This window comes from Lutra lutra, chromosome 6 (genome assembly GCF_902655055.1).
Source record: "Lutra lutra chromosome 6, mLutLut1.2, whole genome shotgun sequence".
Classification (NCBI taxonomy): Eukaryota; Metazoa; Chordata; class Mammalia; order Carnivora; family Mustelidae; genus Lutra; species Lutra lutra.
The window spans coordinates 145,343,440-145,481,396 of record NC_062283.1 but is presented as its reverse complement, the minus strand read 5'-3'; the positions used below and the strand labels follow the sequence as shown (position 1 = coordinate 145,481,396).

Below are 137,957 nucleotides of genomic sequence, written 5' to 3'. Positions count from 1 at the left end.
AAGCATCATAGGAGACCCAAAGGATAATCCTGCTGGCTCTGGTAGGAGAAGGCAATGTATACAGGAGAAGATAAAACACGGAGTCAAAATTGATGTGTCTCAGGAGATGATCGGATGGGATGTTAGGAGCGTCCCCGAGAGAGGCAGTGTAGTTTCCTGGGGATGCGGTTACAAATCACCACGAACCCGGAGGCCTGGAACTGCAGATAGTTATTCTGTCACCATTCTGGAGGCCAAAAAGGCAGCCCTGAAGTGTTGGCAGGTTTGACTCCCTATGGAGGCTCTGAAGGAGAACCTGTTCCGGTCCTCTCCTGAATTCCGGTGCTGCTGGCAGTCCTTGGTGGGCCCGGCTCTGTAGACGCATGAGTTCAACGTCTGCCTCATCTTCAGATGGCCTCCTGCCTGCGTCTCCGCGGGTCTTCTGTGTCTCATAAGGAACCCCTTCACTGGACTGAGGGTCTACCCTCATCTCATCTCAAAATCCTTCCCTTCAGTATAATTTGCAAAGACCACTTCCAGACAGAGACACTTCCACAGATACTGGGAGCTGGAACTTAGACATATCTTTCTGGGGGACACAATTCAACCCATGACCAGCAGTTTACCCCAAGCTGGGAGAAAAAAAGGAGGATTTGGGAGTGGGGAGTAGGTAGCATCTGAGCTGGCCTTGCAGGAAGAGGCAGGACAGGGTCTTTGGAGAGGTGGGGAAGGGACATCCTAGCAGAGGGGTGAGAGGAGCAAAGGTCCAGAGGCACAAGAGTGTCAGTCACACACAGAGGACACCAGCTGTGTCACAGAGGGCTGGACGAGAGTTTGCATCTGACTATCCCTTCCTCATGATTCCGTAAGTTGTCTCCATCGTGAGCACCACCCCTGTCATGACCCAACAGAGCTCAGCCAAGTGACAGAGGCGTGGACCAAGGACGACCCCATCCTCCACTCCTTCAGAGCAATCCCAGCTTGGCCGAGTCCTGAGTTGCTTTGCTCCAATTCCCTTACAAACGTGCTCAGTCAAAAGTATCCCAAGAACCCAAGGGGACCCAGGGACTAAGCACCTTCCTGCACCTCAACTTGACTACCTGCTTGAAGAGTAAAAAGGTAGTATTTTTCTTAAGAAAACAAACCCTAGTCTCTGAAGAAGGAGATCACAGCAGTTGCTTGAGGTTTTAAGGAAAAAGCAGGGGTGGAGGGGGGGACAATAATTCCTGCCTCTCCAGTTCTCGTAAGGAGCTTACTTGATAAAGTCTGTGCAATGCTTCACAGGGACCTCAGCCTAGAGGATGAGGCCAGCCACAGTAGAAAAGCAAAACCCAGGGGAGTTTGGGAGATGTCTTGGGCTCACATTTGTCCCTGAGTCTCTTCACCAGAAAGCTTTCAGGAGCACCCACTGGTGCAGTGATGGGAAGACACGGTGGGACCCTGTTTACGTGCATGTCAGCCTGAGGGGTTTCTGCTTCCTCCTAGAGCCAGTGGGAAGCCGTTGCCTTAAAAATCAGTGAGGTCAGCTTGCGCCAGACTCACATAAAACAAAAGATGGTCAAGCACTTGACGCATTTGGGCAGGCTCAAAAACTCGTTTCGTGCGCCCCTTTCTCTCCCCCTTCTGAGTGGCTCAGAGCCACACGGAAAGCAGGAGTATCTAACCAACTGGACACACACATTTCTTTTGCCCCCAGAAGATAGGATTGATAGAATCTCTAGAAAATTGTGTTTGCAAGATGAGCCATCACTTCTAGCTGTTAAGATACTTTTACAAGTCACAGAGCTGCCAGTCATTTTGTTACCCACTTGTGCTCTTACTGTTAAAAATTTGTTAACTTCTTCTTTAAAACCCACATTGACTCAGACTGAGTGAACTCTGCCGTGGGCATTTCCATCACTCGACACCGAGCTTCTTAGCAATATAGCCAGAGGTGGGGCTTTTTGTTAAAGGCTGTTTATCCATCTTTGAAATGAGACATCAATTGCAAGCAGATTTAAAAGGAAATTCCTGTGAAAGCATTTTTTTCAATGACCGTCTTCGCCTTTTTTTTTTTTTCACTTGCCCATAACTTTCTGGAAAATTCTACTTTTGGCTGAATTTTCTCATCATTGTTTTCAGTATAAATTTGTTTTGTTTTTTTATTAATGGAAAGTTCAGGGAAGGAAAAATCCCTTTGGTAGCTTTTGAGATATGAGAATATGAAAAAAGAGATACTTTTTCCAATTAAAAGAAATCTTTGGCCTTATTTTTCTTTTTAACAAAAACTTTGCATTTGAGGACTGGAGTAGACTCAAAGCAGTGGTTCTCAGCATCGGCTCCATGTTAGAACTCCTTGAAGGGCTTTAAAAACTACTGATGCCCAGGGTACCTGGCTGTCTCAGTCGATTGAGTGCGCAGCTCTTGATCTCAGGGTTGTGGGTTCAAGCCCCATGCTGTGTGTAGAGATTACTTAAAAATAAATTTTTTAAATAAAATCTTAAAAAAATATATACTGATGCCTGAATCCAAAGACTCCAGAGAAATTAGTCTGGGTCTAGCCAGGGCTCCGGTATCATTAAAATCTTCCCAGGCAGCACTGGGCACTACTGTCTTAGGACACTACCACCCTGATCTCCAAACTTGAAAAAGGATGCAGAGGTTTGGGGTTTCAGAAGGGAAAATCAATTCTTACTGGGGATAGTGCTTCCCGTTGAGAGAAAAATAGTTATACTTACTACTGTATAAACCGTAAGTCTCTGAGAAAGACAAGAAGGTACTTCAACTGGAAAACCTTCATATCCCCCCCAACACAACTGGTCAAGGATCACTAGCACCAGGGCACATAGCTCCTGTTGCCCTAGCAGAGACCGGGTCCTCACTAGCACTTAAAAGCAAGAAACTCCACCACACCACCCCACCGCCGCCACCATCCAGCTTCAGACAAGCTATTTCTTTTCATGCTTGTGGACATTGAAGAACAAGAGAGAGACTCTTGTTCTGAGAGGATCAGCAGTTTTCCTGGTTCTGTGGCCACCTTCTCCCACTGTCAGGTCTTTTCCTGGGCTCTCATAAAAGTTTTCTAAGTGGTTGCTCTGGGTGGGGGGAAGCTGGGATAGACTTTTCTCCTCTGGTCACACTGAGGAGGTGACCACCAAGATGCACAATAGAGAAAACCAGACTCAGTACCATATTGGAAATGTCTTCTCCCTCCGGGACAAGTTCCCAGACTGGAACATGACTCTGCTTCCTCCTCCCTCCTGACTCTGGACTGACACCTGGATGGGTCCAACTAGTGAAGTTGCTGCCATTTGACGATACCCAATTGCCATTAGCTGCTAAGTCAAACCACACCTGCTTCATGCTCACAGATGGGAATTCACAGATCCAACAAGCCTTACCAGCTGCCCCCTATAAGCCAGCGAGGGTGCAGAGAATATCAATTTTAATAAGGCGCAGCCCCTGCCCCCACAGAGAGACAGAGAAGCAATCCACTGCATGAGACACCCCTGGGGCCTGGTTAATCAGCCTTGTTTGAGCGTCAGGGCACCTGAAAGTCATAAGAAAGGGTCTTGATCACCATGACATGTTAATGCATTGACATAAAATAAAAATGTGTGATTTTGTACCAAGTCAAATAGCATCACAGAGTAGATTTCAACAGAGACAAATGTCAATGACATATTCATAATAAATATGGTGGGTGGGGCCTAAATCTAAGCAAGTTCTAGCTCTCAAATCTGTATGTGAATTAAGAGAAGACTGCCACTCTTCCGTTTAGCCACAGAGCACTGGAGAACAGTTGAGGAGACCCAGGATGCTCCCTGGGAAGACATGAGGAGACTCTCAGCCCTCTGATGGTCACATCCACCCCATGGGTACCTTCATTGCTGCAGGAGAGACCCAGGGCTCTGGTGTGATGTATGTTCCACAAATGGCTCCTATTCTGGGGGAAAGTAGTTTCCCTAATGAGAAAAAGCAGTACAGAAAATATGTACATATTTTACTCATTTAATGAGCTCTGAGTAAATTTGATCATCTGTATGTGCTGGGCTCGTTGCTGAAATGTGAGAGCTCTCGGGGTCTGCCTCCTTAACATTTTCAACCCTCTCATGACTAAAACAGAACAAACACACAAAGTGTGCAGGAAGGCAAACAAACTACAAAACTAAAACCCATGGGGAGAAGATGTCCTGTCCTGTCTGGGACTCCTGTGGGGCATGGCCAGCATCTACCCAACATCCTCCTGTTGAGCTCTGTCTGTGGGACTCAGTGTCTGCAGGATGTGATGTTCTCCTCGGGCCATTTTGTTGACAATTCCAATTTTAGGATTGCAATGTAACAGTGTCTCACTGTTTGTTCCTGGTTAGGCTGTCCATATTCCTTTCTGAAACCACGTCTTGTCTCCCCCCATGGCCAGTAGGAGGGCAGCACCTCCCGCCTAGATGGCTCTGGTCCTTCTTGGGGAAGGCTGTGGGAAGTCTCACCTCTCTCTGGCTGCCTTCATGAAACTTGAGCGAAGGTCTGTTAGACTCATTTGGAAAGAGTTTCCTCAGACTTGAGTATGGAGTGAATTCAGTAACACAGTCTGTTGAGTTTATAAATTAATACATGCTGTTGGGCTTGGGCAAACACCCTTGACCCTGTTCTCAGGTTTCCTAGTTATCTGCAGAATTCCCCTTCAGTTAAGAAATGTCTTGTGTATGTGTGTCTATCTGACACCTAGCTTTTTATTTGAAGTGCCTCCCATTAGAGAAAATGGGAACTAAGTGACTTTCATTTAAGGAAGTCCCATCTGCCTATCATCTTAAGGAGAATTTAAAAATGAGAAGGAAGAAAAGAACCGCCAAAAAAAAAAAAAAGAAGAAGAAGAAGAAGTAATTTCCTCCTTGACAATTATTTCTGAATAGGAACTTGAGCAATCTTACTCAAGAATGTGGGGGTTTTGTCCCAGAGAACATGCTCAGGAGGGCATAGACTGATGCCTGCCCTGATGGTGTGTGGTCTGGCACAGGGCAGCCCACAACACTGCAGAGAGTGCTTTCCTGCCCACCCTAGCCCCTCCAGGCTTCCTGCAGCTTTCCTGGGGTTTACCTCCATTGATTTGGTCTTGAGTATCTGCTGCTTCAGAACACCTGTTGTCCTCTTCCCTTTGTCTTTATCTGTAGGTTGTAACATAAGGCAGAGAGCTGACACTCACCCCTTGACAAAGAAACAAATACAGGCATACTTTCTGTCAGTGAAAGAGAGAGAGAGATGTAATATAGGTCTCTATATACCTATAGTTGTAGGCTGAATTATGTCCACCACCAAATTCATCTGATGAAACTCTAACTCACAGTGCCAGAGAATGTAACCATTTTTGGGGACACCTGGGTGGCTCAGTCGGTTAAGCAACTGCCTTTGGTTTAGGACATGATCCCAGAGTCCTGGGATCGAGCCCTACACTGGGCTCCCTGCTCAGAGGGGAGTCTGCTTCTCCCTCTGCCCCTCATCCCACTCATGTTCTCTCTGTCTCAAATAAAATCTTTAAAAAAAATAAGAATGTAACCATATTTTGAGAGGCCTTATACAAGGTGATTAAGTTAAAATCCAGGGCGCCTGGGTGGCTCAGTGGGTTAAGCCGCTGCCTTCGGCTCAGGTCATGATCTCAGGGTCCTGGGATCGAGGCCCACATCGGGCTCTCTGCTCGGCAGGGAGCCTGCTTCCCTCTCTCTCTCTCTCTGCCTGCCTCTCCGTCTGCTTGTGATCTCTCTCTGTCGAATAAATAAATAAAATCTTTAAAAAAAAAAAAGAAAAAAAAAAGTTAAAATCCAACCATTAGTATGGATTCTAACTCAAAATGACTGATGTCCTTATAATAAGAAGAGATTAGGACACACAAAGAGACACCAGGGAGGCTCACAACAGAGGAAAAGCCATGTGAGGACACGGGGAGATAGCAGCCATCTGCAAGCTGAGGGGAGAGTCCTCAGGACAAACCAATCCCACAGATACGTTGACCTCTAGAACTATGAAAAATACATTTGTGTTGTTTAAGTCCCCCAGTGTGTGGGATTTTTGCTGTGGTAGCCCTAGTAACATAAAATGTGTGTGTGTGTGTGTGTGTGTGTGTGTGTGTGTGTTCACGCACGGGCACGGATGCAGACAATGTGAGGAGGTGATAAAAATTTGAGTGGTTAGTGGCAAGACAAAGTCTTCTCATTGAGTTAACTCTAAATTGCTGAGTCATATGATTCTGTTGCCCAGGAGAAGCCTCTTGTCAAGGATGGTGAATGAAAGGCCCCATCTTTTCTGATCCTTTCATCCATCCATGGAACCCTCACAGGAATGTTGGCTCCCCTCCTTAGCACAAAAGAACCAGAGACGATTTCTGGAAGAGCTAGATTTGAATTCCTACTGTTAGGACTGAAATATCCACACTATCAGCAGCTAATAACTTAGAAAACTGAAATGATGGGAATAGGAACATGATACACCCTTCCTGAGTTTGAGAACAGCATTCTTTTTGAACCTCCTCAATATCCAGGAAAGTACATAACCCACTGCAGGGGGGGGGAAATATATATATATATATATAAAATAAATATATATTATATATAAAATAAATATATTATATATATTTAAAATAAATATATATTTTAATATATTTATATTTAATATATATTTAAAATAAATATATATTTTTTAAAATATAAATATATTTTAAATATAAATATATTTATATAAATGTATTTATATGACTTAAAAATAAATTTCAATCTGAGGGTTTTGAAGGGGCGGGGGTGGGAGGTTGGGGGAACCAGGTGGTGGGTATTAGAGAGGGCATGGATTGCATGGAGCACTGGGTGTGGTGCAAAAACAATGAATACTGTTACGCTGAAAAGAAATAAAAATAATTTTTTAATTAAAAAAATAAATATATATGCATATGCATACATGTACATGTACTTATACATATACATACATATATATTGACTGAGTGAATGCAAATATCAGGACTAAGTTTACAGAAGTATCCCTGCTCCACTCCTCCCATCTCAGAGAAAGTCATTCTTTTCTGGAATTTGTAAATCTCCTACTCAAAGTTGTAGACCCTCTACCCTTCAACTTTGCATCCTGAAGATTCCCTTACACATAATTTGTATCCCTAGGTACTGATTTTTTTAACATCCACCACTGACCGATTTTTATTTTACAACTCTACAGTCTATATGAAATCATATTATCATATTATAATGCATGGGAAAATGCATCAGGGGCTCACGGTGAGAAACACCGTATCACCACAGAGCTTCTCTAAAATACAGACTGCCACCCAGAAAGAGATGAAATCAGTGCTTTTTAAAGTCAGTACTTGCAGGGCATTGCACAGCTGTCCCTGTGGCACAGGAACAAAAGTCATGAGAACGACACACAGAGTCACTACTTGCTTCAGGCCTCTCTATCCCTGAGTAACCACCACCCCAAAACTTCGTCTCTCAAAACAACAGCAATTTCTGATTTCTTCTGATCTGTGGATGACTAAGCCGCTCTCCTCTGCTGGCTTCACTGGGCTCGCTCGGATGACAACGTTCTGCTGGAGAGTCATTGAGGTCTGGGGGTTGGTGTTGGCTGTGGGTGGGGGAACCTGACCTCTCCCCCTCCAAGAGGCTACACTAGTCTCCCATGCAGCCTTCTCAGGGCTGCATTCAGGAAAGCAATGTGGAAGCTTCCAGTCCATGGGAGGCCCAGGCTCCAGAACTTCCGTGACATCTCTTTTGCTACAATCTCCTGGTCAAAGTAAGTCATGAAACCAGCCCAGTCTCACAGAGTGGGGAAGTAGACTCTATCTCTTCGTGGGAGCAGCTGCAGAGAATTTATGCCACATTCCATCAACCACAAGATCGCAGCAGATTCAAAATCACCTCACTTTCTCACTTGGTGAGCAAAAAGGGGTGAGTCAGGGAAATGGTTGTCCAGAGCCGGTGTCTCCTGTGGAGGGAAACTGAGGCCCAGTCTTCCTTCCTGGCCAAGAATGAACCCGCTGCATCTGAGGCGGCCCGGTGCCCACTGCAGCGGGAAAGAATCCAGTTAGAGAATCAACAGATCTGCTTACCCAGAGAGTTATTGCTGATATCCCTGCTTCTCACATTTGGCTGCATAGTGGAATTCTCTAGACAGTTTTAAAAAATACTGATGTCCGTCCAGGTCCCGTCCCCTAAAATTACAATTTCACTGGTATAGAATGTGGTCTGGGGATTGGGGATTTTTAAAAGCTCCCTAGGGGGTTCTAATGTGCAGCCAAGTGTGCCAAGGACCGGTGTTTAAACTTGTAACTGCCTTGTCTCCATTGGCAAGAAAGACTCCGCTTAATGCTCATTGACTCCATCTACCTGGTCACTGGAGATGTGTAAGTAGGAGGATAATGTTATACACACACACACACACAACATTCTGGTAGATAGTGATAAAGGAAGCTTCCTCTCAAGTGTTTAGGGATTTGCAGACGGATATATTTTGTGGAGAACTGAACACTTCTAATGAGGAATAAGATACCCTGTGGGCAAACAGTCAACTCTAGGTTTCAGAACAAGCTAGAATGTCTTGTGGTCCATTTGGTTTCCTTAACCCAGGGCCACTGGAAGTGAGTCACCAACAGGGGAATACCACATTGACCTGAAAAAATAAAAATAAAACAAAGCTAGCAAAGCCTCTATATCGTTAGGTCTTGGGACTCTGAGTCGAGCTGTAGATGCCTTCTCTGTCTCTGGCTACCTCGTAAAGGTACTTGGAATTATCCTGAATGTGAAAGTTTGCAACATTCCTTTGGAATGAGCCTCAACTTTTTATCTGATAAAAAATAGCACTGGAACACCTGGATGGCTAAGTGGGTTGAGCCTCTGACTTCAGCTCAGATCATGATCTCAGGGTCCTGGGATCGAGTCCCACATCGGGCTCTCTGCTTGGCAGGGAGCCTGCTTTCTCCTCTCTCTCTCTGCCTACCTATCTACCTACTTGTGATCTCTCTCTGTCAAATAAATAAATAAAATCTTAAAAAAAAAAAAAAAAAAAAAAAACCAGCACTGAGGGGTACCTGGCTGGCTCAGTTCCTGTAGCGTGTGATTCTTGGTCTCGGCATTGTGAGTTTGAGCCCCAGGTTGGGCTTAGAGATTACGTAAAAAAAAAAAAAAAAAAAAAAAAAAAAAAAAAAAAAAAAAAATCTTTAAAAAACAAAGCAAAACAAAACATTATCAGACAAACCAGCACTGAGCATAGTAATTGGAGTAGAAATATGTTGAAATATCTGATAAAAGCAGAACTATAACTTCTACTGAGGAACCTGCTATTTTACTCATTCTTAAAAAATGAACATTTGTGACCCCTTCCTGCTGGGCCCCAGGGCCTGACTCAGCGTGAGCATGAATGTCTCCCCTGGAGGGGCCTGCAGGCTAATTTCAGGGCCAAGACATAGAAGTAAAGGCCAGCAAAGTGCTAGAATTGTGGAATAACCCAGTGATTGTAAAAGTGCCATGAAGTCAGCATGTGCCCAGGGAAGCAGAAGGCTGCAGGAGGGTCGCCCGGGACCTCGTTGGGAAGGCTCCCTCCAGGCCTCTCCCAGACCAGCTGAATGGGAGGCTCTGGGGGTGAGGCCCACAATCTGTTTTTCCCGGAGCCCTCGGGGGATGCCAACGCTTGTTCCAGGTTGAGTGCCACCGTACTGCACATCTGAAAAGGATGGGCCTTGAAGATTCCTGAAGATCTCACAGAGGCTACATCTCAGAGGAAGGGCATCAGGGCTCAGTTTTGCAGTCCACATGGAACACGTTGAGGAAAGAGGTAAGAATGTGTGAAATTAGAACACCGCAGGAGCCTGGTCCTTTCTCTCCAGCCCCCAAAGAAGAGGGCCGAGCAGTTGTGAACGCCAACTACGTACACAGATGACAAAACAGCCTTCCGTGGCCTAGCATAAATGTGGCTTCGCTCCGCTCCCTTCCACTCCTCTGCCTTTCTCTAAGGGAGGCTGTATCAGGATCACCAGAATCATCAGGCTTAACCTTAACCTCCACACAAAGTCTTTTCACCTGGGTCACACGATGTTTTATACAACATCCCAGCACTGGTCCTAGACTAGAAGTCAGAACCAATCTGGACAATCCCTTTCAGGTGGGGTTACAGTTTCGATGGAGACCCTTCCCTCATCTCCTCAGGTGGGAGCTGCATGGATGCAGGCCACACGTCTCATCTGTCTCCAGCCACCCCACCCTGCACCCCAGCTCCCCCGAGCCAGAGCTGCTAGGCCATTACTGGGACATTTTCTCGGGAGATGCCAAATAAGGCACAGCATCTGAGAAGGGGACCACACGCATTCAAAATGACAAATAGTCTTCTTTTTTAAAAATTTAAACAGGGAGGTAAAAGCCCTGGGTATTTTTTCTTCATATGACAAATAAAAAAAGAATTAAGTTTTTTTTTAAAGGAAGTAAACAAGTATCTCTTTACAAAGCACTTTGAAAGGATGAAGCCAACTAAACATTTCCCATCATTTCTACTCGTCCAGATTTTTGACAAAGGCTGCAAGTGAATTTTGTGGACTGCTAATAAAGAAACATCATTTTCCTAAGTTTCTCTCTTTCTCTTCAACAGCTAATCTGCTGGGTTATGTCGAAGTTGAGCGATGTTCAGGGTTGCTGACATACTCTTGTTGACATCGTGTTTTCTTTGTGTAATTTTTCAAGTCAAAATATCATCAGAAAGGAAGGACTCTTTAGCTTTTTTAACTGATATCTGCGAGCAAGTTGGACCATTGCCCATGACACTGGCATCGGTACCATCAGCGAGCCACAGATAATAATCTCCTAATCTCACAATATTTTATTTCTAATTCTTCATCTTGATCTCAATAAGTGAGGAAGCCAGTTTTAAAAGAACATTTTGTTCTAGCCTTTCTTATTTTTCAAGCCAGCTTTCTGAAAACGCAGGGTGTTCTTCAAGCATTATTTTACGCAGAGGCTGTATTTGTCTTCCAATGCAGAGATGCATTCGTTATCACAAAGATCTCAGAGGCAAATTTAAAACATGCGCATCTACCGCAGAAGTGCAGGCATCTGCAGGTACAACAAATAATTCTGCCCAATGACACTGCAATATTTCAGGGACACGATGGTCCCCGTAAACCTCAGAAACATCCAGATAACCCCCAAACGACAGCATGAGTTAAAATCTGACTGGAGGACAGCTCTTTTCCAGGAAAAGAAATAAGCTTTAAGGACACGGGCTGGATTTACTCTAGGCCAGACCAAGTCCCTGCCTGCCCTCCGTCCCAGGCTGGGAAGGGTTGGAATGTCTCTTCCAGCCCCTATCACACACCCACAGACCTTCCTCCGGGTTTCTTAGAGAAGATGCAGCAAGGAGCTTTATTTCTTCTTCTTTTTTTTAGAGATTTTATTTATTTATTTGAGAGAGAGAGCACGCATGAGAGGGGAGAGGTCAGAGGGAGAAGCAGGGAGCCTGATGTGGGTCTCGATCCTGGGACTCCAGGATCATGACCTGAGTGGAAGGCAGTTGCTTAACCAGCTGAGCCACTGAGGTACCCCAGGACCTTTATTTCTGATCCACCCACCCAGTCACTGTGTCAGAGCACCTGGCAGATGACTGGGTCCCATGCCTTCATTCAACGGTGAATGGCACCAAGGCCCAGGCTGGCTGGAGGATCCGCGAGGACAGCAGCGAGTTCACAGCAGAGGGCGGCCAAGCCTGGGGTGAGAGTCCACTCCACGGTCCCTCAGCTCTTTTTTCCCAGTCCTGCCTCCTGGGCCTCCTCAGACTGCGTGCGATGTGGAACACGGCCCCAGGACAGTCATGCGTCCACTCACCTGGGGCAGACAGAGCTAGAGGGTCCCGGATGGGCCTATGTGGAGATTTCCTCCTTCTCGAAGGGGTGGCTTTGGTCCATGCAGGGACAGAGAGACAGTCAGTTGCCCTCCAAGCTCACTGACAGAAGTTACCATCCCGGAGGCCAAGTCCACAGCGCTGACATCACATAAGCCTGCGGGTCCCCAAGGCAAGGCCTGCAGGAACATGTCTTCCTCACACTAATCGCAGCTCGCGTGCACGGTTCCATCCCAATCAACAGAAGGTCTTTCTCCGGGAGGCAACCAGTCACGCAGCCTAAGTAACGCTGCGATACATGTTATTGCATGTATACAATACCTGTAAACATACAGTGAGAGTCAAGTGCTTCGTTTAATAACACAGTTTTCACGTGGAAAAAAACCAAAGTATAGTGAGTAATAAATGCCAGCCCCGTGCAGAGTACTTTGAAGGCGCTCGTAAGGACAAGAGGGGAAAATTGGCCCCTGCTTGCTGGAGGCACCCATGAGCTGCTGTTGCAGAAGCGGGAAGGGAGCCTCATCTCTTCTGGAAGAGTCTGTGGGGTGCTGGATTCCATGTCAGGATCATTGCTGTCATAGGCTGAGTCATTCTGTAGCTGAATAGCTTTTTAATTTTTTCTTTTTTTGTAACTTGAAGAACTTTCTGGAAGATCAATGTATCAATCAGTCATTAGGAAGCCAGGCAGTGGCTGATGTAGAAGTCCTCTAGGAAACTGTGACATCTCTGGGAAAACAATCCTGTTTGCAGGAAAGAGTTGCAATCACTGCAATTAAGGAGTGGGGGGCTCCAGGCCACGGGGCGGTCAAGGAGCAGAGGGGAAAGTGAGCTGGAAAGTAAGAGACTGGTCCTGGAGTTGGTGCCCGACAGGCATGGTGGGCAACTAGACACACCAACTAGACACTTCAGTCAGGACTGAAGTAGTAACCGAGCTCACTTGGCACAGAAATCTCAGTCCCTGACGCAGGGTTTATCGTCTAGAAAGTCGCCACAGTAGAAACAAAGCCAATTCTTGGAGAAAAATCGGTTGTCTTCAGAAGCTAATAAAAGTCCCGGGGTAAGAAGCAGCCATCTTGCCGGTTTCCGCTTGCTAGCAAAAGCCACGTAAGTTCCCTTTCCCTGTTCTGAAAACTCATGTCGCACAGGACAAGAGCTTGCTTTTCTAAGGAAAGTGTATGGGGCAACACTATGGAGAGAGTGAAGCTGATCCTTCCGTGTGTGTGTGTGTGTGTATGCCTGCCTCTACTGTATTTCATACTGTATTGACAAATGTTTCTCCTATGGCTGGGAAAACTGCCAAACTTACTCTGAGATTTTTGGACCCAGTGCATCAGGACCCGCCCCTCCCACTCTGTCTCCGCCGTGGGAACCGTATGCCGGAGAAGCCAGCACTAATGGTTGGAGGACATCTCCTCCATCTGCCACCCATACTAAACAGCTCATGGTGACTTTCCATCAGTCACAAACACGCCTATTAATTAGATGGTGACTGTCAACATCTCCCAGAGGCTCCAAGAATGCCTCCCTTTGGGGTTCCTTATCAACGATCTAGCCAATAAGAAAAAGGTATTCCTGCTTTAGAAAATGGTGGGGGTCCTGACACACATTTCCATGGCCCTGTATATGGCTCACTTCCACCCCAGATAGCTCAGTGCCTCCCTTCTTTGTCAAAGTGGGGCATGGTAGGTTCACGGAAGAATTGTCGACAAGTGGAAAATTCTAATCTGTCAATGTAACAGTTTCAGCACGTCACTGAGCCTTCAGTGCTATATACTTTTTAAGATGACATAAATTGTGTTTTCTTTATGATTATTAAAGAAACTAACTGAAGGAGGGGCACCTGGGTGGCTCAGTTGGTTAATCAACTATCTTCGGCTCAGGTCATGATCTCAGGTTCCTGAGATCGAGTCCCTCATTGGGCTCTCTGCTCAGTAAGGAATCTGCTTTTCCCTCTCCCTCTGTTCCTATCCCAGATCATGATCTCTCTCTCTCCCAAACAAATAAAATCCAAAGGAAGGAGGGAAGGTAAGAAGGAAAGAAGGAAGGAAGGGGAAGGAGGGAGGGAGGAAGGGAGGGAGAAACAAACAGAAGGAGATTTGAAGTTTCAGGACAATGGCTAAATCTGACTCTCTCTGCTAGGTAAGAAGAGTTCCCTAGAAGGATTCACCAGGACTCATCTGGCATAAATGGATGAATAGGTCTATCTTTCTTGTTTCCATTTATAAATGAATCCCTTGAAGGATGATCCTTGAGAGAAACTGGAAAGAACAAGTTTCAAACCCAGTGGCATGACCTTGGGAGAGCTAACTAATCCATGGAGCCCCAGCTCTCTCATCTGTAAGCCTTGGAGAATGACATACTCAGAGCATTGTTTTAGTCGTTATGTAAGATAAGGGACTTGAAAATACTGCACGGTATACAGCACACAGTAGGTGTTAATTAAATAAGTAGGTCTCACACCCCAGAATGCAGCGCTAAGAATGGCTGCCCAAAACCAAAGTGATGTTTAAAAGAACATTTCCTACTGAGATGATGAAGGCTCAGGGGTCATTTCATTTCAAAATGGCTTGTATGCTTGGGGCGAAAAGGAGGGGCTGGCAAGGGCTGAGCAGAGGACGCTGAAAACTCTCTTAGAATGGGATGGGATTTAAGACAGGAAAATTTTTGGAAGGCGGGCTCCCCTTTGACCTATCCAGAAGCCTTCTGCCAGAATAGAGAAGAGCTTACTCGGGAAGGAGTAAGTAAGTCCACACAGGAGGACTTGGAGAGCAATCATAAAGAGACAATTTGGTGGGGGAGCTGCAGAAGTGAAAACATCAAACTAGGGACAGGACATTACATTAGTTGCTCACTTAAAAGCTATTCAGTCCCGAAATTCAATTTCAACAAATGTCCATATCTAGTCCCATAATTCAGTCACAGAATAAGAAGAGGAAGAAGAGGGGCACCTGGCTGGCTCAGTCGTTATGCATCTGCCTTCGGTACAGGTCATTATCCCAGAGTCCTGGGATGGAGCCCCACATCAGGCTCCTGCCCAGCGGGAAGCCTGCTTCTCCCTCTCCCACTCCCCCTGCTTCCACTCTCTCTCTCACTGTCTATCTCTCTCTTTGTCAAATAAATAAATAAAACCTTTAAAAAATAAAAATTAAAAAAAGAAGAGGAAGAAGAAGGGGAAGAGGAGAGAGGAAGAGGAAAATTATACTAGGTTACAGGAAATTTTATACCCAATGTAATTTATAGCACTTGCATTTTAATCACTTCTTCTTTATAAATGTCCAAAGTCACCACAATAGCATTAACAGACATGTAAACCATTATTCCTCTTTCAAGAGTTGTTACTGAAATAAACACATTTATTTAGGTCTAATTCTTAGTATATTTCATAATAAATTTAAAAACATGATTCTCTACATAATAAAAAATATTACCCCAGAACAATCAAATCTCACTTAAAAATTCAAAAAGTTCTGGTGAGGGGGGCACTTGGCTCACCTAGTTGGTAGAACATGCAACTCTTGATCTTGGGGTCATGAGTTCGAGCCCCATGTTGGGTATAGATTACTTTAAAAAAAATGTCAGGGGCCATTGGTGATGGTTAAAAGGTGAATAAAAATTTTTTTTTAATTGAAAAAGCTTTGGGATTACATATCCACAGATAAATAGTGCTTTCCTTATATCTAACTAACTTTCTCATTTTTCTCCATTGCCATATTTTGATGGCTGAGTTTATAGTGAGGGACATTTGTGTCATTAGAGGGACTCAAGCAGACTCCCCACTGAGTGTAGAGCCTGAGAGGGGTCTAGTCCCATGATCTGGAGATCATGACCTGAACCAAAATCAAGAGTCAGACGCTTAACCAAGGGAGCCTCCCAGACGCCCCTTAAAAATTTTTTTTTTACATTTTATACATCAGGATTCTAGGTTCGTCTTCCCCTGACTATAGAATTGCATGGCAAAACAAAAACAAAACCAGTTTTTAAACCACTAGTAAGGGGGCGCCTGGGTGGCTCAGTGAGTTAAAGCCTCTGCCTTTGGCTTGGGTCATGATCCCAGGGTCCTGAAATCAGAGCCCTGCATCGGGCTCTCTGCTCAGCAGAGAGCCTGCTCCCCCCTCTTTCTCTGCCTGTCTCTCTGCCTACTTGTGATCTTTGCCTGTCAAATAAATAAATTTTAAAAAATATTTTAAAAAAGAAAATAAAAAAGAAAATAAACCACTAGTAGAAGGTGTATTGTGGGGTATAGTGCATAATAGAAAGAAGAAAAAAATATGGTCTTCACTTGAAATATTTAGATTGAGGACTGAGGCATTAAGTTGTTAGAGCAATGCCAACATTAAATTTCTTAGAAAACCCCCCAAAGTATGCCATATGAAGAAAAAAATTTCATGAAATACATATTAGTGTAAAGAATGACTAATTTACATGTAAATGCATTTGTTCAGAAATTATTTCCTGAGTACCTGCCTGTCTCTAGGCTAGGAAGAGCATATATGCCCTTTTTGATAATAAAAAAAGTCAACGAGTCATTCTGAAGGTTTGTAAAGGCAGGAGAGAGGATGAAAGGCAGGACCATGCACAGACTCTGTGGGGACACAGCTATAAACTCTGGTTCTGTGGCAGTTTTCAGAGAGGGAGCCTCCAGCCTGAGACCTGAGCACCACCACCGAAGCACTGAGTTAGGGGCAAATTTTAAGTGTTCTGTGCTCCAGGCTCCCGAAGAATGCCTAATCATGACTTCGTTTTGGTATAAAGACAATAGAGCGATCAATCTGAAAAAGTCTTGGAATTTAAAGTCTTCTGATGATGAATCAAGACAAGGTAGTTTTAATTTTTTGTTGAAGAGTGACATATGTGCAGAAATGTGAACAGGACACTATCAGTGTCCAGATCAGGAGATGGAGCATCACAAAGCCATCTCTGGCCCCCGGTGGTCCCTACCCACCCCAGAGATATTGGCATAATAGCACAGATTGGCTCCTAACAGCACGGAGGACTTTGCTTTGCATTCAAGGTGTGCTCCTCTGTGTCTGGCTTCTTTAGCTCAATGTGATATGGTGAGACCCAACCACACTGTTGGATGCTTAGTTATAGACCACGCATGCTCAGTGCTAGGGAACACTCCACTGTGTAAAGATGTCCCAATGGCTGTCACATTCTGCTCCTCAGGTACTTGAGTTATTTTATATATAACCTTTTAGCCACAGAAAAGACCAGAGATTTTCTCTTACCCAGAAAGGATCCACAGATGAAATTCACCATCTCCTTTCTACTTGAAATTGGTCTGACCAAAGGAATTTTGGGAATGCCTGAATAGCTCAGTGGGTTAAGCATCTGTCTTCAGCTCAGGTCATGATCTCCGTGTCCTGGGATCAAGCTCTGCGTCAGGATCCCTGCTCAGTGGGGAGTCTGTTTCCCCCTCTCCCTCTGTCTCTCAGCACCCCTCCACCCACTCACACTCTCTCTCACTCTCTCTCAAATAAATAAATAAAATCTTTTTTTAAAGAAAGGAATTTTTGGTTTCCCTTCCATGTCAGGATTAGAGATGGTCTAACTACAAATTAAGTATTAACAATTTTAACTAGGCGTTAGGGAAAGGAGACGGGGAGTTAATATTTTGGCAGCTGGCTTTAGTGGACTCTTCCTAACTCCAAAGGAAACTGATGGTGATCATTCCTCAGATGAGGCAGAGTGTCTGGAGCTTCCTGCCCCCACTGGATCGCTAGGCAATATATGGTGACTAATGAATGGAGCAGATGGTGGGTGGGAAGGGAGACAGCACCCAAACAGGATACAAAATCAGGGTACCCGAAATCACTTTATGAAATAAAATTATGTTTATTACAGAATAACACAATTTCTTATTCACACATCCCACCTGTGACATTAATCAGAGCCTTCACCTATGGGCCACATGTCATCTTTTCCACCCTTAGTAGTTTATAGATTTTTTTTTTTTTTTTTTTTTTTTACTTTTGAAGTTGTCAAAAGAAGAAAAAGAACCGAGCTGCCCTAAAAGGAATTAGGAAGTGAGAGCTCCCCAGTGTCTGGCTAGCTAGGTCTGGGTGACAACCCATGATGTTCTTTCCGGTCTCAGTAATATTCTGAATTTCCACCTGCCCGCCCCCTCTCGTTTATAACGCGCAGAACACGTGAAGTTAGAGCAGTTCAGTTTTCCTCTGTCAGTGGATTAGTACGAGCAGAGTGTTATGCTGTTTCTCCTGTTTGGCACGGTTCCCCGGAGATAAGAGAGCTCTGGCTGGAGGCCCTCTGATGGTAAGTACCATAAATTAATATAACTGGAAAATTAGCTAGCCGGCAGATCACTGGTCTTTGAGAGCACCTCCAACAGAAAACTGCCGTACCCCAAAACATGCCACAAATCATGTTAAAGAAGCTGAGCACTAAAAGCTTATCTTCAGTGTGAAGCCTGCACTCTTCTGGTGTAGGAATTCTATCAATGTTAACTTTGTTTTATGTTCACTGCAAGTAGCATCCTGGGAATAAGTGTTTTGCTCTGGGGGCTAGAGGAGCTAATCTGTGAAGAGCACTTTACACAGTACCTGACAACATGAGCTCCTCCCCCCCCCAAAAAAAATGTTAGTTATCATATGATTGTTAGATTATCTGTTGATGGGAATGGAATAAATGAATAATAAAGTCTGGCATAGTAAAGATATTGGGTTTAAAAAATTTAGAAATAAGTGTGCTCAGGCGCTGTTCTTGATAGCTGAAGACATCTGGTAAGATATCACAGACTTTGAATGAAAACTTTTCTATCTAATAGTTTCAGAGTTTGTGTTTTGGCACCAAAATTGGCCAACTTATCACAGGTCTCCCTCCTCATTCCCCGCCATGTGATTTCTCATAAACAGAGCCAAGGCCACACGGAAACAAAATTCATCCCTGGACAGTCAGCCCAAAATCTAATGAAGTTGATAAGCAGCTGCAATGCTGTACGTACCCCTCTTATATTTCTTAATTCATATTTTCCAGAGGTCATAGTTAAATGACCTTTACCTGACTTAATTTTTTTCTCTTTCAGTCAAAAACACTAAATGTCAATAACATGGAGACATTGATCGAATGTCAGTCAGAGGTAAGAGAGCAATTTTAAAAAAATTTTTATCTTCACTGTGAGAATATGGAAAACTTTCTATTTCTATGGAGTATTGTTTGGATTGTATAATTCTTAGAGTGGAAAATTAACATTCTAAATATAGTTAATTAAATACAGTAATCGGGGCCTTATATGATGATAATCAAGACTTTATTATTGATTCTAGAAGTTAGAAAAAGATCATGGGACATGATTGACTAATTTTTAATTTTTAAAATTTTTAATTTAAATTTAACATAATTTTAATATGAATAAAATGTTGTACACATATTTTGTGGGGAAAGATTGGGTAGATCTCCTCCGTCATTTTTAACAAAAATAAATATATTTTTAGAACAATATCAAGGAACATCCTCTGTTGGCATCATGTGAGAGTGAAGATAATACTTGCCAGCTAATTGGTGAGTTTTGAAAACAAACCGGTCTTTTATGTAAGTGCTAACAACAAGTGTTCTTGGTTTGCAAAACCACAGTCCTCTACCCTACTAGGAATTTCTTTTTTTAAGTGTTCTTTTAAAGACCGCAGAACATTAACCCTTCAATGGCTGGCAGACTCCGGCTCGCTAGAGCATCAGGGCACGCTGACAGAAAAGATCCTTCCTATAGCCAAGCCCCCAGCTCTCCCAGGGGTTTTTAGTGGGCTCAGATCTCCTAGCCCCTTCTGTTTTGACAATTAAAGCAGACATACATATGAAAAATAGTTCCTTTTCCCTTTTCTTCCTTCTCTAATGAAGAATGAATGTAAGAATCCATGAAACAACTGGTGCTGATCTCCAACTCCCAGAAACCCACCATTCACTGTTTTCACTGTTTTCGTAATGTGTTTCGTATTACATAACCACAACCCAGTTCTCCTGAACTGTAAGGGACAAACCACTTCTCTGTCCATCCTCTTCCACTTGCCAGTGTGGAAACATACTGCAATGCATTTAGAAAACAGAGCTTTTATGTGTAGGGGAAAACAAGAGAAGGAAAAAGAGGGAAAATAAAAAGAAGGAAACGTGAGATGCGATGCCCATTGCACACATGTCTTCAGGATTTTGCAAAGATAGAACATCTCACTAATGTTTTACTGATAATTCCCAGCCTCCGGGTCTAGGTTCAAGCCTTCCCCGTGGCAATTTGTGCCCGCCTTGTCCTCCAGCAGCCCCAGGGGAAGTCCTGATGGGGACTGCAGACAGGCGGATGTAGCTCCCTCTAGTGGCTGATTGGTGCTAGTGTGGCTGCGAGGTGTACGGGCCTGCCCAGCTAAGGGCCTTCAAACCAATCTTGAGCAAAGATCCCATTCCTTTTTATGGGTCAGTAATATTCTGCTGTATTTAAAGACCACATCTTCTTTATTCATTTATCCATCAGTGGACACTTTGGTTGCTTCCATGTCTTGCCTATTGTAAATAATGCTGCAATAAACATAGTGGTGCACATAAACTTTTTGAATTCATGTTTTCTTTTTATTTGGGTAAAACCTAGCAGTAAAATGACTGGATGGTGTGGCATTTCTATTTTAATTTTTTGAGGAAACTCCATATTGTTTCCCATCGTGACTGAAACTAATGTAACATTCTATGTCAACCAAACTTCAGTTTAAAAAAGAAGATCTTGAGCAAGTCACTTCCTCTCCTGTTAAGGCTAGTTTTTGCTGCCAGTCAAAGGAGAAAATTAAAATAATCTATTTCGCATCAGAAAAACCCACCATAGTTATTACGGTCAATATATGAAGATGGTTGTTTGGGATCTCCTCGGCTAATTTTGCTGCTTTTCTGCAGTAAACAGCCAGTGAAGACTAAAAACAGGAAAGGTGGAGGCTTTGAGGAACCTGGGTGTTGATATTTAGGGGCGGTTGCTCTGGTAACAATGTGGTTGCTTTTTGCGTTCTTTTTGCTAGATTAAAATTCATGGCCTTTGCTTTCTCAGTTTTTCAAAATCATTCCCCCCTTTCCCTGTGGCATACCACAGATGACATTATGTGGCTGACAATATCAATTGTCTTATATGGAGCTTTATTAATTATTTTAATAATTATTTAATAATTTAATAATTATGAATCTGATTTTTCTCTTTGCCTTTTCCTGGCTATAGAAATTAAGAAGAGAAAGAAGGTGCTATCCTGGCCCTTTCTCATGAGAAGGCTTTCTGCTCTGTCAGATTTTTCTGGGGCTTCAGAACCGGAATTGAAAACATCACTGTTTGATCAGCCGTTGTCAGTCATCTGTGGGGAGGACGACACACTCCCCAGACCCATTCAGGTAGGTGCATGTACCCGCAAACCTACTTCAGGTTTTTGTCAGACGTGAAAAATCCTTGGGAGTTCTAAATATCATTCTCATGCTAAACTTGCTGGGGCCAGTCTTTAGGTTTTTCCACTTTTAGAAATGGTGTTTCCAATATGAGCGCAGTCAGGAGACTACCTAACTACTTACATTCTAGAGATCTATCCTTCCATCTTCCTGATTTCGTGGAGTTAGGAATGTTAAAAGATGTGTAACTTCTGTGAAGTCAATGGATAGAGATATAGTATCAGGTATAAAGTATGTGATCAGAAATCCAGTGTTTATACAGAATGACTTGAAAGTAGAGAGAATGGAAATAATTTTAGAATGCACAAAATTAGAGCATTCTCTTCTTAGAAAAAATTGCACGGTGGAGGGAGAAAGTTGATAACAATGGGGCTGTGAAAACCTGGCATTCATGGTCTCTTGTAAAGACTGCGTTGGTGGGACGCCTGGGTGGCTCAGTTGGTTAAGCAGCTGCCTTCGGCTCAGGTCATGATCCCGGCGTCCTGGGATCAAGTCCCACATCGGGCTCCTTGCTTGGCGGGGAGCCTGCTTCTCCCTCTGCCTCTGCCTGCCACTCTGTCTGCCTGTGCTCACTCTCGCTTCTCTCTCTATAACAAATAAATAAATAAAATCTTTAAAAAAAAAAAAAAAGACTGCGTTGGTATCACAGAGAACTGCCTTTTAGGGAGAGAGGATTCTCTATGACAGGTGAAGTTTGCTACTGTTCACATGCACCATTTCAATACCTGCACATAGATTTTTCATGGAGTAGTAGCAGCACATGGTTTTGTGTTTTCAAAGTAAGAGTAACCCTTTCCTATTCCTACATCTCTTTCCTACAGGATATTCTCACTATTCTGTGCCTTAAAGGACCTTTCACGGAAGGGATCTTCAGGAAAGCAGCCAATGAGAAAGCCCGAAAAGAGCTAAAGGAGGAGCTCAACTCTGGAGGCATGGTGGATCTGAAAAGTCTCCCTGTGCATCTCCTGGCGGTGGTCTTTAAGGTGAGGTCACAACATTGCTGCTAATAATATGCCAGTGGGCTCTGACACATTAAGTCTCCGAAAATAAGAAACGGGCCCTTCTCCCTACAAATCAAAGTAAACTGATCTGGGAATTTAAGTTTTTTAGTTTTGGTTTTAGTTTTTTAGAGGCCTTTTATTTTCTTATATGAACATCTCTGTGTCTACAATCTCAGATTCCAACAGAGAATGATACAGTACATTCTCCCCAAATTCTGATGAGAAAAGGCCACGTCCATGTCCCTGAAGCTGGGAGTCCCTCAGATGATGGCCTCACTCTGTCCATTGTCAGGAAGTTGCTGAGAGATTTCCCTAGAGTGAACAATGCAGAAGAAAGGGGGCACAGCCTGTGGTAGAATGATCAGAGGGTCCCTGAGCTGGACCAGGCAAGAGGAAGATGAAGATGCCAGGTCATGTGTAGCCTAACCAGGCCCAACCATCCCCCTTTCATCCTCCAGGACTTCCTCAGAAGTATCCCACAGAAGCTACTTTCATGTGACCTGTTTGAAGAGTGGATGGACGCACTGGAGAGGCAGAATGAGGAGGACAAAATTGAGGCCCTCAAACAGTAAGTGGCCAGAGTCTTTGCCAGAGACCAGGCCCTCATGGTCTCCATCTTCTGATTCTTCACACAGTTCTCTGATTAGTTCAGGAATATTGACATGTTTAGGGAATCAGAGTGGAATTATTTTTCTACACCCAGAATAAAAGTCATGAGGTACAATAGACATTCCTTTTAAAGTAGCTTTAGCCAAAGGAAAGGAAGCACTTTTTCAAAGAGGAGAAAGTGAACTTCAATATTCACAAATTCTAAGACGTGGAGGAATCTAAAAACATTAGTAGTTCCAGAATGTTTGAGACAAAATCACAGGAAAACCTCAAAACAGGCTAAGTAGCCAAATGTAAGAATGTGGGGTTACCCTTAGCCTAATAGATTTGTGTCAAGCAAGGCAACAATTCCCCCATAAAACATCCATTAAAGCATAGGAGAACAATCTGGAAGGAATTGTTTTGATCATAAAATTCCACAGCATATTTCATAGTCTCCTAATTAACCAAAATGAAAACTATAAAAACAAATTCCAAAGACAACAAAAACAATTACATTTGTAAATGCAATGGTAAGCTTTTAGCTACTAGACAATCTCAAACACTAACTTCAAAATATCAGCACTTTTGCCGAATGCCATGAAAGTCTCCTTGTTATGACTATCCCAAGCTAAATATTTCCAGTGAAATAGTTATTGAATTGAAGGCATTAGAGTATCTGTCCCATATTGAAAATCCTAAGATTACTACAAGTTTCTCCTAAAGACATAAAGCTCTTCCATAATAGTTACTTCTTAAGAGAAGTGAAAACGGTCCCTATGTTAGAGTCACCATTGCGTATTTTGAAAAAGAGAGGCTTTACCCATTTATTATCATTAGTACCAATGTTCCCATTTAAGTGGTGACTTGACCATATTTACGAACATGCCCTTAGAAACTGCTTTCTTCTCCATAAAGATTTCTTGGAATGGCATAAAAATGGGTAATCTTTGTGTGATGATCACAGGTCAAGAAAGGCAAATGATCGTGCTCTCAAAATACCAGTCTTGCAGTGATAGAAAGACATTCTGCATGGCTGCATGATTAGTCTACAAAACAGTTTCCAAAATGGGTTCAACTATGGAGTCTGTTGCAGAAGTTAAGGATTCTCAGTGTAAGATCTATACAAATAAAGGACTGTGTTATTGGTGTCCTAACTATAAAGATCAGTGTCTTAGGTCTTTAAGATCTCATGGTTAACAAGTTTCATTCCACATCACTTGCCACTGGAAGTGTCTGAATGAACATTTCACAATCTTACTCATGACAATGCACCTTCCTCATTTTGAAGGAAGTCTGGGTTAAGCAGAAACTTTCAACTTGCTACACTAAAACTGAGATAGATCATTAGCCTCCTCTAAAACCAGCTTCCCTGAACCTCATTCCAGGGTTGCAGATAAGCTCCACAGGCCCAACTTCCTGCTGCTCAAGCACCTGATCTCCGTGCTCTACCTGATCAGCAAGAACTCCGAGGTCAGTAAGATGGACGCCAGCAATCTGGCCATCTGCGTCGGACCCAACATGCTGACCCGAGAGAATGACCAACACCTGTCTTTCGAAGCCCAGAGAGACTTGAACAATAAGGTTTGTTCCGGTCTCTGTCTGAGAAACTCCCAATGTATGATCTCACCATCTGTTTGAAAAAGGCAACGGATAAGATGCCTCTGAGTCTCTCCGGCTGACTCAAGCTCGCAGTGAAATATGAAATGCAAAATGCTTTTGTCACAGTTCTGCTCGCTTGGGTTTATGCGTTTAATGAAACGGAGCAATCCTGTCTCATAGGATAACAAAGGTGTCCTTTGTTAAAGTTAAGTCTCACTGTCTCCTAGGATAGAAAATCCCTTTTGTTTGGTTGGGTTTTTTTCATTTGTGCATTATACTCTGTCAGTCCACTATCAGTTTGGTAAATTCCTTATTTAAATGAAAATTTTAGTTAGAGGGTTTTTTTTTAATTCTCAAAAAATGTATGTCTGAAAAATAACTTTAATATATATGATTGTTACCAACTTCCTGTATGTTCTTTTCAAACACATAAAGATCTCATATGCACAGTTTGGCACCTCTCTAACAGCAAACCCTCATTATATCCCCATTCCTTCCCCCTCTTCCTTTAAAAAATATGGAAGATGTCTTTAGGCTGAAAACTTGCTTCTTCTCCCTCACAGATTAAGACATTGGTGGAATTCCTCATCGATAATTGCTTGGAAATATTTGGGGAGAACATTCCGGCACATTCCAGTACTGCTTCTGATGACTCCTTGGAACACACTGACAGTTCAGGTACCGAATGTGTTCTCGATTGCTTGTGGTTGTTAGAGGGCGTCCATTCCAGTCTGCCAATCACGTAGAGTATCTCTGGTATATGAAGCAGAAGTTACCTGCCCAAGTCACCAATCAAATTCATAGGATGCCATTAACATGGAAACTTGCTCTCAAATTTTCCTGCAGTCCCCTCACCCAGCTGACACTCCTTCAGCTTCTTTCTCAATCATAAAGAACTGCTGAGTTTACTAAGTTACCTTTCGCCAGAGGGTTGTTTCCACATAATGGGACATGGGTCCATTAAAATGGAATGGATCCAATCAAAGAGATATCCAAAGGACTAATTTTTTTAAATTTAAGATCAACAAAGGTTCAATGAAAACATTGTTTTGTGCCTTTTCTCATGCTCATTCTCTCACTCATATTTCCTTTTCCTACTTCTCTCTGCACCTCAAAAGGAAAGAAACAAAATTTTGATGTGACAGATTTCTTTTGTATCAAGCCCCAGAGTAGCTTCACCAGATTACCTAGTGCCATCCTTGATACAAGTAGGGTGAATGGTGGTACTAAAGTTTATTTCTCAAAGAAACTGACCCAGAAACTCAACTGTCCCTTAACTTCCTCCAGATGCGTCAACGCTGCAGAATGACTCAGCCTATGACAGCAATGATCCTGATGTGGAATCCAGCGGTGCCATCAGCTCCCCAAACAGGCAGCCCCAGGTGCTCTTGGACATAGCTGCCGACTGGGATCCCAGAAGCCCACAGCTCGCTTGGGAGTTGAGCCCGGAGCCCATTGTCAGCACTGTAGCCAGGCTGAAAAACTCCCTCAGGGAACCAGACAGAAGCTACTCAGAGCCCAACATGTCATCCTCCCAGGAGAGCCTCGAGAGCCAGAAAACTCAACAAAAACTAACACGAAGTGAGGACGACTTCACCATGGCCCAGGCAGGGTCTTGTTTGGAAGGTGAGGAAACTGAAGACCCATTTCCAGAGGAGGTGTTTCCTGCAGCTGAAGGCAAAACCCAGAGGCCACAGGACCTGAAGGTGAAGAACTCGACTCAAGGTTTGGGGTTACTGTGGGGACTGGCACCCAAAGCTGCCTCCAGTGGCTCTCTGGATGCTTCCTCCGACAGCTCCCCCATGGCTTCTCCTTCCAGTCCCAAAAGAAATTTCTTCACCAGACATCAGTCTTTCACAAAGACAGAGAAAATTAAGCCCAACAGAGAGATTAAAAAACATTCCATGTCATTCTCCTTTGCCTCTCACAAAAGAGTGCTGACCAAAACTCCCAGCTGTGTGTCTGTGAAATCCAAAGGCTTTACAAGAGACCAAGTAAAGAAAGGCTTTAAAAAAGAAAGCCAGCTTGCTGGGCGAATCATCCAGGAGAACTTTTCTGAAATTCAGGGCCAAACAGCTCTAGACTTTAGCTCCAGATCCTATGCCCTCTCAGTAGAGGATGTGTTCCAGCAAGTGGACCAGAGAAGCCCTGGGAGTCCGCCATCTTATGAAGAGGCCATTCGGCGCCAGGCATTGGACCTCTTGGACTACGGGGGCCAAACAGTTGGCAGCATGAGGGCTAGAATGCTCAGCCAGGACACTCAACTGCCACCTCTCCTACCTTTGTATCACAAAGGGAACTCAAGAGATATATGCAGTCAAGAGCCACTTGACAGGCACAGACTATCTCCCGGGACTGAGAGTTGGAAGCACAGCAGGACTGTCCACCCTTCTATCGAAACGACAGGACAAGTGACTGTCACAGGGAGACCGGAGCCGCACCATCAGAGACCTATGTCTGAGTCAAAACAGAAGACTGAGCTGGACCACCTAGTATGGCGATGTAGTCAGCCGGCCTTTCAGGCTGATCAGCTCCAGTATGCTAAAGAATCCTACATTTAGGAAGGCCAAGCAGACACCACGGCTTGTGGTATCTTTGTAAATGCATGACTTGTATGAAGAACTGCTTTAGACTATGCAAGGGCACTCAGGGAGTGTCTGTGTGTGCCTGAATTTGTGCAAAATGTAGCAAGTGTATAAAATGTGTATAAAAGTGTATAGAAAGTGTATAAAATTCTTCAGTGAAGACAAGGTGTTAGGTGCAAAGATGTCTACATGAGTGTGTGTATATTTGTTTGTGAACTTGTAGTCAATGGCATTGCTATTCTCTGCCTCCTGGGGCACTTTTCTATTAGTGTTCAAAAATAATTTTTCTTCTATTTTCATGTTGCCTTAAATGTCATGCCATTTTTCGTATTTTCCACAAACCCCATTGAGGGGAAAATGTTTAAATCTCTGTTAGAAGTTTACTCCGGTAAGCAGCTTTGGGATATTATTCACACGGTAAGAAAAAGGAGCAGACTACAAGGAATAGACTTTGGTGTTTGGAGTTATCAAAGGCATTACAAACTCCAGTAAATGAAAAATCTATTTGTTAAAATTTATGAAAAATACTTAAATTGTCCTTTCAACCATCTTTTTCAATTTGGATAGATGAGTAAAAATGCAATACCTCAATATTAACTGATTTATAGCACTTTGAGTTTCTTTGTGGCTTAGTAATGTCTTCTCCAACAGTGTGCAGGAAATCACTTTATATGCATTGGGGACCATGTATAGAATTTCAGTGTAATCTCACTACAATAAATTGTATTCCTTGTTTCAAAGCAAAAATGTTCATTCTTGACTGATATGCTGCCTTCGCTCCCTTAATTCTATAGAAACCCAAGAAAAGCACTCACACATTGGTTCATTCAACATTTATTGAATATAAATTGGGAGTTGAGCCCGGAGCCCATTGTCAGCACTGTAGCCAGGCTGAAAAACTCCCTCAGGGATCCAGACAGAAGCTACTCAGAGCCCAACATGTCATCCTCCCAGGAGAGCCTCGAGAGCCAGAAAACTCAACAAAAACTAACACGAAGTGAGGACGACTTCACCATGGCCCAGGCAGGGTCTTGTTTTTTTTTTTTTTTTTTCTTTTTTTTACAGGTCTGATTTAACCACTTACAGTGGAACAGTGTTTTGATCTGTCGCTAATGATGAGGGACTGACCTTTAGAGGAGCAGAAAGGCAGGGTTCGTTTGCATAGGGACAAGCAACAGATTGTTACACGCCTCTCTGCCCCAGTGGTCTCTGTATTCACCCTCTGATAGTGCCTATTTTATCAACAGTCATGATACTTGATCTTGACTTTGTTTTGCTAAAGTCCTGTCCCTTAAAATTTTCTGTTGGGGTATGTGCAGACCTCGGACTCATCCTGAATTCAGGCACACCAAGCATTTACTGACAGAGACATCATTGGCCTTGAGACTGACATCAAGTTAATTTTAATACGACTGGTTTTGTTCATTACTGGTTTTGTTCATTACAATATATTCATTACTCTAGAGTAATAGGCTGTCTGGGATCTTGTCTTTAGAAAGAAAAGACGAATCCAGTTCTCCATTTGGTTTGCAAATCCATAAAAATGTACCTACTTGAAGCCATTTTTTCAACAGTAACTCAGAGGCCAGAAAATTTAGAACGCAGGGGCTGCTCGGGCAGCTCAGTCAGTGAAGTGTGCCTTCAGCTCAGGTCATGATCCCAGGGTCCTGAGACAGTCCCGAATCAGGCTCCCTACACAGCGGGGAGTCTGCTTCTCCCTTCCCTCTGTCCCTCCCCCCACATTTCATGCTCTATTTCCCCCCTTCTTTCAAATAAATAAATGAAATCTTTTTAAAAAAAGATGGTAAAAATAATTTAGTATGCAAATACTGGGTAATATAGTGAATATAATATTTCCTGTTGAGTGGAATAAACTCTTCAGTACCTTTACAAACCTTATTTTTACTATACTCAGGTTGTTTATTCACAAACATAATGGTAAAATATTTGTCATATATTAGAACTTTAATGCTCAACAATTAAGATATTTATCTAGTACCTTGGAGATATTAGACTTCTGTTTTCCTTATTTTATCAACCTCTTTCATAAAACACTGTGTGTTTTTTATTTGTTCAAGAAGTATTTTTGCATTGGTCAACCACCCGATGGTGAAGACCTATTACTCTTTTCAAAGGAGATTTACTGATAATGTGGTAAAAAGTTAAAAATGTAACCCAGATAGCTCAAGGCAATATGCTCAGACCTCAAAATGTCATTATAAATACTTTATTAAAGGGCTCCTGGGTGGCTCAGTTGTTAAGCGTGTGCCTTTGGCTCAGGTCATGATCCTGGGGTCCTGGGATCAAGCCCACATCGGGCTCCCTGCTCGGCGAGAGGACTGCTTCTGCCTCTCCCACTCCCCCTGCTTGTGTTCCCTCTCTGGCTATCTCTCTCTGTGTCAAATAAATAAATAAAATATTTTTAAAAAATACTTTATTAAGCACACCAAAAGTGTACAAACTTCAAGGAGCAGACACTCCCCTCTGCTAACTTCACAAAAGCAATCCTCTTCCAGGGTCAGACACGAATAGTAATAGTTAGAATTTTTAGCATCTACTGTGTGCCAAGCACTGTTTAAGTATTTCAGGACTAAAACAAGCCTGGCAACTTCCAACTGAGAATCAGAATTCTCATCAATAAACAACTAAGACCTGGAAGTCTCCAATCTATTCCACTTTACCACTGACCTGACCTCTGTGTAACCTAACTCAGATCACGAAAGCCTGTCCTAAGTTTCTTTATTTTTTTTTAAAGATTTTACTTATTTATTTGACAGAGAGAGATCACAAGTAGGCAGAGAGGCAGGCAGAGAGAGAGGAGGAAGCAGGCTCACAGCTGAGCAGAGAGCCCGATGCGGGGCTCGATCCCAGGATCCTGAGACCATGACCTGAGCTGAAGGCAGAGGCCCAACCCACTGAGCCACCCAGGCGCCCCCTAATTTCCTTATTTTAGAACAGCTCGTGTGAGACTGAGGTCTTCTACCTATCACACGTGAGTAGTGCAGTTGCTGGCAAACACTGAAGAACTTCTTGCATCAAGCAGTCAAGCAGATGTCATTAATGTCGCTGTCTTTGTGGTGTGCTGACCACTTCAAATATCGCAGAGTGGCCTTCCCACATCTATCCATGGAGTCCACTGGCTTTAGGATTGCCCAGTCTGCTGGCCAAGCCCATTAGTTGGCTACGGCTACCATAACAAAATATCACAAACAAGTAACTTAAACTATAGAAATGTATTGTCTCACAGTGCTGGAGACTAGAGCGGAGATCAAGGTATCAGCAGGTTGGTTCCTTATGACGCTTCAAGGGAAGGATTTATTCCAGGCTTCTCTCCTTGCTCAAACACAGCCATCACTCTGGGTCTCTACATTGTCTTCCCTCTGTGTGTAATCATCCCCAAACTTCCCTTTCTGGAGGGACACCCCCAGTCAGTCATTGGATTAGGGTTCTAGTGATCCCTTTTACCTCTTTATAGTCACATTCTGAGATACTATGAGTTAGGACGGAAACAAATGAACACAGAGTGGGGAAGGACACAATTGAACCCTTACACCAAGTTTCACCGAGTAGTACTTCATGAGGCCTTCCTTATGCCAACAGTTTTTAATGCTTCACCATAACCAGAGGGCCCAAGCTAAGTAGAGCACATGGTGTGATGAGCACTGGGTGTTATACACAACTGATAAATCATTGAACACTACATCTAAAACTAATAATGTACTATATGTTAGTTAATTGAATTTTAATTTAAAAAATATATATGTTCTTATGAAGGGCCCAGAAACACCAAAGTCCTTTCCTCCATGGACCTTCTAAGGGCCACACAGTCACAAATGGGACAATCACAAGTGTGCCTGACACCCCAACGCAAGGCATATGGTAACATCAGTTTGGAAGTCAAGGGCTAAGTAGGGGCTTCAAACTAAATCCAGGTCTGATTTCTAGCTTCTGAGCCACTGGGCCTCCCCAGCATCCATGCATTACTTCCTGGGCCTAGTTTAAGAAGGACTCTGGCCCTCTTACCAAGTGAAAGATGAGGGAGCATGTACAGTTACTGTGCCCGCAGGGAAATACACAGCATTCACTGCCCTGGAATCTGACTAAAAAGACTAGAATTTCATCCTCTTAGGGAAGATAAGGAATTTTCTCTCCTCCTATAAAGAGGGAGAGAAGTAGGTTGCCACATGCCATTGCCAGCCTCCCACATGATGCTCTGTGATTACCTATGAAGACATGCTATGTCCACCCTGACCCCAAAACCACCCACGACGTGGTCCAGAATTTTGACTTGTTCAAGTTAACCAAGGCTGGGTGCTTATGCTGGAGTTCAGCCAAACTGCAATCATCTCAGAGTCTAGAAAATATGAAACCTGTGTCACATGGGGTCCCCAAGCAGGTGAAGTGACAGCCACGACTTATGTGCTAATCAAAGAGATAATAATGGCCACAGTGCTTCCCATGATCACAGATGCAAACGTCCAAGGACAATAAACACGATTTACCCTGATGCACTATTACAGGAATAAATTCTAGCTGCATTTTCCTGATTAGGATCTCACTGGAAGGACTGCCAGTACATGCCTTCCTCTTGAAGGGTCAAGTAGACAGAAACCCACATCAGATGGGATCTCACATATTTTGAGTTTCTTTTTTAATTGAATTATATAAGATCTTAACTCTTTATCTGCAAAGGGAGAGAAATAAACTGTACACATTTTGCTAAGGATGGAAGTGAATCACTTTTGGGGGGCCATATTTTAAATCTGGACTGAGATGCTACATCTTGTCTACTCCAGAGTACAAATTAGATGTGAAGGAGGAAAAATCAGTGGGATGAAGTGCTGCCTTCCTCCTATTAATAGACTACAAAGAGGGCCCCCTGAGAGATAAGCAAGGCTGCAGAGTGCTAAGTCTTGCCAGAAAAAGGAAATGCAGAATGATACCATCTCTGTAGGAATGGAAAGACATTGTGTTAGCACAAGAGTACATAACCCAATTCACAGGGCCTGAGTCCACACCCCAGATAGCCTACCAGGACCAAGTACTAAACTTGTCTGAGCCTCAGTTTCCTCATCTGTACAACATGGGTAATTGCAACACATCAGTTGTGGGAGCCACATAATAGAAAATTGAGATAACAGAGGCTTAAACAAGAAGTGGGTTGTGCTCTCCATTAAAAGAAGAGCAGACAGGCAGTCCAAGGCTGACATGGCAGCTCCAGGACATCCCAGGGTCCCGGGCTCCTTCACACCAAGGCCAGCTTCACGGTTATGGAACCTATGCTGTCTCACAGAGCCCCACACCAAGAAGGGCTTGGCACTGGGGTTAATGCTCGGCTGCAGGCATTTTTTCATTATTAGTAACTATTGAACAAGGGCCCCTCGCTTTCCCTTTGTATTGCCCCCTGCAAATGAGGTAGCCCGTCTTATTCACGCTTTGTGGCCTTCCATCATTTCCATATGCAAGAACGTCCTCCTCCAGCTTTGACCTCCAAATTCCAGGCAGGAACATTCTGCTCAGTAACTTCTACCCACATCCCAGCAGCCAGCCACAGAGGGAGTCTAGGAAATAGCTTCTCCTAGGCATGTTGCCTTCCCCAACAAAAACCAGTAGGAGCAGAAACTATTAGCCCTTGACACAAAAATCAAATAAAATAGATCATGGATATGATACAACACATGCTAATTTAGTTGCTCTAATAACGGAAAGCAGGATAAAGCACAGATTATTTAGTATAACTAGACAACTGAAAATGTTGACTATGATTAGGGATAATGTAAAGACAAGGCAGACAATAATTTTGAAGTATTTCAATCATTCATATGCACATTGTGAGAATTCTATAATTATATGAGTAGTTTTAGGTAAAATAAATTACTAACAAATATGAATTGACCTCCTAAAGCTTAAAACATACTGTACTTCTGTAAAGAATTCACAATCTAGTAGAGAAATAAGATGCCACTGAAGGCAAAGCTACATTCCAAATGAGAAATCACACCAAGTGCTATAGTAGAAATGAATAATTGCTTCATGGTCCAATTTATTTTAGGAAAGGTGATTCCTATGTGAAACTCCAGAATCAGTAACAGAAGTGCAGGACACTTAAAATTATCATGAGGGGCACCTGGGTGGCTCAGTTAAGCATCTGACTTGGGCTCAAGCCATGGTCTCGGGGTCCTAGAATCGAGCCCCCAAATTGGGCTCTTTGCTCAGCAGGGAGTCTGCTTCTCCCTCTGCCTCTGCCTCCCACTCATGCTCTCTCTTTCTGTCTTAAATAAATAAAATCTTTTTTAAATGAATAAATAAGTAATCACAAGAGATTCCAGGAAGGTGTTCATTTATGTGGTCTGAGCACATCACTATTTAGAAGGAAGTAGGTGACTTCTTTTTTCCATTCCTGTCGAAAAGGCATTTCCTGTCCAAAATGGTTTTGGAAAAGATGAAGAGCTATATAATATAACTGCTAATGTGTGGATGTCCATCTTTTCACACAACACTTACATCTTGTTACTTTCCAAACCAGAAATCTCCAATGGCTTTTTTTTTAAAGGTTTATTTGTTTGTTTATTTATTTTAGAGACAGAGAGAGAGCATGTGAGTGGGGGGAGGGGCAGAGGGAGAGATTCTCAAGCAGACTCACCGCTGATGGCAGAGCTTGACTTAGGGCTCAATCCCACAACCCATGAGATCATGACCTGAGCCAAAACCAAGAGTCAGATGCCTAACGAACTGAGCCACCTAGGTGTCTTCTTAATATCATTTTCATCAAGTCTAAAGCCCATCACCTACCACCTACCACTCAAGGCCTGTCTTACCAAGCCCCATCCTGGGAACCCAAACTTACTTCTTCCCTTAATCCTCCAGGGACTTTCCACAATAAGTAATAACATTAGCTAATGTGAAAGATGCATGTGAATACCACCTTTCAGAACTGGAGATGCAACAAAAGCTGTGTTTAGATGAAAATTCATGTCCTTATATAATTGTATTAGACAAAAATAAAAGTGAATGCATTCAACCTACTGTTCATGAAGGTAGAAAGAGAACAATAAAGTTGAAATTGGAATTTCAAAAACAAAAAAAGAGTAGGACTACTAAATAAAATCAAAGCTGGCTCTCTGAAAACACACTGCTGCCTAAAGGCAAGAGAAAGAAACATCAAAAGCACACAACAGGAGGAATGATGATTGGAAATATCAACAGAGACTGAAAATTAAAAGAATCAAAGGACTCCTTTGCTGAAATCCATGCCAATGCATTTGAAAATGTGAATGAGATAATCCAAGTCTAGAAAAACATAATTTACCGGGGTGTCTGGGTAGTGCATTCAGTTAAGGGCTGACTCTTGATTTCGGCTCAGGTCATGATCAGGGTTGAGAGATCCAGCTCTGCGTGAGGCTCCACGTTCAGTACAGAGTCTGCATGAGATTCTCTCTCCCTTTCCCTCTGCCCCTCCCACTCATGTTCTTTCTCTAAAATAAATAAATCTATATAAAAAAGATAATTTACTAATCTAATTCCAGAAGAGAAAGAAAATCTTAAAAGAGGAACTTATATAAGAGACAGAGAAAATTACAGATCTTATCCTAAATAAAATCCTAAATAAAATATAGTAGATGGAATGTATGAAGACCAACTGGAGTTAGTACAGGAGTGCAAGTTTAATTCAATGTGAAATTTATTAACATGATTCATGATTTTGGTAAGTTATAGGGAAAATATAACCAGTTCCATAGATACTGAAAAATCAACTACCATTATTTAATCTGCAGTATTGAATTTTTAAAAGAAATCTTAATGGAATAGAAACTGATGAACATGATTTTTTTTTTAAGATGTCAGTCTTAGACCAAAAATCTGCATGGGTTTAATGAGGAAACCCTAGAAATTCTGACTGAAGCCAGAAAAAACTCAGGCTGGTACTATTTCCATTAACTATCAGTGCTCTGGAGGAACTATCTAAAGCAACCAAACATGGCGCACCTGGGTGGCACAGCTGGTGGGGCACCCAACTCTTGGTTTCAGCTTAGGACATGATCTCAGCTTGTTGGGTTTGAGCCCCATGTCAAGCCCTGGGCTCAGCACAGAGTCAGAGTGAAGATTCTCTCTCCTTCTCCCTCTGCCCCTTACCCCTGTGCTTGCTCGCTCTCTCTCAAAAATAAATAAATCTTTAAAAATAAAATAAACAGGGGAGACTGGGTGGCTCAGTGAATTAAGCCTCTGCCTTTAGCTCAGGTCATGATCTCAGGGTCCTGGGATCGAGCCCCACATCAGGCTCTCTGCTCAGTAGGGAGCCTGCTTCCCCATCTCTCTCTGCCTGCCTCTCTGCCTACCTGCGATCTCTCTTTCTCTGTCAAATAAATAAATAAAATCTTTCAAAATAAATAAACAACCAGATGAAAAAGAAACCAGAGGAATAAATATTGTAAATGAGGAGGCAAGGCTTTCCTACTTGTAGATTATATGATTGAGTATTTGGAAGATCAAGACAATCAACTAAAAACAAAACCACTAGAAATAAGAAAACACATTAAGCTAGCAAGCTGTGAAATTAATATACAGAAACCAAAAGTCTCCATACAAACTAACGGAAAATATAATGAAAGAAAAGGCTTCATGCATATTGGCAACAAATGGATAAAAATATCTAGGAAGAAATGTAACAAAACCAATTTGACAACAATCTTTAAATGTTCTTGCAGGACAAAGATGTAGAACAGAGCAAAAATAGAAGAACTGACTATATTCTTAGAGAGTAAGATTCAAAATCATCTTTTCCTAAGTTAACTTATAAACTTAACATGATCATGAAATAATATCCAACAGGAAGGATTTTTGTTGTTTGCCATTTATTATTGCTGTTGTTACTGACTGAAAACCACATTTAAAGAATCAGTAAATGCTGATAGGAAAGAGATCTCTGGAAAGAAGGATCTGCGAGGGAGAGACAGTCCTGCTTGATTCTCAGCTATGCTCAGTATGTGAACAGATGGTTCCTGGTACATGAACAGTCAGCAAACCAGCCAGACAGAGGAGAAAGCCCAAGGATAGAGGCAGGTACGTGCAAGACGTTAGCACGTAAAGGTGGTATTTCAAAGCAGTGGGCAATATAAGGATAATTTAATAAATGGTGTCAGTATAAATCAGCAGCCATCTGGGAAAAAGGGAGAACATTATCTCATAATATGTGCCAGGATAAATTCTACACGGCTCGAAGATTTAAATGCGGGAAGTGAAAGAACCAAACTTCTAGGAGAAATAAGGGAAAATTCATATTGTCTCAGAGTGGGAAAGGGATTTATAACATGACTTGAAAGTCCTGATGGCACGAAAGAAAATGACAAGTTAACAATGTCAAAATAAAAATATCTGCATGAATAAAACACCATAAACAAGAGAAAAATGACAAACTTGGGGAAATGTCTGCATCTCATATAACAGAAAAAGGGCTAATTTCCATAAAATATACACTACCTGTAAATTGATAACAGAAAGTGCAGAACAATTTTAAAATGTGCAAAGGGGGGCGCCTGGGTGGCTCAGTGGGTTAAGCCGCTGCCTTCGGCTCAGGTCATGATCTCAGGGTCCTGGGATCGAGTCCCACATCGGGCTCTCTGCTCAGCAGGGAGCCTGCTTCCCTCTCTCTCTCTCTCTCTCTGCCTGCCTCTCCATCTACTTGTGATCTCTCTCTGTCAAATAAATAAATAAAATCTTTAAAAAAAAAATAATAATAAAATGTGCAAAGGGTATGAAGAGCCAAAACAGAAAAACAAATGGCCTTTACACATGTGAAAAATGCTCACACTCACTCGTTTTTTTTTTAAAGACAAACTAAAACACCATTTCTCCCATCTATAGGCAAAAATGAAAAGTTTAATACCAGAGTGTGTTGGCAAGGCTGTGGGGAAACTGTTGATTCATTTGTTTCTGTTGGAAGTAGAAATCGGTATGTTGCCTGTGTAGGACAGTTAGGCAGTATCTATTAAAATTACAAATGCATGAATCATTTTTCTAGGAATGTACTTTACAAATAAGTTTCTTGCATGCAGCATGAATGAGGATTTTGCTTTGTTTGTAACAGTAAAACACTGGATATGACATAAATGTGTATCATTGGGGAATAATTAAATTATAACTAATTAAATTATGACACATTCATGCAGCTATAAAAATTTCTATGCAGCTGCAAAAAAGAAATGAGCAAGCTCTTCAGCTATTGATACAAAATATGTCCAAGATATGTTAAGTAGAAAAAGGCAACATGTAGGTCAAGGTATATTGTATGCTATCATTTATCTTTAAAAAAAAAAGAAATTATAATAGTTTAATGTGGGGATGGGGAATGGGAAGTGGAATCATGGGGCCAAGAATATATAGAAGACATTTCAACAATCCATCTCTATATTTTTAGTGTTTGAACTACATAACTATGTGTATTATCTTCAAACATTAAATACAAAACAATAACTAACATTAAGTGTTTATTACACGCCAAGCACATTGAAATGACCTGAGAAATACCTGTCTGGGGTTGGAGTTTCCACCTGTGAATAGAACTGGAAAGCAGTTCAAAGATTTTAGGAGGCCTTGAGTGTTCTCCAAACTAGGATTCAAAGCAGAACAGTGGGAGCCACCCAAGGCTTTTAAGAGTGTGTATTTGAGGGGATTACATAGGATGGTTTGGAGTAAGAACAATGTGAGACAGGACAGCTGGTTCTGAAGTTATTACCCAAACATTAGGGAGCAATAATGTTTGGTCTATAGGCAATCAGGCAGAGTAGCCACTGTGGGAATGCAGAAGGTCTAAGTGCCCAGACAGTGAAGGGTGGACAGGACATGACCAGCAGAGGGGGCAGGCTGGGCTCTCCAGGAGGACAACTAGGATGAATGTGGGTGGAAAGGAACAGGGAAGGTTCAGAGATGATCGAAGACCTGGTCCTGCAAGTTTGCCCGGGGTGAGGGGTGCAGGCTCCACAGAAAGGAGGCCAGGGCTAAAATCTCAAAACTACATCATCTGTTTGTGCCTGCATTTTCCCATCTGCAAAATGGGGATAAGAGTACTATCTACCCCATAGGGCCAACAGGACTAAATAAGATCATATGCATAAAGTACTTTACAGTACCCAAGGCACAGCTGGTGTTCAATAAATGCTAGTTTTCTCTGGAACACCAAATTCAGATTATTTCCCATGAATTCATTTGTTACGTTATTTGTTTCCCATAAATTCAAGTTAAGTATGCTATAAAAATTCGGGGGCGCCTGGGTGGCTCAGTGGGTTAAAGCCTCTGCCTTCGGCTCAGGTCATGATCTCAGGGCCCTGGGATGGAGCCCCACATCGGGCTCTCTGCTCAGCAGGGAACCTGCTTCCCTTTCTCTCTCTCTCTGCCTGTCTCTCTGCCTACTTGTGATCTCTGTCTGTCAAATAAATAAAATCTTTTTTAAAAAAAGTTGAAAAATTCAGACTCACAGAGGACATTTTCCAATTTCTCAAAGTAATTTTTTGCTATTTGAATACAGAAGCTTTTCAGAAATGTAACCTATGCAGCTCAAGCCCTTCATGGACACAGTTCCATATTGCAAATCCTGTAAGATGACCTGATTTCACTTCCGTTAGGTAACAAAGGCCAGTGACCGCATATTTAAGTAAGTGCTCCTCCCCTGAATTATCTTTCATGTTTTTTCTTACAGTGAAACCTGCACACTAACATCAGATATAATGTGACAGCGGGTTAGCACCTCAGTAATTTCAAGATGATGTCTTCTGAGAGAAAAAAATATCATATTTCAATGAACCTATTTTTTTAAGCCCAAGAAAAGCACAGAGGAAAAAAAATGGTAAAATATATAGGATATTAAAATGTTACAAATAGGGGCGCCTGGGTGGCTCAGTGGGTTAAAGCCTTTGCCTTCGGCTCAGGTCATGATCCCGGGGTCCTGGGATCGAGCCCCACATCGGGCTCTCTGCTCAGTGGGGAGCCTGCTTCTCCCTCTCTCTCTCTCTCTGCCTGCCTCTCTACCTACTTGTGATCTCTCTCTCTGTCAAATAAATAAATAAATAAATCTAAAAAATAAAAATAAATAAAAATAAAAATAAAAAATAAAATGTTACAAATAATAAGCTGGGAAGAAGTTGACAAATTTACATGTGAATTCTAAAAAGCATTAACTCAACACATTCTCCGCATTTTCTGATTCTCCCTAAATTCTTCACATACTTTTAATCCATTTACATAACTGAAACAGGTTGCAAGGAGCACTCACTTGTAAACTGGCAGGAGAGGTGTCCAAAGTTCTTTATTCACGTCCCTTAATGGTACATACTATAAATCACTTGGACTTTGTTTCCATATATGTCTATATAATTCAAGTTGACTGTGTTATGACTAGGGAAGAGAAAGAAAAATGAGGAAGCTATTTTAAGAGATGAAAAACTTTCAATTTGCTTCAAAATCAAGGCGTGTCTCCAGTCCTGTGGGGAAGTGTTTTGACATCACTGGTTGGGACAAAACCAAGGGTCTGGATTACAGCAGATCCATCCTTAGGACACTTGTTTCCCTTCTTGCTTCTTCCTTCTGACAATCCTGCATTCTGTGCTCAGCCGCACGATCTAATGGGAAGGGAAAATATTCTGGGTTGAGAACTAAAGTCTGATGCCAGCTACACATACTACTTTAGCAGGTACCAAGCATCTTTATATCTTGGTCCACTGGAATAAAAATTGTTTTTCTTCCATAGGTACAATTTACCTACAATAAGCAATATCCAGTAAAATTTACACTGTAATTAATTTTGCCTTATATATAAATTCATGAAAACATCACCACTGTCAAAATATGGAAAACATTTTGGTCTAATTCATCCCGGTGGGTATGTACTGATACCTCAGTGTGCTTTTAATTTGCACCTTCCTTTGGCTGGTGACGTTGAGCATCTTTTCATGCATCTACTGGTCATTTGTGAAATAGCCAATCCTATGCCCATTTTTTTTTAATGGGTTGTCTTTATTTTAAGAATGGCGCGCTAAGAGTACTTTACATATTCTAGATATGAACCCTTTGACAGACACGTTTTACAAATATTTTCTCCCACATAAATCTTTTGACAGATACATGTTTTGCAAATATTTTCTTCCAATTGACAGGCTGTCTTTTGGTTTTGTTTTCTTACCTATGTCTTCGGGGGACTAAACGCTTTTCATTTTAATGAGATCCATTCTAATATGTCTTTCCTTTGTGCTTTTCATCTTCTGCTTAATAAATCTTTTCCTTAATAGTGTCACAAAATTTTTTTCCTGTTTCCTGCTAGAAGTTTTATAGTTTGAGATTTCATATTTCAGTTTATGACCCATTACAAGTTAATTACTGTGTGTGATATGAGGTAAGAGCCAACTCATTTTTTTCCATATGGAAAGACCGCTTTTTTATGGGCACATAACATTATATTAGTTTATTATTTAATAGATACATAACATAATGATTCATTATCTCTATATATTGTGAAATGATCTTCACAATTCTACTAACACCCATCACCACACATAGTCACAAAAATTTTTGTTATGAGAACTTTTAAGATCTACACTCTAATGCACTTTCAAATAAAGACTTCCTTTCCCCCCATTGAATTGCTGTGTGTCTTTATTAAAAAAATCAATTGATTGAACATGTGTAAAGACACTTTTGGACTCTGATTTTGTTGATTTATCAATATACCTGTCCTTTTATTTATAGTACAGTCTTAATTATTGGAACTTTATAGTAAGTCCTGCAACTTTATTCTGCTTTTAAAAAATTATTTGGGCCAGGCACCTAGGTGGCTCAGTCCTTAAGCGTCTGCCTTCCGCTCAGGTCATGATCCCAGATTCCTGGGATAGAGCCCCCACATTGAGCTCTTTGCTGGGCGGAAAGCCTGCTTCTCCCTCTCCCACTCCGCCTGCTTGTGTTCCCTCTCTCACTGCATCTCTCCCTCTGTCAAATAAATAAAATCTTTTAAAAAAATAATTTGGGGGACACCTGGGTGGCTCAGTTGGTTAAGCAGCTGCCTTCGGCTCAGGTCATGATCCCAGCGTCCTGGGATCGAGTCCCACATCGGGGTCCTTGTTCTGTGGGGAGCCTGCTTCTCCCTCTGCCTCTGCCTGCCACTCTGTCTGCCTGTGCTCGTTCTCTCTCCCTCTCTCTCTCTGACAAATAAATTAAAAATCTTTTAAAAAAATAATAATTTGGGCAATTCAAAGCCCTTTGCATCCATATAAATTTTAAAATCATTTTGTAAACTTCTAGAGATTTTTATTGGGATTGAATTAAATGTATAGGTCGATTTAGGAAGAATGGACATCTTAAAATTGAGTCTTCCAATCCATGAAGATAATATATCCTTCTACTCACTTAAGTCTTTTAAAATTTCTCCCAGTCATGCCCGCCGCCCCTCCCCCCGGCGCGCGGGCCTCGCGCGGCCTGGCTCCCCTCCCTGGCCCCGACGGGCGGGCTGGCGGGCTGCCCGGAGGAGGCGGGGAGGGGAGGGCTGGGCCGGCCGGCGGGTGGGCGACGATGCCGAACTTCTGCGCTGCCCCCAACTGCAGGAGGAAGAGCACGCAGTCGGACCTGGCCTTCTTCAGGTTCCCGCGGGATCCGGCCAGATGCCAGAAGTGGGTGGAGAATTGTAGGAGAGCAGACTTAGAAGATAAAACGCCTGATCAACTAAATAAACATTATCGATTATGTGCCAAACACTTTGAGACCTCTATGATCTGTAGAACTATACATTTTGCAGAGGCATCAGAAAACTAAAGAATGATTGGGTTATTTTATTTCTCAAAAGTAATTGAAGCAGATACTTGTGAAGTCATTGGGAGAGTCCTTATAGGACAGTTCTTCGAGATAATGCAATACCAACAATATTTGATCTTACCAGTCATTTGAATAATCCACATAGTAGACACAGAAAACGAATAAAAGAATTAAGTGAAGATGAAATCAGGACACTGAAACAGAAAAAAATCGATGAAACTTCTGAACAGGAACCAAAACATAAAGAAATAAACAACAGCAACGCTCAGAATCCTAGTGCAGAAGAAGGGGGTGAGGAACAGGATGAAGATATTTTACCTTTAACCCTTGAAGAGAAGGAAAACAAAGAATACTTAAAATCTCTATTTGAAATTTTGATTCTTGGGATGCCTGGGTGGCTCAGTTGGTTAAGCAGCTGCCTTCGGCTCAGGTCATGATCCCCGCGTCCTGGGATCGAGTCCCACATCGGGCTCCTTGCTTGGCAGCGAGCCTGCTTCTCCCTCTGCCTCTGCCTGCCACTCTGTCTGCCTGTGCTCACTCTCGCTTCTCTCTCTATGACAAATAAATAAATAAAAACCTTTAAAAAAAATTTATGAAATTTTGATTCTTATGGGAAAACAAAACATACCTCTGAATGGGCATGAAACTGATGAAATCCCAGAGGGTCTCTTTACTCCTGATAACTTTCAAGCGCTGCTGGAGTGCCGGATAAATTCTGGTGAAGAGGTTCTGAGAAAGCGCTTTGAGACAACAGCAGTTAACACATTGTTCTGCTGGAAAACACAGCAGAAACAGATGCTAGAGATCTGTGAGAGCTGCATTCGGGAAGAAACTCTCAGGGAAGTGAGAGACTCGCACTTCTTTTCCATCATCACTGATGACGTAGTGGACATAGCAGGAGAAGAGCACTTGCCTGTGTTGGTGAGGTTTGTTGATGAATCTCATAACCTGAGAGAGGAATTTGTGGGCTTCTTGCCTTATGAAGCTGATGCAGAAATTTTGGCTGTGAAATTTCACACTACGATAACTGAGAAGTGGGGGTTAAACATAGAGTATTGTCGTGGCCAGGCTTACATTGTGTCCAGTGGATTTTCTTCCAAAATGAAAGTTGTGGCTTCTAGACTTTTAGAGAAATATCCCCAAGCTGTCTACACACTTTGCTCTTCCTGTGCCTTAAATATGTGGCTGGCAAAAATCAGTGCCTGTTGTGGGAGTATCTGTTGCGTTAGGAACAATTGAGGAAGTTTGTTCTTTCTTCCATCGATCTCCACAACTGCTTTTGGAGCTTGACAATGTAATATCTGTCCTCTTTCAGAACAATGAGGAAAAGGGTAAAGAACTGAAGGAGATCTGCCATTCTCAGTGGACAGGCAGGCATGATGCTTTTGAAATTTTAGTGGACCTCCTACAAGCACTTGTTTTATGTTTAGATGGCATAAATAGTGATACAAATATTAGGTGGAATAACTATATAGCTGGTCGAGCTTTTGTACTCTGCAGTGCAGTAACAGATTCTGATTTCATCGTTACCATTGTTGTTCTTAAAAATGTTCTATCTTTTACAAGAGCCTTTGGGAAAAGTCTCCAAGGGCAGACCTCTGACGTCTTCTTTGCAGCCAGTAGCTTGACTGCAGTGCTGCATTCACTAAATGAAGTGATGGAAAATATTGAAGTTTATCATGAATTTTGGTTTGAAGAAGCCACAAATTTGGCAACTAAACTTGATATTCAGATGAAACTCCCCGGGAAATTCCGCAGAGCCCAGCAAGGTAACCTGGAATCTCAGCTCACCTCTGAGAGTTACTATAAAGAAACTCTAAGTGTTCCAACAGTGGAACACATTATTCAGGAACTGAGAGATATATTCTCAGAACAGCACCTCAAAGCTCTTAAATGCTTATCTCTTGTACCCTCTGTCATGGGACAGCTCAAATTTAATACATCAGAGGAACACCATGCTGACATGTACAGAAGTGACTTGCCCAATCCTGACACACTCTCAGCTGAGCTGCATTGCTGGAGAATCAAATGGAAACACAGAGGGAAAGATATAGAGCTTCCATCTACCATTTATGAAGCCCTCCATCTACCTGACATCAAGTTTTTTCCTAATGTTTATGCATTGCTGAAAGTCCTATGTATTCTTCCTGTGATGAAGGTTGAGAATGAACGCTATGAAAATGGGAGAAAGCGTCTCAAAGCATACCTGAGGAACACTTTGACAGACCAGAGGTCAAGTAACTTGGCTTTGCTTAACATAAATTTTGACATAAAACATGATCTCGATTTAATGGTGGACACATATATCAAACTCTATACAACTAAGTCAGAGCTTCCTACAGATAACTCAGAAAACATTGAAAATACCTAAGAAACGTTTAAAGTAGGCTTTCTCTTATGTTTGATATTTGGAAAAATATCAAATTTGGAAATTTGGAAACATCTTACGGAAAAGCTGTCAGGTGTATGTAGGCCACTTAATCACTGAATATCTTGACATACTGACCTCTCATTGAGTATATTAGCCATTGATAATCTGCCTGTTTAAATGGCCCCTGTTTAAACTCTCATGCTTTGGAGACATAACTGTTCTTCCAGAAGATAGCATTGAAAGTGCCACATTACACTTCTGTGGGATTTCTGCTAGTGGCACTTGGGAATTGTTTTAGTTAAGTCATTTTAGACATAACATTTATTATCACTGGATCCAATTGTCGGGTATTGAGTTATCACTTCTTAGAAAATAAAGATTTTGAAGAGGTATGGGGGGAAGGGATACATTTTAGAAAATGTTACAAGAAGCTCATGAGTGACCCTTGAGTAGTAGGAGTGTTAGTATATTAAAAATCTGTAATGGACAGTTCAGGGAGTTACCAGACAGAAACACTTGAGCTTGCCAAGCAAGGATGCAGTAGAGATTTTATCTTTATCAAATGAACTTAACAGAACAAGTTACAGTTAAAGTTTGAATGGGAGAGCCTGCCATTGTTCCACATGGGTTGTTGCTGTTTACATTCCTTTGTTGAGCCTACATCTTCATAAGCTCTTTAGCACGTGTATGTTGAAACACCTACGACTTTATAAGCTTTTTAGCAGGTATATGTTGAACACCTCTGTTCATGGTCAAGGCAGGATCAGAGGCCATGGATACTGACAACTGATTTGTCTGTTTTCCTCTGTCTTTTTCCATGACTATATCTACTGCCTCATCTTGATTTATAAACAAAACCTGGACAACCTACAAAAGTAAGTGTTTTGTGGTTTATCTAGGAATAATACAGAAAATATTGCTGTTATTTTTGGTGAAGAAGATCAATTTTGTATAGTTTATTTCAACTTAAATAAAATGTGAATTTTGTTTAAAAAAAATTTTTCTCCCAGTCACGTCTTGTGGTTTTCAGTGTATTATCTGTTTACATTTATTTCTAAATAATCTGATTTGGGGACCTATTATAAACAAAATTCCTTTTTCATTTCATTTCACAATTACTTCCTTTTAGAAAATAATAATAGAATTGATTTTATAAATTTTAGCTTTATACACGATGACTTTGCATATTCACATATTACTTCTAGTTGTTTTGCAGATCTCCAGGGTTTTCTATGCAATCATGTTAGTTGATGTTTAAGAAAAAAGCCAGTCCTCTTGTGTGTCTCCTTTACTCTTACACCTCTACCGACCTCACATTTTCAATACTGCATGAGGGTTTTTGCCACAACAAGCAATTCTCTGTGACAGCAGCGGGATTTCCAACATTTTAACTCAATTCTGACACTAGAGACAGCATCAGATCCTGCAGGTTAAGGGCTCAGTCCCACAAAACTGGTCCCCACTTCAAGATGTAAACTGCAAGTAGTAGTAGGTCCCCAGGTTGACCACAATTCTGCCTGACTTAGCTACAAATCACGGTGTCCCTGGCCTCTTCTCCTTTGGATTCTACTGATTGGCTGGAGTGGCTCAGCTCACAGAACTCAGGAAAACAGCAACTTTTATGATAACCAGTTTACTGAAGGATAAGATAAGGGCCACGGATGAACAGCCAGACAAAAAGGCACAGAAGGTGAGGCTGGGAGGATGCGAAGTACAGAAATTTTGGGGACCATGGAGTTGGGCTGGGTTACCATCCCAGTATGTAGACGTGTTCACCAATCTAGAAGCTCTCTGAATCCTATACTTTGGGAATTTGGATGGAGGTTTCTTCACACAGATTTGATCAATCATTAACTCTATTTCTAGCCCTCCTCCCTTCACAAGAGAATGGGGTGGGGTTAAATATGGCTGGAAATTTCAAGCTTCTAATCATAGCTTGATCTTTCCTGTGATCAGTCCTTATCAAGGAGCCCAGCCGGAGTCACCTCATTAGAATAAAAAAAACATTCCTATCACGCAGGAAATTACAAGGGTTTCAAGAGCCCTGTGTCAGGAACCAGGTTCAAAGACCAAATATTAGAACAAAAGATGCTCCTAGTTCTAATACCACTTAGGAAATTGCATGGGTGCCAAGAACTGGGGACAGAAACCAATATATATTTTTTTCCTATTATTTCACACTGAAAATGATGACAACTTTGCTTCCTCCTTTTCAATCTTTATCGTCTTATTTCTTTTTCTTCCTCTATTGCAATGGCTAGGACCTCCAATTCAATGTTGAATAAAAGTGACAAACTGAGCACATTGCCTTGTTCTTGATTCTAACAGAAAATAATTTAATATTTCAACATAAATATGTGATGTTAGCCAGAGGTTTTTCATAGATGATCTTAATAAGTTGAATAAGTACCTTATATTCTTTGTTTGGTGTGAATTGTTCTTGTGAATTGATGTTGAATTTTGTCATATTTTTTCTTCTCTGTATTAAAATGATCATATGGTTTTCTCCTTTACTTTATTTTATTAATAGAGAAAAACATTGATTTTCTAATGTTAAGACAACTTTGAGAGAGGAATTACATCAGCAAGATGGTGGAACAGGAGTTTTCAGCACTCATACCCTCACAGAAATATTACTTAGAACAACTCTCCATACATAAAAATACCTTTACAAAGACTAAGGACTCCAGGTAAGAGATTACAGCACTTGAATGGAACACAGGAATAAGCAAAGATACAATGAAGGGGTGCCTGGGTGGCTCAGTGGGTTAAAGCTCTGCCTTCAGCTCAGGTCATGATCCCAGGGTCCTGGGATCGAGCCCCGAATCAGGCTCTCTGCTCAGCGGGGAGCCTGCTTCCTCCTCTCTCTCTCTCTTTGCCTGCCTCTCTGCCTTCTTGTGATCTCTGTCTGTCAAATAAATAAAATCTTAAAAAAAAAAGAAAAGAAAAGAAAAGATACACTGAAGTAGGCAGGAAAGACAGCTTCACATTTCTCCTGTCACTATTCCCCCAAGACGCAGCTGCCCAGTTTGGAAAAAAACAAAAAAGTGTTACAAAGTGTTGACTTGTCTTCTATCTTCTTAAAAAAAAAAAAAAAAAGTGACATTATCAGGCCTGAAGTTTTCTTTATAGGAAGGTTTTTGATAGTTACAGAGTTACTGTAGTTTAATGGTTATAGAGCTATTCAGATTTTCTGCTCCATCTTGGGTCAATTTGGTAAGTTGTATTTTTCAAATTTTTCAATTCATCAAAATTATTGTTTGTTGGAATCAAGTTGTTCATAATCAAGTTGTTCTTATCATCCTTTTAATATATGTAGGATTTGTAGTGATAACCCTTCTTTTAATCATGATATTGGTAACTTGTGTTCTGTATCTCTCTCCTTTTTTTTTTTTTCATCAACCTAACTCAGGGTTTATCAGTTATGTTGAACTTTTCAATAAACAAGCTTCCAGCTGTTAATTTCCTTTATCGGTTTATCTGTTCCATTTAATCGACTTCTTCTCTAATTTTTTTTCCTTCTAATTTGTTTGATTTGCTTTGCTCTTCTTTCCTGAGCTGCTTCTTTTTTTTTAAAGATTTGATTATTTATTTTAGATAGGGTGGGGGCAGGGGAGAGAATCTTGAAGCTAAAACTTGGAAAAACCAAGATGTCCTTGAGAGAATAAATTGTGGAATATTATTAAGACTAAAAAGAACTGAGCTATGAAAACCTGAAATGACATGGAGGAACTTTACATGTATATTGCTAAGTGAAAGAAGCCAATCTGAAAAGACTACATACTGTATGATTCCAACTATATGACCTTCTGGAAGACAAAAGTATGGAGAGAGTAAAGGGATCAGTGATTGCCAGATGGTGGAGGTTGGAGCTGGGGGAGGATAAGTACACAAAGCACAGAGAATTTCTAGGGCAGTGAAAATACTCTGACACCTAATGATGGATACATGCCATTATACATTTGTCCAAATTCATAGAATGTACAACAGCAAGAGTGAATCATAATGTAAACTATGGACTTTGGGTGATGTGACAATGTAGGTTGATCAGTTGTAAGAAATGTACTACTCTGGTTGGGGATATTAATAATGGGAAGGCTGTGTGCTGGGGGTGCCAAGGATATGTGGACATTTCCGGCCCTCTCTCTCAATTTTGCCCTGAACCTTAAATTTCTCTAAAAAAAAAAGTCTAAGTAAAAATAATTAATTTTAAAAATCAGTTACATCAAGATGATTGATCTACAGATCATCTATGTCTTTACTGATACTTTGTCTAGTTATTATATCAATCACTCCATAAGAGATGTTAAAGTTTCCCACTATGATTATGATAACATTTCATCAATTTTTGTTTCTTTTATTTAGAGTCTGTTTTAGATGCATACACATTTATGATTGTTATATCATCCTGACTTGTAGGCTCATTCATTGTGTAATGTGTCTACTTATTTCTGTAATACTATGTTTGGAAGTCTATTTTATCTGTTATTAATATAGCCACCTCATCTTCTTACTTTTTTGCATAATGTTTTTTTCTATCCATTTTATATTCAATCTTTTTTGTGTCTATATGTGTGTTTGTTTGTTTGCTTTTTAAGTAGGCTCCATGCCCAGCATGGAGCCCAATGCAGGCTGAACTCACAATCCTAAGATCAAGACCTGAGCTGGGATCAAGAGTTGGACGCTTCACCAACTGAGCCACCCGGGAGCCCCTGTCTTTATGTGTTTCTTATTTAATAGGTTATATTTTTCAGTTCTAAAATTTCTACTTTATACATTTTCAATTTCTCTTATGCAATTTCCTGTCTTCTCATTTATTAGGAGCATTTTTTTTTACCCCACTGAACATAATTATAATAGCTGCTTTAAAATTCTTGATTGTCTTCTTTCTTGAAAATAGGTCACATTTTCCTGTTTCTTCATATTCTAAATAGTTTGGGATTATATCTTGGACATTATGAATGTTACAGCATCAAAACTGACTTCTGTGGTATTGATCCCATTGTTAAAATTTCTTTCTAACAGGCAATTAGCTTGCTTAGACTCAAAGATTGTCTCACCTGTGGTGGGTAGCAATTAAATCTCAGTTCACTACTCTAAACCTCAGCTGCAAGCAGCTGTGAGTCTGCCTTGTACATGTGTGGTGTGTGGATCAGCTAGAGACTTGGATAAAGTCCCAATACAGATTCCAGGTCACTCCTTCTCTGGGTGATCCCCCACTGTCTCCTGGTTGTGCTCCATCCTCTGATTTGTCAGGCCAGAAACATGACAAGCTTTCTATTGGAGTTTTAGCCACCCTACACAATCTTTGCAACCATGACTTGTTCGCTGGCCAAAGCTGAATACCAGGAAACTCTCCTCCCCCAGGTTTCAACTCCCCCCATCTGCTTTTGTTCACTCTCCAGAGCCCTTGGGGAGTTGTTGTTTGTATCTGTCTAGAGTTTATGGTTGCAGTTTCTGAAAGCATTGGCCTATTAGGAGCCTGCTCCACTGGGACACTGGGTGCGTTTCTTCTTCAACACTGCATATGCATTAGCTAGTATGACATGGACTGGTGTCCCTGGTCCCCATTAGACCTATTAAAAGGATGTAATCAGATCTTGGAAAAATCTTTTGGCACATTAAGTGTAGTTGTCAAGTAAAAAGAGGCATTTATTTAGACATATGTAGAAACTGACCATTTTCAAAGATGTAAATATGGCCCAAACAAATGTTAAGAAAAATATAATGAAGCCTTAAGGAACCAGAAACATGGATGGGGGGAGATGCTCACTGTAGGGTGACAGGGAGGCCCTCTGGTCAATTCATTCATGACCTTAATTATTTTTATCCATGAATCCATAGCAAAAAGTGATAAGGTTTTCACTGTGGTTGGAAATGAGAAAACATGTGGCTTGGTTTCTGGCAAATTTGTAGGTGGTGTGACACTTGAGTGGTATACACTTAGTTCCTAAGAAAAATTGTATATGACAAGACACAGACGTCTAAATCTAAAGTGTGAAAAGACAACAAACATCCACAGGCCTCAGAGTGCACGGAGATGCGTGCTATCTAAATCTGTTCCTTTCAGGATATTCAATTTACAAAGAAAGTTCAGTAACACCTTTAGAGACAGGAATGGTCCATTCAACAAACATTATGGCAGATCCAAGCATCAAAGTAATCTGTAAAAGACGTCCCCTCTCACACCGCTAAACGGGAGCGGCTAAACCTAGAAGTTCTTGGCGAAGAATTTTCGCAGGTGTTCATTTGCATGTGTAAGATTCCTTTTGCTACGTAAGCTTTTAAACAAGTTGAGTCAGGTTTCAAGTCTAATTTGTAAACACTGGTGTCTGACTAACCATTCCCATAGCAGAGATAGTAATTGTCCTACATTTCCCGCCATTCCTAGGGATTAAAGAGTCAGAATACAGAAAGGCAAAATCTAAACTCCAATCTACTGGCCCCAGCTCATACCAAATTCTAAGGCTTAAAAAATGTCTTCTTCCTTAATATCCTTGCCTCAGCTGTCTTCCCCATCCAATTTATTCATCATGCAATGATTGGAAGCCTCACCTTCCAAATCCCACTTCACCATGTTTACCAAAACTTTCAAATCCCACCCTCTTGCCTAGCTCGCTAGAGGATGTCTATTTGCTCATGGAGTCCCTTCCATAGTCACTGTCATTACTCCTGGATGGGGCCCCTCAGAGCCTTGCCACAGAAGCATGGCAGGCTAGACCCTCCATCACCTGACTCTGGCTGTTTTCCCAACCCATTGCTCCAGGAGCTCCCTGCACCACCAGCCCTTGCCCTGCGTGCAGCTCCCACACGCATACAGAGCATCCAACACCACACCTGTGCCTTTGTTCATGCCAATTCCTCTACCTGGACTATCTGCACAGTCCACACTCCCTTGCCTCCGCTGCTGTGCAGACACTTATCTCGTCCACCAAGCCCTTCACGGAGCCCACCTCCTCTCCAAAGTAAAATTGACCCTTCCTCTTCTGAACCCCACATTTTAATGCCCTTATTTTTTCATGGTTCTCTCCCCCTAATAGAGTATAACTTGTTTGAGGACAAACATGGATCACATTTCTCTTTGTATTCCCCAGTCCTAAAAATCATCCTCACATATGTTACATGTTCGTTACAAGTTACATGTTGTTACCAATGTTAAATGTAGTTAATGAAAGAACAGATACATCAACATGTACTCTTTAACACAACCAGGAAAATAGGACAGTGGTTCCCTGCACAGAATTCACCTGCTTACGTCTCAAATTTACACAAAACTTCCTCTGAAGTAGAATTTCTCCAACTACAACAACTCATCTTTCTGCCATTTCCTTTGATACTCATCAACTTCAAAGGCTCTGTGAGTCAATACTTTCACTTTGATCCTTCTCTCCTACTATATTCTAGGTTCCCAAACCCCTTGGGAGGATATTGAAGGCATTGTCTTTCTTTAACGTCAAACATTTACTGTGCTCCTTCTTTGTACCAGGTGGTACAACTAGATGGAGGTACGGGGGGGGGGGGAGGTTATCTCATTTAATTCTCACAACAACCTTGTGAGGTGAATACCAATATCCATGTTTTTACAGATGAGAAAATTAAGTAACTTTCCCAAGGTCACATCAGTAATGAGGGATGAAGGCAGCCCTTGAACATGGATTGACCATATTCTGAAGACACATCCCTTTTCTACATCCCAGCATGGGAGATGAGGGACAAATATTCTAGACCGGATACTGGTTTTACATCCTTCCTATAATACATCTACTATGTTTCACAGACTTAAAATATTTTTAAAGCCACAGAGTAGTTCCCATCAAAATGGGTAAAGCTTATCTTTGACAAGAGATAAAAGCAAAGAAGCTCCTGGTTTTGAGTTAAAACCACATGTATGCAAAGGTAATTGTATTACTCAAGACCCCTTTTCCTCTGTCTTTAGCACAGTGGGTACAGAAAGAGGGCAATGGAGGGGTTTCCCCAAGGAAGGACCAGAGATTCATGGATCTTTTCACAATCTGCCAAAGACACTTCAAAAAGTGACATTCAGATCTCAGACCCTTTGACAAAAACAACTCTTATTTTTATGAATAGAAAGAGTTAGGGGTTTTTTTTTTATATCTTCTTACAAGAAATTTCCATCCACTGGCTTTTAATTTTACTTTTCATTCAAAAGCACAGCATGTTTTTGTATTGAAAACTTCCTAGGAAGCAGAGAGCCATTTCTCACACTCTGAGTCACGGTTTTGCTCTGATGAGGTAAACAGCATGCATCCCGAAACTCTTACTAGAGAGAGCCACTGAAACCTTTCAGCTGAAAAGGAAATGATCAATAAACGCTTTGATTCTGAGTTTTTCTGTAGCAAATGGAAAAACAGAGAAGGGTCAATCCTAAATGTTAACCGTCAGGCTCCAAGAACAGCTCTGCAGAGGAACAAGACCTGATCTGGAAATAGGCTGTTTGAAGCCCCGCCCAGGTTCTGAGAGGCCTGCCCCTCATGCAATTTTGGAGACTCCCTGTAAGAAAAAGAATGCAAACTCACAAATACAAATTTAAGAATGAACACAAATATTTGCACAGAATGAGAAGCAAAATCATAAATTATAATTTTTTTCCTAGTACCAAAACACATATTTTAGTTCACTTGAATCTATAATTCAAATCACTGTCAATAAAACACGTTCTTCATAATTCGCACTTGCTTAAGTACACATGGTCCTTTTTAAAGAAAGAGTTACTCCCATAGACTTTCCAGAAAAACTAATACAGATAAGCTTGATGCATTTCATCAAAACCAAAGAGTAAGTTATTTATGAAGCCCTTGGAATCCCTTTCAAAGAGGAACTATAATACAGAAAATAGAAGGTCACCACGATCAACAGATTATTAATGGGTTTATTCTCATATCTTCAACAAATATTTGAGAATCTATTATGTTCCATGTGTTGCATTAATAAACAACACGTAGTTTCTCCATGCAGAAACTTTAAAATCCCATATAAAATGATACTGTAATAAAAATTCTTAAATTTAATTAAAAATTAGAAATGCAAACTGGAAAATGCATTATTAGCAGTAAGTAAGCAGGAACATACTGGTTAAGCATCTGGAATCATGCTTCTGGTCTGCATCCTAGCTCCATCCATACTAGCTTTGTGACCTCATCTCTGGCTGGGTTAATCATCATGCCAATCTCAAAGTTACCATGAAGAGTAGATGAGTTAAAAAAATGTAAATTGCGTGTGCTATGGAGAGTGCTGTGAAGTGTGTAAACCTGGTGATTCACAGACCTGTACCCCTGGAGATAAAAATATATTATATGTTTATAAAAAATAAAATTTAAAAAAAATGTAAATTGCAGGTGCCTGGGTGGCTCAGTTGGTTAAGTGTCTGCCTTTGGCTCAGGTCATGATAAATTATCAATTTAAAGGAAGTGACATTTAATAAATTATAAATTTAATGAAGCTATTGTTTATCTAATAGCAAGCAAAATCCACCCCCTCAAAATTATGTAATATTTTTACTAACAATCTCCTGACACATTTCAGTAATGCTTTTTTTCCTACAATTTTTGCTATGTTCCCTTTTTAATCACTTCTTCCTATAAATAGTTTTTGTATTATTTTCTGTAGAGAGAATAAAAGTTAATCCTGAGGGGAGCCTGGGTGGCTCAGTGGGTTAAAGCCTCTGCCTTCTGCTCAGGTCATGATCCCAGGGTCTTGGGATCGAGCCCCACATCGGGCTCTCTGCTAGGCAGGGAGCCTACTTCCTCCTCTTTCTCTCTGCCTGTCTCTCTGCCTACTTGTGATCTCTGTCTGTCAAATCAATAAAATCTTAAAAAAAAAAAAAGTTAATCCTGATTTTTTTTTTAGCTTGATTAAAATTTGGGATTCTCTCTCTTTTTTTTTTTTAAGATTTTATTTATTTATTTGACACAGAGAGAGATAGTAAGAGACAGGAAGCACAACCCGGGGGAGTGGGAGAGGCAGGCTTCCTGCCGAGCAGGGAGCCCAACGCAGGACTCGATCCCAGGACCCCGGGATCACAACCCAAGTCAAAGACAGATGCCTAACGACTGAGCCATCCAGGTGCCCCTCAAGTTTCATACAGAAGCTATAAAATCTGGGAAATTTTCCCACAGACTATCTACTGGCTTTATAGGTTTCAAATCTTGTTTCTCCTCTACTTCCCACATACTTTCTGTACGAGGCTCTGTAAAAAGCATTCTTGTGTGTTTTCTTGTACAGAAAGCTGAGTGAGTAGGCACCATGGCCAGTGGGAATATCTCTGGAAGCCCTTCGTACTCCAGGACTAGCAAGAGCTTACCCATTCAGGGAAGTGACTGCCAACCACATAAGTAAATCTCACAGAACCCAAATTTAAAGTATCCGTAAGTCAACAGTCCCTGAGCCCAACCCCAAAATCCCCATGGGGATTTTCACTCCAAAGGGGGTTTGTGAGGGGGTCAGAGGTCGGAAAGAGACAGGAGTCTTAACTGATTATAATTAAAATATATCTTGCAAGTTTTATAAACCACACCAACACATGAATTCATTTTTGGCCTTGACCCTTTCCAAAGCCTTAGGAGAGACCTGGGGATGCAACGGGCCCTTACTTAGCTCAAGCTGCCTTTGCTTCCCGGTGAAAGCCACCTCTGGGCTCCCTAACATTTTCAGGCCTCATATTGCCGCCAACAATCAGTGAAAAACACATGCATGAGCTCTTCAAGAACTCCTCTCCATAATCACACTCCTAGCGGCTGTCAAATACATCATGGAGAGTGGAGACCGAGTGCTGTCTCACCCACACAGACATAAGGCAGCAGGTTAGGTGGTTCCGTCTACACATTCATTTACGTCTCACAGCGACACTGAGGAGCACCAGCCCCACGTTCAGACTGGGAAACAGGCTCAGAGTCACAAAGGAGCAGAGCAGGACCCAGGGCAAACTCCCAGAAGCCCCAAGTCCTTCTACATTCAAAGGGTGCTTCCTATGGTCTCTTTTGCGACAGAATAGAAAACATTTAAGTACAGAGATGAAGAAGGAATTAAAAAAAAAAAAGTTACCTATAGTCCCATTACCCAGACATAATCTTAGTAAGATTTTGGTATATTTCCATGTTTTATGGAACATAGAAATTGAAATTATTACATTAAATAAATCCGTATTTCCTCATTTTTAAAGCAACATATGTTCCTTGTCAAAAATGGGAAAAATCTTAAAAGGCACTAAAAAACATCTGTATTAGTTTTCTGGGGCTGCTATCACAAAATCCAGCAAAATGGGTGGCTTAGACAATAGAAATGTAAGGTCTCATTGCTATGAAGGCTAGAAATTCACCATCAAGCTGTTAGGAAGGCTGCTTCCCACTGAGGGCTGTCAGGGGGAATCAATTCCACTCCTCTCCCCCAGCTGCTGGCGGGTCGCTGGCAGTCTGTGGTATCCTGCGGCTTTAGAAGCATCACACTGATCTCTGGTTTCATGTCTGCACAGTGCTCTCCCTGTGTGCAGGTCTGTGTCCTTCTTAAAAGGACATCCGTCGTATTTGATTAGGGTCCCACCCCACTTCAGAATGACCTCATTCTGGTTTAACTAATTACATCTGCAAAGATCTTGTTTCCAAATAAAATCACATCGGCTGAGGGTTAGGGAGTCAACACACGAATTTTAAAGGGAAACAATTCAACCCATCACATTATCCCAAAACCTGAGTGAAAGAAAACCAGTGCTGGCAATTTATTGTTGGGTAGTTTTGTTTTTTTTTTTAAGATTTTATTTATTTATTTGACACAGAGAGAGAGATCACAAGTAGGCAGAGAGGCAGGCAGAGAGAGGGAGGGAAGCAGGCTCCCCACTGAGCAGAGCCCGATGCGGGGCTCGATCCCAGAACCCTGAGATCATGACCTGAGCTGAAGGCAGAGGCTTAACCCACTGAGCACAAGGTGCCCCTCTTGGGTAGTTTTTAAAAGTATGGCCACAGATTATTCTGATACTGCAAATGGGAGCCATGGCATGGCCCCTTTCCTCGAGTCTAGGCAAGGTGGTGACAGCTCTGCTCAGTGGTACTAGTACTCATCAGAGCCCAGGCACAAGACAGAGAGTGAAAGAGCTTCCAGATGCTTCTGGCCCCAACTGTCAAGTCATCCCCAGTTTGAGTCTTACCACCTGAGATTCCAGACCTCACTGAGTAAAGACATTCCTACTACATCCTGTCCTAATTTTCAACCCACAGAACCCGGGAGCACAAGAAAACTGTTTAAGCCACTCATTTCTGGGGGAACTAGTTACACAGAAATAATACTTAGAAATGTTATCGTTCTTAGTTTTTTTTAATGTGCCTTTAAAACTATATCTTCCTGAAGTGAGTCACTGACTTGTCAGATCAAAAGGAAATGATAAATTGTTTATCTGATTCTGAGATTTTCTTTAAGAAATACAAAAGCAGATAAGCTACATTTCTAAACATCAGCATCATATATAATGAATGTAACAATTCCAGCCATAGGGAACATGGGGAATTTCCCAAGTCCCAGGGGAAGAAGGGACGAACTGTAGCCTATTAACTCAACGGCTGCTAACACGTGATTTACGAATCTGACCCAATTAAAATACAAGTCAGGCAAGGCCCAACTGAGTGCCTACCATCTGCAACCCAACCTTCACTAACACAACTGCATTATGTAATACTTATTTTGTTATAAAGTTGGGCATAAACAATTTTTATGATTTTTAATCTGATATTTACACAGTCCTTCACAATTGTCTAAACACTGCTACATACATTCTCTTTGGATACATGAAAATCATTGGGTGAGATGGGTAAAGCAGCATCAACCCTAGAGACAGTATTATTTTAAAATGACAACCAAAAAAAAAATGTCTTTATCGCTAAGAGAAAGAATCATGGAAACTTTGTCCACGGTCCCAAAGCATGCAGGAGCAAAACTGGATTTGAGCTGGAGTCTTCTGGTGGGGGGAGTGTAGACACCCAGGGTTCTGCACCCCCAGGCCCCATCCCACCCACACCCCGGCATGCTCATTCGTAGCCTGCTGCTCCGTGCACGGCTCGATGCCTCAGCACGTGGTCGAATATGCCTCAGAGACTCGCTCTAGAAAGGAAACCTACCCACAATGTAAAGATCTACTTTCCACTTGGTCTATTTGGTTGACGTGATTCTGTCAAACAGCATCTCCTTAACACGAGGTCTACTTGCGCAGTTATGATTTTAGTTACTAAAAGCTAATAATGAATTAGTGACACCTTGTGGCAAAACGTATGAATTCGTGTGCTACTACCACCCATGTTCACTTGATAGACTTGCCCAAAGGCCTTATTAAGTCATTACAACAAAAGCAAAAATTCTGAAAAGAATCATCTAAGGCTACAGGTTCTCCTCATAACTAGATCTCTCCAGAGTGCTATACTTGAGCTCAGGACCCACGTCCCAAAACTGCTGTTATTGTCAAATTCACAGATGCCGTCCACGTGGGCAGACCCAATGGTTACTCTCCGTTCTGATCTTGCTTAAGCCCTCATACTGTTTGACCAGGCTGAGCATGCTGCTCTTGAAACCCTGGCTTTTAGCAACATTACGCTGTTTCCCTCCTTCCCTCCTTCCTCTAAAGTCGTTCAAAGCTGTCCCAGTGCTCACAAGTATCAAACTTAAAACCCTGGCCCCAACCTTTCCACTGAACTCCAGACTCAGATCTCCAACCTACCAACTCAACACACCCATTTGATGTCCAGTAGCCTCTCAAAATGAACAGGCCCCCAAGGGACTCTCAATTTCCTGCTTCTTCCACTACATCAACATCTCAGTGAATTACATGATTATCATATTTATTTTGCTCAAGTCAAAAACTTAGGGTCATCTTTCTTCCTCTATTCCTCCCACTCTACCTAATCAATCAGTTATCTGGACTCCTCCTCCAAAATGTCCCCAAGGTGCCCCTTCTCTCCATTTTCCCTGCGATCACCCTAACTCAAGCCACATCGCCCCCTCTCTTAGCCGCAGCACCTTCCCGACTAGTTTTTTACTCTTCGCCTCTTACAATCCATTCCTCACAAGGCAATCGGTGATCTTTGCAAAAGAGAACTTAGAACGTATTATCTTCCCACGTTAAAACCCTTGAATGGCTCCCCATAATCCAATCCTCCCCATTCTACAAGGCCCTCCCTGACTAGACACCTACGTACATCTAAAAACTCACTTCCAACCACTCTTCCCCTTGCTCTCCATGTCCTTAGACACACTGGCCTTCCATTACTTAAACCTGACAACTTTGCTCCTGCCTTCAGGACAGTGCACCAGCTACTGCCTTCTGCCTGCGCTGCTCTCCCTCACAACTCAGCGTAGTCGGCCCCTCCCCTATGGCATCCAGGTCTCATGTTAAATTATTGTCTTCTCAGCCTTTTTCTACAGTCAAAGCAGCGGCTAAGGCACTCCCTATCCTAATACCCTGTTGTGTTTTCATCATAGCTTTTATCCTTCCACAAAATCGTTTTCCCTCTTTTTCAATTCATTTGCCTCTTACGTGTCTCCCTCTGCTAGAATGAAAGCTGCATCTATTTCTAGTTCTTACTGAAGGACCTGGAGCAAGGAAGATGCTTGATGCTTGTTGATAAGAAGTGTGGTAAGTTCTCTCTTGCTTTCTCTTACTGTCCTTAGAGATATTGCAGGGGCGTCTGGCTGGCTCAGTCAGAAAAGCGTGTAACTCTTGATCTCAGGGTTGTGAGTTCAAGCCCCACACTGGGTATAGAGATTATTCAAAATAAAACCTTTTTTAAAAAAAAGAAAAATTTCAGAAACTATAGCCATTCACTCATTTTCATACTCTAAAAGGACAAGAAGCTCCCCCTTCTTTTCTTGGATAAACCTGTGCTATTCATTCATTCATTCATTCATTCATTCAATAAACTACTAAAGCCAGACATTAAGCCATGAGGTAAGGCCAATTCCTACGCTCAAGAAACTTGTGGCCTAGTTGTAGAGGCAAACATGTTAGCAATTTACTATAAATGCCACATGGTAAATAAAAGGTGGAAATATGATCAAGGAGTAAACGAGCCCCAGTTAAAGGTGTCAGAAATGTGTTCCTGGAGAAAACGACAGGAGCCGTGGCTTAAAGGATGAGCAGAAAATCGGCGAGAAGGGATAAAGGGCCTGGGGGGTGCCTGTGTGGCACAGTCTGTTAAAGCACCTGGCTCCTGGTTTTGGCTCAGTCGAGACCTAGGTCGTAAGATCGAGCCCCGCATCGGGCTCATTGCTCAGCGTGCAGTCTGCTTTAGGTTCTCTCTCCCTTTGCCACTCCCCTCTGTTCTCCTGTGCTCTCTCCCTCTCTCTCAATCTAAAATAAATAAATAAATCTTTAGAGAAAGAAAAAGAAGGGATAAAGGGAAAGCATAAATCACAGAGGCAGAAAAGAAAATAGTGTGCCCAGTGGCACTACTGTGCAGGTTCGGCTACTCTGGGGGAAGAAAGTACAAGGAGAAACAAACAAGATCTGAGACTGGAAAAAGAGGCAGCACCAGGCAGTGAAGAGCTTACAGCACATGTAAGGAACTTGGATTCACAGGGCGAAGAGGTTACAGAAATGTTTGAAGAGGGACCCAGCATGATCAGAGCATTTCAGTTCGACCATCCTGTGGTTGCACAGCGGAGCCAACTCGGGCTGCCTGGAGCAGGTCAAAAGCTGGTAAGGATAGTAGGTAGGGATGCAAAGAAGAGGTCTCAGAACCAAGAAACATTTAGGAGGTCATACAGGCCGGACTTGGTGATTACTGGGGGGTATTGAGAATGAGAGAAAAAGAGGGAAAGAGAGCGAGAGAAGCATAGCAAGAGAGGTTTGGGGATGGGAAGATAACGAGCATAAGTGGATACTTCAGTGCACAGGCTCTGGACTCAGGCAGATCAGGGTTTGCATCTCAGTTTTGTCACTCATTTGCTGTATGACTCTGGTAAGTGACTTGAACTTCTTTAAGCTTCTATCCCCTTATAAGTTAAGTAGAAATGATCTAAGAACCTACCTCATGGGGTCATGGTAAGAACTAAGTGAAATCATGTATGTTAAGTGCTTAAGATAGTGCCTGCTGTATCAGAAACACCTACTAATTAGTAAGGAACTTGAAAATGATTATCTAGGGGCGCCTGGGTGGCTCAGTGGGTTAAAGCCTCTGCCTTCGGGTCATGGCATGATCCCAGGGTCCTGGGATCAAGCCCCACATTGGGCTCCCTGCTCAGCAGGAAGCCTGCTTCCCCTTCTCTCTCTCCGCCCGCCTCTCTGCCTACTTGTGATCTCTGCCAAAGAAAGGAAGGAAGGAAGGAAGAAAATTATTAGCTACCTACGTGCATCAGCAGGCACATCTACCTTCTGTATTACTATGATGAACCGTGCACACTTCCAGGGAAGGCCAGCCCCTCCAATTGTACATGAGAACCCATCCCCTCCTGCCTACATCACTCCATCAATTGTTGGCTCTCTCCCCTACAACATCCATTCTGTCCTCGCTACTCACTCCTAGACCATACCCATGTACAGCCAACTCTCCCATTAAAAAATATAAAACTTTCTCTTGGCTGCTTCCCTCTGGCTAACATCCTCTTTCTTTTTCTCTGCAGCAAACCTCCCAGTCACAAATCTCCCTCCTCCCAATCTCTTCTAAATCTCTAACCAAACTTTGTCCTTCCTGACTCCACTATCGGCACCCTCTGCTCCATCGCCAATAATTTCTACTGTTTCTACTGTTGCTAATCCAACATTTACCGCTTCCTTGATTCATGTATGGCATTAGGCATCCTTACTCCCTTCTCCTCAAAACACTTTCATCACTTGATTCCCAGTGACCGGACTTTCTGCAATTTCTTCCGTCTCTCTGGCCATTCTTTGCCAGGATCCTTTGTTGGTTATTTTTCATCTTTCCAGCCTCTAACAATGCTCAAGGGCTCATCTGTCTTCTCTCTCCACTCCTTAGTATTCTCACCAAGTGTCATGGCTTTAAATAGCCATCTATGCCATTAACGCAAAAATCTGGATCTCTACTCTGGACCAATCCCCCGAGGCCCCAGACTGCCATATCAAACTGGGCCACTCAACACCTCCACTTGGATGACTAACATGTCTTTCAAGCTCAATGCACCCAGAACTGAACTCCCTCCAAAAAATGCTCCCTCTAAAACCTGCTCCTCTCAAGTGTTCCCTCTATCAGTAAACAGAAATGCCATTCTTGGTGTAGCTTCTACCTAAGACCGAGCAGTAGCTTGAATCAGACAACCCTCTTACAGGAATAACCGTAAAGGCCGAAACTAAAACTAAAAACAAAAATAAAAACCACAGAGACATTTTGAAGGCACGAGAATAAGCAAGCCAGTGAAGAAATGAGGGACTGGGATCCCAGGGAGAAAGAAAATACATAGATATACATAAAATACAAAGAAGATATACAACTTCTCCATTGTGTTTCTCCTGGGGCATTTGCTGAGTTTCAGAGCAGGGCATTTACGGGCAAGTAGAAAGCAGTGGTGAGAAGTGTCAGGAGTCTTTCAGATCTGGGCAGATAAAAATTACAGTTGAGAACTACAGACAGAACTTGAAGGGACAAGACCCCAGACAAAGCAGTTTCACAGAGAAATAAGCCTGACAATTTGGCTTTTATCCTTAAGGTGTTTGCTGAATTCTAAGCTGTAAGGACACTAAAAATCAAGAAACCAAGACAGTGCGAAGTGGCTAAAAAAGGCAAGCAGGCCTTTTAATAACCTTGTGGACTTGGGAATACAAAAATTGGAGTGCAAGGTTCCTAGAGATGGGTACCTGTTGAACATCCCAGGCTTTCTGCTGAGATTCCTAAAGGCTTATGCTCTGGGATCAGAGCAAGCCAGAAAGCAATCAGCCCTCCCAATGCCTGAATCCTTGATTAAAGGTCACCTACCGCTACTCTAATTGCCAGCCAGAATAAAATTAAATCCTCCAGAAAGAGACAACATCAGCCAGAGCCTCTCCGCAATTTCTACACAACATCTTATGAAAAACTTTAGCGTGATCTTTAACTCCTTTCCTTCTCTAGTGTTCCATTTCTAATCCATCTGTATCTACCTTCAAAATAGATTCAGGATCTCTGTGACCACTCCATTGCCTGGTCCCTGATCCAAACCACTTTCTCAGCCAGGCTTACTGGTTCGATTTGGTCTCCTGCTTCTGCTTTGCCCTGCTTCAGTCTATTCTCAACCCAGCAACTAGAACAGAAATGCTTTTTAAAAAAATTATATTATGTCAGGGCACCTGGGTGATTCATGGGTTATGTGTCTGCCTTCGGCTCACGTCATGATCTCGGGGTCCTGGGATGGAACCCCAGGTCTTCAGGCTCCAGGCTCAGCGGGCAATCTGCTCTCCCTCTCGCCCTCCTTCCCCCTGCTCCTGCACGCTCTCTCTCTTTCTTCCTCTCTCAAATAAATAAATAAATGTCAAGCTTCTATTCAAAAGCCTTTGGGGTTTTTAACCTCAGAGTAAAAGTTCATCTTTACGCTGACCAACAAGGCACAACAATCTGAATTCCTTACCTCTGACTTCATCTCCTAATGCTTTCCCCTGCTCCACCCACTCTAGCCTCCTTAGTCTTACTTAGAACACACCGGGTTTGTACCTGCCTTAGAACTTTGCACTGATGGCTTCTTAGAATGTTAGAGTTTCATTGCCCCATCTCCTTCACATCTCCACTTAAATTTCACCTTCTCAGTAAAGCCTTTCCTGACCAATCTAAAATCTCTAGGTCCCGCTCCACCTCTGACACCTCCTAGGCTGCGTTTTATCCTTAGTTCTTATAATTATCTAACATATATATTTTACTCACTTAAGAGTTCTCCAAGGACCTTGGGCTTCTGAGACTTTGATCAAGCCATTCTAAATGTACATCCCCAAGACTCTCAACCAGTGAAAACACTACCACCCATCAAACAGAATTAAAATCTCACTTTCTCCTATAGCCCTTCCATAAATTACCTCAAAATTAAGAGATCAAACCTAAAAGTTCCATGCAGTGTTTACCTCTAGCACTCACCATACACCTTTATTTAGGATTATTTATACCATACCTACACACTGGCTTTAGATCTTAATCTTCAAAGTGAGGGAGGAATCTAGATCTTAATGTAATGGCTCATCATTTACCAGACACAGTTCTAAGTATATTTATTAATGCTTTTAATCCTCATGACAAATCCTAACAGATAAATTCTATAGCCCCCATTTTACAGACCAGGGAAATGAAGCACAAAAGCGTTAACTTGCCAGAGGCTGTGGACTTGGTACCCCACAGAACCTGGGTTCAAAACCAGACAGCACTTCGCTGAGCTGAAGGAGTGAATGCAAGTGCAAATAACTGACCATTCAGGGATACATACACTTCACTTACACAAACTGGTATTAACATTGCTAATACTGAAACCAAAGCACCTGCACTCACAAGCACAGACCCACCCCATGACGCCTCATTCTTCAGAGTTTGGGGCCCGACAGATTAAGACACAGGAGGCCTAACAGACTCAACAAAGCACCCACCCCTTTGCCAACAATAGATGTCTGGGGAGTGCCCCGTCGCTCGTGCGCCCGAGGATCCGCTGAGCGCTAGCAACGGGCGGGTAAGAGGACAAGGAGCGCGGGAAAAAGGAGACACTGCTGCGGAGCGCCCAAGGTGGAGGGGCGGCGGTGCTGGGAGACGCCGAGCAACCCTCGCCGCGCCCTAGCACGTAACAGAGCGGGGAGCCCGGGCGCCCCGTGTGCGCGATCACAGCTGACCAGCCCCGGGTAGCGGCGCGGCGGCAGTGGCGGGAACAGAAACAGCCGAGGGCGCCCCTTAAGGAACGGGAGCACGTGGCCCTGGAAGAATGGCGCCGACACCAGCCCGGCAAAGCCAGACTTCAAAGTGGGAACGAGGACCGCCGCGCTGCTCGCCCAGTTCCCTGAAGTCCCCAAGCCCGACTCGCTCGGGAGACCGCTCCAGAGCCGCAGGCGTCCACGCCCGGGACGCGCCGATGGGCGGAGCCAAGGGTCGGAAGTGCCCCGCAGGGCCGGCCTTCCCGCGAAAACCCCCGGCCGGAAGTGCCTGGAGGTCCCGCCCCCAGGCGGAACTCCGGGTTGCTGGGCAACCAAAGTGGGCTCCCTCGGCTGGCTCAGTGTTCCCTGGAACAAGCCGAGTGTAGCTCCCACCTCTTGTCCTGGCAACTTCCCGTCCCGCCCGCCTTCCTTCTTGCCGCCTCTCCTTGCGTCGCGGAATCCCTGCCCGTGGCACCACGCTCACGTCTCCGGCTCCCACGACCACTTAGCGCCCACCTGCCTGAAAGCCAGTCTCCACGGGAAGCGAAGCGACCGGGCCGCAGGCGTGGCCTCCAGGCTCACGGACCGCTCCTCCCCTGCCATGGGCACCTACACCTACACCTACACCAGCCGGCCCCGGGCCCTGCCCTGCCAGCGCCGCCGTTACCGGGACAGCATAATGCAGCCGTGAGTGAGCGAGCAGCCCCTGTGGGATCTCCACCTGCCCCGTCCCGGAGCCGCGGGATGCGGGCCCCTTCGCCCTGGCAGACTTACCTGTGCTGCTCTCCCCTCTCCACACCTGCCGAAATAAAATTGCTTCCCTAAAGAACTGTCCCGTGCGTGGAGGCATGAAGTGAGAAGGGGCACGGGCGGTCTCCCTTCCTGAACCTTAAACGAGCATGAGTTGCTGGCGTGATCGATTTAACGTGTACAGAAAACTCACGGTTCACAACATTGGAGTCAGCTAAGTACCGTTGGCCAGCCGTGGGCACCTCACGAGCGGCCTTCGCGTACATTTTCCTCCGTAGTCCACAGTGCTGTGACCTTGCTTTAGTAACTCCATTATGCAGAGGGGGAAACGGGGACAGGTGTCAGGCACGGTAGCACGTCCCGAATGACAGCCACGTCGAGCTCTTTCCACACCAGTCTTTGGTCAGGAGTCAGGTTATCCTTCCATGCTGAACCCCAAGCTGTATTTTTATATCAATAAGTATTTATTGGCAACTATTCGAATATCCGCTTCATTATTATCCATAATAATGTTTACGGGCCTTTCTAAAGCTTGTAGTTCTTTCCATAAGCCTCAAATTTTGGAACCAGCAGAACTTCCCAAGAATGCAGACTCCACGGAAGCTGGAACATTTGTGTCTTTTGTCCACCTGGGATTGTGCCTGACATATAAGAGGCACTCACGCAAATTGTTGAATTAATGATTGAACCAAGTAACTCTTGATGCGTATTTCAAACACTGTCTAAATTCATGATTATCTTATTATGGCAAATAAAGACTTTTTAAAATAAGAAATGCCTGTTACTTTAAAGAAACCAAAATGGAAATTTTAATTTTTTTTTTAAAGATTTCATGTATTTATTTAAGAGAGAGAGAGAGACAGAGATAACTACATAGATAGAGAAAGAACCAGGGGGAAAGAGAGAAGCAGGCTCCCCACTGAGCAGGGAGCCCAGAGGCGGGGGCTCTATCCCAGGACCCTAGAACATGACCTGAGCCCAAGGCAGATGCTTAACAGACTGAGGTACCCAGGCGCCCCACAAAATTTAAATTTACAGAGGGATATTTATATTATAAAATGATTCCATTTAAAAACACTTTCTTGTGGCTTTAAGTAGTATCGAACAAATCATTACTATTAAATTACACCAACAAATAAGAATCAATGGTGGTTCGTTAGGAATGATTTTTTTTTAATAGCTATTTGATAAGCAAGTTGCAAGACCTTGCTTATATTGATGCAATCTGTTGATAAAGCCATTGGAAGGAGTATGTGTGTATGTGTGTGTATTTGATTTTGCAGTTTAAATTTATCCTTAGTGGTGATTTTCAATTTAAAAAGTAATACATGCTTGTGAAGCAAATGAAAAATACAAAATAAGGATGAAAAGGGCAAGTTATCTCCCACTCACCTCTATTCCTACTAACCTTAACATTCTTATATTATTCGGGGCTCCTGGGTGGCTCAGTGGGTTAAAGCCTCTGCCTTTGGCTCAGGTCATGATCTCAAGGTCCTGAAATCGAGCCCCGCATCAGGCTCTGTGCTTGGCAGGGAGCCTGCTTCCCCCTCTCTCTCTGCCTGCCTCTCTGCCTATTTGTGATCTCTCTCTCTGTCAAATAAATAAATAAAATCTTTTAAAAAAAATCTTATATTATTCTTTTACACCTCCATACTTGAGCATATGCACAGTTATATAGGAGGTTTATTTCCAAAATTGAATCATACTACACATGTTAATCTGCAATTAGCTTCCCCGCCTTTTTATAACTTATAATTCTTTTTTTTTTCTAATTTCTTTACATATGCATATACATACATTTCTATTTTTATATAAACAGACTCCTGTGGTTCATGCTTGGGTACATTCTTAATGCCCAATCCCCTTCCCTTGTAAACTTGTTCTTTCCCTCCTCTCCCCAAGGTAAACCGTGTTAATGCCCTTACGTGAATGTTTCTGGACTTTTCTCCACACTCACATTTTATGTACAAATATATAAATATATGCATACAAGCCCACACGGTTTTGTCTACCTCATAGCAATGCTAACATTATACACAATTCTCAACATCTTCCTTTTCTCACTTAATTCTTTGTAGAAATCCCTCCAATTATTTTTAATAGCATGATAGCCCCTGGGGTATAAATGTACTATGCATTCTTAAAATTTTCGATTTTTGATTAGGTATTCAGTTTGATTCAAGTTTTTACCACAAAGAGGAAGTTCTCAATAAACAACTTTTTGTGCTGGCCTTTTTCTTCTATGAAACAGATTCCTGGAATGGGGTTGTTAGGTCATGTATATTTTTAATATGAACAGATGGAACAATATGTCTTTTCCTTAGTAATGTTTAAACATATTTTTCCTTACATCCTCACCAGCAATAGGTTTTATGGATTTTTTTCTTTTTGGCTTTTGATAGTGTGATATCAAAACAAAAATTTTCCTCATTATTATGTTAATTAGCAGTAGGGGGTTTTAACCAAGTAAGTGTCCTTTAGATTTTTTTTCTATTTTAAAAAATCACTGGGTACAATGTATAGGACAGATTCTGAGAAAAATGTTCCCAACAGTTAAGACTAAGAGACTCTTGCAGTAGTCCAGGTAAAATATAGCGGTGGCAATAAGCCATGGAAAGATACGAAAAAGATTTGGGGAGTAGAATCAATAAGACTTGCTGGATACAGACAGTGAGGAGGAGAGAGGAATTATGGATGACTCCCAGGCTTCTAGATTAAGCCAATTGGGTGGTTAATGGTACCAGTTAGAAACAGGGAACACTAAAGACCTAAGAAGTTGGAGTGGGAGAGTGATAATTAATTCAATCTTGAGGTTGCTTTCGAGACATCTCAGTGAGAGGTCACTGAGCATATCAATTGGATATATATTCCTGGAGCTCAGAGGAGAGTTCTGAGTTAAAGGTAAAATAAAATTGGGAGTTTTAGGTATATGGATTATGAGGAAAGCTGTGAGAATGGATGAATTCAGTGAAGGGCAAGAGAAGGCCTAGCCCTGAGATCGGGAGGAGCCAGCAAACACAGGCTGGGAAAGACAAGTCCTAGAAAAACAATCCGAAGACTATCCTGGTATCACAGCAACTAGAAAAAAGAGTGCTTCAGCGAAGGAGTGACCAGCTGAGCTGAACCCTGCCCAGAGAGCAAGTAAGATGAGCAGTGTTACATGCCGGTTTTTAAGTAATATGAGGCCAGGCTATCCAAAAGTGGTTTTAATATATGATAAAAAAAGCAGTTTACAACCCCTCTCAAAATCATTTCTAGTAGAGTACTGTTATTGGTATGGGTCAATACATACCCATACATTGGTATGGGTATAGCCATACATCAGATATCATTCAAAGAACTTTGAAAGAAAACATCAACAGTATGGTTTTTCACTACTGATATTCTGATCCCCCAAAGCAAAATTCTACTAAAATTTAAAACAATATCATTTTAACAATATATCTCTGAGTTTAAAGAAACAACAAGAAATTTTATTTATTTATTTATTTCATAAGCCTGATTCTGTGAATCTTTTCAATCCTTGAATCCAATTACTGTCAGTACTTTAAGGCAGGCCCCTTTCCAACCACCCATTTTCACATTTGTCAAGTAGTCTAACAGATATACAGCCCTAAGTCCAGCTCTGCCACTTACTAGCTAGGTAACCTTGGGCACATTCCTTTCTGAATCTCCTTCCTCTTCTGTCAGATGGGAATGAGAGTTCCCAACTTGAAGCTTATTGTGAGCAATAAATAAAATATGTGAAGGGTCTGGCATATAATAAGCATTCCATAAATGGTAGTAATTTGTCATGGACTGTGCCCAAACAAAAATCTGTTTTCATAACATTTATATCTTGGTCTAAATCCCATTAAAAATGAGTTAACTGCACAGACCAACACTATTACAATAGTTACTTAGAATTTGCTATTTTACAGAGCTGAAGAACCTATGCATTATGGAAACATAATGTATGACAGAAGGGTGATCCGAGGCAACACTTATGCTCTACAGATGGGACCGCTGGTAAGTAAAATTTGAATATTCTAATACACAGCTTTTTAAAGTACTTGTGCTGAGCGACCAGTTTGTTTTCATTTCTAATTTGCTGTAGACTAGAACAGTTATAAAATGCTGATAGATTACTAGAAAAATTAAATCTAATTAAAAAAAAAAGACATGCGAAATACAAGGCTGATGGTGGGTGCCGAGGATGAAGGGAGTCGGGGATTAGGGAGTTAGTGTTTAATGGGTACAGAGGTTCAGTTTTGCAAAATGAAGAGTCTGGAGATGGATAGTGGTAATGGTTGTACAACAGTGTGAATGTACTTAATGCCACTAGATTCTACACTTCAAAATGGCCTTTACCACAATTAAAAACAATAATTTAAAAAAATACAAAAACTCCAATGTTTTGCTAGATTAACAGCACTTTGTAAAACTGCTCTAAAAGCTTACACACTTCGACTCTCAATTTCTATAATTAAATTTTTACAGACCAGTTCAAATGGTTCACGGATAACGCTTTGAGTAGCACTGGTATAACATATTTAGGTTTGTTTAAATTACTTCATACTATAATACTCTCCTCATTATTTAATCCAAAATTCTTTTCTTTAATTTCTAATTTAATTAAATGTCTTTAATTTCTAAATATTTATAATATTTATTAGGTTTTAGGTCCTGTGCTGAGTACCTAGGATACAGAGATGATTAGGATGTGGCTTGATGATTAAGAGTGATGATGCAATATAGTTAATCTGTAAACACTGTGTGATATATACATGCCCACCACCACATAGTGATATATGGAATATTAGACATTCTGAAGCATGTACATCAAAGCCATCAAGGAAACTCACTAAAAATATTGTATATTTCGGCCATACCCTGGATCTGCTGCATTTAGAACCTTCAAGGGTTGGACACAGATATGTGCATCATTAATTAACTTCTCTAGGCAGTCGGTACAGCCAGTTCAGGGACCAACATTTGAAAACAACAGCTCAAACATGCAATATAGATGTGATTTGGCATCTTGTGGCAATAGCAATAAACACTGGCACACCTAGAACTAAACTAAAAAAGAGAATCACCTTTTTTTTAGTTTTTTAAAATTAATATTGAGATGATTTGATTTTTTTTTTTTTTTTTAGTTCTTCAGTTAATTATTCAACAACTTACCTAAAAACCCTATACTGAGACTTCCAGTCCAGACAAGCAGGAATTTGCCAATAGCACAAGCAAACACTAGAAGATTCTGGAAGTGGAAAGAAGGAAATGGACTGGCTAGGGACCTCAGGATTTGAGTGACATAGTGATGAGTTCCCTAAGTCTTCTTAAATCCCATTCAGAACACTGGAGAAGCTTGCAACCCAGCACAACCAACAGGCACAAGCCTGCTCCCTTTATCCAAAAGACTGCAAAAGGATAACCTAGCAGAACAGAAACCTTTTTACTACCCTTCCCCCAGCCAAAACCCCATGGAAAAACTGTCCTGTCCCTCCTAGTGGAGTCAGCAAGACGTGGCTGGGGAACTGGACTTCCATCCCCACGCTGGCAGCAATAGTGCAGTACTAATCAGTGCTCTGATTCACCCACTGAGGCGGTATCAACAAGGGCTGAGCAGGAAGCTTACCTTCCATTCTCACCCAGGGGCAGTGAGATGGCCAGAGATGGTACAAGTTGGTACCCTGCTTTTCCTGGGGTGATGGCAACAGAGCTAGGAGGCAGCTGAATTTTCAATCCTATCTGGCAGCAACAAAGAGAAACAAGTGAGATAAAGGAGTGTTAGAGTTCCACTCCTCTATACCCCAATACTGGTGTCACAGCAGGGAGCTGAAATACTACCCCCACCAGGCACCAATAAGGTGATTGATACAAATTGATCCTCAGCTTTCACATAGGGCCTAGCAGGAGGCTGAACTGCTATCTCCACCCATGCCTGCATGCCACAGCAAAAAGGGATGACTTCCTGCTAAAAAAAAAGATTAAGATCCAGAGTTTCACATCCTAACACCCAAAATTTCCAGGATACAAAAAAAAAAAAAAGAAAAATCTCTCATCATACCAAGAACCAGAGCAGTCACAACCAGAACGAGGAAAATCAGTCAAGAGATGACAACACCAACATGACTCAGATGTAGGAATTACCCGACAAGGATTTTAAAGCAGTAATCATTAAAAAATGCTTCACTCAAAAGTGAATAATTATGAACATTCTTAAATGAAAAAAAAAAATATATTAGCAAAGAAATAGAAGTCATACAAATGAGCCAAATGGGGGCACCTGGGTGGCTCAGTCAGTTAACCATCTGCCTTCAGCTCAGGCATGATCCCAGAGTTCTGGGATGGAGTACCACATCAGTCCCACTGTTCAATGGGGAATCTGCTTCTCCCTTCCCCTTCTGTCCCTCTCCCTGCTCCTCTCTATCTCTCAAATAAATAAATATCTTTTTAAAAAAATGAACCAAATGGAAAATGTGTAAAAAGTCACATGACTCATCAGAAATGACATAGGGAGCAATCAGTGAATTCAAACCAAATCAATGAAAATTACCCATTTTGAATGACAATTAGAAAACAGGACACAAAATAATAATAATAATAAAAAGTAAAAAAAGCTTCACAGCTGGGGAGCAATAACAAAATGTCTAACATTCATGTTTTCTGAGTCTTGGAGAGGAGAAAAGGCATGGGACTGAAAAAATATTTGAAGAACTAGTGTTTGAAAATTCCACAAATTTGGCAAAAGGCAAAAACCTACAGATCTAAAAAGTCAGCTGAACCCCAAGCAGGGAAAACCTAAAGAAATTCACACCAAGACACAACAAAATCAAATTTCAAAACTAAAATTAAAAAATCTTGAAAGCAGCTATAAACACATGACACATTGCCAGAAGTGGAACAATTATTTGACTAACAGTGGTTCTTCATTTGAAACAATGGAGACCAGAAAAAGTGGCACAGTATTTTTCAAGTCCTGAAGGAAAAGGGCTATCAAGCTCTAATTCTAATCCAGTGAAAACGTTCTTCAGGAATATAAAGGAAATCAAGTTGCTCTCAGATGTAGGAAACCTAGAGGATTTGTCACCAGCTGACTTACCCTTAGAGAAGAGCTAAAAAAGAAAGCTCTCCAAGTAGAAAGGAAATGATAACAGAAGGCGGCTTGGGACTTCAGAAAGGAAGATAGAACAGTGGAATAGGTGAAAATAGGGGTAAATACAATAAACTGTCTTCTGGGTGTTAAAAATTGTGTTTGATGGTTGAAGCAAAACTACAACATCATGTGATGTGGTGCTTAATATAGGTAGGTAAAATACTTAAGATGATTAGATTTTGATTGTATTTTAAAAGTAAGGAAAATAATGTTATCTAAATGGCAGTAAAGTTTCTGCCTTCCACTTAGAGTGGTAAAATGTTGATATTAAATGTTGACTGTGGTCAGGTACATAGTATATTGTAAAACTTGGAGCAACTATTTTTTTAAAAACGATGCAAAGAGTTATAGTAAAAACTATTACAGATAAAAAAAGAATTCTAAGAAATGTTCCAACTAATTCACAGGAAGGAAAGAAAAAGAAAACAAAAATTAGAACAAACAGAAATCAAAAAGTAAAAAGACAACCCTAACATGGCAATAGCTGCCTTAAATGTAATGTAATAGTTGTAATAGTTGCTTTAAATGTAATAGTTTGCTTTAATGTAATAGTTGCTTTAAATGTAAATGGTCTAAACAAGCCAATTAAGAGAGAGATAGGCAGAGTAGGTTAAAAAACAAAAACAAAAACAAAACAAAACAAAAAAACCCCAACCATGACCCAATTGTGTTCTGTCTACAAGAAACTCATTTCAATTTCAGTGATGTAGGTAGGTCAAAAGTAAAAGGATGGGAAAAGATAAACATTAATATTTAAGCAGTAGTTGTGGCTATCTAAATAACAGATAAAGTAGACCTAAAGAAAACAATATTACCAGGGACAAAGAAGGACAATACAAAATGGTAAAAAGGTCACAGTATTCCAAGAAGATATAGCAGTCTTAACTATATATGCACCAAACAACAGAGCTTCAAAATACATGAAGCTCAAACTGGAAGGAGAAATAGACAAATCCATAATTTTAGTTTGGTACTTCAATATCCATCTATCAGAAAATCAGCAAAAATATAGAAGAACTACATATCACCAACCAATAGGTTGTAATTTACATTTATACAACACTTTCACCTGACAACAACAGAGTACATATGCTTTTTTTTTTTTTTAAGATTTATTTATTTTAGAGAGCATGAGTGGGGGCAGAGGGGTGCAGAGGGAGAGACAACCTCAAGCAGATTCTGCACGAAGCACAGAGCCCAGTGGTGGGCTTGATCTTATGATCCTGAGATCATGACCCGAACTAAACCAAGAGTCAGATGGTTAACTGCACCACCCAGGCACTCCAGAATTCATACAGTTTTGAGGCTCCTGTGGAATATTGACCAAGGTAGAACATATCCTGGGTTACAAAACAAGTCTCAAGATTTGTTATTTAGGATATTTGAAATCATACCATAATGGAATAATGTCTCTTTCAAAATTTCAAACTAGAAATCAATAATAGATGATAACAGGAAAATCTTCAAACACTTGAAAATTAAGCAGCATGTTTCCAAATAATCCATAGAGGAAATACTAAAGGGAATTTTGAAAGACTACTCAGGACTAAATGAAGATACAACAAATCCAAATTTGTGTTTCATGCCAAAACAGTGCTGAAATGGAAAAAACTAGAAAGGAAAGACTTCAAATCAATAATCTAAACTCCTACCTCAATAAATGGGGAAAAGATGAGAAAAATAAACCCAAAGGAAGCAGAAGGGAGAAAATAATAAAGATAAAAGCAGAAATCACTTACATTGAAAACCATAACAATAGGGGCCCCTGGGTGGCTCCATTGGCTAAGCATGGGACTCTTGATTTTGACTTAGGTCATAATCCCAGGGTGGTGAGATGGAGCCCCACATCAGGCTCAGTGCTGGGTGTGAAACCTGATTAAGATTCTCTTTCTCTCTCTTCCCCCTCCTACCCCCACTTACATGCACTCACCCTCTCTCAAAAAAAAAAAAAAAAAAAAAAAGTAGAGGCACCTGGGTGGCTCAGTTGGTTAAGTGTAGAACTCTTAGTTTTGGCTCAGGTCATGATCTCATGGGTCCTGAGATTAAGCCCCACGTCAGGCTCCACACTTAGCAGAGGGTCTGCTTGAAGATTCTCCCCCACCCACCCTCCTCCCCCATGCATATGCACTTGCATGCACACACACTCTCTCTCAAATAAATGAATCTTTTTTAAAAGCATACAAAAACAGCAGAGAAAATCAATGGACCCAAAAGCTGGTTCTCTGAATAAAATCAATAAAATTGATAAACCTCTAGCAAAACTACCAAATTAAAAATGAGAAAGAAGACACAAATAGCAGATACCAGAATGACTATCAGGGGATATAACCATAGATCCTGCAACCATGAAAAGATTAAATTTCTTATCTTTGAAAAGATCAGTAAAATTGATAAGCCTCTAGCAAAACTAACAAAAAAAGGTAAAAGAGGGGTTCCTGGGTGGCTCAGTAGGTTAAGCGTCTGTCTTCAGCTCAGGCTATGATCCTAGGGTCCTAGGATCAAGCCCGGTGTCTGCTCCCTGCTTGGCTTGGAGTCAACTTCTCCCTCCCCTCCCCTACTCCCCCCCCCCCCCCCGCCACTCGTGCTCGCTCTCTCTCGCTTTCTCTCTCTCTCTCTCTCTGTCAAATAAATAAATAAATTAAAATCTTTTAAAAAGAAGAGGAGAAACAAGCAAATATCAGGGATGTAACTAGTAAAGATTCTGTATCTAGTAAAAGAGTAAAAGGATCATAATAGAATACTACAAATAAATCTATACATATAATTCAACAAACTAAATGAAATGGGCTGATTCTTTAAACTATAAACTACCAAAATTCACCTAACATGAAATAGATATTCTGAATTGTCTAATAACTATTAAAGCAATTGAATTTCTAATTTAAAAGCTTTCAAAAAAGAAATATCCAGGCCCAGATAGTTGCACTGGAAAATTCTACCAAGGATTTTTTTTTTTAATTCTCATTGATTTTACACAATTTACATAATTTTACACAATCTCTTCCAGAAAATAAAAGAAGAAGGAAAACTTCAGGGAATAGTATTACCCTGATAACCAAATCAGACAAAGACACCTATAGACCAATAGCTATCATGAATGTCAACGCAAAAATCCTCAAAAAAATACTAGCAAAGAGAAACCAGCGGGGATTCCACACTCAACAGGGAGCCTCCTTGAGATTCTCTCTCTCTCTCCTGCTCCCCCTCCCCACCCCACTCATGTGCTCTCTCTCACCCTCTCTCAAAAAAAATAAATAAATCTATGGTATCATCACAACCAGAAAAAGTGTATGCATTTAAATGACAATGGCCACTGTATTAGGGAAATGGGAATATGGCATATTTTTAATAAATTTTAATGTTACCAGATTGTTTTTACAATTCTAATTTTAAATATTAAAATTTTTTTCACACAAAGTCTTTCAAATTTCCCCATTCTTCTCATATTTACCTTGAGATAAGACAGGTTAGCTATAGGAAATGACCACAGAATAGGATACAGATATGAAATCAAGGACCTCTAAATATTGCAGAACTCTACTGTAAATAATTACATTTTTGACCCCAAATCAGCTATTGTTTTGTACACTGGGACAGGCTTTGTTTGGACTGAGAATATTTCCTTTGTGACCTTACATATTTTTTCAGGAATTTTGTCTATGTGAAATTCAGATATTTTTTTTTTAGATCCTAGTGCTTTTCAATTCCTTAACTACATATTAAAATGTATTGTAACTGAGTAATTCTACAGTATACTTGGTGACAAGGCATCCAAGGAATTCACGGTAAAAATGCTTGAATGAGGAAAAAGAATTTATTAGATGGGATTCTGCCACTGTTTATTCCAGTCAACAGTCACACTTTGAAGTTACTTATATGCTTCATCAGATAACTTTATAATTACCTGACAAAGTTCAAACATAATTTTAATCATGAAGTCACTGATAATCAGGAAGAATTGTATGACAGATGCTCTTATGCTATCCAAGAATCACTTCTGGAATGGCAGTTCTGTATGCTTTGAGAAATATCTTCTAAATTTTAGAAGCCTTTTCTGTCACTCAGCCTGGGCAGCCTGATCCTCTAGAGATTCAGAGACAGCAGCAGGCAAAGAGGAGGGCTCTTGCCAGAAAACGAGCCCAAGAACAGCTCAGACCACGAACCCCTGAACCCGTGGAAGGCAGAAAGCACGTGGATGTGCAAACAGGTATGTGACCATGGCCCTGGCATCATGGTTCCTGGGTTTGCTCAATTTTCTAAGTCAATTCTTTTTTTTTTTTTGGCTTTTATATTACTTACATATCCATTAATCTATGCAGTACTGCCCCAGCCACATGGTAGGAAGAACGCATTCATTCAACAAATTCATAGACTGTATTTTATTATTATATTGGGTATAGCTGGAAGTATGCGATAAGGTTAAAAAAATTTATGACCAAATTAATTCTCTCTTAGCTCTTTTCACATACTTTTTCTCTACTTGGGATTATTTCTCTCTTTCTCTTTTATATCTCAACATGAATCACTGCTGGACCTACAGGAGAAGAGATCAATGAAGTTCTACTTTGACATTTTATTTGTCTTTTGAGAGGCATGAACTCAACCAGATCTGACTCCTCCCCCTCTCTCCCCACAGCCTCTTCTGTTCTGTCCTTCTCCTTTCACTGCACACATTCCCCAAGGCCACATGGGCTCTGCTGGGCCAGTGCCAGGCTTTCCTACTCATTTGGCTGTTCTCAGCTAGGGAGGATTACCTGGACCTCTAGGGTTGAGCGGTGGTGGTGTCAGGATCTTGATAATCAGATAACACGAGGTGTTTTCCTTAGACTGTAACTACTCAGGATTCATCTTGCATCTTGCCAAGATGGTGAGTGGCTTTACCAGTTATTGCTGGGTAGTTAGGACAAAAGGAACTGAACCATTCCAGGTCTTTTTCCCCCTACCTTGAGGGCAAGTCTAGAATGCATATATGTCTGTAATTAGCCGATGTAGCTGCAATTCTACAAGAGCTAAATTTTAGTGTTTCTTTATACATCAAAATATCAAGTGATACAGTAGCAGCCGCTTTGTATTGAGTTTTCCTATATCTGAGACCATTCCAGTCCTCTACCTGTGCATCTCCTTTATTATTAAAAACTCCTTGTGATGAGTCATTATGATCCTTTACGGATAAGGAAACTCAGGCTCTAAGAAGATGTAACTTGACTAGGTCCTGTGTTCAACATCTGACTTCGGTTCTCATGTTCTTTGCATGATACCACACTGCCCTTGCCTCAGATAAATGATTCCTAAGGTGAAATTTTTTTTCGTGTGTCTGTTTATGATCTATAGCCTAGAGGGAACATCAAGTAACATGGTGCCTAAGTTTTAAAATATCCAGGAATTTTGAAATCTTTATACGTTTACTGTCTTAGGACTCTGTTATACAGATGGATTATTAACTCTCCGTCTCTAATCATACTTTGCATCTTACATTCACTTAAGCTTCATGTTCTTTAGTTCCATTTTCAAGTACAAAGCTCAGTGCTTTCTCAATGTTCCATAAATGCCCTAGCCTGGCTGGCTCTGTGTTCTTCCAAATACATAAAACTGCTTAGGACAAGGTGTGAATTTAATCCCACACTTGAGCACTTCTTTTCTGATCTATTTAATTCTGTTTTGAAGGAGCTAAAGTTTCAATACACATATATGCTTGATATAGAACAGAATTTCAAACTCAGTGTATATGGTATTCTCTTAGAAATATACCTTGAAGAAATTGCTGACCGCATAATAGAAGTTGATGTGGAATGCCAAACAGATGCATTTTTGGACAGACCGCCAACACCACTCTTTATTCCTGCCAAAACTGGCAAAGATGTGGCCACCCAAATACTGGAAGGAGAGGTATAGTACATTATTTGGACTTCCCACTATCTTCTTTATAAATAGGTAAAGTTAGGTTTAGTTAAAAGTTTACAAACCATAATCAGAAAGATGCTACCTACTGGATTTCTTTCCAAATGTACCTATAATAGTTTTATTCTGAACTACAATGTTCTGATTTACCCTCTTTGCTGATCAGAAATAAAAAGCATTAGAAATATTTTTAGAATATCTGTACTTTGATTTTTGTGTGTTTGCCTACTTAATATAGGGATATAAGGTAAATTTGTACCAAATAAAAATACTATCTCTGGTATAAGAGGTTCCCTATTAGTTGCTTTTAAATTATATAATTTTCATGAAGATATTCTATGTTAGGGGAAAAAAATCCTAAAATATTTACATTTTCATATCAACATAGAATGCACAAATAGACCAGTTTAGGAAATTGAAGAGAGGGCAATTCTTATGCACATAATTACTTAAGTGAGATTTAATACTTACTTGAAGGAGTTGCCCCTGAAATTGGGAAATAAAGTAAGTCTTCACAAACTACGTAGAAGGGTATATTTGCCTCTAAATTCTAGAGAAGAATCACCAAAATGCCCATTATTCTTATTCCTTAGTTCCTTGGTTCTTCAAACTGTTAATGAAAATATAATAAAAAGGGCAAAAATTAAGAAATATAAGGATATTTATTTTGGGTTTCAGAGTTTGATCTAAAAATTGTTGAGTACCAGGGTTCATTCTGATGAATACGTAAGTCGTTTTATAATTTTTGGCTGCTCTTCTGTGTGCCCTGCAGGGCCATTGTGAGTTTTGGAAACCATAAGTAAGTTACCATCACAGTGTCTGGCACACAGAAGATCCTCAATAAATAGAACCCTGCCATTACCTCTTTTCTGGATATTTTTTCTTTGAGCATTTGGTTCATGATTAAAATTTTAAACTTGCTTTAAAAAATTTTTTTTAAACTTGCTTTGTCCTGTGTGTTTAAGCTCTTTGACTTTGATCTTGAAGTAAAACCAATGTTAGAAGTTCTGGTGGGAAAGACCATTGAGCAGTCTCTTCTGGAAGTAATGGAAGAAGAGGAGTTGGCCAACCTGCGGGCCAGTCAGCACGCATACGAGGAGCTGCGCAGCGTTGAACTCGCTGAAGTTCAACGACTTGAAGAGCAAGAGAGACGACACAGAGAAGAAAAAGTATAGAATTCTAGTTTTCTTTCTTAGTCTTTGGCTATTTAACAGATTATGTCCTGAATCACGTGGTATGTCATAGAGCTAAAAATCTTTGCAAATACAGTCAGGAAAAAGTTTGTTGCTCAGTTATCTCCTCTTTTGTAGATCACAGGTCTTTCATGCACAGAATCACATTCTTTAAATACCAGCTTACATAAATGTATCTAAAAAGAGTTTCCAAAAGTTTCTAAATGTAATAAATTACATATGGCCCAGCTGAAAGGCAGTCTTAAATACCAGGATTTCTAGCAAAGGAAATATATTGGTTTACCATACATTGGTGGCCAGAAATGGAAGGGAAAAGTAGAGTACAACAGGGATAGGTGGCATCAAGAAGCAGAGGATCTGGAAAGAATTCTGGATCTTTTTCTCAGGGGCCAGACCCTTTCCTGTACCCAGGGATTCTCCAGAGCTTCTTTATAGAGTATTTTACATTACAGATTTCTAGAACTTTTAGTAAGAAAAGTTTTAGAATCTAGTTTATAAAATGTGCCAATAGGCGTGCCTGCGTGGCTCGCTCGTTAAGCATCTGCCTTCGGCTCAGGTCATGGTCCCAGGATCCTGGGATGGAACCCCATTGGGCTCCCTGCTCAGTGGGGAGCCTGCTTCTCCCTCTTCCTCTCCCCCTGCGTATGTTCCTGCTCTCGCTATTTCTCTCTGTCAAATGAATAAATAAAATCTTTTTAAAAAGTAAAAATAAAACATAAATAAAGTATGCCAATTACCTTCAGTCAGGAAACACTAGACTCAGTGATCTTTGAGAGTCTTTCTGGGTCTGACAATAATTGTTGCCCTTTGTTGGACACTGAATAGATAAAGTACATAGGAGTGCCTGAATACCTAAAAGAGTTCAAATAATTTCCCAAAGTCTAGTTTACTGCACAGAATAGCTTAGTTGTTGGGATATTCTACTCAATGCCTAATCAAATGGACTTTCCATTTTTCTCCATAATGAATAATTAATTGTGTAAAGGGCATAGGGCTTATGGTAGAGATTATACAAATGCAAGACTATTTGTTTACAAATGTGAAATGAACAGTGGCAAAATTAGCTTTGTTGAAATAATCAGGGAAATCCTTATCAAAGGAAACGTACTTGTTTGTTTACTATTAGGAAATATACTATGAAAATAATGAATAAAATCACCTAGACTTATATTTGCTTAAACTCTGAAAATAGACTTCATAAGAAACTATATTAATGCTCCCACTTCCACATGGGAGTAGAGGAGATGGTTCGTTAGCTTTATAGATATCCTATAGTCTATAAGAAGCAACAAGAACAAAAGGGAGGTTTATAATTTTCAGAGCTCTATGAATTCAGAGAAGCTCACAAATGAGACAGCTCACGGATCCAAGTTCTTTAACTGAAGATGTCTGAGCCACTGTAACTTTTGTATTGATAATAGTTTATGGTAATACAAATCACAAATACATATAACTATTATTCTTTGATATGATCCATATAGTCAAACATGTTCATCTTCAAGTGATTTTACTTAAAAGTGGATCAGGAGATGAGTCTTCCCTGAAGCTCCATCTCTTTTTTGAAATCAATACCCAGTAGCTGTTGAAATTCATTAAAATCTTGAATGAAAACTCTGAACCATTCAGATTCCTTGCTGTCCATTTTTGATACAAATACGTGTCCAGATTCTTCCACTCGCTAGATTCCGTGTTTGGGGAGCACCTGACGGCTCAGTAACCATGCGCGGTGGTGGTTTCTGTGCGCAGGAGCGGCGTAAGCAGCAGCAGTGGGAAGTGGTCTACAAGCACAACGAGACCTCGCAGAAAGTGGCCGCCCGAGTGTTCGCGCAACGCTACCTGGCGGACCTCCTGCCGTCGGTGTTTGACAGTCTCAGGGACGGTGGCTACTTCTACGATCCCATTGAAAGAGGTCGGTTGGTGGAGGTGGTGTAGGATCACTGCTACAATACGCATCTTCCTAATGCTTCCTGCCCATGTTTATGTTGAATTGGAATCTATCTTTATAAAACAAAATTTTAAAGTCAATTATAGTTGTTTTAAGTAAGTACTGCTATAATTGAGAGGTATACTATAAAGCTCATGATTTTAGGGTGTCTGTCTGTACTAAGAAGCAACACTGGGTAGTAGGCAGAAATACAGGCTTGATGTCGAAAACGAGTTTGGGTCCCAGTTTCACCATCAATCAGTTATATGACCTTCAGTTTCCTCATGGGTGAAATGATTATTTAGGAGCTAAATATCATAATATGTATGGAACATAATATGTTTAAAATATGTGCAGAAGTAGTTGTTAACTTTTTCTCAGCTGACTTCCTATTCCACTCAAAAACCCTTTGGGGGCAGCAATGAAAGTTGTGTACTCATTTAATTAGGTGTTTCCACCACCCTGGGAACTGAATTAGGTATGGGAGATAAAAATGAGGAGACCTGGTCTCCACCTTTAGAGAACTCACACCTGTCAGCTTTCTGTGAGCACCCACCAACACCCACCCCTCAGCTAACCTGGCCAAAGGAATCTCACCCTCCTTCCTCAGGTTCAAAAGCCCTTAAATGCACATTGCTTTTGTATACAGGTCCTATTTCAGAAGGCTAATAGTATTGGGGAGCAGAGGTTAGTAATGTTAATCTTCACTGAATACATACTCAATCCAGTACACATGCACAGAGAGAGGTCAGATTACACACAACCACTGGTTTACATTTATATCGTACTTTACCATTTATGTAGTATTTTCCATGTGACCCTCCCAGGAACCCTGATGGGGAGAGGGGGTAGATAGGGCAGATTAATTCCCATTTTTCGGAAGTAGAAACTGAAGCTCAGGGAAGTGAAATGCCTTCTCCCAAGCAGCCATCCAGCTTCAGACTCTGACCCTAGACCCACTGCTCCTTCCATGCTGCCGTGCCAACCCCCCGGGGTCTAGCTAGACCTCTGCTGGTAGTCACAGAGGCTGATAACTTTTTTTTCCTCTCAGGAATTGCTGGAAAAGTCAGTTACAGATCATTTAGAAGCTTAAAAATGAGCTTCATACCTCAGATTAAAAAATTACTTCTAGTAGTGAATGTAATACCCTATTATAGTCTCTATTGTCAACCCATTAAAAACTAACGGATGCCATCACCACCCCCGCAAAAAGCCATTTTGAAACATTAAAATGTATATAATAATGGATCATATTTTTTAAAGGCTCACACAGTAGAGTAGATTTCCATTTCAGTTTGAACAACTTTATCACTAATGGAAGCACCTAGTTTCTGACCCATTTCTAGATGGCCTTCTTCTCAGATACTCTCTGACCCTTGTGCCCTGACCCTTGGAGAGCTTGTCCTAGGCCCCAGGCTTCAGGCTTCTCTTTATTAGCATGGTTCGATCCCAGATTTGTATCACATTTGAATTGGAGTTCTGCTCCCAGACCCACATCTTCCTCCCTACTCCCCAACCCCTTACCCTACCTCCTTCACCAAGTCAGATTGCACATGTTGCAGTTAGCTCCAAAGGCCTGGACACCAAGGAAGACCTCATAGTTTTGAAAATACTCTTTTTATTGCAATAGAAAGGAAATGGACCACAACATGCTTAAAGAATGTGGCAAAAGTAATGCTGTGTAAGTGTATTTGACATTTTGTATTAAGGAAACAGTGTTAATGAATCTTCAACAATTAGGGAGAAAGCACAGATTCTTCCTATCCATAATAATTCATAAAAATCAGTATAATGATTGAATTTCATTGTAACAAAATTAACCTTTTTTTATTACAGATATTGAGATGGGATTCCTTCCATGGCTAATGAACGAGGTTGAGAAAACCATGGAATACAGTATGGTGGGAAGAACAGTGCTTGACAGTAAGCTCTTTTATTTTACTTAAAAGTTACTCCTGGGGGCTCTTGGGTGGCTCAGTCAGTTAAGCATCCGACTCTTGCTATCAGCTCAGGTCAGGATTCTAGGGTCATGAGATGGAGTGTGTGTCAGGCTGTGTGCTGGCCGTAGAGCCTTCTTAAGATTCTCTCTCCCTCTCCCCCTCCATCTTTGCACTCATGTGTGCTTCCTCTCTCTCTCCCAAAAAAACAAAAAACAAAAACAAAAAAAATCACTTCTGGGGCACCTGGCCGTCTCAGTTGGTGGAATGTGACTCTTGGTCTTGGGATTATAAGTTCAAGCCCCACATTGGGTGTAGAGACTACTTAAAAAAATAAAATATTCTTTAAATATAATCCTTTTAAAATTATTTATTTATTTATTTATTTATTCGACAGAGAGAATCACAAGTAGGCAAGAGAGGGGAGCAGGCTCCCGCTGTGCAGAGAGCCCAATGTGGGGCTCGCTCCCAGGAGCCTAGATCATGACCTGAGCTGAAGGCAGAGGTTTAACCCACTCCACCACCCAGGCGCCCCTTAAATATAATCTTTTAAAAAAAAATTCATTTCTGAGATTTTTCGTCAGAGAGAATAAATAGAAGAAAGATGTTAAATTTTATAGTTTTCATTTTTAAAGTTTCATTATCTCCATTATATTAACAAAGGCACCAATTTTTTACCCTCAATAGTATTTTTGGTTCTTGTGTAATTTGATCGGAATCAGTATCTTGTCTCATGACTGTATAAATCCTACCCCGTTACAGCAGGCATTGAGTATAATTCATGTCCAGCGCATTACGTGGCATAGAAGTTAAGTGTGCTGCCTTTGTATAGAAGGAACACAGGGAAGGGCTGACGTCCAGTGAACACTTTCCGCTCATCTGTAAGTCAGCCTTATAACTACTCAGACAGGAACAGTCACAGTGATTTTTGCACATGTAATGTTCCAGTGTTGATTCGTGAGGTGATGGAAAAGAGACTGTCCGTGTACGAGCATAAGGAGGACCAGCCCCAATATGTGAAGCCTGAGGACGGGCTTGGTGGTCCTGGAGCGATGGGAGAACCACTGGCGGATGAGGAATTCCTTGAACGGAGTATGTCACAGCCACAGGGGCCCCTTTCAGACAGAGACTCCCTGCGAAGAACACTAAGCAATGGAAGGTATGTGGGGAACGTGTCGCCCCAAGAAGGGAACTTTATGGAAGACGGAGAGGATGAGCAGTAAGGAAGACCTCAGGGGGAGAACTGTTGCCGCCGAGGGGCGCCTTCGAGCCGGGACACCGCTCGGTGGCAGCGTTGCAGGCGATCAGGTAACGTGCAGGTCCCTCGGGTTATGGAAATGATGTTGTATTTACTCAACATTGTCTCATGGACTGGGCAAATCCAATATGTTGAAATAATAAAACTAATTAAAAATGAAATTTAATTCATTTATTTAATGGTAGATATCTGGAAGCTGTGTTGTTGTAACTCTAATGAGAATCATGTCTAATTACAAGCTTTCTGTTACCACGAATGGAACTAACAAATATATTTTCCCTGAATTTTTCTGATTTTGTGGTTTTTTGTTTTTGTTTTTAGTGTCATATTTAGTGTTAGGTATCGGTGCTGTTAGCCTCTGAGACTTTCTGCTCTACAGGAAAACTGTTCTACCTACCCCATGAAAAAGTACCTAAATGTCACATCACCGAAAGCTTTAGTGCTCCCTCCTTGCAGGGACCAACACATACACCCTTATCTGTGTGAAACTAAATAAATCGCTACCCCTTCCGTTGCCAATGTTCAAGTAAGGCTCAAGGGATTCTTTGAATTGGTAATAGGCTCTTGTCTGTTTTCTCACATCCCTGCTATTAAAACATTTCAAACAACACCAGTAAAGCTGAAGTCCCTACTTTTCCTTAGGCGGTTCCCCTCCCCTCCTCAACGATAATCATTGTTATCATTGTTATAATTAGGTCTGTACCTTCTAGGCCTTTATCAAGATATTCATATACATATATATTTGAACATTAGAAAATATACAGGTTCCTTTTTCTTTATGTACATATAAATGTATAGTTTCCATTTTTCAGCTAACAGTCTATCTTAGACCTTAAACATTAGTACATATAAATCTCTTTTTAAAATACGGTAAGCTATTATATATATTATGACTGTGTTATACGGAATTCACATGTGACTTTTTAACCCAAACTTGTCTGAAGAGTTTACCTGTGCTATTGAAAATTTGGGGCGCCTGGGTGGCTCAGTGGGTTAGGCCTCTGCTTTCGGCTCAGGTCATGATCTCAGGGTCCTGGGATGGAGCCCCGCATCGGGCTCTCTGCTCAGCGGGGAGCCTGCTTCCTCCCTCTCTCTGCCTGCCTCTCTACCTACTCGTGATCTCTGTCTGTCAAATAAATAAATAAAATCTTAAAAAAGAAAAATCACAGATTTTTTTTTAAGATTTTATATTTATTTATTTGAAAGAGACTGAGCGAGAGAGAGCATGAGCAGGGGGAGGAGAGAAGCAGACTTCTCTGCTGAGCAGGGAACCTGACTGGGGGCTTGATCCTAGGACCCTGGGATCCTGACCCAAGCTGAAGGCAGTGGCTTAACCAACTGAGCCACCTAGGTGCTCCAATCACTAATATTTTATCTCTAAAGTCATATTAATCTTAAGCAATCATTGAAGTCCTCTGAAGTTTTAGATAGATAAAACCTATTTTTCTCAGAATAGTTGTAGATTTATAAGCTGTAGTGATTTGAAATAACTGGCAGTTATTAACACATTTATCTTGATTTCTTTTTAAGTTAGGTACCAAAAATGTATCCACATTTTAAAAATGAAGAACTTCTTCCTCTGTTTTTAAAAAGAAACACACCATGTTATCTACAGCATTATGTAGTTCTCAAACCATTTTCCCATATGTCATACCACTTTATCATTTTAACCTCATAGCAACCCTTCTGAGGTAAGCATGACAATATTTTTATTTTCATTGTCAGCCAGTCTTGGTAGGTCAGCCAGCAAACGTTAACTGCATGCCTGCCGTGTGCTGGGCACCATGTGGGAGACCAGCACCGTGCGGACCAGCCTAGCGGTGGAACTAAATGTAGTTGGGGTATAAATGAGGAAACAGCCGCTCAGGGATTTTAAGTGATTCGCCATAAGTCACAAGCCTAGTAAGTAATGGGATGAGAGCTGGGACACAAATCTTCGTCCTTCTAATCCACTGTACTATCCTGTAAACAACCTTGGGCCCCTGTGAGGCATGAAGAATAACTTTAAGTAAATTATTGCATTAGTAGCATTTTAAAAATTGGAATCACACCTGTTACCATTACTGGGTATTCCATGTTGTTGGAGTCCTTATGAGCACCCTCACACAGACAGGATTTTAATTTTGGCGAGAAGAGCAAGACAGGGGCGCCCGGGTGGCTCAGTGGGTTAAGCCTCCGCCTCAGGCTCAGGTCATGATCCCAGGGTCCTGGGACTGAGCCCCGCATCAGACTCTCAGCAGGGAGCCTGCTTCCTCCTCTCTCTCTGCCTGCCTCTCTGCCTACTTGTGATCTCTGTCTGTCAAGTAAATAAATAAAATCTTAAAAAAAAAAAAAAGAACAAAACATTTTTTAAATTGGGGTCACTGTGAATCATTATTGTTATTGATTTTAAAATTCCTCCAATTTTTAAAATGCTTTCAAAATGGATTAGAGGTTGATTATCTTCTACAATTCTAATCCTCTTCTACAATAGCCAAATCCATTAAACTTTCAGCAGATGTTCAGCTAAACATCCAGACCTGTGCTCGATAATTCCACGAATTAATTTATTAAATATATGAAAATCTGTAGACTTATACTGCAATTGGTTAAGCTTAATGCCATCCTAGTCAATGCTAGAGAGAAAAAAAATGATTAAGTGGTTAGGTCTGGGACGCCTGGTTGGCACAGTGAAGCATCCGAGTCTTGGTTTCGGTTGAGGTCACGATCTCAGGGTCTTGAGATGGAGCCCCGATTTCATCTCCGCACTCAGTGGGGAGTCTGCTTCAGATTCTCTCTCTCTCTTCCTCTGGCCCTCACACTCGTCCTCTTTCTCTCTCTTACTCTCTCTCAAAAGTAAGTTAATAAATCTTTAAAAAAAAGAAATAGTGGTTAGATCACTTCCCTGTGAGAAAACTTAGAGAAACAGGTTATATATTACCTGCAGAAACAATATTGAATGGAAACTTTAAATTGGCTTTGCCTACACTTGCTAATACTATTCTTATGAGTTCTATTCCTTTCCATTGTTCCTACTAACACTAAGCTTACAGAAGCTAAATAGTAGTAAAATGCATGTTATGTAATAAATTTATAGAGATGGTCAGCCCTGATAGTGATAAATTCCCATATCACTAAAATAGGTCAGGGAGGTCAAAGTAATTTTCTCCAAGGTACGCATCATCACGTACAAGCCACCCTGACTTCCGCTGAGCTGAGGGATGTTGGCACAGCCTGGAAAGTCACTCAGAGCAGCTCAGGGTGGTGACTGGAAGCTCAGACACCGGAGCGAAGCCTGGGCTCGCTTTCTCCACGCATAAGGTCGTTTGCCTTTGTAATTAGGGAACAGAACCGGCTTATCAGTTGTGTTTTATTTTTGAATGTAGGAGGGTGGGACACCTTTAGAAGGAAAACATACTTGGAAACTACTATTCCTTTGAAAGTTATAACGGGGATGGGACAAGTGGCATTTTTGTATCATATCAAAATGCGATGGTACCATAACCATCAAAATGTTAATAACACCCACTTCTATCCTAGAAGACTTCCATTTTCTTATCATGTTGTTAAAGTGTATCAACCACAACAGCTACATTTTAAAATCTGTAATTTTAATATTCTAATGCTTCACTTACTATGAAAAACTTGGCACATTTCTAGTTTGTTTATAGGTGAATTACAGAAAATTTATATATATATTCTATAGGTCAATAGGTTATTGATTTTAGGTAGCCACATATCTCTATTTAGCATAGAGGCATTCTGGAGAGGACCGATGGGTTTAATTCCCCCACAGACCATTTAGCACCTATTGTGTCTTAGCAATAATTCCCAGATTTAACCAGAACCAACCTGCTCCTGGCTTGTCAAGAATGTTACAAATCAGGTGCCACTATAGTGAAAAATACTGTTAATAATATTGGATGGTACCTGTAATTCTCCCTTTTAACTGGAGGACATTTACCTTTGTAGTTTAGTGATATGAACTTTAATAGATTTGTAATTAAAATTTGGTACATTGATAGCTTAGATGATATTTTGTGTTTTTTATAAACCATAAAAATAGTAATAACTGAAATATGTGACTTAGAAGAAACAGTAACGACACTATAAATCTATGAAGATACTAGAGTTTGAAACTTTAGGATAAAAATATCTTGACGATAATATTTAAACAGTTTTAAGTCTTTTCAGGAAGAGAGTCCAAAGCATGAATGACTTTTTCTCACCATATGCATCTATAATTGTTGTAAGTATGAAGCATTTTTATTTGTGCTACTGTATGTATGGTCTTCAGACATTTTAGATTATATTGATATCCACACTTACCACCAGGTGTCAGTAAAACTCTAAGGTAAAGTTAACTTGCCTCCAGCTTCACTTGATAACCATGAAGAGACCTTGGGAGACAGAGTTCACAAATAATGGTATTCCTTGGAGACTCTAGACTCACACTGAATATTTTATCTTTCCCTAAACTCATCTGCCAGTTCTGTAGGGATGCCAGTGGACTCCACCCTGTATCTCAGACCCTGAAAATGTTAATTTCAGAACAGACCTTAGCTGTCATATACCCAAGGCTTCTATCCAATACAGTATGTTTGATGATCATTTAGTTCTCGTTTAATCACTGAGTATCGGGCTTTCACTTTATGAGAAGCTCTAGAATACCAATTCTATCTTACTTAATTTTGTCCCCCCAGGCCCAGGCTGTAGTAAATAAATGCTTAGTCAATTACATCGTTGGATATTTCTCATTTTTAGAAATGTATCTTCTTCTGAGTCAGAATGTCCCATTATAGTCTATGCTTTTTTGTCATAATCATGCCATTTGGTAGGAGTATGATGCAAGAAAACAGAATGATTTTATTCTCCTACATTCCAATAAGTTTTTCCTTTCTTTAGAGTTTCTCTTCTTGGAATGAAGTATCACTACTCTTCCCAATTATTCCTCATATGGCGTAGTTTCAGAGTTTCCTCACCCTCCATCCTAGTTACTGTTACCTTGAAACTCCTCTCTCTGTTCAGCGTCATCTTAAACCTATTTCCCAGAATTAGGGAGACTTACTATAGCTGTAATCTGACTCAGCAGGGAGTGCTCTGGGACTGCCCTCTCCCATGATGTGGACAGCACCTACTCACTTCCAAATTCAGATATCTAGAAACCTCATTTTTAAAACATAGGAGAAAAAAAATAAAACATAGGAGAAAAAAAGCCAAAATGATCTGTATGTAGTCACTATGTCACAAAGTCCACACACATTGCTGTGGACCATCCGAAGCTACTTTACAATATTGCTAACCAATTCAGCTATTTGATTATTAACTCCACAGCATATTGGAAGTAGCATATTAACAAGGAAAGAGGGACTGCTCTGGGAAAACCCATAGGCTAACTTTTATAAGAAAGAGGGGGAAAAAGGGATAGCTCAAAAAGCACAGCATTCTGGAGCCAAAGTTGAATGTTCCTCAGCATGCCCTGAATACATCATTACATTACAGCACAGTACAGAGATTACTGTTTATGGAAAAACACTTCTGGAATGGTGGAGACCACTGGAAATCTTCTCCTTCATAAGGGCAAGGAGAACACAGGCAAGAATTATTAAAAATCAACATTTAAGAACTCTGGAAATTAACCAAAAACTTAAGACAATGAAGAAGCCAAAAAGCCACATCCTCAGAAAATTGTCAATGTTTGACCTGTCTGGCAGCTCCCTAGAAAATTCCATTAACAGGGCTTATCTTTATTTGACCTGACTCAGAGCTTGCTCAGTGAGGAAAGTCCTAACACCAAGGTATTTGTAATTTAAAAAAAAAAAAAAAAAATCAGCCCTTGTTTAACATTGCAGCTGCCTGAGGCAGAAGTACCTGTTGGAGCAAACAGCAAACTTGAAGTGGAAACCCGGGGAATGAGATGACTATAGAGAGATTTGAAAAGCTTCAATGTATTACTGAGAATATATATATGTAGGGTGCTTTGTAGGGCTGTGTGTATGCCCTGGAAAGGCCAAGAGGAGGCCCTAATTTCTCATCTCTGGCTGACCTTGAAGCTCTGCATAAGCAGGAGTTAAAAGCTAAGTCAGGATTACAAACCGCCAAACTATTGAAGGCATGTCTCAACCTACATAGAAGTCCCTTAGCAAAGGGTGAAAGACTTACCGGTTCAGGGCATTGAAGGAAATCTCTGTCTAATCATTAGCAGACCAAGCTAACCGAGCAGAGACTTCAGAGGTAGCACACAGCAAAAAATCCAGATTTCAGAGAATTTATTCAGGAAGGCCATTAAAGAGACAAACAGCAACAACAATAAACAGCAAAAACAACAACAAAATCCAGGTTGGAGGGGCAGAACACAAATCTGATATCCAGAGTTACCATATTTTCATTCTTTAAATTGTCCAAATGTCAAAAAAAAAAAAAAAAAAAAAAAACCCAACATACAAAAAAAAAAAAAAAAAAAAAAAGGAAAGTATGGCCCATGCAGAAGAAAAAAAAACACTTGATAGAAACTATTCTTAAGAAAGTCCAAATCTTGAACTTATTGGACAAGACATTAATCAACTAGTATAAGTATGTTCTAAGAACTAAAGGAAACCATGTCTAAAGAATTAAAGTATGAGAATGATGTCTTATCAAATAGTGGATACCAAGAGGTTAGAAAACTTAAAAAAGAGGCAAATAGAAATTCTGGTGTTGAAAATCTCAATAACTGAAATGAAAAATTCACTACAGAGTCAATAACAGACGTGAGCTGGCAGAAGGGTCAATGAAATTGAAGTTAAGTCAACTGGGAGAATCCACTCTGAGGAGCAGAAAGAAAAATGAATGAAGAGAAATGGACAGAGCCTCAGACACATGTGGGACACCACAAATATACTAACAGACACATAATGGGAATCCCAGAAGAGGAAAAAGAAAAGTACCGAAAGAACATTCGAGGAGGGACGCCTGGGTGGCTCAGTTGGTTAAGCTGCTGCCAGGGCCCTGGGATCAAGTCTGGCTTTGGGCCCCTTGCTCAGAGGGGAGCCTGCTTCTCTCTACCTCTGCCTCTGCCTGCCACTCTGCCTGCTTGTGCTCTCTCTCTGTGACGAATAAATAAAATCTTTAAAAAAAAAAAAATTCCAAGAAACCAGGGCTGAGAATGTCCTCAATTTGATGAAAAATGTTAATATTTACATCCAAGAGACTCAATGAATTCCATGTGGGATAAACTCAAGAGATCCACAATTACCAATTTGACCATAATCAAATTGTTAGGAGACAGAAGCAGAGAGAATCTTGAGATCAGTAAGACAAAAATAACTTATATACAAGTACTCCTCAATAAGATTAACAGCTCATTTCTCATCAGACACCATGGAGGGCAGGAAACAATGAGTATATTCAAAGTACTAAAAAAGAAAAGGCTGCCATTCAAAAAGTCCAACAAAACTGTTCTTAAAAATGAAGGAGGAGGGGTGCCTGGGTGGCTCAGTGGGTTAAAGCCTCTGCATTCAGCTCATCAGGGTCCTGGGATCGAGCCCCACATCAGGCTCTCTGCTCAGCAGAGAGCCTGCTTCCCCCCCCCCCACCTCTGCCTGCCTCTCTGCCTACTTGTGCTCTCTGTCTCTCAAATAAATAAATAAAATCTTAAAAAAAAAATGAAGGAGGAAATATGGGATGCCTGGGTGGCTCAGTCAAGTGCCTACCTGCTGCTCAGGTAATATATCCCAGGGTCCTGGGAATGAGCCCTGCATTGGGATCCTTGCTTGGCAGGGAGCCTGCTTCTTCCTCTGCCTGCTCTGCCTGCTCTTCCTGCTTGTGCTCTTTCTCTGACTCTGACAAATAAATATATAAAATCTTTTTTTAAAAAATGAAGGCAGAAATAGTCTGTATAGGCCTATATCTATTAAAGAAATTGAATCAATAATGATTAACTTTCTAAAACAGAGGACTAGGCCCACCTAGGTTCACTGGTAAATTCTACCAAACATGTAACAAAGAAATTTTCTGTTCTCTACAATTTCTTCCAATGACAGAGGAAGGGGAATACTTCCTAATGCATTCTATGAGACTAACATTACTCTAACACCAAAACCACCCACCCCTTACAAGAAAACTACAGACCAGTATTTCTTATAAACCTAGTTGCAAAAAATCCACAACAAAATACTAGAAAATTGAGTACAACATGTATTAAAAAAAAGAATTATTCACCATGACCTCAGTGAGATTTAACTCAGGTATACAAAGTTAGTTTTTAACATATGAATATCAACTCATGGAATCCATCACATCAACAGGCTAAAAAAGAAAAATCACATGATTGTATCATTAGATGCAGGAAAAGATTTTGACATAATTCAATATATGCCCATTCATTATTTTAAAACAAACAAACAAACACACAACTCTCAGTAAACTAGGAACAGAGGAGAAACCTTCAACTTGAGGAATAAAAAGCCACAAACTAACATCAAAGTGAGAAACTAGAACCTTTCTCACAAAATCAGGCACAAAGCAATGATGTCCCCTATAATCATTCCTTTTCAATGTCATACGGGAAGTCCTAACTAATGCAATAAGAAAAAAAAGGAAATGAAAAGTATACAGATTGGGGATGAAGAAATAAAACTGTCTCTCTTCACAGGTGACATGATTATCTACGTAGGAAATCTGAGTCTGGACTTCTGGGGAAGATGACACAGTAGGAAGATCCGAGGCTCACCTCATCCCACGCATCAACTAGATAGCACTCACATACGTATAAATAACCCAAAAAATGATCTGAAGACTGGCAGAATAAAGTCCACAAATAAATGTAGAGAAGACAATACACTGAAGATGGTTGGAAAGGCAGAGAAGTGATCAGAAACTAAATGGACTCACAGGACTATCCACAGGAGGGAGAGACGCCATGGGCATGGAAAGGGGAGGAAAACAGACCCCCACACTGGGAAGCCCACATGGCGAAGATGAATCTCTATAGCATTTGGCTTTGAAAACCAGAGGGACAGAATTTCATGAGTCCTTACAACCAGTAGGACTTAAAACCTGGAATTTTTTTAAAAACGTGGAAGAGCCAGTAAGCAGAGGAAACTGAGTCCCTGCCCTTAAATAGATGGCATCACAAACAGCCCGTGGAGATACAGCATAGAAGAAGGAGTCTGAAAAGCTATACAGGAAGGAGAGCATTTATTAATGTCAACATGTGTCCCAGAGGGACATCAAGGAACAAAGGAACTGGCAAGCACCATTTCCTTCCCCTGCCCCCAGTGTGAACACATAGCCACTTGCAGAAATTGCTACCTAACTGGCTAGCACTGCTGCCCATTCTCCCTGCCCAGTGCTTCCACTAATCCACCCGTCCAGATGGCCCACCTCAGACCCTGCGTTGCACAGCCCTGCCCACAGTGGAATGGTGACAAGCAAAGCTTGCTAGCACGAGGGCCCTGACACAACTCCCCAACTGTGCTTCCTCAAATCTACTCTCTTTGATGCACTCTTGGTCAAAGCCCAGGGAAGTGCCCCAGGACTGGCCATGCACAAGCAGCCCCCACAATGGCCAGCACCACTCCAAGTGACTCCTGCTCTGGGGTGAAGGAAAGATAATCACCCAACACCAGTCAGATGGAGCCCCCAGCAGTGGGCTGGAGGCAGATATCTGGTCTGACTGCAGGCCTCACCCACCAATGAAAGCTTCTCAGGGGACAACAGAAGAAAAGTGTCCTACAGTTTATAGAGCTACCGCATATTTGGCAAATGCCCAGTATGACTCACCTCAAGCCCAAGGCAGTCCAGACTGACCAATTAACACCACAGAAACTAAACACTGCCTTGAACACAGCTGTCTTTCCTAACACACAGAAACAGACACACAGAGTTAGACAAAATGAGGAGACAGAGGATTATGTCCCAATTGAAAGAAGAGGATAAAATCACAGGAAAAGACCTAAGCACAATGGAGATAAGTAATATGCCTATTAAAGAATTTAAAGTAGAGATCATAAATATACTCACTGCACTCACAAAAAAAAAAAAAAAAAAAAAAAAAGTGGAGGACATCAGTGAAACCCTTAACAGTAAAATTAAAAAGAACCAATCAGAGACAAAGAACACAGTAAGTGAAATTAAAAATACACTAGATGGAATAAATAGTAGAGTAGATGAAGCAAAACAAACCAGTGGCCTGGAGGAGAGAGTAATGGAAAGTAAGCAAGCTGAGCAGGTGAAAGAAAAAAAATTATGCAAAATGAGAATAGATTTAAGGAACTTAGTTAGACCATCAAGCATAATCACATTCACATTACAAGGATCCTAGAAGAAGAAGAGAAAGGGCACAGAAAATTTGTTTTGAAAAAAAAAAAATAATAGGGATGCCTGGGTGACTCAGTTAAGTGTCTGCCTTCAGCTCAAGTCATAATCCCAGGGTCCTGGGATCAAGCCCCACATCAGACTCCCTGCTCAGTGGAAAGCCTGCGCTTCTCCCTCTCCCACACCCCCTGCTTGTCTTCCTGCTCTCACTGTCTCTCTTTCTCTGTCAAATAAATCAAAATCTTTTAAAAAAAAAAAAAAAAAGAAAAGAAAAGAAAAGAGAAAGAAAAAAATAATAGCTGAAGAATTCCCAACTCTGTGGATGGAAACAGAAATCTAGATCCAAGAGGCACAGAAATCCCCCCAAAAAATCAATCCAAGGAGGTCCACACCATGTCACATAGTAATTAAAATGGCAAAAAGTAGTGATAGAAAATTTTAAAAGCAACAAGAAAAGAAAGGAGTTACATATAAGGGAAACCACAAAAGGCTATCAGCTGATTATCAGCAGAAATTTTCCTGGCTAGAAAGAAGGCATGATATATTCAAAGTGCTGAAAGGAAAAAAAAAAAAAAAAAAAAAAAAAAAAAAAAAATATATATATATATATATATATATATATATATATGCAGGCAAGAATACATACTCTATCTAGTAAGACCATCATTCAAAATAGAAGAAGAAATAATTTCCCAAACATTCCCAAAAATTACCACTAAGCCGACCCTACAAGAAATGTTAAAGGGACTCTTTGAGTGGAAAGGAAATATCATAAGCAAGAGTAAGGAAAGTAAGCAGCACAAAATCAATAAAAATAACCTATATCTGTAGAAATCAGTCAAGGAACTCACAAAACAAAAGGATATAAAATATAACACCCTATATATAAAACATGGGGAGGAGAGGAGTAAAGAATGGGTTTAAACGTAAGTGACTATCAACTTAATATAAACTGCTTATACACAGAAGATGTGATATACAAACCAAATGGCAATTGTAAATCAAAAACCAATAATACGGGGCACGTGGGGGCTCAGTCAGTTGAGCATCTGAGTCTTGATTTCAGTTCAGGTCATGATCTCAGGGATGAGGATCAAAGTCATTACATACATCTTTTCTAACCACAAGGTTATGAAATTAGAAGCCAATCAAAAGAAAAAATCTGGGGGCACCTGGGTGGCTCAGTGGGTTAAGCCTCTGCCTTCGGCTCAGGTCATGATCTCAGGGTCTTGGGATTGAGCCCCGCACCGGGCTCTCTGCTCAGCGGGGAGCCTGCTCCCCTCTCTCTCTCTGCCTGCCTCTCTGCCTACTTGTGATCTCTCTCTCTCTCTCTGTCAAATAAATAAATAAATCTTTAAAAAAAAAAAAAAGAAAAGAAAAAATCTGGAAAGAACACAAATACATGAAGGTTAAATAATATGCTACTAAACAATGAATAGGTCAACTAAGAAATTAACAAAGAAATAAAAAATACATGGAGATGAATGAAAGTGAAAAGCCAACAGTCCAAAAACTTTGGGAAGCAGCAAATGCTGTTCTAAGAGGAAATATTATAGCAATACAGGTCTAACTCAAAAAGCAAGAAAAATCTCAAACAATCTAACTTTATGCCTAAAGGAGCTAGAAAAAGAACAGACAAAACACAAAAACCAACAGAAGAAAGGAAATAATAAAGATTAGAGCAGAAATAAAATAGAAACTAAAAAAACAATATAAGATATCAACAAAACCAGAAGGTGATTCTTTAAAAAATCAACAAAATTGGGGCACCTGGGTGGCTCAGTGGATTTAAGCCTCTGCTTTCAGCTCAGGTCATGATCTCAGGGTCCTGGGATCGAGCCCCACATCGGGCTCTCTGCTTAGTGGGGAACCTGCTTCCTCCTCTCTCTCTCCCTGCCTCTCTGCCTACTTATGATCTCTGTCTGTCAAATAAATAAATAAAATCTTTAAAAAAAATTTAACAAAATTGATAAAACTTTAGCCAAATTTGTCAAGAGAAAGAGAAAGAGATGACTCAAAAAAACAAAATCAGCGGAGAAATAACAACTAATGTCACAGAAATACAAAGGATAATAAGGGAATATTATGAAAAATTATATGCCAACAAATTGGACAACTTATAAGAAATGGATAAATTTCTAGAAACATATAACCTTCCAAAATTGAATCAGGAAGAAATAGAAAATTTGAACAGACTGATTACCAGCAATGAAATTGAAAACAGTAATCAAAAAAACTCCCAACAAACAAAAGTCCAACACAAGATGACTTCACAGGTGAATTTTACCAACCATATAAAGAAGACTTAATAACTATTCTTCTCAAACCATTCCAACAAATAAAAGAGAAAGGAAAATTTCCAAGTTCTTCCTATGAGGCCTGCATTACCTTGATACCAAAACCATTTAAAACACTACAAAGGTACCTGGGTGGTTCAGTCAGTTAAGTGTTCAACTCTTCATCTCAGCTCAGGTCTTGATCTCAGGGTCATGAGTTCAAGCTCCCCATTGGACTCCATGCTGGGCATGGAACCTACTTAAAAAAAAAAAAAAAAAAAAAAAAAAAGACACTACAAAAAAAAAAAAAATACAACCTGTAGGTCAATATCTCTAATGAAAACAGATGCAAAAATCCTCAACAAAACATTAGCAAACTGGATCCAACAATACATTTAAAAACTCATTCACCATGATTAAGTGGAATTTATTCCAGGACGCAAGAATGGTTCAATATTTGCAAAAGGATAAAAACCATATGATTGTTTCAATAGATGCAAAAAAAGCATTTGATGAAGTGCATCCACTCGTGATAAAAACCCTCAACAAAATAGGTTTAAAGGGAACATACCTCACCATAATAAAGGCCATGTATGAAAAACCCACTGCTAACATCATACTCAATGGTAAAAAAAACGGAACGTTCTCCCCTTAAGATCAGAAATAAGACAAAGATGTCCACTCTCACCACTTTTATTCAACATAGTACTGGAAGTCTTGGGCATGGCAATCAGATAAGGAAAAGGAATGAAAGGCATCCAAATTGGTAAGGAACAAATAAAACTTTCACTATTTGCAGATGAAATGATAATATATATAGAAAATATAAAAGATTCCACAAAAAATTACAAGAACTGATAAACGAATTCTGTAAGATCATAAGATACGAAGTCAATGTACAGAAATCCTTTGCATTTCTATATGTTACTAATGAAGCAACAGAAAAAGAACTTAAATTATATATATATAATTAAGCCATTAAAAAGAATGAGATTTTGCCATTTGTAGCAATATGGATAGAACTAGAGAATATAATACTAAGTGAAATAAGTCAGTCAGAGAAAGAGAAATACACGATTTCAGTCACATGTGGAGTTGAATAACAAAACTCAGAAAATTAAAAATAGAGATACCCTATGACCCGGCAAATGCACTACTGGGTATTTGCTCCAAAGATACAGATGTAGTGAAAAGAAGGCACACATGCACCCCAATGTTCCTAGCAGCAATGTCCACAATAGCCAAACTGTGGAAAGAGCTGAGATGCCCTTCAACAGATGAATGGATAAAGAAGTTGTGGTCCATATACACAATGGAATATTACTCAGCCATCATAAAAGATGAACACCCACCATTTGCATTGACATGGATGGAACTGGAGGGGATTATGCTGAGTGAAATAAGCAAAGAGAGTCAATTATCATATGGTTTCACTTACTTATGAAACATAAGGAATAGCATGAAGGACATTAGGAGAAGGAAGGGAAAAAGGAAGGGGGTGTGGAATCAGAGTGGGAGATGAACTACAAGAGACTGTGGACTCTGAGAAACAAACTGAGGGTTTGGTGGTGGGGGTTGGGATATGGTTTAGTCCAGTGATGGGTATTGGAGGGCACATATTGCATGGAGCACTGGGTGTTATACATAAACAATGAATCTTAGAACACATCAAAATCTAATGATGTACTGTATGATGACTAACATAACATAAGAAATTTAAAAATTTTACTTTATTTTTTTTAAGATTTTATTTATTTATTTGACAGAGAGAGAGATCACAAGCAGACAGAGAGGCAGAGCAGAGAGAGAGGGGAAACAGGCTCCCTGCCAAGCAGAGAGCCCGATGCAGGACTCGATCCCAGGACCCTGGGATCATGACCTGAGCCGAAGGCAGAGGCTTAACCCACTGAGCCACCCACGCGTCCCAAAATTTAAAAATTTTTAAAACACAGATGAACAAAGGAAAAAGAGAGAGAGAGACAAACCAAGAAATACTCTTAACTCTAGAGAACAAACTGATGGTTATCAGAGGGGAAGTTGGGGGGATGGGCAAAATAAGTGATGGGTATTAAAGAGTACACTTATCCTGATAAGCACTGAGTAAGGTACAGACTTGTTGAATCATTGCATTTTATACCTGAAACTAATATAACAATGTATGTTAACTATTCTGGAATTAAAATTTAAGACTTATTAAAAAATTAAATTTTTAAAAAGAAAGAAAAATCTGAGTCCCCAAAAATCTCTGAAAATTAATAACTGACTATAGCAAGGTTGTAGGGTAAAAGTTTAATATATAAAAGTCAATTATTTTTCTATATTCCAGCAATTAACAAGCAGAATTTGAAATTAAAAACACAATACCATTTATATTAGACCCCAAAATGAAATACTTAGGTAAAAATATAACAAAATATGTACAAGATCTATATGAGGGAAAGTCTGATGAATAAAATCAAAGAAGAAATAAATTAATGGGGAGACATTCCATGTTGATGGATAGGAAGGCTCAATATTGTTAAGATGTCCATTCTTTCCAAATTGATCTACAGATGTAATGAAATCACAATCACAATCCCAGCAAATTATTTTGTGGATATCAATAAACTGATTCTAAAGTTTATATGGAAAGGGAAAAGACCTATAGTGACAACGCAATTTTAAAAGATGAGAACAGGGGCGCCTGGGTGGCTCAGTGGGTTAAAGCCGCTGTCTTCGGCTCAGGTCATGATCCCAGGGTCCTGGGATCGAGCCCCGCATCGGGCTCTCTGCTCAGCAGGAGAGCCTGCTTCCCTTCCTCTCTCTCTCTGCCTGCCTCTCTGCCTACTTGTGATCTCTGTCTGTCAAATAAAATAAATAAAATCTTTAAAAAAAAAAAAGAAAAAAAAATAAAATAAAATAAAAGATGAGAACAAAGTGCCCAACATCAAGACTTTCTATAAAGTTATAGTAATCAAAATAATGTAATAACAACAGAATCGACAATAGATCAATGGAGCAGAACAGAGAACCCAGAAATAAACCCATGTAAATACAGTCAACTGACCCAGCAAAGAGCAAGGGCAGTATAATGGAGAAACAGTAGCCTTTTTAGCAAACGGTGCTGGAACAACTGGACATCCACATGCAAAAAATGAATCTAGACACAGACATTACACTCTTCAACTTAAAATGGATCAAGACTTAAATGTAAGATGTGAAACTATAAAACTTTCTTATAACATGAGAAAACCTAGTTGACCTTGTGTTTGGCAATGACTTTTTTTTTAAGATTTTATTTATTTATTTGAGAGAGAGAGATTGAGAGACCAAGTGGGAGGAGGGGCAGAGGGAGGGGCAGAGGGAGAAGCAGACTCCCCATGGAGCAGGGAGCCCAGTGAGGGGCTCAATCCCAAGACCTGAGATCATGACCTGAGCCCAAGGCAGATGCTTAACCGACTGAGCCAACCAGGTGCCCTGGTGATGAGATTTTAATACGACACCAAAGGCATAATCCATGAAAGAAAGAATTGATAAGCTGGGCTTCATTAAAATTAAATATTTCTGCTCTGCAAAAGGCACTCTCAAGAGAATGGGGAAAAAAGCCACAGACTGGGAGAAAATCCTTGCAAAAGACATATCTGATGAAAGACTATTATCCAAAATATACAAAGCACTCTTAAAACTCAATAAGAAAACAACCTGATTTTTAAAGTAGGCCAAAGGCCCAAACAGACATTCCTCCCAAAGGAGACATATAGATGCCAAATTAGCATATGGAAAGATGTTCCTCATCATATGTCATCAGAGAAATGGAAATTAAAACACCAATGAGATACCACTGCACACCTACTAGAATGGCCAAAATCAAGAACACTGAAAAAAACAAATGCTGACCCTTGTCAGTGGAGTGACCCTTTCACTGCCGGTGGGCATGCAAATGGTGCAGCCAATTTGGGAAATAGTTTGATGGTTTTTTACAAAACTAAACATTCTCTTAATATATGACCCAGCAATTGCACTCCTTGATATTAACCCAACGGAGTTTAAAACTTAGGTTCAGGCCAAAACCTGGACACAGATGTGTATAGCAGCTTTGATTGTATAACAGCAATGATTGACAAATTGGAAGCAAACAAGACATCCTTCAGTAGGTGAGTGGATAAATAAACCGGTAGATTTAATTTGCTTTGCATTTTCCCATCTTATTTGGTATTGTTTATAAACAGTACTTAAAGTGCAACCATTGACTTAACAATGTCCTACTATTCGTCGTTAAGGAATTTTAGGCTCTAAATACATATGATGCTAATTGCTTTCCAGAAAGACTGGACTAGCATTTTACCCTCCCATCAAGGCCAGTGGAATCTGGATAAGTTATATTTTTGCCTTCTTGTGAAAAATCGTCTTTCATGCTCCCCTCTAGTAATGACAGAATAAGACTTGACTGGAAGACTTCCCCCAGAAAAGAAGTATAAGCCATGGACATGATCCAAAAAGCAAATACCTCAGTGAGGAGGAGAGGAGGGGAGCTGTTGCAGGGAAGTTCCCAGGAAAGTTTGTGGCTTCTATTTCAGGACTCAATGTAGTCCCCTCGGAGTACACAGTCTTGGAGGAGCCGCTAACTGAAAACAGCAGTCTCTTTGGCCGGAAAAGCCTGAAACTATGGAATTGCGGCCATTGAAGAGAATGGAGGAAGCTTGAAAGGGAAAAAGCAGAAGAGGGTTTCACCAAAGTGCCCACCCACATGTCTGGGTGACCCCGAACCGCGCATGTGGGAATCAAACACAGCAGCATATCTAAAGACGAAATATCCAAACTGATCCTGGCACTGTAACCCAAAAAAATAGATTTTGTAATTCAAGCAGACAAGATCATTGCCTGCCAAAACAAGAGAAACAATGATTGTGAGAGAAAAATAACAATATAGAATTTCCACAATTTAACATCTATTATGTCCAGGCTACAATTTAAAAAAAAATGCCGAATCATATGAAGAACCAAGAAAATGGGACACATTCTCAAAAGAGATGAAAATCAACAGAGTCCAATGCCAGGATGTTCCAGATCCTGGGAGTAGTGGACAATGATTCCAAACAGCTATTATAAATCTCAATGGGGATGCCTGGGTGGCTTAGTCAGTTAAGCGTCTGCCTCCAGCTCAGGTCATGATCCCAGGGTCCTGGGATCGAGCCCTACATGCGGCTCCCTACTCAGCAGGGAACCTGCTTCTCCTCCTCCTGCTTCCCCTGCTTGTGCTTTCTATTTGTGAAGTAAGTAAATAAATAATCTTAAAAAAGAGAGAGAGAGAAAGAATTCTCCTCAGTGAAGTCAAGTAAAATGCTTTCAGTGAGTATAAAATAAGAAATCCCGGGAGAGAAATAAAAATGATTAAAGAAAGAACCAGATGAAATTCTAGAACTGAAAAATAATAGTCTCTGAGATTTTAAAAATCATTGGATTGACTTATTAGACAAAGGGAGATGACAGAGGAAAAAGTAAGCATCCTTGAAGAGAGATCAATAAAAATTGTTCAGTGTCCCTCAGTTCCCCAGCAGAACAGAGGAAAAGAAAGAAAAACATAAGATGGTGAATGAACACCAAGCAGCACAAACAGGAAAAATCTTTCACCACAACACTTAGTCCAGCTGTTGAAGGCCAAAAATAAATAGCAAATCTTGAGAGTGGTAAAAGGAAAAAACCACGTTACATCCTGGGGAGCAGCGATCTACTTAACAAATGAATCCAGCTCAGAAACCATCCAGGCTAGTAGAGTATGGACCAACATTTTTAAAGTGTGAAAATAGCAATCGACCTGAAATTCTACATCCTTCAAGAATGAAAATGAAACAAAGACAGTTTCAGATGAAAGAAGACTGAGAATTCATCACCAAGAAACCTACGTTACTGGAAACGCTAACGTTTCAGGCTAAAAGGAAATGATGCCAGTTAGAAAGTTGGATCCTCAAAAATAATAAGAAGGATGAGAAGGGATAAATTATCTGGAGACATGAAAACATGGGTTTCTTCTCTCCACTCTTTCCCCTTTTAAATTCTTAAAAATCAAAGTTGTTTAAAGGAAAAATTATAAAAATAATTTTGTTTTCGATAATCCAAAGTTACGTGTTATTTACTCAGCAAATGAGCATCTATGTGGACAAAGGATATACTTACCATGAGCAGGCACCATACCAAGCCTTTTCCGTGCACCCATTTCATTTGCCACAGTAGTCCTGTAAGATAAGAACCCCCTTTTATGTGAGAGGAAACGGAGTGTGTGAGGACCCAGGGACATGCATAGCAGAGCTGGTACCTGATCCCAATTCTGTCTGATCCTCACACCCCAGCTCTCAATGACTTCCACCCTCCTGCCTCTGGAAGAACCAGTCCGTCTGGTCTAGAAGATGTGAGACACACCTGGAAATGCCCTGTGAAGAGTCAGGAAAGACATATAGAGAAGGGCCTGCGGTGTTAGTAGGAGGAAAGACTGGAGAGAAGCAGGGAAAACCTCAGTGAGGAAAGGGGGATTTTAATAAGCCTTGAACAGTGGTTAAGGTTTGTCCTGGCATTCCAGTAGGAATAAGCAAATTGTTTTGGGGAAGGAGCATGGAGTTAGTAACCCTATCAGACTGACACTAATATTTCATGCTGGAAACCGGTGTAAAATTGGTTTAGAAGGGGGCCTCGGTGGCTCAGTCGGTTAAGCCTCTGCCTTGGCTCAGGTCATGATCTCAGGGTGCTGTGATCGAGACCGGAATCAGGCTCTCTGCTCAGCGGGGAACCTGCTTCGCCCCTCTCTCTGCCTGCCTCTCTGGCTGATCTCTCTGTGTGTGTGTGTGTGTGTCAAATAAATAGATAAAATCTTTTTTTTTTTAAAGATTTTATTTATTTATTTGACAGAGATTACAAGTAGGCAGAGAGGCAGGCAGAGAGAGAGAGAGAGAGAGAGAGAGGAAGCAGGCTCCCTGCTGAGCAGAGAGCCCGATGTGGGGCTCGATCCCAGGACCCTGGGATCATGACCTGAGCCGAAGGCAGAGGCTTTAACCCGCTGAGCCACCCAGGCGCCCCAGATAAAATCTTTTTAAGAAAGAAAAGGAAGGAAGGAAGGAAGGAAGGAATAAATAAATAAATAAATAAATAAATAAATAAATAAATAGGTTTAGAAAAGTGAAATGGAGCCAGACTAGAAAATCCGGGCTAATTTGCGACGACATGGATGGAACTAGAGGGTATCATGCTTAGCGAAATAAGTCAATCGGAGAAAGACAACTATCATATGATCTCCCTGATATGAGGAAGTGGAGATGCAACTTGGGGGGTTCGGGGGTAGGAAAAGAATAAATGAAACAAGATGGGACCGGGAGGGAGACAAACCATAAGAGACTCTTAATCTTGCAGAATAAACTGAGGGTTGCCGGGGGAAGGGGGGTAGGGAGAGGGTGGTTGTGTGATGGACATTGGGGAGGGTATGTACTATGGTGAGTGCTGGGAAGTGTGTAAATGTGGCGATTCACAGACCTGTACCCCTGGGGCTAATAATACATTATATGTTTATAAATTAATTTGTTAATTAAAACAAGATTAAATCTACCAAAAAACATTAAGGAACAAAAAAAAAAAAAAAAAGAAAATCCGGGCTACAAGGTAGGGTATAGCCACGTATATATGCGCACGTGTACGTACTGGTATGCACGCATGTGTGTATCATATTAGAAGTCCTTTTCCAAACCCCAGACCCCTCGTTCCTTATAGCCCCCTCCCCTCTCCTTCACATCCTCGTCTGGATGCACATGCCCTCCTGTTCCCACCTCCTGCTGGCTCCTCAGTCCGTGGAAATCTGGATTTTTGTCTTCACCGCCCCCCGCAATGGGTCACACTGAAGTCTCCAGTGGGCTCTCAAGTTTCAGATCCAGAGCGCGCGTCTCCCTGACTGCCACAGTCATTCAAGTTCCTAACCACCCCAGTTGGAAGCGGAAGTTCCCGTTTCTCAGATTCTCTGCGTGGGTCGGCTTCCTGTGTTCTTCTTCCTTTCTCTTAAGTCAGGTTCTTGTGGGTTCTCGTCTCTCATGGTTCACGTAGCCTTACTCCTCCCCCAGCCTTACATCCCCGTCAGCACCCAGGACTTCAGCCCACCTGGACTCTGATGAGACCCCAGTTCTGAGCTCCCCATCTATAGCTGGAGGCTCTGTCCAGAGCTGGGGGGAAGCTGAGATTTTCTCTACTTCCTGCCGGTTTCAGGAATGTGGTAAAAGACACAGAGATCAAGGGCAGTACATTAGTCACAGCGACGGCTGTCCCCAGAGCATCAGCATTTTTGTGCTGGTTCCTAGAACCCCAGTTCCCACCTGGCAAACGAAGAAGGCCAGGTGAGCCTTGGACATGCAACAGATTGCCTTAGAGGAGAGGAGCCCCGAGATTGGAGAATGCACGTCTTTCCCTTTCTTCACTCCAGAGGGAGATGCTATCTTTTTCTTCAAAAGTCATTCAAATTTCTTCAGGTTGTTTGCTACACAAACATGCCTGAAAACACAGTCTGAAAGGAAGGGCAGTCAGTGCCGTGCTCTCAAGATGTGCAGAAACTCAAGAGACTCATGGAGAATGGTCTCTCAACAAGGTCCATTTCACTATCCCACTGGTCCCTTAAATACGGTGCACAGTGAAACCAAATTCATTATCATCTTCCAAACCGGTGCCTTTCTGACTTCCCTACATTGGGTTAATGGTACTACAGTGATTTCCTTACTTCTATACATCATTATAGGCTAAAAGCCACAAAAATACTTACAAAATAAACCCAAAAATCTCTGCGGCTTAAACACAACGAAACTTTCTATCACTCCTTTGCAAAACCCAGTTCACATGTTCCTGGGAAAATGACTCTCCTGGGCAGCTCCCTTCCAAAAAATAAGTGAAGTCCGAAGCCTCCTCCTGTCTTACGGCTCTTCCATTTTTTGGCTTCAGAGCCCCTTGGCATAATCCCATGAGCAGTGGTTCAACCCGGTAGGGTCCCTTCTTCTTTCACCATCTTCCTCTGGAGCCTCGCAACGGCCTGCCTCGTCTCACATCCCATCACTTCTGCTGCAGAAATCCACCAAAACTCCTGTCTGATTGTGTCATTTGTCCCCTGAAAATCCTTCACTGTCATACCATTTTGTGCAAACTAGAAAGTCCAAAGTCCTTAACAGAACATAAAGGCTCTCTTTGATCTGGTCCCTTCGTGTCTTTCCGGCCTCACTGCCAGGGTTATCCCACATGCACCCTCTGTCTGCTCTTACCACACTGAATGACTAATAGTTCCCTGAGTTTTAGTTGCTCTGCTTTACCTCCCGACGTTTGCACCTGTTGCTTCTCTTGCCCATAGTCATCCCTTCCACCATCTGCCCGCTCCCCACACACCACCCCCAACCCCTGCCACACACATGTCATTTGCCTATGTAGCAAACTTCTCGTCCTTATATACTTAAATACTCCCTTGGAGCGTCCCTTTGTTAGGGCTCCAGCATCCAGCACCACACAGACCACACCTGAAGAACACTTGGGGGAGGAAAACTTAGAGACAGGAGTAACAGCGCCCAGACCTTCCCCATTCTGCACCACAACCGGGGAGGACTTGCGAGGACTAAGCAGAGCTGGCATTAGTCTCTAAGAAAAGACACTCAGCCTGGCGTTATTTCGTGCATATGAGCAGCTGCCCAGTCGTGTAAGTACTAGGCCCTCCCCTGGCATGAGCGGAGTCTGGGCCCACGCCCTGCAGGGCCTTCCAGCCCGGGTCTGCAGCTCAGCCTTCTATCGGGACTGACTGTCCTGCCTTAAGCATTCAGCTGTAGCCAGTTTCTGCGGAGCAGAGTCCAGATTCCAGCAGGCCATTCCACAGGAGGCCAGCTCCATCTCCGGGAGGCCAGTCTTCAAGGATGAGTCCCGGATCAATGGACCTCACCCTCTCAGTTCGCCTCCCTAAATTCAAAGGGCACCTCACCCCATCAGTATTTCACCACCATTGCAACCACAGGGACTGAGTCCGGTCTCGACATCACTCTCAGGAGGCACTGCAGGACAGACCACAGGCCATCAGATCCAGACCCAGCCGCAGAAAAAGCGGTCACAGGGTTAGAGCTGGCTAACTGGGAGCAGCTGCACAGAGCCCACCGCTTCTAGGGGCTCCGAACTTGATGTGATGCTCTGCTGTCCCTGTCTTGAAATTTTTAGGGTTTTGAACAGGGCCCCACGTTTCCATTTTGCGCTAGGCCCACAAATTAATGTAGCCATGCCTGGCTGGCTGTTCCCTGGGGTATCTTAAACAGCCAGCCTCCCCACTCTGTATGAAGGACACTGATTTTCCTGCCTCACCACTGGTGTTGGCCGTAGCTGACACGACGTGTGGGCCAGCAGGCAGTCACACGCCAAGCAGGCCAACGGCAAGTCTGGAGGGATCCTGTTGTCTAAAATCACCCTGGTCCCCGGAGGCAGGCCAGTCGCTGGCTCTCTGTGGTCTGGGAAGTCTCGCCTGCTCTTTTGCTAACTGTAGCTAACGGACCGGTATTGTCATCAGCCCCACTACCCCATCCAAGAATGAGGTCACTTGAGAAACCGTAGTGCCTCCTATATCCCAACAGAATATCCCACCACTGCAGGAAGTTTGCTCGCTCACATGGGCCCCGGGGACGGCCATCTGGACAGCGCCGTGTATAATCACAGGGACCGGTCAGTGGCCGTTCCCCCCAGCCACAGGCATGGTGATGCCAGGAGGACAGGCTCCCCATGGTCTGCAGCATCGCCCTCAAGCCCCCTCCGATGGCATTTCTTGTCATCCTGGCAGGACAAGGATGGCCGCTTGGCCCCAGAGCCGAAAGCCCATGGCCAGCAGTTGGTCTCACTTCACCATTAGCCGCTGTCACATGGGGTTAGCACTGTTAGTGAGCCCGTTCCTACCACTAGTCTTGGTCTGTGAGGACGAAGATGTGCTTTGCATTTGAATCCCCAGTAGCCACACGGCGGACATCAGCCGGTGTCCCCTTCCACAGGCTGTGTTGGCCAGATGGTGCCAGTCCTGGGTTGAAGGTTAACTGAGCTATGACATCAAACTCACTTCGTTTCACTGTCTTCCACTGACCCTTAATTTGCAGGACTCGTGCTTAAAGCTCACGTCAACTCATCGGTCACATTTGTAACAATCAGCGGTCGCCCGAATGGGCCACGCCTTGTCCGCTTGCGTCCGGCTAGGAATGCTTTTGTGTCAACCTGTTCTTCTTGCCTTTCCCATGGCTTTGGTTTTTCCTGAGTTTCTAATATTCGGGTGTGTGTTTTTATAGGCCGAATCAACAAGATACATTATTTCAGATGCTGTTACTAACATAACTAAAAAAACTAAAAAAAAACCCTTTCAAAAGTAAGTTTGTCAAATCGGTGAACCCATGCTTTATTTCTCTTAGTTACCTTGTTGGATAAAACTAAGTTATTCCGAGCTTTGCAGGCCAACTTATAAAATGCCGATTGGTCTAGTTTCTGGAATAGAGTCATGCGGCGGCAGGGCAGACAGGACTCAGTTCTCGGAGCTTAGGCGCAGACCTAAAGGCCAAGAAGAATGTGGCAGGCGGCGGCCGCTTCCCTCGGAGAAAGGCATCCACGGGCGGGCCCAGGAGAGGCTGCCAGGCTTCGCGCTCTGAGACTTGTCAGGGAGTTGAGACTCCTGGGAGGGCCTGTTTGGGAGTCCCTGGTGTGCTGTGCAGGGTTGGGGCAGGGGAGAGGCTTCCTGCAGACCACTCACGAGTGTGACCAGTATTCCTCAGAGCTGGAGTTCGTGTTCCTGAAGGGTTTATTGCAAACAATAAAGAATGGATTTATACACCATGTCAGAGTGGCGAGCTCCTGTAGCAAGAGCATCGAGAGCCCTTGGGACAGTCTAGGACAGGACCCACCATTCCCCATGTTGCCACCAGCCCCCCTGACCCACAGCCTGCTGACTTGGGGCACCTCAAAGCCAAAGTGCCAGCCACAGCTCAGCCCTGGTACACCAGGAGGCCCGCAGCGGCAAGCACCCTGCACAGCTGACCCTTGAACAACATGCAGATTCGGGGGGCCAATTCCCCCCAATCAAAAATCATGTATAACTTTGGTTTCTTTAAAAGATTTTATTTATTTATGAGAGAGAGAGATAGCAAGAGAGAGCACGAGCAGAGGTGGGGGTGGGCAGGAAGAGGGAGAAGCAGACTCCCCACTGAGCAGGGACCCCAACACAAGAGTCGATCCCAGGACCCTGAGATCATGACCTGAGCCAAAGGCAGACACTTAACCGACTAAGACACCCAGGCGCCCCTCCGTGCATAACTTTGATTCCCTAAAAATTTAACTACTAATAGCCCACTGCTGAGCAGAAGCCAAAAACAGAAACCATCAATTAACACATACTTTGTGTGTTTATGTATTAAATACCGTATTCTTGAAATAAAGTAAACTAGAGAAAATATTATAAAATCGGACAGAAATGCCCTTTACGGTACTGTACCATATTGGAAAAAACCCGCGCATATGTGGCCCTGGATGGTGGAAACCCACGCAGGCGGTCCTTCCCCAACTAGCCCTGAGCCTGCTCAGCGCACACCCTTTAATGAGTGTGGCTTCAAAGGAACCACAGCCAGCTACCTCACAGGATCTTTAAGGAATTCTGGAAAGTTCTCTTTGAGAGGAAAAGCCCAGATCATCCACCCACTGTCCAGAGGGGCCTGACAGCCCACCACAGCCACATGCCTTGGTGTGTTCCCCCTCCCGGCCTCCGAGCCTCCAAAGAGTCAGAAACAGGTGTTTATAGCAAGTTGAGGAGAGGCCGTCACACCCCCCCTAGCTCCCGGCCACCCCACTGCAGACCACCAGACCTGAAACTGGCTGATCACAGGAGGGCAGAAGCTTCCAGCAAGATCACAGTCTGGAGTTTTCACTGCTGAACTGCATTTGACTCACTTGATATTAGACAGGGGGGGGTCTAAGTCCCTTAAGGGAGACCAGAAAAGGGGCGCCTGGGTGGCTCAGTCGGTTAAGCGTCCAACTCTTAATTTCTGCTCAGGTCATGATCTCAGGGTGATGAGATGGAGCCCCGAGTCAGGCTCCATACTCAGCAGGGAGTCTGCTGGAGATTCTCCCTCAGCCCCTCCCCCAACACACCCATGCGTGTGCATGCGCTCTCTCTCTCTCTCTCTCTCTCTCTCTAAAATAAATAAAATCTCTAAATCTCTAAATATCTCTAAAATAAATAAATAAATCTTAAAAAAAAAAAAAAAGAGTGACCAGAAAAGCCATAGAGTCTGCCCAAGATTTTGTCCGAAAAACAAGGAGAAACAGGTCCACAGAGTGGGCTTAACGAGCCAGAGAGGGAAGCATAAACTTGCTCCCCAGAGCTCCCCAGGCTCTCTTGCTCCATAACCTGGTTACAGGGCGGCGAGCGGGGGAGATGTATTCATTAAATGCTCTGCAGACATGGCCACCCTGTCTAGTTTCTTTTGTTTCATTACACAACTGTTTATCTTTCTCTGAACAGAACACAAAGGAAATGCAAACATACATGTTTAGAGAACACTGAGTTTCTAAACACACACACCACCCAGGTGCCATCTTGCTGTCGGAAATTGTTGTGTTTCAGCAGCCAGCAGGGCCCCTAAATTGTGGGTGAAAAACTACTATAATCGATCGACTTCACATCTTTTATCCTGATTTCTTTCAGGAAAAGTCCTTCAAGGTTTAGAAGCTTCCCAAAATGACAGGAATCTGCAGCATTTCGCACAATGCTGAATTGAATCAATTTAGCGGAGAGTTCTTGCTATTTAGCTTCAGAGAGCTATGTCTGGTTATCTTGTTCTTAAAAATCCATCAGAAAATGAGAATGGAGTTTTTATATACAGAAATATAAATATAAAACTAGTAAATATAAACTAGTAAAACTAAAAGGCTTTCCTGGGGCTCCTGGGTGGCTCAGTCGGTTGTCTGCCTTCGGCTCAGGTCATGATCCCGGGGTCTTGGTTTGAGCCCCATATCAGGCTCCCTGCTTAGCAGGGAGCCTGCTTCTCCCCCTTCCTCTGCGCCTCTCTCCCTCTCAAGTAAATAAATAAAATCCTTATTTTAAAAAAAGCAGGGGGCTCCTGGGGGGCTCAGTGGGTTAAAGCCTCTGCCTTCAGCTCATGTCATGATCCCAGGGTCCTCGGATCGAGCCCCACATCGGGTTCTCTGCTTGGCAGGGAGCTTGCTTCCCCCTCTCTCTCTCTGCCTACTTGTGATTTCTGTCTGTCAAATAAACAAATAAAAAAAATCTTTAAACATAAATAAATAAGTGACAGCAGCTTTAAAAAAAAATTCAGGTTCCCATTTTTCAATTAACATAAACAAAATATCCGTGAAATGACTCCTCTACTTCTGATCATCTAAAAAACAAAACCGAAACAAACAAAAAACTCATTCCTTCTATTTAGGAAAACAAAAAATTTAATGGCAAATAAAAGATATTGAGAGCACCTTAAGACCAGATGAAACAAAGGACTCATAACTACACAAATTTGGTATTTCTAATACTTTCCACTTCTTGTGTACCTGCTAAATCATTCCTGACAAAAATCACAAATCAGTGAAATATGTTTATATGGGATACGTAGTATGAATTATAAAATAAATAATCTTAGTAGACGATCTAGAGATTACAGTGTTCTAAATGCTTCAATAGCATTCACGTGTAGGGGCGGCAGGCTGGCTTAGTCGGTAGAGGGTGAGACTCCGGATTTTGGGGTTGTAGATTTGAGCTCCATATTGGATGGAGACATTACTTAAACAAAATAAAATCTTTAAAAAAATATCATTCATAGGTAAAGTATTGGTCATTACTTATTAACCTTCATATAAGTGTGCATTTCTTTCTATTGGGGGTGCATGTGGGCTAACAGATCTCCACTGGACTCCCTCAGCTGAGCCGCTCTTTCTAAATTGAAAAGTAGGTCCCATGGAAAATAACGCCATTTGGTCTTTGTTCCAGATTTCTTCAATGAGATCACTGACTGAGGTTAAATATGATTTTTTATCTATTATGTATATCTTCACAGGAGACCTACTTTATCCAAGATCATTCTTCATCCTTTGCATCAAGAAGATTTTGACCACGACATTTTGAATAATCTATTTTTTTCGGTTGGGGGAAGAAGCATCAAACAAAAACGTGAAGACTTCTGTCTTGTGGCTGATTTCTCCACTCAATCTATAGATTTGATTATTCACAAAACCCCTTCCTTAGATCTGTTGTTTTCATTTGCGAGTCAGAAAAACCATAAACCGCAATCTAGTCTTTCCAAAATAAAGGCAGGACAACATAAAAAGATAGCTTTCAATAAGAAAACGCTAAAATCTTGCCGATCACACCGATGGCATCTTGTGAGGAGGGCGGTTGGGGTGGTGTCTGCTGCACATTTGAAGGAAGAGCCCAGAGCATACACCTATCACATCTACACCACGGGGAGAAAACACCATTTAGTCTTTATACTTTGTCCCTTATTTCCTCCATGAATATTTATTTAGTGCCTATCATGTATCAGGCTCTGTTTCTGTGGCTAGGAACATGGTGGGGAACGAACACATAAAGTTGCTTTCCGACTTTCGCATCTCCTGGAAACAAATAAATAAAACCCAGCCCCCCCTCGGTTAGCAAACACTGTCAGCCACAGTGTGAGCGTGATGAAATACACCTAAAAATACTTTTTTATTTATTTTTTATTTTTATTTTTTTTTAGATTTTATTTATTTATTTGACAGAGAGAGATCACAAGCAGGCAGAGAGGCAGGCAGAGAGAGAGGAGGAAGCAGGCTCCCTGCTGAGCAGAGAGCCCGATGCGGGGCTCGATCCCAGGACCCCGAGATCATGACCTGAGCCGAAGGCAGCGGCTTAACCCACTGAGCCACCCAGGCGCCCCTAAAAATACTTTTTTAAACACCTTTTTCAGTGAACATATACTGTGATTCAACTAGTGTGGGGTGGGGTGGGACCTAGGGATCATATTTTTTAAAAGCTCCTTAAGGGGTGCCTGGGCGGCTCAGTCGGTTAAGTGTCTGCCTTTGGCTCAACTTATGATCTCAGGGTCCTGGGTTCGAGCCCTGCATTGGGCTCCCCGCTCAGCGGGGGAGTCTGCTTCTCCCTCTCCGCCTGCCCCTCCCCCTGCTCGTGCTCGCTCTCTCTCTCTCTCAAATAAACAAATAAAATCTTCTAAAAATTTTAAAAATAAAGCCTATGTGTGGCTCATGTAGTTTAAAAACAAATAAATAAAAATAAATAAAATTTCCTCAAGGTAGTGGAATGTGCAGACACGCAGCTGGAAAGCTGCAAACCTCTGAGCATTATTTCTCTGGGTTTGTTTCATTGTTTCAATTTCATTGTTTCAAGATTCTCTGGGATCTTTCATAAATGGTAGTTTCTTTATTCTCTTTTGACCCAGAATATATTTCCCAACGCTAAGGAAATTAAAATTCCTACACTGGAATTGGACGCAGAGAATTAGAAGCTGCCAGCGGACTTGAGCAATCCTTGCCAATCTCTCAAGCCCCAGGTATGGAGGCTGGAGAGGGTGTGGGCCGTATACACCATCCTGGGGAGAATAAGGTTACGGCTGACCCCATCTGCCTTCTCTAGCTAATTTGCTTCAGAAAGTGCCCAGAAGCATGAATGAGAATTTGTGCCCATTGTGGGGAAATGCCAAAAATATGTCTTCTTGGGGCACCTGGGTGGCTCAGTGGGTTAAAGCCTCTGCCTTCGGCTCAGGTCATGGTCCCAGGGTCCTGGGATTGAGCCCCACATCGGGCCCTCTGCTCAGCAGGGAGCCTGCTTCCTCCTCTCTCTCTGCCTGCTTCTCTGGGATCTCCGTCTGTCAAATAAATAAATAAAATCTTTTAAAAAAAATGTGTCTTCTTGAGGACTCTAACCATTTGTACCTTACTTACTTCAGTAATGGTAAAAACAATTTTATGGGGCGCCTGGGTGGCTCAGTGGGTTAAGCCGCTGCCTTCAGCTCAGGTCATGATCTCAGGGTCCTGGGATCGAGTCCCACATTGGGCTCTCTGCTCAGCAGGGAGCCTGCTTCCCTCTCTCTCTCTGCCTGCCTCTCTGTCTGCTTGTGATCTCTGTCTGTCAGATAAATAAATAAAATCTTTAAAAAAAACAATTTTATAAAATTACACAAAAATAACTATCCATTTTTATTCAGAAATGTAGGACATTTCTAAATTTTTTTTAAAGATTTTTTATTTATTTATTTGACAGAGAGAGAGCACAAGCAGGCAGAGAGGCAGACAGAGAGAGAGGAGGAAGCAGGCTCCCTGCTGAGCAGAGAGCCCAATGTGGGACTCGATCCCAGGACCCTGAGATCATGACCTGAGCCGAAGGCAGCGGCTTAACCCACTGAGCCACCCAGGCGCCCCACATTTCTAGATTTTAAGAACAAAGTCATGGATTTATTTCAGCATGGATTTATTGACTTTGGCCAATATTACAGTGGTAAAATAGGATTATATAATAAAAATCAATGAACTATTATTAAAGTATCAAGTTTAAATAAGACTTATCTGTTTTAATATGTTTTTAGAGTTATAAAAACTTTTAGATATATAAACATACACATACATACATATATATATATATTCTCACGATGCCTTTTATATCTCATACTTGCTTTGGTTGAAAATGTAATTTTAGGGGCGCCTGGGTGGCTCAGTGGGTTAAAGCCTCTGCCTTCGGCTCAGGTCATGATCCCAGGGTCCTGGGATCGAGCCCCGCATCGGGCTCTCTGCTCGGCAGGGAGCCTGCTTCCTCCTCTCTCTCTGCCTGCCTCTCTGCTTACTTGTAATCTCTCTCTCTGTCAAATAAATAAATAAAATCTAAAAAAAAAAAAAAAAAAGAAAATGTAATTTTAACAAGAGATAGTTTATGAGCTTCTAAGTTGATAATACACCATAGGTTATAATGAATCTGACAGGGGAGAAAAGCCTCACGGAGTGTATAGTATGGCCTGAGCACACCTGACATTTACCTTACTGACTGATAACTTCATATCATGGGGGGGGGGGGTTTGTTTTAAGATTGTATTTGTTTATTTGACAGAGAGATAGAGAGAGCACAGCAAGGGGAGCAGCTGCAGAAGGAGAGGGAGAAGCAGGCTCCCCGGTGAGCAGGGATCCCAATGCAGGGCTGGATCCCAGGACCCTGAGATCATGACCTGAGCCGAAGGCAGAGACTTAACCCACTGAGCCACCCAGGTGCCCCTCATATCATGTTGTTTTAAAACTATTTCATAAGCACCAAGGCATACTCAATGCAGAATATAGCACTTTTGTTTTATTAAAGATTTTATTTATTTATTTGAGAGAGAAAGCATGAATGGTGGGGGGGGCCAGTGGGAGAAGCAGACTCCCCACTGAGCAGGTAGCCTGAGGAGGGGCTGGATCCCAAGACCCCTGGATCTTGACCTGAGCCAAAGGTGATGCTTAGAGGACTGAGCCACCCAGGCACCCAGAATATTTAAACTTAAACTTTAAAAAACAAAATCACTCCTTACACTTCAAGATAAAGCAAAATAAATATTTTCAGTTGCTATGTAGGAGAACAAAGGGAAGGACAGAAGTCTTGATAAAAATCATTTATGCACCTATATTATAATCTGTTTGGAATTTGTCAGCAACCACTAATAAATTCATTTTCTCCATTCATTCATTGCTTTATTCCTTCTGCAAACATTTATCTGGCTCCTGGGACTTCAAGACACAAGCAGGAACAAGACAGACAGGGTCCGCGTGTCTGCAGAGGTCACACTAGTGCAGTGGAGAGTGGCGCCTCAAACTTCAGTTTGTTTTCCTGCACAAGGAAGCAGGGTGTGCCCAAACGCCATCAACACCAGTGGGGCATGTGCTAATAAGCCTCATGGAGAACTGAATTAACAGCAGTATAGAGTTTTGATTTTGTAGTAATCTTGAAGCAAAAAGTGGAAAGACTTTTTATGTAAAATTCAAATTATACTGTTTAAATATCTAAAACTAAAAAATAATAATAATAAAAATAATAAATAAATAAATGAACACCTAAAACTAGCATTAACAACTGCACTTAGGAAGGAGAAATTAGTCCTTTGAAGCACGGTGCTGTTAAGTATTAAGCAGATCTAGTAACGCGTTCTTTGTGGTGTTTAGAACTATCGTGGATGTTGACTGCATTACTCCCAAACCGGATTCTCCCCAGAGCCCAGGGTGAGGGGGTGTTAGTTTCACACCCATATTCCTTCAGCTGCAGTTAATTCACTGACTGAGGACTCGATCGATGTTAAGAGACATGATACCCCACCTGCCAAACTATTGTGAAACTAACTGCAGACCGCAGCAGGCACTCCCCAGGAACCGGACGCTTGGGTCAGTGCATTGACTTTTCCAGCCTCACAAGGCTGCATCCGCTCACCCCCCCCCAGGATCTAGAAGCAGGGCAATTAGGCTGCCGCTAGCTGGAAGCCACCCAACCCTAAACCCCTTTGCAGAGCCTCTGAGATTCTGGGAAAGAGCCTCACACAATTCATTCCGTTGAATTCAGTTGCATCGACAGCGCAAGGGTAACAGAAGAACCAGTGTAAGTTACCTGCTTCGTCACAGAGAACTGGGACAGAGGAGCCCGATGTTAGCCACAGGGTTCCAGGACCCTGAAATGTGGGGAACAGGGATAACTGAGCTTTCTGCTGCCATCTAAACCCTTGGGACCAAAGATTCTGAAATTACGCAGTCATGCTCTGATAACTACTCGAGTCCCTACCGATTTAAAAATAATAGAATCAATTTTACTGACTTACCTACAAGACAGTCTCATCTATACTTTCCTAGCAATTTTGGAAATGTACCGCTTAAAAAATATTTTTGAGTTCTTGCTGTTGCTGGTATTGAATAAAAATAGCAGATTTTGGTAAAGAAAGTTCTTGGCCTAGCATTCTTCACTGAAACCAAAGTAACTTGCAAAAACACAAATGAGGCTTTCAGTCCGTTCTTAGCGCTTGAGGTTGGACACTCCCCGCCTTCTGTCCTTCCCCTATGATTAGCGGCAACACACATTCTTTGGGGATGCCGTAAGGGCAGAGTCAGAGGACTCTGAGTGCTTAATTGGAAATCTCATTTAGTCATTCTCAATTGTGAATGCAAAATGGTCTCGACTACAACCCGCTATCACGATGAAGGCAAACTAACAAAAGGGTTACCTCCATTCCGTGATCACTATCTCCATTTGTGACCAACTACAAGCAATGATTTTAAACAAGGATTTTCCTGGAAAATCCAACAACTTTACTACCCCTGCGAATTAAACATGTATGCGTTTTATACTCTAGAGTCACTGTCCTTCTAAAGCAACACACAAAACTGTATTTTTCGTCGCTCCTGACTCACAATTAATTTAACGCTGCTGAAGCTGTAGACTTCATCTGCTAATGAAGTCATTGTGGCTTTTCTGCTTTGGAGAAAAGTAGAATGGTCCACACTTGTGAAACTGAACTCTAGCGTGCAGACAAAACCACTGATTTCAGTGCATCTGTCACCTCGGTGGCCGCAGCCCGATAGGATGAGCTCACTACCCCTGAAAAAGATGTTGCTTGAACTTTTAAGTTTCGGAAGCTCGGTTTTCATATATGTACCGGTTTTCCTCGTTTTGTACACCCTGTCCCTTTCCTCACTGCCCTTGTTAAACACGGTGAATTTCCCAAGCAGCCGTGGCAATCGAGGTGAGGTCAATAATTATTTTAAAATTGGTGGTCAAGTTTCCACTTCTGGCAAAACTGAGCTGTTTTTGCAGCCCTCCTACCAAGAGCGATTAGGAAACCCAGCCAGGATATAACAACATCGGGTTCAAACTTATCAGAGTGCTCCCCAGGCACGGAGTGTCTTCAGAGCTAAATTTGAAAGCAGTGGGAAGCCAAGAGAAGTAAGCCCACCATCTGGGGCCACTTCTACCCTGGAGGCAAGAGTCAATTCAGAAAGCAAAAGCTGGGGGTAGCAGGTGAAGAAGTCAAGCAGACCTTTGGACGACCTCAGAGGTTTAAGGAATATCACTTGGCACTTCTGAGTCTCCCCCGGGGGGAGGGGCCCCTGGAAGCACTCTGGGTTTTTGGTGGGGAACCCCAACTGCCAGATCCTTAGGAGAAGGGTCAACCAAAATCAGACAAGCTCTGAAAAGACTGGAGCCCAGCTGTGAGCCCCCTCCGTCTCTGACAAAGTCAGGGTAAGAGTGAATCTTCTCTAGAGGGAAGACAAGGCCACACAGTCTCCATTATCACTAAAAACTTTATACGTGACATCTGACACTCATTCAACAATAACCAGAGCATAGGGGAATTCGGGCAAATTGCTTAACCACATGATCAAAACAGACATCGCTAAAAAGGCCTGCTGGCGCTCCGGGGCCTCCGCAGTCGGTTAGTTCGACAGCAATTCTGCCGAATGAGCAGAACCTGGTTCGAATCAAACAATCAAACCCAGAGAAACCTTCCATGGAACAACTGATCTGGCCTCATCAAAACCGTCAACGTCACAAAAGAAAAACAAGGCCCAGGGAATGTTTCACATTCAAGAAAATTAAAGAGACAGGACAGCTAAATGCAAGTGACCCTGGATGGGTCTGGGAAAAGGAAAAAGTAGAAAAGACTGCAACAAAGGACATAATGGGAAAGCTGGTGAAATTTGAATATAGAGTGTATTCTAGATAAAAGTATAACGTCAGTATTGAAGGTCTTCACCTTGGTCCTTGTGTTGTTGTTGCGTAAGAGAATGGCTTTGGTCATGAGATATATGCTGAAGTAGTGGGGAAGGGAGGTTATGATGCCAACAAAATATTTTCAAATATCCGAATACTATGGGTATAACACAAGCAGTACCAACAACAATATGGTGAGGGAGGGAGGGAGAGAGAGAGAGACGTGGTAAAATGTTAACAGCAAAATTAGAATTTATTCTCTGTGTTATTCTTGCAACTTCCCAGCAGACTTGGAATTTGTCGACATAAAAATTTAAAAGTGAATAAGCAAAGAGTACAAATTAAATAACGCTTTAAAATAACTCACGGATCAAAGAATAAATCATAGGGGAGCTTAGAAAATACCTCGAGCTGAACTAAAATGAAAATACAGCATATCAAAATTTGAACACTCTACCCAAAGGTTATGGAAACATTTGTAGTTTTCAAGGCTTATGATAGAAAAATAAAGGCCTAAAATCAATGATCTAAGCTTCAACCTTAAGAAAATAGGAAAAGAGGAGCAAATTCGACTCAAAGCAACAGAAAGGAAATCAGAAAGATCAGGGCTGCAATTAATGAAAAAGAAAACAAAAAACAACAGACGAGAAAAAAAGGAAGAGTCAGTGAAATCAAAGTTGATTCTTCGAAAAGAAAAATAAAGTTAATAGATTATTTTTTAAAAGATTTTTATTTATTTATTTGAGAAAGAGAGGGCATAAGTGGGGTGGGGGAGAGTGGGAGGGGGAGAAGCAGGCTCCCCGCTGAGCAGGTAGTCCGATACGGGGCTCAATCCCAAGACCCCAAGATCATGACCTGAGCCAAAGGCAGCCGCTTAACCAACTGAGCCACTCAGGTGCCCCCAAATTAATAAATCTTTAGCTAGATTGGCCAAGAATAAAACAAGATACAACAGGGGGGAAAAGGGAGGGCATCACTAAACAGATAATCAAAGAAGAATATTAATGAACAACTTTAAAGTATAATAAGGAACGTTATGAAAAGTTCATGTCAACAAATTGAAGAAATTAGATGGGATGAACAAATTCCTTGAAAGATACACCTCACAAATTCAAGAAGAAATTTTTTAAAATCTGAAGAGACCTCTCTCAAGTAAAGAATCTGGCATTCCAGAAATAGCAAGGCAGTGAGACCAAAATGGGAGGGAGCCGGAAGAAAAGGAAGAGAGGAGGTTGACGTCCTAACAGGACCGAATCGTGTTCAGCCTGGAGGGTTTGTTCGCAGGATTCCATAGGCTTTCCTCTGGGTGAAACGCAGAGTTTTTGCAAGATTTTGAGAATGGGAATGATTAATTTATTTCAGTGGCCTGTCACCATTACCAACTCCTTAATTAAGAAGAATGCCCAGAGGACACAATTCCTACCAGGTGTCCAGGCAGAAAAGAGTGAGAACAGACCGCAGGAGTTGAGAGTTTGCTTCAGGGAGCCCCTTTTCCTGCTTTTCCTGTCCTACCAGCTTACTTGGGGACGTTGCAGGGAGCAGAGAGAAGGCGGCTCCAACAGCCATGTTGTCCCTATGGGGTCCTGTGCCCCCTCCTCCATCCTTCTTTGCTGACTGGTCTATAAGAAGACAGGTGACCCAAGGCAGGCACATCAGCCACTCTCACGTAGCAAGCTGGAGTTTTGAAGGGACAGGAAGAGGCAGAGCCTGGCCACTGCTCGCACCTGTCACATGAAAAGTAGTGCACTAAGAGGGCTCCCCTTGTCCGGGTCTCCAGAGCCTCCCGTGGTCCCGCCCTTTTCAAAGTACAGTTGTTCAGATTCCCTGAAATCCCCTGGCCGCCTTCCAGTGAATTCCCTTCCATTCAAAGTAATGGCAGCATCGGTTTCTGGTTCTGGAAACTCAAACAAGCTCAGCAATTGCAAGTCGGTTACTCCAAAGCTTAAAAGCATGAAATGCAGTGAATGCAGAAATTACTGGGGGTGAGGGACATCTTGGATGGTTGGAATAATTGTTTAAAAAGTCACTTAATGAGGGCGCCTGGATGTCTCAGTGAGTTTAGCCTCTGCCTTCGGCTCAGATCATGATCTCAAGGTCCTGGGATCGAGTCCTGCATGGGGCTCTCTGCTCAGCAGGGAGCCTGCTTTCTCCTCTCTCTCTCTCTCTCTGCCTGCCTCTCTGCCTACTTGAGATCTCTCTGTCAAAGGAATAAATAAAATCTTTTTTTAAAAAAAAAAAGTCACTTAATGATCATCTCTCTACCTCCTGCCGTTATCTTCCCAAACAGAAAGGATTTTCTAACCCCCTTTGGAGAGTTGAAGGAGTACCCCAAAACCTAGCTCGAATGTATTCTCCCACATGGGTCATACTTTGTTTGCGTGCTAACACAATCTGATTATGGTTTTTTACTTTATTTATTTATTTTTTTAGAGAACGAGAGTGTGAAAGATGGGAGCGAGGAGGAATAGAGAGAGAGGGAGAGAATCTTAAGCAGACTCTATGCTGAGTACAGGAGTCTAAGGGGGGGACTTGATCTCATGACCCTGATATCGTGACCTGAGCAGAAATCAAGAGTCGGATGATTAACCGACTGAGCCACCTAGACGCTCCTATTAGGTCTTTTAAAGGAATTGTTTTTTTAGTAAGGATAGTCTGGCCCCTACAGTTTCACATAAACAATGCCATGTGTGCCTCTCTCCACTTCTGACAAAAGGAAGAGTTTACATACTGTTAAAATGTGTGACTATACTGACTGGATAAGGAGCAAAAACTAGAACATGCCATCCAAAATAAATTAATTTTAGTACATTTCATTTTCATAAACTGTAGCTAAATGATTATCACGTTGTGCATCCCCATCTACTTATTAAAGTGTGTGCTACATCCATCTTTCTGCCTAATTCAATGACATCCAATTCAGAAACATTTTTTCAAAAATTAAGCAAATGCCATTTCTTTTAACATGCTATTTTAAAGTTTGTCACATTGAGAAAATACCACCTCTCTCATTTTCTAGGACAAGCACAGGTGGGCCGCTCTTCAGGAAAGAGAATTCCAGGACTTTCCAAACTTCCTCATAGCAAGAATTATTTGGTTGCTTGTTAACCACACAGCCCCCCGGGTGATTCTGACTCAGTGAGTGTGGAGGAGAGCCCGGGGACTTTGGCAATTACCTGAGTGGTTGTTCTCAGCAGGAAAGCGGCACCTGACCATGACTTGGCTCCTTCTCTGTTGCTGCTGTTCTCAACAACTTTGATTTTGTAGCAGCTGAGTAGTGATGTGTTCTCCAAGTATCAGATCGATCTGGTTGATAGTGTTGGTCAAATCGTCTATAACATACTGATTGTCTACCAGTTCTATCCATTACGGGGGGGGGGATGTCTTAGAAATCTCCAATAACTGCAGAATTTTTCTATTTCTCTCTTTACTTTTGTTAGTTTTTGCTTCATGCATTTTGAAACTTTTTCATCAAGCATATACACATTATTGATTTTTAGTCCTAATTTAAACCCCTTTGTTAATTGATCCTTCACTATTATAAAATTTCCAACGTTTTCTTTGGTAATATTCCTTGTCTTGAAGTCTTCTTTGTGTGATACTAATGTAATCACATGTTTCCTTACACTTACTGATTATACAGTACAACTTTTCCATCCTTTGATTTTCGACCTGTCTTTTGTATTTAAAGTATGTCTCTTACATACAGCATATAGTTGAGTCTTTTTCCTTTATCCAATCTGACAATCTGCAGGTTTTAATAGAAGTCTGTATCCACTTAGAGTTAATGTATTATTGTGCAACTGGGTATGTCTATGTTTGTTGCTGTAATTGGGTTTAAGTCTACCATCTTCCTATTTGTTTTCTAGGTGCACCATCTGGTTTTTTCGGTTTGTTGGTCCGGTTTGGTTTGGTTCATTTGGGTTCCTCCATTCAAGCCTTCTTTTGAGATAATTAAATCTTTTTTAGTATTCCCTTTTAGTTCCTTTCTCGTCTTTTTAGTTATACCTCTTTATTTAGTCATTATTCTGAGATTACAATATATATAATAGAACACAGTCAACTTAGAGTTAATATTGTCACTTCACATAAAGTCTAAGAACCTATGAGTAAAATTCCATCCCTCTCTCATTTTTGGTGCTATTATTGTCATATATATTTTACATCTACATATATACACCCCATAATACAATGTCATAATTTTTGCTTTAACTAGAGGTCAGCAGACTGGCCCATGAATCAATGTTCATTTCTGTGAATAAAGATTATGTATTATCTCTGGCTGCTTTCTTGCTACAGTGGCAGAGAGTGCAGTGGTTGTGTCAAAGATTGTATGGCGTGCACGTCTAAGCCTTTTACCATCTGTAAGTAACAAGGATGAACACAGCTTTAAGTAGTCAGTTGCTTTTCAATGAATAAGGGAAGAAGAAAAAAGTGTTTTATATTGACCTATATATTTAATATTTCCTGAGCTTCTCCTTCCCCCCTGTAGATTGAATTTCCATCTTATGTCTTTCCCTTTAACCTAAAGAACGTCCTTTAGCATTTCTCATAGCGTAGGGCTGCTGGTGACATCTTTCATCCTTCTGAAAATGCCTTTTTCTTTCCCACTTTCATTTCTGAAGAGTGTTTTTGCTGGATATGGAATTCTAGGATAACAGTTTTGTTTTCGTTCTTTTTTTTCCTTCATGTCACTGCATTATTTTTGACCTCTCCTATTCCACAGAAGAAGTTGACCATCATCTACATTGTTATTTCCCCATATGCCATACATCTTCTTTCTGTGGCTGCTTTTGAAGTTTTCTCTTTATCTCTAGGTTCCAACAGTTTGATTCTGATAGGCCTAGGTGTGGTTCTCTTTTTATATAAACCCTGTTTGGGGTTCCCTGAGCTACCTGGATCTATAGACACATATTTATCATCAAATATGCAGGACTAAGGCCATTATATCTTTGTATAATTTTTCTGCTATTTTCTCATCCTTTCCCACTGGCATTCTGACTACTTGTATTTAGGCTGCTTGAAATTGTCCTACATGTCCCTAAAGCTCGGCTTATTTTTCTTAAATATTTTTTCTATTTATTCCTTAGATTTGATCATTTCTATTGATCTATTTTCAGATTCATGAACTCTTCTGCAGTCTCCTGTTAAGTAGTGAAGTTTTCATTTTATATATTGTATCTTTTAGTTTTAGGATTTCCATTTGGTTCTTTAGCATCATCCATTTTTCTGCAGCTTCCACTTATGTTCATTCAGGATCGTGTTTTCCTCTAAGTCCAGCTAATTTTGTATTAGCTGCTCAAAGTCCTTATCTTCAACATCTCACCTAGTATCAACATTCAACATCAACATCTACATCAATTTCAAGTGTTTTTATTGACTGCTTTTTTTCTTAATCCTGGATCACATTTCTCTGCTTCTTTACACGTCTACTAATTTTTTTTGAATGGTAGACATTGTAAACAATACATTGCAGGGAGTCTGAATTATGTCATCTTCTTTTAGAGGATGTTTGTGTCTTATTCTGGCAGGAATTTAAATTACTACTTTTATGTTTTTATCAGGATAGGCTAGTATTATTGTCTGTTAGAAAGGAATCTAATCTGGATTTGAACTTAGTCCAGAGCCATCGTTCTTACTCTATGACATAGTTCTTACTCCCTAGGCATAGACTTTCTAGGTCTCCCTTGAATGGCCAAGGGTCCATTGACTTCCATCTATTCAGGTCAGGCCAGAACCCCAACATCTCCTATAATGTTTAGCTCCAAGTATTACTGTCCTTCTCCCGGTTTCAGAGCAGGCAATCTCTCTTAAGCCTTATGGATCCTTGCCTTGGACAGGCACAGTCTAATTCTTGGTTAAGGATTCACACAACAAATCCCCACACAAAATTCTGTCCCCAGGATCTTACAACACTCCCTCTTCTCTGGTACCATGTTCGGTAAATCTTAGCTGCTTCGGCAGCCCAGAATGCCAGTGTCTGCCTCCTTGTCGCAGTAAGGCTGCTGCTCACCTTGGGTTCCACCACTCTCTACAGCTGCAGACAGAAAACTAGGGTCACTGTGAAATGCATGTTGTGTGTTTCCCTTATCTCAAGATTGCAAAGTCTGCAAAGTCTGTTATTCAACACCTCAAAACAGTTGACTCATATACTCTGCTTATTATTTATAGTTGTTTTCAGCAGAAGAACAAGCCTGTTATGAGTTTCTCTACAATGGCTAGAAGTGGAAGTTCAGCAGATATAAGGATTACATTTCAGAAACAGTGATTCTCAATCATGGATGCACACTAGAATACCCTCATGATTTTTTTTTCTTTTAAAAAAAATAATCTCTATGACCAACGTGGGGCTCACCATTCCAAGATCAAGAGTTGCATGCTCTACTAACTGAGCCAGCCAGGCACCCCGGCTTTTTCTTTGTCAATCCTAGTGCCCCAGGGGACTTTCTACAAGCTCTCCAGATGACCTGAAGGTACAGCCATGGTTGAGAAGCCATCTAAAGCACATCATCACAGTGTTTCAATTCTGGCTTCTCACTTTCATAAATTGTAGGCTTCTTGTTCTTACTTTGTGCAAAGTAAATCCTCTCAAACACTCTGATTTCCTTGAATAAGACCATGAAGAGGGTTTTGACAGCAACCTTTATGGCACAAGGACAGCTAAGGACTATCCTTTATAAGACTTGCTTTGTCAGCAGCTTCTAGGAACTATGTTTCCCAGCACACATTGACTTGATTAATAATTTACCATCATCATGACTGTTACTCTATTTTGGAAGGTCATTTGTTTAAACTATACCATAAGCACATGTTTTAACACAACATCAACATATGATTACTGATTGTTGTGGAGATTCTTTACACCCGAGACTGCTCCAATAGAACCAAGCCAGCACCCTGAATTTGTCTATTAAAAAGCCTGTTAACTATAGAACAAAACTGGGTTCAAGCTGTCAGCCAGGCCAATTCCCATGAATCCTAGTCACTAGCTGTGGGAGGAGGGTAGCCCTCAGGGGATGGGGAAAGTACCTAGAGAATGAGAGCAACTTCAGAAACATACCTAGAGTAGAGGTCACCACATTTTTTCTCTCATATCCTTATTAGGGGTTTTCTAAAATAATGTTTTTATTAATGGTACAAAAAATGTTTTATCTTCCTTAAGAATTTTAATAGTATATGTAATACTAATAATATTTTGGAGAGAGCATTGTAATTTTGAATGTTTCATAATTTTTAAAAATACTGGTTTAATACTTTATGATACAGCAATTTGAAGGTGTGGTTTTAAGTTCATTTTATTTTATTACTTGCATTTGATGAATGCCTTAGCTCAAAAAGTATCTCAAAAAGATGAAGAGAACCAAATGGAAGATATCATTAACTATGTTCAATGTACAATATTCATGTATCAATCTCATTCACTAATTACACAAAGGTTTCTTGTTGAAATTCTGCTAGTAAATGCTCATCCTCTCTCATACCCATCAGTTGGTCTTGCAAACTAATCAGAGGGTGTTCCACTTTTATAATTTTAGCAAGTGGTTTGAAAGCCTGAGAATTTCTTTTGGAACATTTTAAACAGGTTAGAAATTTCTGTTTCCCACTTCCAAAATGGGAAAACATGAAAATTTTTAAAAATGTCACACATCGTTTTTAATAACAAAACCACATAATGACAGAAATAGTTCCAAACATGTGTTTTTAAAATGCGCTCTCTAAACTTTCTTCTAAAAAGCAATTACCCTGGGTGGCTTGAGCATCTGCCTTTGGCTTGGGTCATAATCTCAGGGTCCTGGGATTGAGCCCTGTATCAGGCTCCCTGCTGAGTCCTTCTCTCCTACACTTGTGCTCTCTCTTGCTATCTCTCTCTCTCAAATAAATAAAATCATTTTAAAAAAAATTTTTTAAAGCAATTACTGGCATGCTCAACATTAAAATATCTCCTTTAAGCATAAAGGATCAGATTAAACCTTTTTTTGTTTTGGTTTTCAAAAATAGCCCTCAGGAATTATATCTCAGAGAACAATTTGCCACGTCAGTAAACATTAGCAAATTTGGAATACTGTCTCTTTACCTAAAAAAGTTGTGTGATTCACCTTGAATTTCCATATCTCTTTTATGAGAGCTAACAAGCATCTATGTGGTACAACAGATTTTCGCAATCATTTCCTAGGTCATCAAAAATTACTGCAGATTACCCAGGTTAGATTTTGTTGTTGTTGTTGTTGCTTATACATCTTTATTGAGGTATAATTGACATACAATAAACAGCACATAATTAAGGTTGTACAATTTGAGGTTGAGCACATGTATATGTCCACAATCAAGTTAATAAACACATCCATCACCCTCAAAAGATTTCTCCCACCCCTTGTAATCCTTACCCGTTCCCCATTCTCAGGCAACCATTGATCTGCTTTCTGTCTCTGTAGATGTGTTTGCATTGTCTAAAATTTTATAGACATTGAGACACACAGTATATACTTTTGTTCGTTTGGCTTCTCTTACTCATCGTACTTATGTCAGGGTTCATCCATATTGTCGTATGTTCAGGAGTTGATTTTTCTATCTGGGAGCACTGCTGGATTACATAACTACCTCTAAATTCACGTACCTGTTCACCAGCTGTCAGACTATGACCTCATGGTCCAACCCTTACTTGAGATGGGAGCTTCTGATTTCTGTCAAATGAGTCACTCAAGATAGGAATGATAACTTATTTCCTCTTAGGTGTTGGGGGAATACCGACATCTAGGAAATGGGGTGGGAGGGAGATAGGCCAATATGTAGGGTTGATGTCAAGTGTGGCATAATATTTCTACAGACTCCCCACTTGAGCAGAATGGGACCGAGAGGCCTGGAGGTAGGCTCCCACATGAAGGAGAGCATTCTCTGGGAAGAGAAGAGCCATCTTCGAATTTCTCACTGATACTCAAGCTCAGGAACAATTTTCTCTGGTCTTTGGCGAAGTCGAGCTTTTATGTCTTCGAAAACATCTTTATACCCTGAAGGGGGAAGAAAAGCGTGTGTGTGACAAAAAATGTGAGGTCTTGCTTTAAGAGATTCTTATCGAGAAATGGCTGTCTGGCAAAGTTCACATGAAAAGGCCCATACTTGATTTCGCATGACCTATCATAGAATAACCTCTGGGTCCCACGGAATGGACCCAGGACCAGTTCATAATTCAAATGGGTAATTTGATGCAGCTATTTAATGGTCTACCACAATAAAGAGTAATCCTAAGAGCTCTGAAGCTATTTCTAGCGCTGATCCTTACCCTAGATGGCACAACCAACTACAGCTATACAGTTCCTACGGAAAAAGCATACCTGGAAGAGGGCAGTCTCTCCATTTGCTGTAACCCCTCTGCCCCGAGACGGATCTCCTTACCAGAAGTCTGGTGGGTCAGCCCTAGAAGTTCTCCTTTCCCTGGGCAAAGACACAGCCAACTAATTAATGTGCACTCTCACAACCTAGACCTCCTGGCCATGCTCTGCCCTGGGGGAGGGGGAAGAAAAGAAGGGGGAAAGGCTTCAAATGAGCTGAAATGCACACTTAGTCATCTTCCAGCCCTGTTTCTTTCTGTAGACCAAGAATTTAATTGAAGAAGAATTCTAATGCTAAGTATTTATTTCAGAGTGCCTATGCAGAAGTGGCTGGGTGGGGACACAGAACAGGGGGGTCAGGGATGACAGCATAGCCCAGTCGTTTCCAACCCCCACTTGAACCACAACAGCCTTTTCCCTGTGTGCACAGATTGTGCGTCTGAAACATCTAAGGAGAGGTTCTCAGTCTGAGACTATCTTCAAGTTCCCATAAAATAACAAACCCTCACCCCGAGTTGGGCTGGAGGACCTCCTAAGTCCCTTTCCTGCGTGAACCTTCTGTGATGTGTCCAGAAGAGACTTGGAGACACTGGAAACAATTCTGCAAAGACATTCTTTTTAAGGGTGTTTTTCAACATTCGTTCCATTTCTACCTTTAAATCCACATACAGAATATACCATCCCACTTGCCTCCCCGCTTCATACACACACATTGTGGCCGCTGGAACCTCTGGCTACCTTCTCAGCTGAGGGCCGTGGGCTATCTTGCTCACCTGGGCCAATGTGGCGCCTGGCACCCAGGAGGAAGCCAGGAAAACGTTACTGAATGACTGATGAAATTCACTGGACAGGGCGCCTGGCTGACTCAGTCAGAGGAGCATGTGCCTCTTGATCTTGAGGTCAAGGTCATGAGTCCACGCCCCACATTGGGTTCAGAGATTACTTAAATAAATGAAACTTAAAAAAAAAAAAAAGTTCACTGGATGGATGGATGGATGGATGGACAGTGTCTCATCAGGAGGTGCTATGATGCAGGAGGACAGCATGGCCCTTTGGCAGGCAGGAAAGGAGAACTGCTAGAATCCAGTGAAAAAGGAAGGAGAGAGACTGAGCGCAACTGCCCCACAGCAATTACTCAGGGGTCTGGCCTGGGGAAGGCCCCTCTAAAACTTGCGGTTTCTCACACCAAGCCCCGTTCTCTGCCAGTCTGAGGGATTCCCTGTGTCTCCATCTTTCAGGGCTCAGGTAAATTACCCTCCAGAACCTCCAGGCTCCACACGGGCAGAATCTTTGTTTTGAGAAGCTTCTATGTTTTGTCCATATATTCATTATGAATACACCGTATTTCGGGGCAGCTAGGTGGCTCCATCGGTTATGCGGCTGCCTTCAGCTTAAGTCATGGTCCCAGGGTCCTGGGGTTGAGTCCTGAGTTGGACTCCCTGCTCAGAGCCTGTTTCTTCCTCTCCCTTTCACTCTACCCCTCTCGGTGTTTGTGCGCTCGCTCTCTCTCTCTCTCTCTCTCTGACAAATAAATAAATAAAATCTTTTAAAAAAAATAAAAAATTTTTAAAAATGGATACACCATATGTCAAGTGCCTAGAACAGGGTCTGGCCCTGTTAGGTAGATACCCACTGTGTGTTTACTGAAAGTCAAGCAGAGAGAGTCAATTATCATATGGTTTCACTTATTTGTGGAGCATAACAAATAGCATGGAGGACAAGGGGAGATGGAGAGGAGAAGGGAGTTGAGGGAAATTGGAAGGGGAGGTGAACCATGAGAGACTATGGACTCTGAAAAACGATCTGAGAATTTTGAAGGGATGGGGGGTGGGAGGTTGGGGGCACCAGGTGGTGGGTATTGTAGAGGGCACGGATTGCATGGAGCACTGGGTGTGGTGCAAAAATAATGAATACTGTTATGCTAAAAAAATAAAAAAATTAAAATCAAGAATTGAAAAAAATAAAAAAAATAAATAAATGAATAATGTCAGAATGAGAAACTCTAAGTCTGTGATGAGAGCCATTACTTTCTGACCTACCCAGGATTTCTTGTGGTGCAGAGTGGTTGCAAACTTTGAAAACAAAAGGCTTTAGTGTGACTTAAGTCAATTAATGACTGCAAACAGCTCTACAAAGAAAGGCGCTAGAGTGGTTGGACCAGCTGCTGGGGCCCCAGGCCCAACTTCGCCCCTTAGGAGGGAGCCCTGTGTTTGTGGGCCTCTGGGGGCCTCTGTCCCCACCACATGCCTGCTCAATGACAGCACCTTCCACGCAGGCTTTGCATGAAGATGAAAGACGTCAACTGCTAGCAAGCGCTTAGAAAAGAGCCTGGAGCCTCCCACAAACCCTAATGCCACATGTACTAGTGTTTGCTGGGGGCCCTTGAACTGGCTGAAGGCGGATGCCATTATCAGGTGAAAGAAGTATGTTGGATTCTCCCCCACTCCCATTCCCATGGCCAGAGCCCCAGGTGGCATATGAGATGTGACTCCCGTGTCCCAGCCTGTAGTCCTCGGGGTCATGTCGTGGTCCACGTGAGGGGGCTGGGACATGAGTCCATCACTGCCATATTCAGCCGCCAGCCAGTTCAGACTGCCAGGAGGTAACACCCCACAAAAAAGAACACAAAGGAGAAAGGAAGTGTTTCATTTGGACGACACTCAGTATAGACAACTGAGGGAGAGGCCAGCTTGCTCCTCAAGGGCAAGGGAACACACCTGCCAAGGCAGCCTCTGCTGAGCGCACGGTGCTAACCTTCATCTGTTACAGGTGTTATCGAGGAAAGGAGCCGGGAGAAAGCATGCCAGCTTCAGTGAGCAGCTGGCCATTCCATATTAGCGATGGGTTTGCCTTCTTAAGTGGAATTTTCCGCGAGACTCCCTGACAATGTTTCATATCAAATAAGTTACTAATTGAGCCAAAAAGTCAAGGCTGCGAGGGGGCGATCACGTAAGAAAGGGCACGTGGAAGAGCCAGAGGCCCAGTTTAAGACAGTATTACATCCTAAACTGCGGTTCCGAAAATGCAGCTTCAAGTCCTAACACACAGTCACACCCCTACGGACATGGGTAAGCTCTGGCACTCGGAATTCAAGAGAAGTTAGCCGTTCTTGGCCCTTATTTAATTGCTACATCCGAGGAGAACAAACCCAACCGCGAAGAGGCAACACCCTCGATTTCCATTCCAAGGAACTTTCCAGGGCCCTAAATTCAAACAGCTGGAATTACCATCCACTCGGGCTTTGAAAACGAGAGCTCAGCCTCCTCCTAGGAAATGTGCGGTTTGTTTCACTGACGGGACACGGTGTTCCGGGCCCCGTTCGTTCTCCACATAAACAGTCTTTTTTGAGAGTTGTGTGTTTCGCATTCACCGCTGACACAGGTGACAGCAAATGTATCCTGTCACGCATCTGTCATACACGTCCTCTGAGCGTGCAGAGGAGGGGAATAGAAGCCTTGTCACCAAACAGCCTTGCCCCCGCAATTCTAAATTCCAAACAACAAAACCGGTGGTGGGAATACCTCACCAAACTCCATTTTAAACGTCCGAAATTCAGAAGAAGAGACTCAGTCCAGGAAGAGGAAGTGATTAAAATAAATGACAGAGGGACGCCTACGTGGCTTAGTCGGTTAAAAGTCTGCCTTCGGCTCAGATCGGGTCCTGGGATCGAGTCCCCCTTCGGGCTCCTTGCTCAACGGGGAGCCAGCTTCTCCCCCTTCATGCTCTCTCTGTCCCTGACAAATAAATAGCTAAAATCTTGAAAAATAATAAAATAAAATAAATGACAGAAAAATAAAAATGTAGGGGCTCAGAGAGTGGGGGACAAGGAAGCCGGCAGCATGTTTGCACAGAGAAGGGAGGCCCCTGCACGGTTTCCTAAATTCTGCTCCCATAAAGAAAGTGATGGGAAACTCTAGTCCCTAGAACTTCGAACAACTACAAATCCTTTAAATGGAGGAGAATATCTTTGCAGAGTGAAGCCCAGACCCTCGGGCATCCGTGTCTTCAGAACTCTAAAGCTTCCCAGCTAGGTCCCAAACAGGAGGCAGGAAGCACACACACACACACACACACACACACACACACACACTGGCATTCAAACACACCCCTATTTGCTCCTCTGTTTTCTAAATTAAATGTCTTGGCCTTGAGCCACCAACCTGGCAGAGAATCCCGCCTGAGCTGTGCTTTGGGGATTCTCCTCCCTACACTCCCCTGGGCACAAGTAGGAGCCCCCCGGGCCTGCACAGTCCAGAGCACTGGAAAGGGCCACGTGGGCCTCACGAAGGCGGGGGGCACACCCTCCTTCCTTGTTGAACGTCAGCATGAGGATCCCAGCCAAGGGTCCAGGTCGGACTGGCAACTCTTCCAGGACACACAACTCAGAGGACCCATCCCAGACACTGTGGGCATGCAGGGCACAGTTCGGAGACTCCTACAGCCCTAAACTCAAGCCCTGCCCCCACCCTCACCACTCCCCTCTTCCTGTCCAAGAAGCAGTCTCCCTCCTCTATACTTGTGGTAGAAGAGGTGTGAGAGCGATTTCAGCCTCCTAACTACGCTTCCTCAGCTAGAGAGGATAAAGAGATCTTAAAAACTTGGTGCCCACAGGCAAAATTTTGAACTGTTTTGTCCCCACTGTGTTTATGTCCTTGTGTTATCTGCCAACACTTTAAAAAGTCTAGAATTCTCATGTAGAAATCCAGCTCCCTTCTATTCAAAGATCAGGTGCTCTGGAAATGCCAGGTGCACACTCCCACCTACCATGAGTGGCTAGAGCTGATGAATGGCTTGCTCCGGGACAAGTGTTCTCTGCTTTGCCACAATCCCCACCACTCCCTATTCTGCACTGGGGCCACTTCACAAACTTGCATTACCTACTTGTGAGACCTGAATTTTACACTTTGGATCTAGACCACAGGACATAAATGTTTGGCTGCCTTTCTGAGAACAAGAAAAGAAACAATTACATATTGCATTTGGGAATGAGAAAAGATTCGGATCTCCCAGAAAGACAAGACAAAACACAATATTTCAACGGCTTATCCTGTCATTTACCTATGACAGAACTCCTCTGATGGCAAAGCACAGAAGCTTAATGTCAGCAACCACACACTTTCCAATCACATTCGCTAGCAGCAACTAATTTGTCCACCTTTTAAAGAAAAGAATCATTCTGATACTTGTTAGAGTGGTGAGGCAGACCTTCTTCAGGACTGTCTCAGGAGGTCTTGCAATGGGCTTTTTCAGTAGATACAACAAAAGTGGGGATTTGTAGCCAAGGAGTTGGTGGGTGTCAGTGGCAGGAAAGTTGACTAGGTGGAAACATCAGCAGTGAGGGGGATTGGATTGAAACAAGCCAACAGGATCCTTGCTGAAGGCAGGCCAGGTGAGCAGGTATCCATTGTCTGGGGACTGGTAGGGGAAGAATTTGGTCAGACATGGAGGCCATCACACATCCCTGGGAGGCAGGGGGTTCTGGGTAAGCTAACTTAAGGCGGTGGACCCAAGGGCCAGGCCTACTTGAAAAAGAGTCAGGGGAGCCAGACTAGAGTCTGGTCCTTGTCACACACACCCTCTCACAAATAGTCCTCTCCCTGGAAGACCAGAAGGACTGTCACTGGCTGGCAATGTCTATAAAATGCCAGCCTTTTGGGACGCCTGGGTGGCTCAGTTGGTTAAGCGGCTGCCTTCGGCTCAGGTCATGATCCCAGCGTCCTGGGATCGAGTCCCACATTGGGCTCCTTGCTCGGCAGGGAGCCTGCTTCTCCCTCTGCCTCTGCCTGCCTCTCTGTCTGCCTGTGCTCGCTCACTCTCTCTCCCTCTGTCTCTGACAAATAAATAAAATAATTAAAAAAAAAAAATGCCAGCCTTTTTCCTCCGCAACTCAAGGAGCCATGACTGAAGAGAAGACAGGAGAGTGTGAAAAGAAGGGCAAATTCCCAAAAGAAGAGGGTGGGGTCTGTGAAAGGCTGCACTAGACGTGACCAACACTGGGGCACCTGACTGGCTCAATCAGTAGAGTATGGGACTCTTGATCTTGGAGTCATGAGTTCAAGCCCCACCTTTTTGCTTAAAAGGAAAAAAAATTTTTTTCTTTTAAATTTTTAAACAAGTGACCAACATTAACTTTTTATCCCACAGCAGAAAGAGAATAGCTAGCCTCAAAATGACAGGGGACGCAGGCTGGGCACTGCCACTGTCTACCAAGAATCTGCAACCCACACAAGTATGATACCACAACACAACAACTCAAGGCAGGACATTGTGTCACACATTACAGAAAAATATTAGAATGCATGAAATTAAAAGGTCACTGGGTAATCTCCCAACACCTAATTCCCTTAACCAGTATGACACAGTCCTAGAAGTTCTTGGGAGTGAGTTTCCCAATGTCCCTGAATCTTAAGGAAGACTTGGAAGAGGAACAGGCCTCCGTCGCCTGGGCAGCCGGACCACCGGTTGTAACCCAGAACGGAGCTCACCCCAGTGCCTTGATAACAGCGAGCAACATGCTAGACCACAACCAGCCTTGTCTGTTCCTTTTCTCAGACAGGGTCACAGTAACCAGCGCTCTGCATCTCCTAGAAAACTGCCATCTATGCACTGAAGACATTCTCCGGGGACGCACTCTGAGAGCAATGCATTTGTGCCTTTGAAACATCTTTCAAATTTACAAGGCTCATCTCCCAGACCCTTGAGCTGAAGCACTCGTCTTTACAAAGCAGCCACTCTTGATGGACACACAAAGATGGACGGCGATCTAACTTCTAGAACCCCACCCCGTCCTCCCTTGGCGAGCCCAAGGCTTTCTCCACCCACCCTCTTCACTTCTAAACTGCAAGCTACAATTTTTGGCTCGAGCATTTTGGAGACCATGATCCATCACGAAGTCAGCAAATGGAAAAACATGATTCATTTTCTCACCGTCCCCGCTCCTCGCCAGGTTACCTGAGTTCCTAAGGGTGGAGATGTGCTCAAATGTTTCCTGAGGGGCTAAATACGCAAGAAACTCAAAATCGGAAATCTCGATTAATAGAAAATGACTCAAGAAGAGCTTCTCTCTCTTCAGTCCCCAGAGCCCTCCTACCCTCAGAGAAGTTCGCAGAGCTGGAAAGATACAGGAGACAACAGAGGCTAAGGAAAATCTAGGGCAGAAACAAAGAAGTGGAAAGCGTCAGGACAATGTTCTTGAATGCGAAACCAAGCCCTGATGAATCAAATACTTTGTGAATCCCCAAATCAATCTTCTCTTTTTCATCAGAAAGAAAATGTCTACAGTCCAGCCTGTTATCCAGCAAGTATAAAATAGAATTGAAAATGTAAATTCAAAAATATGTCACACCTGACTGAAGCAATCAAACATGTAGAGAAGTGAAAGTTACTGAAATAGGCTCCCCTCATTCTTTGTTTAAATATTTGTTGCTGTCGGCTCAGAACTGAGCCAGAGAAAGGATGTACGAGAAGCGGGGGCGGGGTGCCCGCTGACCGTGGGAGCCTGAGAACAATGAGGGGGCCGGGAGTTTGGGGCTTAGGCCAGGGGTACAGCTGCCGCCCCCCGCCCCCTGCCTGGGCACCTCACCAATCCGCAGCTGCCCCACCTGCCACCTACAAAGCTCCTTCCCGAGTCAAAGGCCCTTAGGGAGGTCACTTTTGGGGCGCCTGGGTGGCTCAGTTGGTTAAGTGACTGCCTTCAGCTGAGATCATGATGCCAGGGGTCCTGGGATGGAGCCCCTTGTTTTTTCCTCCCTGCTCTGCGGGGAGCCTACTTCTCCCTCTCCCTCTGTCTGCCACTCCCCCTGCTTGTGCTCTCTCTCTTTGTCAAATAAATAAATAAATAAATAAATAAATAAATAAATAAATAAATAAATAAATAAATAAAAAGGGGAAGGTCACTCTGGGTGGGGTTGGTTAGAAACTCGAAGCCTTCCCCCGCGCAACGGCGGCGGAGTCCTTTTAGATGTTAATTTTATGATTCACTCAAAGGCCTTCCAAAGAAAAAGGTTTTGAAGCACGGAAGGAATCCGAGGAGTTTGAAAGCCTTGGCAAGCTGATTCAGATCGGCTCTGGAAAGGTAGGAAAGCATGCTGCCGAACTGGTCTGGCGTGGAACTGAAACCACACCGAGGAGAAAATGAGCCACTCGGGGAGGCGGCCCTTCCAGAGGGAAGCTCCGCCGGGGGCCCGGTTCCCAGCGGGGCTCCTTTATCTCCAGAGAGTCCTTCCCTGTCCTGGGAGACGAACCACCAACGGAAAACTCCTATATTTAAATAGTTAAGATTCATAGCAACGCAGAATTTCCAACGACTGAATTTAATGTAGTAAAGTTTCAACGAAAATATTTTTCACCAGTCTTGGCCAAGGCTCAGAGTTTCGGATGGCTTTGACTTTGAACCGCACGGTGGAATTTTCTTCCCACTTGGAAGACTGACGTACGTGTTCAGCAGGTATTTGGGGGTGAAGGGGCTGACCGCGCACGGCAGAGCCCCCAGCACCGCCCGCTCACCGACAGCCCGGGTGCGGGGACGAGCAGCGAGCCAGGCGCATCTTCCCGCGGGAGAACAGAAAGGGTCCTGCTGTGTCCCGTCCCCACACCCCCCCGCAGCCCACGGTCCCCCACTGGCCGGCCCTACAAAGGCACAGAGGGGCTTACGTGCCTTCTTTCCTCCCCCCCCCCCCCGCCTTTTTTTTTTTTTTTTTTGGTTAATTAAACATTTCAAACATACATAAAGGCATGAAAGGTAATGCAGTCAACCCCTTCTATCCACCACCCCACACAGCTTAAGGAATAAAACATTCCAAAACAAGCTCCCAGGGTAACTCTAACCTTCGCCAATGCTCCCTCCCTTCGCGAAGCAGCTCTTGAATTGAATTTGGCAGAGTCCCCGTCTACATCATCGACCTGAGTGGCCCAAAATGCTGTGTCCGCACCATGCGGGCAACCCGGTCTCGCGCTCTGCGGCGGAAGAGCGCGGGCACCAGCCAGCTGGGGCGATCGGCGGCTGCCTGGAACCTGGCTGGGCACCGAAAGGCACAGTCCAGAGCTGCCCAGGTTCTCCGATCCCCTGGGTGTGCTGTGCAGGGGCCTGTGAAGAGGGAAGTCCCAGCAGGTCCCACTCCCAGCAGGTCCCGGTCCCAGCGCTGAAGTCCCTGTGCAGAGAGCGGCCAGCCCCGTCCAGTTGGTCCCAGGCGCTGACTGGGGAGGTAAACAATTTTAAGGAAGGGGAACCAACGGGCAGGGACTCCTAGATGGAGGGACCTGGGACAGGGCCCCACTTGCCCCAGTCCAAGACTGGGACTGGTATAGAGTAGACAGACCTCTGCATTTCCCGTTTTCCTCGCAGTCCTGGGACATTGTCCCATGTTGACCCGCATAACTCCAGCTCGTTCATTTTCTTTGCTATTTAGTATTCCGTGATAGGCAACAATTTACGTATCCATTCTCCTGATGATAGAAATTTCATGTGTTTCCAATTGTCCAGTAATAAAGAATGATACTCGAGATACTGCTATACATGTCTCCCTGTCCTGTGCAAGGGTTTGTTCAGGATATATACCTAAAAGAATTACTGAATCTTGTCACGTCTGTATTTTTCAATTTGTTAGATATTTCCAAATTATTCTACCAAGTGGTTACCAAAATACACCCTGGAAGGTTTGCTTCTTATCTACACCAGCAGCTGCTATCATCAGAGTTTGAATTTTCATCAGTCTGAAGGGCATAAAATACTTCTTTGTGGTTTTAATGTTCCTTTGCCTGATAGCTAGGAACTTTTTCTATTAATTTTCTGTCTTGTTTCTGTCTTGAACAAACTGCCTGTCTTTTGCACCGAGTTATTCATCTTCCTGATTAACATGGGTTCCTCCTGTAATCTTGTATATTGACCTTCTGCTGCTAATGTTCATGGATAAAATACATCGCAGAGCTTCTCAGAGCTGATGACTTACCTTTTCACACCTTAATTTTGTCTCTTGATGAAGTTTTAAAATTTAACATCAGTAGGTTACCAGTCTTGTTATTTATGATGTGTGTGAGTGTGTGAGTGTGTGTGTGTGTGTGTGTGTGTGTGTGATTTGTAAGAAGTCTTTCCTTAACCTGGGATCCTAATCATTTTTTCTTAAAGGTGGAAATTTTTGCCTTTTCTATTCAGATCTTTAGTCTGCCCTGGCTTGATTTTTGTTTATAACGTGAAGCTTCAATCTTTTTTAAAATATGTGTAAACTTATATATTTACATAAGATTTTATTTATTTATTTTAGAGAGCAGGAGAGGGGCAGAGGGAAAGGCAGAAAGAATCC

General features: G+C 41.9%; 2 protein-coding genes, 3 long non-coding RNA genes and 1 pseudogene across 6 annotated transcripts; 3 read left to right on the top strand and 3 right to left on the bottom strand.

The window, feature by feature from the left end:
- Positions 1 to 17,973: 17,973 nt before the first annotated feature.
- On the top strand, positions 17,974 to 27,766 carry TAGAP (T cell activation RhoGTPase activating protein). The gene is made up of 10 exons (XM_047734734.1): positions 17,974 to 18,103; positions 18,699 to 18,782; positions 18,872 to 18,925; positions 19,281 to 19,347; positions 21,026 to 21,192; positions 22,065 to 22,226; positions 22,703 to 22,812; positions 24,221 to 24,416; positions 24,998 to 25,112; positions 25,722 to 27,766. The coding sequence occupies exons 2-10, from the start codon at positions 18,756 to 18,758 to the stop codon at positions 26,993 to 26,995; spliced, it is 2,172 nt and encodes a 723-aa protein (XP_047590690.1). The 5' UTR covers positions 17,974 to 18,103; positions 18,699 to 18,755; the 3' UTR covers positions 26,996 to 27,766.
- An 11,521-nt stretch (positions 27,767 to 39,287) lies between these two features.
- LOC125102257 (uncharacterized) lies at positions 39,288 to 53,445 on the bottom strand. Its single transcript, XR_007128082.1, has 2 exons — positions 52,578 to 53,445; positions 39,288 to 39,630 (listed from the first exon to the last, which is right to left on the bottom strand). It is a non-coding gene; the product is annotated as an uncharacterized LOC125102257 (long non-coding RNA).
- Positions 41,516 to 44,218, top strand: LOC125102255 (52 kDa repressor of the inhibitor of the protein kinase-like; annotated as a pseudogene).
- A 10,298-nt stretch (positions 53,446 to 63,743) lies between the features above and the next one.
- On the top strand, positions 63,744 to 84,499 carry RSPH3 (radial spoke head 3). Its single transcript, XM_047732032.1, has 9 exons — positions 63,744 to 63,806; positions 63,977 to 64,668; positions 68,652 to 68,739; positions 75,938 to 76,079; positions 77,613 to 77,758; positions 78,736 to 78,939; positions 80,710 to 80,872; positions 82,724 to 82,810; positions 83,773 to 84,499. The coding sequence occupies exons 1-9, from the start codon at positions 63,744 to 63,746 to the stop codon at positions 84,045 to 84,047; spliced, it is 1,860 nt and encodes a 619-aa protein (XP_047587988.1). The 3' UTR covers positions 84,048 to 84,499.
- Positions 84,500 to 86,910: 2,411 nt separating this feature from the next.
- LOC125102258 (uncharacterized) lies at positions 86,911 to 106,147 on the bottom strand. Of its 2 annotated transcripts, none has more exons than XR_007128084.1 (3): positions 106,073 to 106,147; positions 102,787 to 102,845; positions 86,911 to 89,065 (listed from the first exon to the last, which is right to left on the bottom strand). It is a non-coding gene; the product is annotated as an uncharacterized LOC125102258 (long non-coding RNA). The 2 variants fall into 2 exon arrangements; XR_007128083.1 differs by lacking the exon at positions 106,073 to 106,147 and adding an exon at positions 102,926 to 103,306.
- A 20,379-nt stretch (positions 106,148 to 126,526) lies between these two features.
- Positions 126,527 to 137,108, bottom strand: LOC125102256 (uncharacterized). The gene is made up of 5 exons (XR_007128081.1): positions 136,486 to 137,108; positions 134,750 to 134,807; positions 128,169 to 128,260; positions 127,663 to 127,762; positions 126,527 to 127,338 (listed from the first exon to the last, which is right to left on the bottom strand). It is a non-coding gene; the product is annotated as an uncharacterized LOC125102256 (long non-coding RNA).
- Positions 137,109 to 137,957: the final 849 nt, after the last annotated feature.

What these genes read in the sequence shown, in the direction of transcription:
- RSPH3 (XM_047732032.1), top strand. Translation starts at nt 63,744, where the DNA reads ATGTCTGGGGAGTGCCCCGTCGCTCGTGCGCCCGAGGATCCGCTGAGC. An exon ending in CGGGACAGCATAATGCAGCC is followed by an intron (nt 64,669 to 68,651) that starts GTGAGTGAGCGA and finishes GCTATTTTACAG; the next exon opens with AGCTGAAGAACCTATGCATT. An exon ending in GGGAAGAACAGTGCTTGACA is followed by an intron (nt 82,811 to 83,772) that starts GTAAGCTCTTTT and finishes GTAATGTTCCAG; the next exon opens with TGTTGATTCGTGAGGTGATG.
- TAGAP (XM_047734734.1), top strand. Translation starts at nt 18,756, where the DNA reads ATGAAGTTGATAAGCAGCTGCAATGCT. An exon ending in TAATACTTGCCAGCTAATTG is followed by an intron (nt 19,348 to 21,025) that starts GTGAGTTTTGAA and finishes TCCTGGCTATAG; the next exon opens with AAATTAAGAAGAGAAAGAAG. An exon ending in AAAATTGAGGCCCTCAAACA is followed by an intron (nt 22,813 to 24,220) that starts GTAAGTGGCCAG and finishes ACCTCATTCCAG; the next exon opens with GGTTGCAGATAAGCTCCACA.